Source organism: Gordionus sp. m RMFG-2023, chromosome 4 (assembly GCF_954871325.1).
Source record: "Gordionus sp. m RMFG-2023 chromosome 4, tfGorSpeb1-WG-v2, whole genome shotgun sequence".
In the NCBI taxonomy this organism is placed as follows: Eukaryota; Metazoa; Nematomorpha; class Gordioida; order Chordodea; family Parachordodidae; genus Gordionus; species Gordionus sp. m RMFG-2023.
In genome coordinates this window covers 24295009-24439187 of record NC_088778.1, presented here as the reverse complement: position 1 = coordinate 24439187, position 144179 = coordinate 24295009, and the positions used below count along the sequence as shown (strand labels likewise).

At 27.1% G+C, this 144179-nt stretch overlaps 7 protein-coding genes across 9 annotated transcripts in view; 5 read left to right on the top strand and 2 right to left on the bottom strand.

The window, feature by feature from the left end:
* Positions 1-2210, top strand: part of LOC135928281 (fructosamine-3-kinase-like) — a 3882-nt gene extending 1672 nt beyond the window's left edge. Inside the window, exons 7-8 of the mRNA XM_065464698.1 lie at positions 1166-1358; positions 1606-2210. Of these exons, the coding sequence (XP_065320770.1) occupies positions 1166-1358; positions 1606-1687 (275 nt within the window). The 3' untranslated portion in view covers positions 1688-2210. The remainder of the gene's footprint in view (positions 1-1165; positions 1359-1605) is intronic.
* An 8148-nt stretch (positions 2211-10358) lies between these two features.
* Positions 10359-45194, top strand: LOC135928922 (integrin alpha-8-like). The gene is given in 30 exon segments (XM_065465374.1): positions 10359-10959; positions 17133-17254; positions 24105-24220; positions 24892-25012; positions 25528-25589; positions 26056-26104; positions 26257-26343; positions 26835-26879; positions 26941-27071; positions 27281-27333; positions 27493-27598; positions 30360-30462; positions 30620-30717; positions 31002-31034; positions 31036-31139; positions 31877-31981; positions 32033-32088; positions 32178-32326; positions 32472-32600; positions 32707-33067; positions 33499-33669; positions 34256-34463; positions 34808-34913; positions 35206-35409; positions 36034-36205; positions 42711-42826; positions 43139-43252; positions 43858-43959; positions 44092-44217; positions 44280-45194. Coding segments are annotated over 30 exon segments (3636 nt in total). The 5' UTR covers positions 10359-10747; the 3' UTR covers positions 44355-45194.
* Positions 45195-45258: 64 nt separating this feature from the next.
* Positions 45259-56100, bottom strand: LOC135928923 (uncharacterized). The gene is made up of 5 exons (XM_065465375.1): positions 56040-56100; positions 51225-51811; positions 50352-50649; positions 49432-49985; positions 45259-45992 (listed from the first exon to the last, which is right to left on the bottom strand). Exons 2-5 carry the CDS (start codon positions 51740-51742, stop codon positions 45626-45628), a joined length of 1737 nt encoding a protein of 578 aa, XP_065321447.1. The 5' UTR covers positions 51743-51811; positions 56040-56100; the 3' UTR covers positions 45259-45625.
* Positions 56101-88316: 32216 nt separating this feature from the next.
* LOC135928026 (solute carrier family 35 member B1-like) lies at positions 88317-94481 on the top strand. Its single transcript, XM_065464346.1, has 7 exons — positions 88317-88557; positions 88600-88703; positions 88746-88879; positions 88923-89111; positions 89159-89282; positions 92055-92161; positions 93602-94481. The coding sequence occupies exons 1-7, from the start codon at positions 88337-88339 to the stop codon at positions 93815-93817; spliced, it is 1095 nt and encodes a 364-aa protein (XP_065320418.1). The 5' UTR covers positions 88317-88336; the 3' UTR covers positions 93818-94481.
* A 3105-nt stretch (positions 94482-97586) lies between these two features.
* LOC135927793 (uncharacterized) lies at positions 97587-123896 on the top strand. The gene is made up of 15 exons (XM_065463981.1): positions 97587-97727; positions 97844-97963; positions 114346-114452; positions 116822-116895; positions 117355-117494; positions 117833-118165; positions 118224-118379; positions 118546-118970; positions 119278-119535; positions 119961-120089; positions 120421-120942; positions 121217-121390; positions 121606-121800; positions 121971-123161; positions 123423-123896. The coding sequence occupies exons 1-15, from the start codon at positions 97627-97629 to the stop codon at positions 123638-123640; spliced, it is 4143 nt and encodes a 1380-aa protein (XP_065320053.1). The 5' UTR covers positions 97587-97626; the 3' UTR covers positions 123641-123896.
* A 6315-nt stretch (positions 123897-130211) lies between these two features.
* LOC135929157 (uncharacterized) lies at positions 130212-137001 on the bottom strand. 3 transcript variants are annotated; one of them, XR_010572497.1, is made up of 3 exons: positions 135347-135465; positions 130582-130847; positions 130212-130366 (listed from the first exon to the last, which is right to left on the bottom strand). XR_010572497.1 is itself a non-coding variant. In XM_065465678.1 (3 exons), the coding sequence occupies exons 1-3, from the start codon at positions 136918-136920 to the stop codon at positions 130364-130366; spliced, it is 318 nt and encodes a 105-aa protein (XP_065321750.1). In that variant the 5' UTR covers positions 136921-137001; the 3' UTR covers positions 130212-130363. The 3 variants fall into 3 exon arrangements, 1 of the variants encoding a protein (XP_065321750.1); XR_010572496.1 differs by lacking the exon at positions 135347-135465 and adding an exon at positions 135200-135308; XM_065465678.1 differs by lacking the exon at positions 135347-135465 and adding an exon at positions 136872-137001.
* LOC135929156 (fructose-bisphosphate aldolase, non-muscle type-like) lies at positions 130796-143937 on the top strand. Its single transcript, XM_065465677.1, has 9 exons — positions 130796-130894; positions 132994-133551; positions 134641-134755; positions 137411-137602; positions 137726-137800; positions 138133-138293; positions 138638-138935; positions 139198-139397; positions 143712-143937. The coding sequence occupies exons 1-9, from the start codon at positions 130811-130813 to the stop codon at positions 143805-143807; spliced, it is 1779 nt and encodes a 592-aa protein (XP_065321749.1). The 5' UTR covers positions 130796-130810; the 3' UTR covers positions 143808-143937.
* Positions 143938-144179: the final 242 nt, after the last annotated feature.

The window sequence follows — 144179 nt, the reverse complement described above, 5'->3', positions numbered from 1 at the left end:
TGGCTAAAATATTGGGCTAGTCTTTTTTAAAAATCTAGCCATTTAACATCATTATACTAATCCTTATTAAGGTCTGCAAAAGACAAAATTTTCAAGCGCAGCAGGGTCGGGATTTTGTTTTTGCCCGGCCCGGTCTTTGAAAATTCGGTAATACATCATAGGGAAAAATAACAAATGATGACGAGGATTTCGATTTCATGATTTTTTTAATTAAGGCAATTAACACAAAATATAAAGGAAATTGTTTTTATGAATGAATGATCATAGTAACAGGTCATTATCAGTAAGATTTTAAGCAAAATAAAATAAATATTATTTTAACAAGAAATTAAGCTTTAGTAAAATTATTTAGTATATTATATATATTAAATACGGCAGGCATCTCTATTTTTTGCTTGCCCTAGTCCATAAATATTTTTGCCCACCCCGGCTAAAATAATTTTTTTCAGACATTACCAGGTGCATGGGCCGGGTATTTCAGATTTCTTAATCCCTACCTACCATTATATTTGAGAATGGGCTTTTCTTTATTTGTTATTTATTTATTATTTTTTTTTTGGGGGGGGGGGATATTTTTGTGGGTTTTGTCAATTTAAAATAATAGTCTATATTAATAAAAAAAATTAAATAATAGGTTAAAAGGCCCTGGCTAGTAAACGGTGTCCGAGTCCCCTAACCTCATTGCTAGAGTTTAATTGAATGTATAGGATTTGAGATAAAGTAAGAACAAGGGTCAAACAATTAAATACGAGGCAAAATGGTTAGCTTTTCAGATCTGATAATAATAACAATATAGTAAAGAGTAAGGTGGACTAGTAGAAATACTTATTTATATTATCAAATGGTATGCATAAATTCTGAAAGATTGTCGATAAATGTAATTAAAAGCTTCATAGAAAATTAAAATATTCCTCCTATAACATTTAATTCTTCCGATAAAATTAATCGAATAAAAAAAATATTCAGATATATTCGATTCGAAAATTTAGAATCGAATTGAACAAGAAATAACAGACAATTTTTCTCTAATTACACCAACCTAGCGACCGGCAAATCGATAAAAAATTTAATGCGGACTGGGCCAGGCTTATCTATGGAATATATTAATTACATAAATAATTGATTGTACCATCTTAAAAAATGTCTCCAAATTTATTTTATTTAGTTTTTTATGATCCTGCATGTTTCTATGGGCACAACGAATTTGATCTCGCCACATTATATGCCTTTCCACTCGAAGACGACCCTTTGCTTTCTAACATCGAAACGATCTATTACCGTTATTTGAACAAGACCCCTCAAGCTGGGCTAAAATGGAGAGCCAAAATTTATCACCTATTTCCTCATCTCCTTAATTGGTAAAAATTTTTTTAAAAAAATTACATTTTTTGAGATGCGATTGAGAGAATGATCAGTTCTATAGGATCGAGGTATAATTTGATATATTTTTTTGGGCAAAATGGCTCAAGACCCAAAAGATGTAATTAGATTAAAAAATTCTAAGAGTCGGGGGATAAAATCTGCGGTAATATAATTTTTTTAAAAAAAATTCTAAAAATTTTAATTACATATATATTTATATTCCATTTTAACATATTATTTTAGGATACATTTTGGTCCTCTACCGTATAAATCCTCATCGTTATCATTGATCAAAGAAATTATGGAATATGAATTTTCTACATAAATTTTACATTTATTATAAAGATATTTATTTTATTTTATAATTGATCTGCAATTATTTATTTTTTTATAAATAGCAAATCTTTATTTTCATGTATGTCGTATTGGATATTTGGAATCCATGGGGATTCAGATCCCAATTAACCGGAAATATATTCTAATAGAGTACGCGTACGGTAAATTTCAGACAATTTTGCCGGAAACTGCTGAAATACTTTAAATTTAAATTCCGTTTTTTATATAGATTTTTTCATATAAATTTTTAAAAAAATACACCAGAGTTTATGGTGAAAATTGCCTAAATTTTATAGGGCAGGTATTATACACATTGTTTAAAATTTTTAACGCCCTAAGAAAAATAATTCAAAATCGAGAGATTCTCAATCCCCATAGATTTCATATCCCATATGACATATATATGAATATTATTAAACTAGGGATGCAGCATTTTTTTAAAGCGGAATATCAAAAAATTAAATGTAAATATAATCAATATGATAGTATTAAAATGAATATCTTATAGTGTGTTGGTGCAAATATTATTTATGATATTTTTTAACAATGCAAGTAAATATAATATTGCGGCATGCCTCTTCAAAAGCAAACATGATTCGAATAGTTCATTATTCATATTGGATGAATCAAATAATTTACTACTCGTAAGTCGTACGAATAATAAAATTTACTACTTGTATTCGATTCTAGTTATATTAATATTTCTTTTTTTAAAAAATAAATATTAGTAAAAGAATTCATTCGAAAACATATTAACAGAATTTTTTTTATTGCACATCTAATTTTAAACAATTTTTTTAACTGATAATGCGTATTGTCCTTTAATCATTGTATATTTAACAGAGCTACGCCAAGTATTCCTCATTGTCATTTCCATCAAACCAGTTATTAAGTAAACTGGGATGAATAGCCCTTTACCCATTTGTGGGAAAGTCGCACATACTTGAAGCATTAATAGTCCTAAGAACTATTATTTAGACCTCTGCGGGCTGATTAAAAAGGGATTTGGCAAAGAACACAGTCCATACCCATAAATTGCATATATATTTAGAATTTAATTTTAAATTACTATATAGATGTCAACTAAGTAAATTCTGTTGGTTGGAATATATAAATTTATGCCATGTTTATATTAGTAGTATGAATAAATCGAATGTAGAAGGTATCTAGGAAATACTTATAATTATATCGTTAAAACTTTTTGTTCATCGCTTCTTGTATTTTACATTAATTTTGTTGTTATGTCCTTGAAATCCTCTAAAACAACAATAAAAATCGAAATTTATTTTATTTTAATAGTTACTTTTCGCTAACAGTCAAATTAAATCAAATTTTTTTTATATTTTACATAACTGCTAATCTTGTAATAGAATTTTTGTCACTCATTTTAAATTTAATTGTTTTGCTGATATTTAAAAATAAATATCGGAGGTAAAAGTTTGTTCATATTCACATATTAGTAATCATATGCCCCTATCATAAGGTATATTATAACATTTAGACCTATCGACTCAGCTCAATAAGATTTTTAGGTTACTATTTCTGGAAAATAAATAAGGTATCCAAGGTCAACATTTTGAAAATAATCTGTTCAATTGAAATTTTGATACATGGAAACGTTAATAATATGATATTCTGAAATGGATCCTAAACCGCCCCGGATTAGATGTAAAATAGACTTTGCCTAGATTTGTTAAAACAAAAATTATTTCAAGCTCCAGCACAGGTTGTATTTTACTTTTAAACCCGCTGTAACCTGTGGATCATGACGAGATTTCGATATCTCATATCAAGATCACACCGGTGGGTTTTGAGATTTTGATATAAAATGGCCCCCAATATTTTTGACGCGATTAATCTAAAATAAAAAAAATATTTCATTAGATGAATTTAAATTAATAATATTAAAATATAGCAACGTTAATGATAATGATAATATAAGTACCTTTTTTTAGAAATTCTAGTTAAAATATTAATTTCTATATATTGTTGTCTAAACTAAAATCAATTAGTTAAAAATTAAAAATACTTTGGGCTATAATTAAAAACCAACTTTATTTTGAAAAAACTATGAGTGAGTATTTTGAATCGAAGGAATTATATTTAGAGAGAAAAAAAAACAGATTAATGCAAAATCATAAATACAAAAAAAATAAAAAATAAATACAAAAAATAACAATGCCCATCAAATATATAAATCAAATTAAATAGGATGTCCTAGTTCAAAAGCTGATTTCTAGACTAAACAGTAATTAAGTATTAAAATAAGTCGAACCAGGTCACAGCCTAAACATATTGAAATGGAAAATGTGAGGTTTTAAAAAAATAAAAAAAAATATGAGAATTTAGACAATTAAATAGTTATTGAAATTTTGAGAATTTGAATTGCCCCTAAATGTATTTGAAGCTATAAAAATCAAAACATCATAATTTCAATTTCACACTTATTAATAGTGTTGTTAAAAGACACGATTTGGGTCGATTTTTAAAACGGCCCGATTAAGATTTTAGCCAAAATAATCATATGTAAGTTTCGAGATTTGACAAATAGCGGTCCAAACTTTTCTGCAACTTTATGAGCAAAATCCCAGGCTTACATATTATGTTGGCTAAAACCTTAATCGAGCCACTTTTAAAATCGACCCATAGCCATGTAATTGATGGTGAGATTTGCAAAATCTCTTAAATTTCATCTTCACACGTTAGGCTCTTGCGGGGTTTTTTTAAATCATACTATTTTACTCAGAGTTTGAAAAAACTCCTCAAAGATTTTTTTTTGCCCAAAATATTTTGCAAAAAAATGTTCGAAGATCACAAAATTAAAGATTTTCTTTATGAAGATCAAAATTATTTTTTAACAAAAATTGTGATTTCAATTATGAAAGGATTTTTATTCATAAAAATCACAAAAGATTTACTTGTATTTATATAAGATTTTTTATAAAAAATGGACTGTTAACATTAAGACTTAGTTATTTCAAATTTGGACCGCTATATTTTTAAAAAAAATTCCGAGGCCATTGTGATATTTTTCGGCTAAAAACTCGTAAAATTGACTTAAAGGGCTAAAAGTATATTAATTACGCAACTATAGTTAAATTTAAACTACTACTAAATCCATAAAAATTTGCACAAAATGAAAAAGATAATTTAAGAAGAAAGATGAGGGAGTGGAAAAATTTGAAGAATACGATTACTTTTAACATTAAAATAAGAATTAAAAAAAAATGATGTCATATTAATTTATTTATTAAAAAATAAGAATATTTATTTAGGTATCATCTTCAATTCTTCATCGTAACAAGGGAGTGTTATGTTTAATATTTAAAAAATCTTTTTAAAATTTGCTAAAATTTTATATATAGGCATAATATTAATATAACAATATAACATGACTTTATTGTATAGAATAAATAAAACATCTTTAGGGCATTTATTAAAAAAATTTTTTTTTGACTTTGATTTCATTCCACTCCTAAATAGTTAATTTTTTTATATACATAATATGTTTAAATTTAATATCTCAAAAAGAGTTTTGATTGAAAACAATAAATAAATAATTTTGACCAGGTCTGCCCAATCGAATGAGGCCCCGAGCCGCCAAAATTAGACTATATTAAGGGGGGGGGGTATTTTTACATCTTATTTATATTTTACTACAATTTATTTCATAAATCATACCTAATTCATATTCTAAGTTACTTATTCACAACTCCCACAAATAAAATTATACTCAAACTAATTGATACTGAAAAGAACGATCGGATATTTTACCTTTCCTACCGTATTTCAATGAATCCCGGAAAAATACCCCAAAAAGATTCGATCGAAAAAATTGCGGAAAATTTTTTTAAGGAAAAGTGAATATTATTAAAAAGAAAATATTATAAAACAAATACTATGTATTAAATAAAGTGGAGATAAAATTTCTATGGTGACTATTTGTGGATAAATTTAAATTGGACATTATTAGGTTTGTTAAGATAAATATCTACAAATAAGTGGGAAATAGTAGTGGACTTTTTATTAGGCAGGAAAGGAATAATACAAAAATATGAATCGAATTGTATATATTTGCATTATTTAGGAAAAATTTTGAAATATTTATAAAATAATTTATGATATTTACAAATAATTGATTATTTATGAATAATTTTGAATATTTATATTTACAAATAATTTCGAATAATTACTAATAATTTTAAATTATACAAATAATTTCGAATATAGATTCATAAATAGATAAATAAAAAATGATTCGACGGATAATATATTTTCCTTTTAGAATTAAAGTTTTGTTTTTCATATCTATATACGAATCGAATCGAATAACGAATAATTTGATCTAGCTATAGTCAGTAGGGACATTGTTCTAAAGGAAAAGAACGAAGTATACGCAATGGCGTCACTAGCCTTTACATCCTCAGGGGGCTTAATTATTTTCTTGCCAATATTTTAGAAAATGATCATTTTAAAGAAAATTTTAATGCCTCACTAAATTGATAGTGACGCTCCTGGGTATGCGCTGGAAAGCCAACTCTTTTTAAAAATCAAAAAATCGAGTCACAACACTAAAGAGCTATTCCAGTATTTTTCAATACCATGGGGGGGGGCAGATCCGCTCGACAGTTATCTAAAAGATTTATATATTTTGATTGCATATTTTATAACATTGACTTCAATTATTTATAATATTTTTGATATTGCTACTCGTTTGATAACCTCGAAGCCATGCATTCATTTGTTCTGCTCAATAAGCGTGCATCTTTTTTTATGGAAAGATGTAGTGGTATAAATCACCATGAAAAGATACCGAGCTCTTGCTCTCATTGGCGCACAGAAAAAATAATAAATTAAAATATAAATAGTTATGCATTTATTCCTAAATAAAATTAATTCTCAATTTCCTATCTGAAAATGAAAAGAATATCATCGTTCAAATTACAATTAGTGTCTTAACTGAAATTAAAGTTATGTAAAGTTTCGAAAACTATAATAAATAATAAGCTTTTTTTAATAGAAAAATTTAAAAAAAAACAGAAAGAACATATTTTTAGTAAATTTTAAAAATTTTACATTGCGATTTCGTTAGAATTTATTAATTTGTGTGACTTCTGAAACTTTTGAGAAAAACAAATTTAAGTTTTGGAACTTAAGTAAAAAAACTAATAAGAAAAATTAATTTTCTTTTATTGGAAGAACATATTTATAAATTCAGATCTAGGCTTGCCTAATCAGCTGATTATAAACATTTTTTTTCCCCTCTTATCATTAGCCCGCATATTGCTATCGCGGATTCCACTTTTATAAAGTTATTGTCACACACAGGGATGTAACCTCGGTAAAAATATTAATCGAGCTTGTTTCGGGTTCAAGGGAATATTTTTGAACCCGAAATTGGTTCCGGGTTCAGCTCGTGTTTAGGAATATTTATATTGTAATATAAAAAATTTCTAAAATTTCTATTTAACAATAATATAAATATCTTAATATGAATGGTTAAAAACATTCATTGAACCAGATTAAACTCAGGTTCGAAAGATTTCAGGGTATGGTTCGGGTTTATAGAAATTGTACAAAAGTGTTTCAGGTTCGGGTTGGGTTTACTATTTTTTTTAAAAAAAAACCCGAGTTTTCTTCTCCGAGTTTGGTTCGAATATCTAGTCACACAACACTTTGGTAATCCATCTTACAGCCATAATTTGCAACCATTTTTAAATAAAAAGATCAGAGAACCTGCAGAGTTGGGGAAATTTCAGACCCAGGCAAGAGATTTAAAATATTTTTTTTATTCTCACCCCCGGATCGCATTTTTTTGAATATTTTTTCTCCCCCCAGTTTAGATTTTAAATTTTCGATTATTTTAAGGGACCCGATCCGAAATATTTCAATTTTATTCTTTTGAATAGTTTTGGCCGTATTTTATATATAATGTCTTAAAGGATAATTCAAAATACGAGGAGTATACGAGGAGTATATGACTTTCCAAATAATTGATTGACATCAATCCAGGTTTTGTAAAAAAATAATATTTATTTTTAATTTACGGCCTGGTCCATATATCCCAACCGGACCTGGCTTGGTTTGGCTCTGGTTATCTGAGAAAGATATATACGAAAATTTCAATCACAAAATTGAATCTATAAAAAAATCCTAATGAATGAATCATTGATTAAATATTTTTTTTTATAAAAACAATGTATGAAATAATAATAATAATATAAAAAAATGTGTATAATGTAATAAATAAAATATATTATTTTTACACCTTTAGAAAAAATGATTTAACAAATCAGCAAAATTTTTGAAAGAAATTTTAAGAATATATATATTTACTAATTTCCTTTTTTTTTGTTCATCTTTTGTTTTAATTTACATTTTATTTTGCCTTATTTAAAAAAAAACCCTTTTAAATTAAAAAAATCTTTATTACAAAGAAAAAAAAATATTATTTAATAATTACAATCGTGTATCGATTCTAAAAACCAATCCAAGGTAAAATTATATAAAATATACTAAAAGTCGCAGGGCAGTCCCAGCTCATCTTTTAATCGCAGTTTATCCTAGTATAATAATGTGAAACGCTTTATTTTTATAAAAAAAATTTTGTGGGAAGTAATAATCTGGAAGTAATAAGTTAGCTTAGGAAGACCTCTAATGAGACATTTGGCCTCTCCTAAAACTCTATCTTCTCTCTCATGATGCTCAATAATAAGGGAAAGTCCTATAAAATCTTCTTTTTTTTCTGTCCGAACTTACGAATGATCAATAACGAATAATTCCCGAAACAAAATACTTCAGATTTTGATATTAGTCAAAAGTTTTTAGGAATGTCCTTTTTAGTTCTCCTTTTCCCCCCGTATTAATTAAATTAAATAAATTAGTTGTTTTCAAATCATTAAATATTCGTTCTCGCTCATTGAAGTTTAATGGTCTAAAAACCCCAATTTTATAAGGCAACTTTTTGATTAAAGTACAAAAATATACATTATAAATTTATAAACATAAAAATAATAATATATTTGCACTTTTTTTAGCAATAAAAAATGATTTGGGAATTTTTTCCAGTGTAAATATGTTTAAAAAATACGAATAATATTTATATTAATAGATTAATTGAATGTGAATAATCTTTGAATGGGTCTATTGAAAGATTAATGGTGTAAACAAGAGGGGGAAGGGTTGGAATGCAAATTTGTCCGTTTTCGTAAATATAATTTCCAAGCGAATAAGAAATCTTCGCCAACACTTCCCTCTCTCATTTATCCCTAAAAATGAATGCAATATGTATAAACAAAATAATAAATAAAAGAAGTTAATAATTTTTGTGAAATAATGACCGCTATATTAATTTTTGAGAAATATGAATAACCAAAAATTATGTTAAAGTTGTCAATGAAGGGACGAAAAAATTTGAAGGTAAAAAAATCTACTCAAAAATCCCCCCTCTAACGGAAATCCTGGATATGGCATAGAGAACGATTAAAAATCCTTTTTTAATTTTGATTTTCTTAGTTACACAATTCCTATGTGCGCGAATCAACTTTCATTTTTCGGAGATAATTATTTCTAAAATTTAATCCAATTTTTATCAACAATTTATATTGTAAGCGGAGTTGTAAAACGCTTGTTTCTTTCAAAATTCATTTTTAAATTTAAAAATATTAAAATTATTTTAAAATTTTCAGAAGTTTTAATCAAATCTTATGTTAAAATTTTTGATATTTAATTATAGTTTTGACATGTTTTTATTTTTATATGAAGATGTTTTTCAAACTTTGCTTTTATTTAAGTGCTGTTGATAACGAAAGTTGTGAAAGGTTTTATCATTTTGATTATTTTCCGGCTCAAAATTAGTTCCTAATTTTTTCAACAAAAGTGTCACAATTTAAATTTTTTTTCCTTCTAAATTATAAATTCTAAAATAAAATTTTATTTTTTTAATTATTTTCTTTATAAAACAACAATATTATAAAATTTATGATAATTTATAAATAAGATAGTTAAAAAAATAAGTAAATATAGAAGGAAGAGATTTTTTTTATATCATTTTTTTTAAAAAAAATAGAATAAATTAAGACATTAGTAAAAAAAAAACGTAATAAATACATTACAAATTTTATTATTTTTATTTTTGTAACTAATTATCCTTTTTTTATAACATTTTTTTTGGGAGAGGGATGATATTTCAAGAATTTTATCCATCTATATAATATAATGTTTATCCCTTAAATAAAATACTTTTTATTTGTTCTAAAAATTTAAATACATTTTTCATATGGTGTTGATTATTTAAAAAATAAACTTTTTACATATAAAATTTTAATAAAAATATTAAATCAAAGAATATCATTTACGTTTACATTTATGATACATTAATTGAAACATTATGTATGTTAGATAAAAATATAATGTTTGTTTATATTTTGCTAATTTTTTTTAAAATTTGAATAATTTAGTTTTTGAAATTTTTTAAATAATATTAGTTGTCCAAGTTCTTCATCATCCAATGAAATCATCATAAAGATAACACAATAACTTTTAAATATATAATATAATAAATTAAAATTTTTTATTTTACAAAAATGCTTGTTTTTTACAAATTTACAAAAAAAAAACAAATGCAATTTTAAACTTTACTATACTATTAATATTTTTTAAAAAAAGAAGAATATTTTCTCCATTCACAAATATCATTTATATAAAATATTTTTTAAAAAAGAGGAGATTTTTAATAACCCCTTACATCTGTTGCACATTGCTTTCGCAATCAAAATTACATTGGTAGATTAGATCAATACTATCCCACACTATTCTTTTTTATCCCTCAATTTGAATTTCCATTATCCATTATAACACTGTTGGGGCACAAAATCGTATACATAGAGTAAATTAATTCTGAATAAACACAAAACAAACTAAAGACAACCTTAAAAATTATTTTAATCTAAATAAATGTTACTAAACAAAAACTAATCCCAAGCTATGTATAATAACATGGAATGAAATTTTCTGAAATACAATCATAAGAAATAAACAAACAAAATAAATGGATTTTACAAAATTCTACCAGTGCAATCGAATCAAAAATAGTGCGACCCTTATGATATCCAACTTGCTATTCGTTCACACTTTATTCGAAATTTTCGGCTCGGCCCGAGCATTTAATTTGGACACAAATTTTTCCACCATCTATTCTGGGGATCGAGGATCGTATTTTGGGTGGACGGTGTCTTCTTATATTCATGAACAGACACCTTGGTAAATTATAATAAAAAAATATTTTATAAAAAGGGAAGGAAGGGTTGGGGGGATGCATATTTTTCTTATAAATTTGTCATATTTTGGCAGAATATTACCTAGTTATTTTTTTTAGATGTTTGCTTAAAAAGAAACTTCTTTTTTTATCAGAGATCTTTTATCATAGAGTGGAAACCTACCTCCTTATCTTTACCACCCTTTATATTAATTCAGACCTATTATTGTAAAACATACACTATTATATGTCGTCGGCTGAGTATCATAGTGTTCTATATCCAATTGCAAAGTGCATTTTTTTTCGGATAAATCAATTTTTTCTGAATCCTTTATTATTTGAATTATAATATTGTGATCTCTTATTTAAAATACAAAAAATTTTTTTTTAAAAAATTGCTCTCCTGAAACATTTATTAAAAAATGGATATAATTAACTTGACCATAAAAAATCAGTGTTCTTCACCTTATGGGAGCTTTCACCTTATCCATAACTTCTTTATTTTTAAATTGACTTTATGTCAAAGAATCATCTGAAAATAGGTCATTCATTTTATTAGGGGCAAATTTTTTTTTATATTAATTTGCAGAAAAAATCATCGCCAATCTCTGAATTAGGAATTTTGGTGGGTAACGAATCTGATGCCTCTTAGAGTCCCCTCCCCATGGCAATGACGCGTAGGTCTCCTCGGTGATAAAATGGATATCGACTAAATATTCCGAATGTGACTCCTGTTTGCCTGTAATAATTTGAATGCCTCTATTGCATCGTGCCCCCCCCCCCGAGTTAGAGGGCCTCATAAGAGGGATGATATTTAAAACAACTAAAGCGGGGAAAACCCGTTATTTTACTGTATAAAATATCAGAAACATTGTAGGTCGTCACGAATCTAAAAATGATTTTTTTCTTGAAGGGATATTCTCGAAAAAAAAATCTATACTCAAAAACTAACCCGTCTGATTTACTAAACATGATTATAATATCGTTTTCAAATTGAGTAGCAGCGTTTAGTGTTATTTTTCTCAAAAAAAACGTCTACCTTTTGCCCAAACATTTTTGCGTTTTAACACAAAATTACCTCTTCAATTTATATAAACATCATAATGTTTTATTTATATTTTTTTACATTATTTCCAATTTTGTTCTTTAAACTATTTTTGATTTAGTTTAAAAAAACATATCAAAAAATTATGCCCTTTGACCCATGATTTATTGAAATGTTATAAATATATATTTTTTTTATTTCTTATCGATTAGAGATAATTTGCACAAATTTATAATATTTATTATTTTTCTGTAAAGGATTTTATTTTATTATATTTTATAAATAATTTATTTTATAAGTTCATCTTTATAGTTTATAACTTTATAGATACCATATTACCATTAAATTTTATTTTTATTACACTACTAATAATACTCGATAATAATCTCATTAAAAAAATTTTATTATGCAAGCAAAGTCTTTATCTTTTTAATGTCTTAATTTACAAAATAAAAAATTGAGCTATCTATTACACAACTCTATACTTTGTATTATATTATAATTATTATATAGAATCCGGGGTTATAACGAGCCCAAAATTTAAATCTCAATAAAAATTAAAATTTGCTCGTCCTGATAAAAAACACATTTTATAGTTTTTTGGAATTGGTCTGAAATTTTTTTTTTTTCAATCTCGAAAGTAGCGATAATAAACTCTCACTTAATTAAAATCTTATTTAAATCATTTTTAGACCTTTTTTAATTAAATTAATATAAAAATAGATTTTATTTATAGTACACAAATCTACAAAATTAGTTTATTTTAGCTTAAATAAAAGAACAAAAATGTTTGCGGAACCCAATTTTTGCCCCCTTCCAAATGTTCAGACGACAATTTTTTTTTTAAAATGGTTTTATAAATGAACTTTTAAAGTTTATAATTATGTACTTGATAATACTTGGTCTAAAGTCACAAATTATATACCCATTTGTATTTGTAACTTTGTGGCCCCTAAAAGAAATATTTATCGATTGGAATTTTTAATACCTAATTTATTATGTTAGTTTATAAATCAATTTAATCATCATGATACTTTCGGAAAAGGTATATAAAAATATTAATATGTTAATAATTCATCTTCATTTTTTTTAAAAAATATGAGAAGAATTAAATAATTTCTCTTGTTACACCTTCACAAAACGTTATATTTTCTTTTATTTAATTTTTTTTTATAAAAAGGATAAAAATTAAAAATTTAACGACCTAGATATTAATCCAATTTTATAATATAAAATACTAGGCAAGAATTAATTAAAATAAGAGAAAATTAAAATTAAAAAAAAAAAATCATGATAGTGTTGAGTTATTTATCCAAGATATTTTTACTATTTTCTTTTTCACAAGTGTATAAAGAAAGAAAGAAAGAAAGAAAGAAAGAAAGAAAGAAAGAAAGAAAGAAAGAAAGAAAGAAAGAAAGAAAGAAAGAAAGAAAGAAAGAAAGAAAGAAAGAAAGAAAGAAAGAAAGAAAGAAAGAAAGAAAGAAAGAAAGAAAGAAAGAAAGAAAGAAAGAAAGAAAGAAAGAAAGAAAGAAAGAAAGAAAGAAAGAAAGAAAGAAAGAAAGAAAGAAAGAAAGAAAGAAAGAAAGAAAGAAAGAAAGAAAGAAAGAAAGAAAGAAAGAAAGAAAGAAAGAAAGAAAGAAAGAAAGAAAGAAAGAAAGAAAGAAAGAAAGAAAGAAAGAAAGAAAGAAAGAAAGAAAGAAAGAAAGAAAGAAAGAAAGAAAGAGAGAGAGAAAGAGAAAAAGAAAGGAGATTGCAAAACAAAATGGAAGGTGAGGTAGAAAATGTACCAGATTAAAAAAATGTGATTTTAAACATAATATCGGATAACTACATTACTACACATAATAATGTCAAAAGAAAGAAAGAACCATATGCAACGCCTTTTTAGTAAAGTAAAGGGAATTTTTTTTTGAATTTATAGAAGACAAAACATTTTATAATTTTAGAAAATAACCTAATTAAGAAATTTATTTCATTTTACTTGAATTTTAATATTATACATTCTTTCCTCGTTATTAATTTATTACGCACATTAAAATATATGATATGGTTATTTGTCGGTATTTTTAAAAAAAAATTCAGATGCAAACCTAAAAGATTTTTTTCTACTTTTGATTCTAGCTAAAAATAATTTTGCACAAATCAGAGAACTTAAAAACGCAAACATCAGTTTGGAAGCATTGTGCAGAAAGGTAAAAATAAATATTATATAGAAATGGTTAAAATTAAATAGACGAATCGTTTGAAATTGATTATTTTTACCTCTGGGAAAACATTCCCTACTACATTGTTTGCTACAATTCCTAATATATTCTCCTCTGAGCTGAGACTCCTTCGTGATTATATGCTTTAAGTGATTATGGTTGAGGCTGATGCAATAAGTGGCATTATTAAAGTATTCAGTCAAGTCAGCCGTTAATCGGGTCGGATTGGAAACCGAGGATGGGATTGAGTTTAAAGTGCAAAATATGAATGGTTGACATATAAAAATGGAACTTTGCTCTTCCATTTATTTTTTATCGTAAAAAAATAATAAATTTATATAATTTTTGAAAAGGCGATTGAGCTAACTCATCGAATCGACTCATGGCTCATCGTGGCCGCTCAAATCTGAACCAATTTTTATTACTCCGGCTTGAATTAGAAATCGTAAAAACACACTTTTTATACAAGTAATACCGATAAGATATGATAGATGTTATATTGTATAGCCTCTAAAACATTACAAATTGTAACACATTAAATAAGGTATGTGAAAACAGAAATTATACGATAACTCACTCCAACTCAAAACTCTCAAGTGGGCAAAATTTTATATGCCAACGGAAAATTTTTTTTTTTAAAGAAAAGGATTAAATATGAATGACTTGTACAAACTTATTTAAAAAGATTAAAAATTAAATTATATATGTAAATGTCCCAGACATGCAGATTTTTATATAATTCAATTATAATATTAAGCTATTAGATATAGACTACGAAAATGATTTATCGAACAACAACCCATTATGGATATGATATGATTATACTATTAAATTTGTCATACATACAATCTCATTTTGTTATTTAATTTTATGTCATAATACATTCTCTCATTTTATTATTGCCCCTTTCTTACTTATACCATGTTAGTTAAATTAAAATTAAAATCAATATTTATATTAATGTTATATAGAAGAGAAGAACCATTTAAATATTTTAGAGCCCATATTAAATACTTATTGATATTTAAAATAGTAGATTATCATTTTACAAAAATCAAATTCATTTACAATGCCCTCTCTTTCACTTCTATAGTTTGTGAGAGATGATAATAATCAAACAAAAAAAAAGAGTTTGAAATATTTGATCAAAAAGAAAATACCGCTCGATCTATAGTGTGTAACTAACTGGTATTATTTTTCCATATTTCTTTTTTGTCTTTTTTTTTTTGGATATATTAAAAAATATTTATATTTTATAATATCGCGTCATTACAGAGAAGTCATTACAGAGAAGTCAATACAGGGAAGTCATTACAGAGAATGTATTTTAGAGAGAAACTTTTACATAGAAAACATTTATAGAGAATGTCGTTTATAGAGAATTATTTTATTTTTAATAACAAAAAAGGCAGTTATTTATTATAAATCATTTTAGTCTGTTACAAAGTGTTTATTTTATTTTAAAAAAAGAAGAGTTTTATAATATGTTGTTAAACGAACCACTCGCCGATTTTTAAAAATAGCTAACTGAGCAACCCTGAAGATTTTGCTTCATAGATGCCAGAAGGGTTTTGGCATGATCAGCGAAATCCCGAGGTTATATTATGATTTTGGATGAAATCTTGATTGCTCTATTTTTCAAAATCGAGCCATTTTAACAACACCTTAATACATCTATATACTAACTAAGAGGTTTTTAAATTCTATAACATACCTATTTTAGGTAATATTCTATAACATTTTATAATCTTTTTTTTTTTTTAATAATCTTGCGGATTTCAAATCATATCAAATATGTTTTTTTTTAAAATTAATTTTATATAATTATACAAATTTCCTCTCTATTTTATATTTACTAATCATTCATTTAATTTCTTTTATAAAATTAAGTTTTGCCCAGTGTCTTCTTTGCCCAAATATTTTTTATCCGACTACTAATAATATTAAGCGGTTTTTATTTTTTATCGAGTCAAAAAATGTTAACAGAAATTACTTTCGCCATTTACAAATTATCACCATTATTTGGGCTTCGATTTTGATCAACGCTTGTCACATTAATAATGATGTATTTATAGTAAGCGCGATTGGCTCAAAAGATGAAATTATAATCAAGACAATAGGTATATTATAAATACTGAGCAAAAATAATGAAATCACGGGAAAAACATACGTTACGGATGCAATGATATGCAATTAGCCCTGATTTTGCTAGCTTTTGTATCGCTTGAGGATATCACGTTTACTATAAATGCAGATTAATATAGTAATCCAGCTCATCGTTCTTAGCCATAACTTTAATTGGCCCATTGATTTACGGACTAGTTTGTTTAAAATAAACAATTTGATTAATTACCTGAAAAATTGTTTATCCGATAATTTTCTCTTCGAACAAATTTAACAATTGTTTATATACGATTTTAAATAGGCTTATCTTATTTCACTATCACTACCCACATGCATATTACCAATTATGAAATTAAATTTAAAAAAAAAACAAACAAGTTTTTGGTTTCTTGATAATCATTTGGAAAAAAAGTTTTTTTTCTTTTCTTTTCTTTTCTTTTCTTTTCTTTTCTTTTCTTTTCTTTTCTTTTCTTTTCTTTTCTTTTCTTTTCTTTTCTTTTCTTTTCTTTTCTTTTCTTTTCTTTTCTTTTCTTTTCTTTTCTTTTCTTTTCTTTTCTTTTCTTTTCTTTTCTTTTCTTTTCTTTTCTTTTCTTTTCTTTTCTTTTCTTTTCTTTTCTTTTCTTTTCTTTTCTTTTCTTTTCTTTTCTTTTCTTTTCTTTTCTTTTCTTTTCTTTTCTTTTCTTTTCTTTTCTTTTCTTTTCTTTTCTTTTCTTTTCTTTTCTTTTCTTTTCTTTTCTTTTCTTTTCTTTTCTTTTCTTCTTCTTATTCTTAATATTTATATTAATATTTTTTCTAAATTTATAAGGATATTGATAGGCGCTCCTAGGGCTGAAACGCGGCAACCTGGCGTTACGAAAGGGGGAACTGTTTTTAGATGCATAGCTGGCATCTCCGATTCCTGTCTAGAAGTCATCTTTGACACGATGGGTAAAATAATTTAGAAAGAGCTTATTTTATATTTAAAAAAAAACAGGACTGGACTTATTTTATATAACATATTATTTGTTTTTAAAAATTCCTACAAACTACGACATGAACATGATCATTTTAATTTTCTCTCCAAATCTTTGGAATTCGCTATAAAAATAAACATTCATTGTTTTTTTGGGTCCTTTGCCACTTTATTGCGTTCAAGCCATATTAGAAATCGTTTATTTATTTATGCAAGTAAGATAGTTTGTGATAATTGAAATTCTTACCAAAAATTTAATAGTAAAGAATAAAACTTATTTATAGTTTAATGTTCATAGGTTAGAAAATCTGTTTTTATAGCTTATTTAGAAAAAAAACTTAAATCAATCTATATCGCTCGTTTTTTAAAAAATTTAGACCCGATTTTCCCAATACCTTTCAAATTTTATACCCAATTATAAACTGTTGTTTGAACCACGTCTTAAATTTATATTAATTTTTTAAATATAAATTTCCCATAATAAATTTAAAAAATACATGAATATGGCAAAATGTGTTTAAAAAAATTCATAGAATAAACATTCTTAGGCTAGATTTATAGTGGGATTCTATCCAACACAATTTAACAGCTGAGCGATTTTTTCTTTATGAGATCAATTAAAAAAAAATTGATCTCACTATAAGATTTCTAAAATCGCTCATCTGTTAAATTGTGTCGGAATGGAATCTCACTATGAATTTACCATAAGATATGTTGTATTATGATTCTATCGAATGCTCTTTAAAAAATACATTTTGAAAATTGTATTGCCCCAAATTTACTAAAGTCATACACGACATTATTATATTCGACAAAATTCCTTATTACACCTCCAAAATCTTAATCGTGCTATTAAACTATGATCCTTTTTATTACACTAAATTTGTTATAAATTTTTAATTTCTAATTTGCTTTTATTAAAATGATATAATTTTTAGATTACAATAATAAAATATATCTAATATAACAAGTCATATATATGTTATAAATTATAATTAAAATATTTTTTATTATTATTATTTTGTAATTTGTCTGAACAACTTATATTTTTGTTTTTTATGTTTCATTCCATGGTTTTAAAACCATATCAAAACAAAGATTAATTAACTTTATATAATCCATTAGTTTTTCCGACACTTATACGCGAATAACTTAAAATTCTCGTTAACTAAAAATATTATATAACAATAAAACATTTGAAACTTGTAATTTAACAAAAAAAGCACAATTTTCTTATATAGGTCTTACTCTTAATCATTTATTTTTTTTAGTTAGCGTAAGGGCGCCTTTTTTTTATAAGGTAGGCGACTAGGTCCGATCAAGTCGGTGTAGCCCGTTTCTTCTTAAAACGCGGGAGAGAGGCTCGAGTATATGTCATAAAGAATATGCCCTTTATTTTAAATCTGGCTAAAATTTTATTCTATTTTACTATTTTGTGGCACAATGGCATAGGATAATAAAAATTCGAAACGTATAAATCAAATATTGGTCCCATGAAATTGGTGGAATGATTTGAAGCATGCATTCTTTAAATGTATGTCAATTATTATTTAGTGCTGCCCATTTGTATCAAAACAAAATATCAGCGGAATCATCTATTTATGAGCTATAAAGTCGACTGATACCGGTACCTAATTTTTAAGCTAAATCGAGCCGGACTGTATGTCAGAGATTCTAAAATATTTCCCAAACGGGACTCCGATTTCTTATTAATTCTACCACTAAACTCATACCCATATCTTATTTGAGCTATTTAAAATTGCGAAATTGGTCGATTTTGATAATTAATAAATATCATTAAAAATTATAAAACTTCTTATAATTTGAGAAACTGAAAATAGATGGGCATTATCCAAACATTATCTTTGATTTATGTTAGAAAATGACAAAAGATTATGAACATATGACAAATATTTGTTTTTACGGCTAATTTATATTTGATTAATTAATTAAAACTGTAATTTCTGCCTAAAACTGAATTTTTCTTAAAAAACATTTATAAGATATACCTTTTCAAAATCTTATGTAACACATAAAAATATTGCATATAAATATTTAGATAATCTTACCCTATATTATTATCAGAGACCTGGAGCTCGACCCGTTTTTTGGCTAGGCCTTGATTTTATTCCACTCGGGTTTTATATTCTCAGGCTCGCCCTGATCGTAATTATTTAAAAAAAATATTATATTTATTTTTAATTTTTATAGTTAATAATGGCGATTTAAAATATTTGATTTACAAATTTTCGGCCCGGCCCAGGTATATATTAAAAAAATTGAAATATGAGCCCGGCTTATCTACCCGGGCTGGGCTTAGGGCCCGGCCTGCAGGTCTGTGATTGTTATACAGTTATTTCTGACATGGGGTATTTAAGGTTCCCCAATTTGAATCCTTAATTTTTAAATAAAGCAATGGCAACATTTTTTATAGTAATATCTTTCAAATTATCGAAGTATAAATAAATATCATCAAAAAGTGAAAGTTCAATAGTATAAATCTCAGAATTTCAAATTATCGAAGTATAAATATATATCATCAAAAAGTGAAAGTTCAATAGTATAAATCTCAGAATAAAATATATAAGTTCAATATGAAATAACTTGGAAAAACAACCAAGTCGAAAAGTTGTAGAGTAAAATCTTTACGATTTACCAAATACTTTTCTCACCACTGAAGATGCCATCACGTACGAACCGATAGGAATCAAATATCTGGATGAGGGTTCATGATATAACGTTGTCGGTTTACGAATATTCCTCTTAATATTGGCCAACAAAATGTCCCGAGGAGTTGCACAGAATGCATTTTTTATTTTTGATGTCATGGCTTCTTATCGATCCCAAGGAAGAATTAGGAAAATTATCTAACATCTACATTTCAGTAGTCTTTAGGTATCTATCAGGGTGAGCTAAAGATTGAATTCACCAAAATACAATAGTTGAGAAATTGGCATCATTTAGTCAAAATGGTTATATTTAATTAATTAAATACGAAAAAATATTTTTGGGGAAAAATAATATTTGTGGACAAAAGAATAACATATTATTTTACTCTCAAATTTTCTTAAAGGATAACTTTTATTCCACACAAGTGCTGAATCCAGTAAATAAAGAGGAATAAATATGCCGTTATTACAGTAATAATATGATTTATTGTAACACATTTACATTTCCATATATGTTTAAAAACATTTTTATATGATGTATAGTTTATTCATTTTTAACATATTAATCAAACGAAAAAAAATAACAAAGAAGAGGGGATAAACCTGTGCCACGTCTTTGATTTTAAATTCATTAAATTACCAGTTCTCCTTGACCAGTATTGATGTATAAAAAATGGTTAATAATTTACCCATATCATAGGCATGAAATGTAGTTCTTCCTTCTTCCATTAAATACAAAAGAAAGAGTCACGTATTCAAGAATTTTTTACGGAAGGTTGGGGGGGGGGGTATATTTTTTTGAACATTGAAAATTGATTAGAACTTAAAATTTATTAGAAATATTTTAAAAAAATGGCAATTTTGAATGCAAAATAATACAATATTGGAATATACAAAATGCGATTATAATGTTGTAAAAAAATATTATAGCTTTGTTATATGTAAATTAGAAATTAAAATAAAATAAAATATAGAATTAAACATTATATATGGTGATTTAAAAAGTTAATTAAAATATCGTTTTCATAAATGGAATTTTACCTTCTTTAAGCGCCAATTTTTCAATAAGTTGTTCACTATTGTGGATTGAATCTCAATGTATATCAAGTAGAACTAGTCTACTCAATGATTTTCTGATGCCCTTCTTCCGAGATAGGCTTTTATTCTCCTTAATAAAGACCTCTCATTTACTTATACTAATTGATATTGTTGCCAAAATATACAGTAATTTTAATATATTTGGAAAACAATAAAATATATTTTAAAATCTACAATTCCATCACGTTTCTTGGAGGATCATCTACTAACACTAATCTTTCATATCAAGATTAAAATTCTTAAATTAATTAGCTATTATTTTCATTTATATCCTGAATAAATGATCTAAACAGTTCATTTTTTCTATTCAAGATAAAAATATTTTCAGAGATCAAAATCTTTGGAGATTTTTTTTTTCGCAAAGGATTTTATAAAACTCTGTGATATCAATTTTCTACTTTAATATTGGGAAGATTTGTTTGTCTAGTTAGTGTTTAAGGTTTAAAAAAATGTAAGAAAATATACCTAAAACTTTCGTGGAAAAAATATTAATACACAAGGAAGGAATATTCGAATTAATTAACTTTTCGCAAAAATTTGAGATAGGACATAATCTATTTGAAATAGAATATTTTGCAATTCACAATTCATGGAAACCTTTTATATATCTTCAAAAAATTTCATTACGGGAAAGGGGAAGCTCCCCTCCCAGATCCCCAGCTGGCTTCACGCCTGTTATTGCCTTTTAACTACAAGGTACTTAAGAGGCATCTGTTTTTAAAACGTATTGTACTTAGTGATCTGCATCGGGCCTATTTTTTCAAGCCCGGCCCTGCCCGTTAAAAATGTTTTGCCGGCCCGAACCCGAATTTTTTTTAAAAAAATTTAACCGGCCCTGCCCTATTTATTTAAATATAACAAAATAAAAGATATATGTTATGGCGTCTAGTTTTTATAAATAAAATTAATAATTTTTATTTTACATAAAAAATTTAACATATAATGATAAATTTAGATATATTTAAAAAACCCGACCTAGCCCGAATTTGCAGATCTCTATTTGTACTAACGTAATAGGGCATCTATTGTCTGGCGTAACACCTATTTTACATTGGGCCATGATAGATACTTTTCGGAACTCCTACTTTATGAAATTATATTATTTCTAAAAAAAACATTTTTAACAGTTTGTATTCCATAAGACACTATAATGCAACTACTTTTCCCGCATCTGTAATTGATAGCGGTGACGTGCCTTTTTCGTTCTGTTTTATACTTGACGCGATTTAATTTTTTACCCATATTTTCTAATATAGCATCTTTCTCCCACTTTTTAATTTTATCACCATATTATTGGGCCCATACTAACCGCCTTATCTGTTATACCAACTCTTTTTGCTCTTTCGACGGGTTTTCAATCCTGGCCCCCTACTTTTACAAATCGAATGGAACCCGGGTCCTTGGACACACAAAATTTTGGCGACTCAACTTTTGACAATGACAATCCCCTTCAGCTTGCCCATTAGAGTTAGCAGTATATGGCGAATGCGTCTGCGTCTCCTCTACTCAACTGTTTAAAACTTTCAAAAGTAAAATCTGTACCATCATTTGATACTATGGTTTCGGGAATCCCGAATTTTTCCCATAATTTCTGCAGTCTTTATGTTTAAAATATAATTGGTGGCCGCTTCTTCCATGATAAACTTATTTAAAAAAGGTTACTATTCTTATTTTTATATTAGATTTTTTCGAAATTATTTTTTAGGGTTATAAAACTTTTTTTTTTTTTTAAATGACGGCGCCATCATTCTAATAAAGAAATATTCTTTTTGATGCATCTAAAAAAAATGCTATTAAATTTCCTTAATCTAAAAAAATAATTAAATTTTTTCTCTTCTTTTTAATTTTTTTTTCTTCTTCTCTTTAACCTTATTTTCATATGTTTTAATTTAACGTTTATGTAATTTAAAACATTGCATGTTGCATGCATATTGCATTACTAAATCACTGCTTAATTTTGAAAGAATGTGAATAATTAAGCTGAGACTTGAGAATTAGATTATGATGATTTCATCAAAAAACTATTTTTTAAAAAATTACGGTAATCTCTTATACTATCTTTTACTAATTAATTTACTATTGCCTATAAATAAAATTCAGCTATTTACATTTTATTCATTTGCATTTTAAAAGTGTAACATGAAATGGAAAATAATAATTGTTAACTAGAAACTTTATCTCCTAAGGTCTGCCGTGTTATACCTAAGAGACAAAAGTAGACAACAAGGAAATAAAAGAAATCAATGTATATACTTACACTCTGAGGATGTTCAAAATATAGTAGAGTGGATATGTGATAAAGATATCCCATTTAAGGAGATAATGATGAAGGAAGACCACATAAGACTAGCGGATCACATAATAGATCATTTAAAATACATTCGCTTCTCATCAATTTTATATATATGCTGTACAAAATCATCTTATTCCAGTATAATAATGTAATATAGTTAACATTATCATCACTCTTATTAGTTTCATCAATTTCATTTTCAGACATATTTTAAATGAATATTCAAAATATATAAATTTCTATATTATAATTTCAAATTTAATGATAAAATAATTAAATAAAATGTGTATATTATAATTATATATTTAGTTTAAAAGTAGCGAAGCAGCATACATTTTAAAAATAATTAGTGCTTTAAAAAGCTACAAAAAAAGTAGCCTACAATGCCTTTTTTTTGTCCGGGGAATTTTCAGCCGGATCTTTAAATAATAATTGATCAAGTATATATATACAACACAAATCCATGGCACATATTAGATTTAGTATTTGCCCAACAATTTATTATTTAACCTTAAGTTGGCTCAGATATTTAAACGATTTATATCTCCTAGCACTCATCACCAATGATTTATTAAAACATCATGAAAATAAAAGGTAATTGGAAATTTTTAACTTAATTTATTTTATCATTGAAAATAATTATTTGAAGCATTGTGATTAGAGCCAAAATCACATGTTAAAGATTCACAAAATTTTAAAATGTTCATTAGCGCTCTTCGTAATATATGTTAAAATTTATTTTTCCACCCCCTCTTTAAAATCTAGGATCACGCGTAGCTTATAACATTAACGCAATGCAACAAAGACAAAGCGACGATAAATCAAATCAATGGTTTGGCCATACTATATCTGTTTCCGGTCAAGACGGCGCAACAATTATGGTATTTTTATTTATTTTGCCAATTACTTACATAAGATAATTTATAAATAAAATATTTCCTGGAATGTTAGAGAGACATCTGACACCCCTTCAGTTCTTATAATTTTTCATTTGTTGTGTATAGTTAGACCCGTGCGCCATTCTCCGCCACTAATGATTTTTAATCAAGCTAACGCCGCTAACACCCCCATAAAAATTAATTGTAGTAACCAAAATCAGGGACCTAACCCACGGGTCGGCTTTTACAGGCCTCTAATCTCCGGTTCGAAAAAATAAATGATTACGCTGCTGCGTATATTATGTGTTTTGGTTCGCTTTACTTCTAAGGAGTCTTCTGCTTATCCTTCTATATAGCTTTCTCTAAACAGTCTAAAAAGAAAGAGGCTATTTAGATTTACCGTATATTCTTTTTATTTTACTGTAAAAAAATATATAACTAATAGTATTTATTTTAATGTACACTTAAGCAGAAATAAGTTTAAAAATAAGCCAAACCAAAACACGGCCATAAAACCGTAAAGAAAACTAAGAGATTGCTACAATTATGAATTTATAATTAATTTTATCCATATATAAGACCTCTTATAAACTTTAATTAAAACAAAAATTTAGAGGGTAATATTGACGAATTAAAATCACTTAATTATTTAAAAAAAAATTACACACGATCAGGCATGCGCTCCTCGATACGTATACTATTCTCAGAATTTTTTGAGGCGGGAACCTGTCGGAACCTGTTTCATATCGAACGATCACTTGAGATCCTTTCAGGAACACTCTCCGTGCAGAACCCGTATATTATGAATAAATTTTTAAAAGTTTAATTTTGTATTTTAAAAAAAATCGAGAATGACCATTTTCTCCATACTGACTATCTCACAAACTAAAGTTTTGGACTCTTTATCCCGAACGCATACCTAATGTGGACCCGAAAATATATAGGTTTACTAACCCTGAACCCAAATTCGATTTTTTTGAGGAAAATTCCAACCCTATCGTGAACCGAAAAACAGAACTCGAACAGGCATTATTGAGATTTCACGATTTATTTCATTTTGTCAGCAGAGTATTATTGTGTTCTATATCCATTTTTTAGAATATTTTTTCAGGAGAGCATTAAAAATTTTTTTTTGTATTTTAGATAGGAAATCACTTCAGAATTAATGATATTTATACATTTTTATTGGTGATATGGTAGAATACGCTAAGGATTGATTTATTTAAAAAAAAATCCATTTTTGAATATTATAATATACTCAAGCGAGGATTTATTTAATTCACACAAATATTTAATTAATAATATGCAAGTAAATTGGGGTTATCATCGTCAAGGCCATTGTCAAGCAGGTTTTAGCGGAACTTTAGCCAAGGTATAATATAAATAATCTTGAAATAAGGAAAGAAGAAAAGAAGAATAATTTTTCTTATAATTATATTATTTATTAAGAGGCGGGCATCTTTTATTTATAAGTACTAAGGGTTAAGAGAAATAATTTATTATAAATATATATAATTTTTAGGGGTTTAGCAAATGCAGAGCTATTTTCAAGATCCAGATTTTTTTTAGCCAGAATTGTATTTCAGCATGTATATAGAATTTCACGACAAAAATGTATGATATTCACAGGGTAGATACTGTTGGATAAAATTCCGGCATAATTAGATCTTTCAAAAATTGAAAAAGACCTCTTTAAATTATTTAATTTTCTAAAGCCCACATTCGCTAAAACGACTATGATATATAATGTCCGAATTATTTAGAATAAAATAGTTGTAAAATAAAAATTTAATTCAAAACTCAAATGCGAAATATTATATATTTTATAATATATTTAGAATAGCACGAGGGCCTTTATTGGTGCTGTAGGTAGCTGGTATTGGCAAGGTATGTTCATGATTTTTTATTAAAGAAAGAAGGGGAAAAGAGAATGATCGAAAGAAGGAAAGAAAAGAAAGATATATAGGCTTATCATATGTAATTTTTTAATATATTAATTATTTATTAGTATAAATAATTTTTGGTATATTTTTATCAAGGTCAAATGTTTGTACAAAATATAACTTCCGGATTAAATCTGATAAGTTCTAAAGAAAGTCCGCCATCTTTCGACGATTCATACCTGGGTTACTTAAACTAAACTATTTTATTAAATAAAATTTTATTATAACTTTTCCATATTTATTTAGAGTTTTTAACGATACATTTAAAACGAAACGAGAATAAAATGTATTTTGAAAATGAAAAGATGCAGGTTAAGATTAGAATAATATTTATAAATATATATAAAGGAATGTTAAAAGATACACTTTGTCTGGGTGCTTAACTCGCCTTTATTAATAATATTCAAATATTTTGAAATATTTTATTTCATGTTTTGAGTTAATTCAAAAGTAATCCAAAATAACCCTGCATTTACAGTTAGCGCGAAATCTCGGCGGAGAATACAAAAATTACATTTTGTATGATAACCACGAATTCGCGATAACTATGAATGCAGGGTAACGCGTTCTAGTTATTATTGACGTTAATTTTGCAGCGCAAGCTTAAAAATAATAAAAAAGAGTCTTTTAATGATAATTTAAATAACCTTAAAATTATTCATTATATCAATTAGGATATACCGTGGTGTCAGGGGAATTTGATGGGCTACGAGGCGAAGGTAATAAAGCTTATAATTTGCCAAAATTTCTAAAATTCTAGTTTGCTCCCATTTATTATAGATATCGCTGTCGGGGTTCCTAGGGGCAAAAATTTGTCTGGAAAGGTGATTCTGTTTGACCGAAATTTGAATATAATAAAAGAACTTAGTGCGGAGATGGCCTCGAAATCTAAAGGCGATGATTTTGATCAAGTGAATAAATTAATTTAAACTTTTTTATAAAAATTTATAAGATAAATATGATAATATTTTTATTTAGGGGCGGGAATTTATCCAAGGTGGAACGAGTAGGGGGGAGGGTGTTCGCTATATATATATGAGTTAAATGTGAGCATGGACAATAAATAATTAATAATGACATGTATATCATAAAATTTTAAATCACAAATCAATCATGGCAGATAGGCGCTTATTTCGGGTATTCCTTGACTGTGGTCGATGTTGATGGCAATAAGTAAACTTAAAAGAATATTTATATTTATTAAAGAAAGTATTTTATAAAAAGGAGAAGGAAGGGAGGAAGGAAAGAAAGAATAATAAATTAAGAAAGAATATAACATCCTATTTCAAGTTCATGATAAAAAAATATATATTGATAACATTTTTTTTTAAGAATGGATGACATAGTGGTAGGAACTCCGTTTTACAATGATTTTAAAAACACCAAACCTTCATCTTACGAAACTGGACGAGTATACGTTTTTTACCAAGGACCAAAAGTAATAAATGATATGATAGTCTCATAATGACATGATATTAATGCCACTTGTATAAATGATATATATAAAAAAAATAATTGCCCTTCTGGAATATCTATTTTAGACAATTTCTCGAATAATTTTTATTAAAATTCAAAAAATAAAATAAAAAGGTACTTATACTGCCTAAAAACTGCCTTCTTATATCTTATAATTAAATAAATAATTAATAATTCTCTAAAATAAAAATAACAGGACTCATCTTGAGTCTTATAATTCAAAGTTAAACAATTCAAACAAGCACGCCGATGTTATCAAACCATATTATTGCGCGTAATAAAAATATAATGTAAAAAAAGATATATACAACATAAACAAAAACCACCAATCATGACATTACACTAATCGAATAATTTTTAAAACGATTATACATATGATTACACAGATGTCCTTGGATTTAGTTGTCTTTGATAAAATCACTTATATACCTTTTTTTTTCATTGGAAGCTAAAAATGTATAAATTATCTCATTATATTAAATAAATGCTTTAAATAATTATTTTTATCCTATCATTTCAGAATTATAATAAAATTAAAAGAGGGGACACGATTCAGTAAAAAAAATGACCACATTAAATCTAATGGGATAGTGGTATTTCTAGAAAATCCATCTTTTATTTGAATTGTTTGGGTATCATTTCAAGCATTTTTTTGAATAATTACATCGGGATTTGATACGAGTAGAATTAATTGATATTTAGAGAAGAGAGCCCATTTGAGATAAAAATAATATAATTTTCCTTTTCCACTTTTATTTCAAAAAAAGAAGTGTTAAATTTCAAAGACAATTTTCTGGGATTATATTAGTAGTAAAAGGCTAAGGAAAAATTTATTTATGGCATAGTAAATTTTTAAAGAAATACTCCCTCCGCAGCTTATCCAATTAAAAGAGATTATTTATGACAAGTAAAACATGTTTTGCCTATTTGTCGAAATCCGATGGTTTTTAGATAATAGAATAAATGTCTTGGAATGGCGTCTTAATTTAATCCCGAACGCGACCTCAACTTAATGTAGTTGCTAAATCATCGCCTTTATACTGGAACAAAGACACATTTGCAAAATAAATATCTGGAATCACCACAGACTAATCAACACTTAATTACATTTCATTTATAATAATAACCCCATAAATAGGGTTGTTACCGATACCACTTTTTGGAGACCAATCCTCGATATTAACAATGTTAAATGGATATTAGCTGATTACCGATTCTAAACGATATCATATCTGATTTTGTATTCTGGAAACATACTAATCTTTTTAATATATGCATACATCTAATATTGGAAAATCATTGCATTTGGATCTATTTAAAAAGGCCAACTAAGTTAAGCAAGCTTGGAGATTTTGCTCATATATGACACAAAGGTTTGAACATCTATTAGGGAAATCTCGACGCTTAGGCAATATTTTTCTGGTTTAAATATTGAGTTAGCCGTTCTTAAAACGCTCAAATGGACAAATATGAACTACATCTACTCATCTCATATTTAATAGTATAGCATCTAAAATTTAATTATACCATAGCATAAGTTATTTAAATATATTATAATGATCAGTTATCGTTTATATTCATTAATTTGAAAGTACATAAAATATTTTTGTTGATTAATTACTTATTTATATCATAACATTAATCTATTTACATAATAAGTAACAAATATATTATGAAATTTCAAATAAATTTTTTAATAATTAAGGCGCCATTTTATCGGATCAGAAAATTTTGAGATATTGACCGATAACCGATGTTTTAAATAAGATGAAATATCGGCCCGATCCGATAAAAATATCGGTACATCCCTATTCATAGTGATGCAACTTAAATTGATGGGGGTTTTTTTTATTTAATAATGGCACACTTTTTAAATATTTTTATAATTATTAAAAAAACATCAAATAAATAAATTTATTTTCATTTCAAAATATAATAATATAAATAAAAAATATTAAATCATATCATGTTTATTTGTTGATAATAATAAAATATTTACATTAAATATAAATAAAATAAATTATTTTACTAAAATAAATAAATAATAATTAATACTAAGCATCGATGCAGAATTTTGACTAATTTAATTTTAGCAGATATATATAGGCTTAGCCAATTTTTAGGCTTAACCTAATTAGGCTTAGCCGATTTTTAGTTTTAGCCGATTTTTAGGCTTACCTAATTAGGCTTAGCCGATTATTAGGCTTAGCCTAATAGGCTTATCCGATTTTTAGGCTTAGCCTAATTAGGCTTAGCCGATTTTTAGGCTTAGCCTTATTAGGCTTAGGCGTAGTTTTTAGCCGATTACGCAACACTAATTATATAATATAAAAATCTAAAAAAAATATAGCTTCTTAATGCGTGTTTATTTTATTGTGCGCCACAAAAATTTAAGTTGCTCGTTTTATTAAATATTGGATTAGGATAACTTCAATATCAATTTACACAGTCATATTTTCTATTAACAAATTATTCCGATTTGATATGCATATATTAATATCGTAATATTGGACATAGGATTATAGATTTCATGATAATTTAATACATTTTTTAGCAGTGGACAAATTAGTTTTAAGTTTCAAAATAAAAATTATTATAACTAACGTTATACGGTTATGTTATCACAACGTGCATAATGGTTTTTCAGGAGACCAGAAATTTAATACGTGAAGAATAAGAAAAACTGTAAAACTATTAATGAAAAATGTAAATTATTTTTTTAGGGCAAATTTATCAAAACATCGGTTTTGGAGGGTCAAAAGCCAAGAGGTCGTTTTGGAATTTCAGTGGCGTCTTTGGGCGATATCAATTTAGATGGTTATCAAGGTTCATACCGAGTTTTTATTTAAAAACATAATCTAATGATTTACTTATTTATAAACTTTACAACATGATAGAGGACAAGAGAAAGAAAGAAAAAATAAATAAAAAAAGAATTTAAAAAAATATTTTCAACTGAATTTTCTTTAAATTAAAATTTTAGACATAGTAGTAGGAGCCCCTTACGATGGTCCTAAAGGAAAGGGTGCGATATACATTTACAATGGAGGAAGGAAAGGCATCGAAGAAAAATTTAGCCAAGTAGGGTATTTCTTATTATTTATTTTGTGTGGAAAATTTTTAAATTAATATTCAATGTCAAGTATTTAGGTATTATTTTTAAATATTATTTGTCCATTTTAACTAAATACGCTCAAATCCAGGAATTTTGAACATTCTTATACGTGATTGATATTGAAATTAGCTTGGTTAGATTACATTAGTTATGTTAGGATATAAATGAAGCCCAATCACCTGATTACATTTGTAATTTCCTCTTTTTCATACCCCCAATCCCTTTTATGGGCATAATTTTTTTTAAACAGGTGATTATGGCCGATGACGTAAATCCATCGTTAATCACAATTCGGATGGTCACTTTATGGTGGAATCGATTTAGACCGTAACAGATATCCTGATTTGATAGTGGGCTCCTTCAATTCCGACAACGTTATATATTTGAGGTATATATATGTATTCAATGCATTACCGTTAGTTATTTATGGTTCCATTTTGGGAACACAATTTGTTAAATCTATTATACAATCTTTTAATTTTACACTTTTAAGTGATATTTTAAAAGTTTTTATTCACCGGATTTTATAAATAATTTTTGCAAATAATGTTTTAATTAGAAGAAAAAGAAATATGAATGTTTTTTGTTTACAAAATAATTTTTCAATGTTTTTATTTAAGCATAATATCTACATCTTTTAATTTAAAAATATAATATAATGTTCCCTCGCCGATTTTCCCCTAGTCTTAAATATATATATTTTTTTAAAATAATTGCCTTCAATGATTTGTAATACTCTGAATTCTATTTTATAATTCTTAACCATTTCTAACTTTAATTTGAAACCCCCCCCCCCCTTTTTTTTAAATTTTATCTTAAGCTTTTAAAAAAAATTTAATATATCAACATTTTGTTTACCTATTTTATGTGCCTATAAAATAAGACTAATTTTGCATTAAATAATCCAGAAATAAATTTTTTATTATATTATTAATGACTACTGGGAATAGAACTGTTTGGAAACTATTTATTTTAAAGAAAATAACTGTTTTCGACATGAAAATTATTATTTTATAGTTTATTGTTGATAATGATGGATATCAAATTTCGAAAATTGGAAATTTTTATATAAAATATGATATCGATATAAAGGTTTAAAAAAATTGAAAATAATTCTTTAAACAGATCAAGACCGATCATAACTGCTCATATAGATCTGAAATTGGAACCCGAAATCTTAAGCTTAGATGATCAAAGCTGTAGTCTTATAGATGGGACATTAGTTCCATGGTAATATAGATTTTATTATTTTTAATAAAATTTTTCTTAATAAATGTTTAGTTCCGTCCTTACTATATGCGTGAAATACGAAGGTATTGGATCTCCTCCGCAGTTAGGCAAGTATTGTATAAAATAAATTTCATGTATTTAAATGGCCAAATTATTTTACACGAAAATAATTTTTTTAAAAAAATATCCTAATCAGATCTCAAAATAGACACAAAACTAGATATGACAAAAACCTATGGTATGCGATCCTTTATGCTGTCAGATGAGGGTAATACTAAGGCTTCTGAGATAGTGAGATTGGTAGCCCAAACAAGTTGGTGCAAAAGTTCCTACATATATCTGAAGGTATTATATAGTATAGTGAATGCTCATTACATTTTTTTTTACAAATAATGAGACATAATTTAAAACGTACAAATAAAAAAATATAAAATAAATTATAACATAATATGTGAATATTAATAAATAATTAAAGTCGTATTTTATTTAGCGTGACATTCGTGACAAACTCTCCCCCATCACAATTCAAGTTACCACTTCCTTAATAGAACAAAACTTTGCCTATCAAACCCTCAAGCCCGTTCTGGATAGCTTGATACCATCGTTAGTTAAAAAATTGGTTAGTTACACAGGCATTTGCCGATTAAATTTTTTAAAAACAATAATAATGATGTTTTATATATATATAAAATAAACGTTATAATTTATAAATAATATCATTCAAGCTCCACATCCTCAAAGATTGTGGTTCAGACAATATATGCGACCCTAATCTTTCATTGATATCTGTTCGATCAGCTACTCAGACCTACAAAGTAGCGGGTCCAAATCCACCTACATCATCGCAAAATACGGTGAAACCCAAAGTAATTGGTTATAACAGTCTTGGTGGGCCGACGGATAAAACTCTAACTATTAGAATAACCGTTTTAAATCAGTTAGAAGATGCTTTCGAAGCTCAAGCAGTCATTTATGCACCTGTTGGTTTAGATTTTGTCAACGCTGATTTATTATCAGACCCAGGAAATGTATTACCTATCGGTGGGAGAATCTCCTGCGGAGTTAGGGAAATTCTTAAGGAAGATGGTATATGACTGTAAATTTTATGTTTTGAGTTATGACTTATTTAGAGGTTTACCATAACAATGCTTTTCTTCAATTGAGTTAACGTATAAAAAGTTTTGTAAGCTTAAAAGAACGATTTTTAAATTTGAAGAATATGATTTGACCTGCCAACAACATTGCATTGTCACTTTGAAAAACTAAAGTTATATTAATGATTATATAGGTTTTTCAAAATGGATTGAAGCACTACTGAAATTAACAGCTTGGGCACTCTATACCTGCTCGAATATATCATTCGGTCGAATTAGATTTTTAAAATTAAAAAAAAATGCCCTCAGAAAATGATATAAAAATTGAGAGATTTTATATCCCGTCACGACACATACTCAATAATTAGATATTTTTTTTTATGTCATCAAAAACACTTTTTTATATATATAAATTTGTTGCAGATAATTTATTTAACGATACTATGAATGAGGGAGGCCTTGATACGAAAAACAAATCTTTACACGAAGCTTTGCACAAACTATTAAAAACTCACATGTTAAAAGATTTCACTGAAAAAGAGGATTCAATTAAAATGACCAAAAATTTTGGGTCGGTTGTCATTTGCGATATAGGTTAAAAATTTATATATGATTATTATTACGCCTAGCCATATGTGGTCCCCATAAATTTGATTAGAAGACTTTATGTCCACTTATTGCAGGCCTTTGCTTACATTTTTTTTGAAAAATTTTAATTATAGTCATTATTTTAAAAAATTATTTACTTTTACTTTTTTTTAAAAAATTATTGTTTATAATGGCATATTTTATACATTTTTTTGTAGTAGAATTGGTAGGGGGAATTTTTATTAGCTCAAAACGATATTTACGAAAACAAACTAATTTCCGAAGTGAGAAAACATCCCCACACCCCCCCCCCCTCCTATTCGTTTCGCCTATGATCTATTCTTGTAATATAATTTTAACCATCCGTCTATCTTCCATCTTGATAAAAAATTGATGTTATAAAATTTAGGAATGGTTTGAATTGAATAATAATGTGATTTTATAAAATTTAAGAATTTCATGCGAATTTATATTTGTTCAATTGATTATCAAAAAGTAATTGAAAAAACTTAATATTTTTAATTTTTTTCATTATTTTACTTTTCATTATTTAATTTTTTTTATTTTTTTCACCCATTATAAATTATGTTAGGAAATCCCTTAACTCAAGGTGCGAAGTTAGAATTTGATATTCGATTTTATCCAACAAACATGGATTCTCTATTATCTAGACGAACTCACGATTTAAACTTTTTAATATTTCTCAATAGTACAAACGCTGAAGATGAGTCCACGCTGTCAGATAACGTTAAAACTCTAAGAATTCCAGTCGAAACTACATCTGACCTCGTTTTGTTCGGGTAGAGATAAAAGATATTTTGATGGTTACTCTATGCTCGGTCATCGTATAATATATTAAGATTTTTAAAAAGAAATCACAGTGGGATTAGGATTACCCACTGAGCGTATCGAGTCGAAAACATTATTTTCTTGTTTTTTGAAAAAGATATTGAAATATCTTCAATTTTATTTTGAAAAAATGAAACACACTGTTTCAAATAATTTTTTTTGATATAAAGAGCTCTTCCACTATTTCAATATAAATTTTTTTGTAAATTGCGGATTTATTTTTGTGAATCCAAGATTGGATATTTTTAATTATTAGCTTAATAATTAATATATTATAAACATATTAAAAATTTAGCGCATCTATTCCTGATCAGATTTTATTCCCTAGAGAACGGCACATAACCCCAGAACAATACGTAAATGAAACAAACGTTGGTCCTCAAGTAGTTCACGTATACGAAGTATGCTTTTAATTTTATCATATAAATAAATATTCATAGACCAATGTATTATTAAAATTACAATCGGTTATTATTAGAGGCATGCCGCATATCCTCCCACCTCCCAAAATTGTTTATAGATATCTCCACATATTTTGAGGGAAAAATTGGCTTCTACGTCTCTGGTCATTATAATTTTGACAGTCATCGTAGACTATTTTGTTATTTATTTTATATTATTTCTAAAAGATGAGGCTTAAATTTAGTTTTATGACTTATTTATATCCTTGATTGATTCCATATTATGAAATAGATAATCAACAAAGGCTACACTACTATACTAAAAGCAGATTTAACGATCCTATGGCCAAGTTATATCTTGAAAAAAAATGCTAGGTTATTCTATCTAATGGAAAAGCCTGTCATCGATCAAAGAATAAATAATAAGGATATGATGGATAAGGAAGTCGTTTGTCACGTTAGCAATCTTAACGATATTAACGCTCTGGGATTAAAAGTATATATTTTTTTTAAATGTTAGATAAGTTTGAAAATGAATGCAATTTCGGTTAAGTTGCTCATAAGATAGATAGGTATTCAAGCACCTTCAGGAGACTCATTTAGTTTCAAACGAAGCTATCCATTTTGCAGATGCTGAAACCTATAATTTTGGAGAGGAACATGACTAGAAATATTCAAAGGCCTGAATGAAATAGATCTAAATGGTTCTACTTTCTTTCTCGTGTCTCTTTATTTATACCCACTTACCAAAAATTAAAAAAAAATCTGAGTTATTTATTATATGTATTTAGCCTATAATCATGAAACATTGTTAATTAATATGAAAATTTGCAATGTATTACCATTGTTGGTTGTAGATATTCATAGTCGTTGATTAGTCTTCACCATTTTTCAAATAAATACAGATAGGTAATTCGCTATGAAATTGTCTGAAATTTCCTATGTAGGTATTCTATATACACGCTGGATTTCTATCAAATCAAATTTTAAAATTAAAAATCACCCTCAGTAAATGATTTAAAATTGAAAAATAAATTTTGAATCCCATGGATTCCATACCCTATTACGACATATATACTTAAGAGAGCTAAACTATGCTTCCATTTTAAATTTATTATAGGTAGACAGATCAGAACGTTGGAAAGCTATAGTAAATTCCACGCGAATAGTATCGAGTGGAAGTGGGTATTTGCTAAATTCATCTGATGACAATAACATGCCTAAAAATAAGCGAGGTGACAATCCAAACACGAATGCTTTAGTTAACTTGAAGTCCAAACGCTCGATTGATGGTAATAATTAACCTGTCGATTTTATCTAGAAGGGAGACCAAAGCTAGTCGGTGCAATTTTTCTCAAAATCATCATAGCTCCGAAAATAAGGATCGTATAAGATCAGGGCCGTAGCCAGGAATTTTCACTTAGGGGGGCCAAGTGCTTACTTGGGGGGGGGCACTATTTTTTTAAAATCAAACAAATAATTACGCATTCATAGAAATTTTTTCCTATTTTTATTAAAAATTTAATAACAAAATAATACTATAATATGAATATACAAAACAAAATAATACTATAATATGCATATACAAAACAAAATATTACTATAATAGAATACGGCGATTTTTATTTTTAAATTTTAATATAAATGAACTAAAAGATAAATTCTGCGTTATTCTTTTTTCATACGCCATTAATACTAAATTTTGCTTACGTTTATCCTTCATAGACTCTCTACTGCTCGATAAAACTCTTTAATGTAGAGAACGAGGCCTCACAAGAAGCCGTTGATATCCTAATGATTATCGCTGCTGAGTAGCATTTATATAATTCTTTAAATGCATAATTATATTTTTTTTATACATAATATGTAAGATATTTTCAAAATTATGATTCTTTAGCTTCCTAAGCTAGCAATCCTTTTGCTATCTTCATTTCATGATGCAGTGTTTCCATATTTAAGTTTAACAGGGATTTTAATGGGGCCATTTTATCTGATAAAAAATAATCAGGGTCAAGGGGGGACAATGTATTAAAAGATGAAAAAAGATTAAAATCATCTTCTGTAAATCGGTCTAAAAAACGATCCACAAAGTTATCTATAATTTCATAATATATCCTTTTTAAAGAACTTCAATTGGAGTCTTTTTCACAATCGAATTCTAGTTTGCTATCAACTAAAAAATCTTTAAAATTTTTAGGCGTTTTACGTACCCGTGAGGATTTTTGGGGAGTAAGATTAAATTTTGATAAAAGTTTTTCAGCCTTAATCATAATCAAAGCAAAAGAATTATCATTTCTTTTATTTTTTAATATATTGATAGTAGAATCAATACAATTTTTAGCATCCACTAGATTAGTACCTACTGATTGTAGATACTTATTTATTGGATCTATTGTAATTAATATCTCATAAATTATGATGGCTAATATGATGTAATTTATATTAATACATTGAGATAAAAGACCAGAGGCTTCGACTGAATCATGAATTGAAACCTCTGAATTAAGAGTTCTATTAGAAAAGTAAAATAATACTTCACCAATAGCCTCAAAATTCTCATAAATAATGCGAGATGTTTCCAAATGACCAGTCCACCTCTGGTCTAAAAGTCTCTTAAGGGTGTGGCCTGTATATTTACAGAATACGTTAAAACGCCTGAAAAAATTATACAATGCATTTGATAAATTAAAAAAATTAGAAATAATAACAATATTATTATACCAATTTTGAACCACAAGATGCAACTTGTGGTTGTAGCAATGTATAAAAGGAACATTTTTATTAATTTTTTTTTGAAGAAGTGTTTGCATTCCTCCATTTCGGCCATACATAACGTTTGCACCATCATATGCCTGGCTTATTATATTAGCTGAATTAATATTTAGATCATTAAGTTGCTTTAAAATGCAATCTGTAATGCTTTCAGCAGAAAGACACTCTAAATTAATGATTCCTTATTAAATTCTTGGATTTCTCCAGAAAAAATATAGCGAATTATTATGCTCAGGTTTTCACAACCTGAAGCATCTTTTGTCTCATCAGCCTTAAGACAAAAAAAATGCATCTCGCTTTTATTATATTTGTCTGAAATATGTTCAAGCACCATATCTGCCATAATGGATATTACTTCGTTTTGAATCTGTGGTGATGTATACTGGGCATTTTGGGGTATAAATTTCATAATTTTATTTAATTCAGGGTCTTTTTGGATGGTGTAGGAAAACATTGCTATAAATAGCCCAGAAGAATAAATTATGTTTTCATCTTTTGCAGCATCCGTAATATTTGTTGAACCAGTCCCACGGAAAGGTAGCTCTTGTATGCTAAGAAATAGCATCAAATCAAATATTGATTTAATATAATATTGATTACGATTAATTTGATCACCTCCCAACATTTTAGTTATTTCTGTACCTTTGTTTATATTTTGATTTTTATCATGCCATATTGTAATTGAATTTAAATGAGCTTTTGAGCTCTCGTGTTTTAGCAGTCCCTTCTTGGCAGCTAACGCATTTTTTCAATTTCTGAATCCCGTTTGTCCAAATTCATCACTTGGATTACACAAGTATTTCCTACATGGAAAACAAAAGGCAGCGTCAGCTTCTACTCTATACTCCAACCAGTCTCGGCCTCTATACCATGATTTTTGAAATGATCTTTGTCTTCCATGGATATCTTTTTTCGCGTAATTGTTTAATTTGATTTGATTTGATTTTTCTGGCCAAGGTCACCTGGGATTTGAATTGAACCATTAGAGGACTTTTTTGACACTAAAAATATTATAATTTATAAATTGTAATGAGGGAAAGGGTCATAAATAATAATGGTCATCAGGATGGGCGAAGGAAGGGCATGCTGAAAATGAACAAACACAAAATTTATCTTGTATTTAAGATACAAGTATTTGCTATACTGTATTGCCCTATCAGTAAAATTATAGATATTCAGTATTAAAAACAAGAAAAAGGTCCATAAACATTATATCTTTAAAGATTAACAAAAAAATATAATATTTTTATATTTATAAATCAATTACTAGTTGCCTCGTGACAATGAGAGACTGAGCTGCTAGATGAAGATGATTGAGTCTCTTCTTCGTCTTTATTTGTTTTAAAATCAAAATGTAATAATGAAACACCATAATCTCCTACTCCTATTGATATTGTCAAAAATATATAAATAGAAAAATTTGGGTTAAATTTTAAACTATTTACCATCTTGAGGATCATTTTCTAGATTATTAGCTTCATTCATATCTTGAAATATGAGTAAAAATGATAATATTAATAATAAATGTCTGTCTCTTATCTTATATAAAATAAATATATATGAAATAATAATATATAGGTATTGCCCTATATCAATATCATATAAGTCATGAAATAATAATATAAATTTATACTAACTATAAGAAGAATCAGTTTCTGAAATTTCTGATGTAGTATTACTAGTAGTTTGTAGAGGTGATGTTGCTTGACATTTGTTTAACTTTAACTTAAAATAAGAGTTAATAACTGATTGTTTCTTCATAATTTTAAAATAAACGCTGTAAAATAAAATAACTGGTTATATATTATGATATAAATGTGATACCTATAGAGAATGTTATACACAACAAAAACAAATGAAAAAAAAATGAATGATAATTTAATATTGGGTAAAAATAAAAATAAAACAGGATAGAAAAAATTTTACAAACTAGACATTGTAGAATAAATATTCAAAATTTATTTTAAAAATATAAAAATAATTAATTCTAAAAAGACAGTTTTTTGAATAAATATTCAAAATTTATATTAAAAATATAAAAATAATCAATTCTAAAAATTTTTTTTTTGGGGGGGGGGGGGGAGAAAATTTTTGGGGGCCAAAGATTTTTCCTGGGGGCCAGGGTTGGGGGCCAAATAATTTTTTTTGCCCCCCCCCTCCGTGGCTACGGCCCTGTATAAGATCTTGCAAAATACCAATCTATACCTTAAACACTTTACCTATAAATATACTCTGTTATATTTTTTTTAATTTTTAATAAATTTTTCTCCAAAAAAGTTTAGTAAAAGTGATTTTTTGAACTTAGTAGCCCCAAACCCGTGATTAGTCGGATCATCGATGGGGCTAGTCGAATCAAGTGGTTTATCGGGCATCCTATGAGATATTTTCTTCAGACTTATATGCTTTATTTATATAATATTATTTACAATTAACAAATACAATAGCAATCTTTTTTTGGTACAGGGCACATGTGCCCAATCTTTACTTAGTCTGCATTGAAACCAATCTTCAAAATTATGAAAATCTTATAGTCCTATTTACATATTATACAAACATCTTTTATTATTATTTTAACTTTTTGATTTTTTTATTCTGCTCTTTTAACAGCTGCTTCTTGAATGGGGATGAGATAAAAATCTCAGCTATAATTTTTTTTAATACCGTTTTAATAGATAAACCATAAAAAGTTTTACTTCATGAAATAAGATGTTCAGCCATTTTATTTTCCTACTCATCATCAAATATTTTTTTGTTTATTATCTTGACCTATCTTGGGCATACCGCTAGGTATTTTATATTTTTAAAATTTTATAGTAGGTTTACCTAATAAAATAAATAATAAATTCACTCAAAATCTACTTCTATATTTTTTATATAAGAATATTTTATCTTATTATCAGGCTAAAATAAATATATTGACAACTAAAATATTCACATCCCTCATTCCCTGGACTAATGGTCTCCCGCTCGCTTGGTATACCTGTATCAATTTTGCAGCAAAGTCCAACCTCTCATTTTCTACCATTGAAAAGGCTAAAATCTTAAAGAAAAACAATTATGCTGGCCTTACCAATTAGTGTTCATACAGATCGTTACCAATACCTTAGTCATGTTTGGAAGTGATGCCCTCAATTTCATTAAAATCTTAGGAAAAAAAATGAGACAGATCTCAGGGGACCCCAATGAAGGATTTTACCTTCGTCAGCAGATCTCCCTGGAAATCTGCAGGTCCAATTTTTAAGCATTTAATCTTCTCTAGGGTGATTTGTACCCTTTTTTTAATATATTTTTTTTCTAAATTTTTTTTATTCATATATATATTTTTAATTCATTTTAATATATGCTTATTTGTTTTTTTTAATATATATTTTTTTAATTATTTAATGTATATATTCTATTTTAAAATAAATAAAATGATTTGGTAATTTTAAAAAAATAATAATAATTTGAATCATATATATTGTCAATTATAAATCTTTGTTTGCTATATATAATTCATTTTAAATAATTGATCTTATTATCAGGCTAATATTTATATATGGTAAATAAATGTTCATATATATCAATCACAATATATATTTATATATATAATGTGAAGATTTTAGTTTGCAAGATATTTATTTTGGTCTGATATTATATTAAAATTGTAATGTATTATGAAAAATTACATTGATAAATTTATATAATAATCATTTTATATATTAAATTTATATAATAATATCATTTTATATATTGAATTTATAAAATATTATATTTTAACCTTAGATGTTACTTTTTTGATGACATATCATTTTCATACAATTTTATTGCTTCTTCGTGATCCTTTATGATGAAAGTTTTTCTATTTGGAATTTTTGTACATTTGAGTACCATAGTAATATTAAAATTAATTGATTGATTGCCCGATAAGCCACGATTCTATCAACCCCAATGGTGGTAATATTATTAATATTAACATATATTTAAGCCTTAATCAATTTGAAACTTTTCCAAATATTAAAATTGATAACTTACATTTGTCTATTTTGTCATGTTTAAACTTTTAATTTTTTTATTACAACCTAATAATGTAAAGTGAAAATGTTGTAATCTTCACGACAAAAACATGTCATAATAAATAAAAATTTAAATAGCTAAATAATATAAATTATTTTCTTCCCCAAATATGGATATCAAGAATTCCATTTTAGAACAAAATTTTAATTTATAATCGTTATTGGTTTGGTTTTAAAGTATAATCCGCTGAACCGACAAGCCCCTTGCGCCGACTAGCCCTGGTCTCCCCTATTAAGAATGGACCTACTTTCCAAGCCTAGGATTATAATTTAAAACTAAGTAGAATTAAACGAAGGCCAATCTAGATTTGCCCAACCTTATGGCCTTAAGAATCCATGTTTAAATAATTACGGGGGATGAAATATAATTGCTCATATAGTAATTCTTAATTTTTAACCTGCCAACTTAGGCTCGAAATTTTGATTGGAGGAAAATTGAGAAACAGATGTGAAATCTCAAATAAGATGCTTTCCTATAAGCTAAATAATATTAGCAAAACCATCTGGTCTCTTCGATGCGATTAGTCAAATTCAATTTATACGACTTTATTAAATAAAAGCATGCACTTAAGATTTTACTCTTCCCACAATCTTTACAATAATGAAGACATAAATCCCATCCTACTCTGTAACCTTTCGTCACCCTTAACTCATCCGATATTTATTAAACTAAGATTAGAACTAGGAATAACTTCAAACTATGTATGCCTCGACTTTTGTCCTATATATTCTAAAATTGGAATGACTCTTTACTAAATTATGAGGGCCATTGTAATCCTCGGCGAAGAGCTTAAGAGGAATAGAGATCTCCCCGAATATAGAATTAACACCTAAAGATCTAACTATATCAGCTATGTTGCCAATAACTCTTTAGTATTATATTATAAAGATGCAGACCATTATTAAATATTGTCATTAAATTATGAACTAAAGTAGTATACCCCCCCCCCCTAAAACATACTTATTATAGGTGAAGATAGACCTGGTATTAGGCATGTTACTGTAAACAAAGAAACATTCGTATTCGCAGATAATCTAAGAGCCGATAGTGATGTACATAAATATCGCCTTTATCCCACAGAAATCGTAATTTTCTCAAATCTGATTATTTTAATTTTTATATGCTATAATGAAGTTGTAAAATATATTATAATTATTACTTATGAAAAATATTCACTTTTATTAACTTTAAAACATCTACCATATATGGAGTAAAAGATCTATAACTTAATAAATATCTTCCTTTGCAAAAAAAGGTTTTTTTAAATATAGTTTTTCTAAAAAAAAAAGAAGATAACAATACTAATAAAGTTTAAAGGACACCAATTAATATTTTTTTTTATAACTTTATATATTGCCTTTAATTGCACTGCTATCTCAACCATATTGCTTTCTAAGGTATGCCACGAAAAAAACTGCACTATAATAAAATGTTCCCTGGGACCTTTCACTTCAGGTGAATCGATAGCAATTCGTATTCGGTCTAGAGTCTGGATTGACACTCTAATTAAAGTATAATATTGAAAATTTTTTTTATTAAGTTTATATATATATTTATAATTATCGAAGATTTCTGATAATAATTTTAATTAAGGTTCTAATAATTCTGGTTTCAAAATTCGCAAAAATAAAAAAACCTTCAGAAGTTTTTTAATTTTAATCAAATCATATGATAAAATTATTAAAAATAGCTTCTTTTTTTTTGTTGAAGTTACGTATTTTTGATATTTAGGACACTGCCTTACAATTTTGGAATCAATGAATAATTTAGAATCCGATAAATTTAATTAAGAGCATTTCATTTTAAAATTTTGAGCCTAGCCTTATTAAATTACAAGCCGCTGGGCTGGGCCAAATTTTTCGAAATAAATTATATCATTAAATAGTTGGAAAATTATATAATGGATTATACATTCGCTGCTCATATTTTCAATTTTCCCCTTGAAACAATTTACAAAATAAATCAAAAATTATTAAGTGACTGAATAATCCGGACCCAAGTCGACTTGATAGTCTGGAAAATGTTCAAATTTCGGCCTGCCTTAAAAATTCGACCACTTGCGGGACTATAATAAATATTATCAACTCTTTAATTAAATGTTTAATACTATAAAAAGGAACAATTAGAAGGAGCCGTGGTATCATCAAAAGGGATACTTAAAATTACTCAAGTTCCTTACACTATAGATATCGAATCGATTCCTTACAAAACGATACACGTATATAAATTTATTTTTATGAAAAATTCATAGGCTATGAGGTGTTTTCTATTAATTGGTCGTTTTTCTTATTCTTAAACCTTGAAAATATTTTTTTTAAAAAAACTTGTTTTTATCTGTGAAATTATAAAGGTCAGCACTTATTTAACGCCAGAAATAGGTCCGCCTGATACGAAAAGAATAGAACCATGGGTTTTAATTCTCGCAGTTACTGCCGGCATATCCATACTCGGTCTCATTGGATTGGGATTGTGGAAAGTATTTATATATAAATAAATTTTTTAAATAGCAAAATCAAATCTTTTATATTTATTTAATAGTCGGGATTTTTCTTGAGAAAACGACCCCCACCGATTCACAAAAAATTCACCGATGATTCATCAGAAAAATCTTAAAAAAATTCACAATGTAGAAGAGAAAAATAAAATTTATACAAGAAAAAAAACGATTTCGAATACCTTTGCAACTCAAAACATCCTCCTTTAATCAATTTTATACGAAACGACTATTTATCGCCCATTTGTAAACACTTGAACTATTTATTGTTGCTAATATTTTCGCGTTAGGCCATGTTGGCCTAGATTTTTTTAAAAAATATTTGCATTTAAGACTTGGCTAAACAAAGCAAAATGAGTGTGATTTCGTCTATCATCCCAAATATATAACATATGCCAAGCCTAAAAATTACATTAAATTCAATTCTATATTTCGTAAAATAGTGATCATTTCCCTTAGTTTGAGCCAGTTTTAGAAAAATGGATCTTTTATATCAAACAATATTCCGCCCTCCCCACTTTAGGAATTTTAAATGATTAGCTATTTTTTTATAAACAAAAATAATGTGATAATTTTAAATTTTGTTAAATGGCTCAAATCAATATTGTTAATTATTTTTTAGTCGTCACAAAACGAAATATTTTTTTATACGACTTTGCGAAATCCAATTAACGACTACTTAAAAAAAAGCCTTTAGAAATTATATTCTAAATTATTAAATCACACACAGACAGCGCAATTATAAAAAGGTCCCCAACAATTGTGTAAAAAAATACTTTATTTCTAAGATAATAACTTATATATAATATTATAGTATACATTTAATAAAATGATGTATTGTTGTAAATAATATTTATATTACAATGTAGATATAATTTATTATACAAATAAAGTTATAACGATTATTATAATTTATTATACAAATAAAGTTATACCGATTATTATAATGGCAATTTGTAAAAAAAAAATCATTTTTTCCCTCCTCTCTTTCTTCTCTCTAATTTAATTAAAAAGACTAAATGATTTTATATTTTAGTTTTTCGTCAGAAATTTAATGCAGATCGAATGATTCAAAATTTAAGTTTAGAAGCGAAATGAAGAAATACGAAAGTAAATGGGAAAAATGCCGCGAAAAAAGGACTAAAATAATTAAGTATATATTTATAAAAAAATGACGCGTTAGGACTCGATAATAATTTAGAAATGTTAGTTTATTTGCTAAATTATTTTACAAAAAAAAATGTCATATAAAATGTAGAATGAGTATATGTAAAGAAAATATGATAAGTTATAAAAAAACGTGATCCTGTTATGTAAAAAAAGAAGGAACAATACGATTGGTTGAAAAAAAAATAGCGCGAATATACTGAAATTTAAGTTCCTTTACCGGCTAAACTTTACTATCAGGGGATGGTGGTTTATTGCGAGAGTGACCGTTTATACCACTTTCACTATTTTTTGCTTTATCAACGTGATTTTTGTGATTATTAGTGGTAGATAGCTTTTCGTTATTGGCGACGATGTTGGAAGGTGAGTTAAATATCCGATCCAAGTCTATGGAGATATCCCTTGGAGGATTGTAAACGGGAGGTGCGCAATGTTTGGCGATTGGCATCACGGGCCGAGGAACCAAGATAGAAACTGACGATCCATCGTCAAGACCATTGTTAAATGCTTCGTTCACGATTCGGGCTTCATTCTTTCCGCAACAAGTTTTAGGAGCACAATCAAGGGCACCGTTGCAGAGCAGAAGACATCTTATTTAAAAAATATATAAATGTTAAGATAAGGATATAATTAAACATTGTACTTCTACTTCTATTTTTGTTAATTCATAAATAAATAATAAGAATGAAATATTTATGGCTTTGGTGGATGGGTGTAAATAGTGAGAAATTCAAATTATTTAGATAATAAAACATATATCTATCTGGCTTGTTTAGGCAAGTCCAATCAAAAAACCAACCGCCCTAAGATTTTGAAAGCGATCCAAACCAAACTTCAATTTTTAGACATAAAAATTTTGATTTTGTTCTAATATCTTAATTAAAAGGGGGTCTCAAAATTAATAGATTTATCCATCCTAATAATTATTATGTGAAATGGCATTTGAGTAAATTTAGAGTTCTTAATCTTCTAAAACAGAAAATATATTCCAACCTGACTTAGTCAGACCATTAGAGAAAGGGACGAGCACGTATAGAGATCTAATTTAGATTTCTAAAACGCGAATAGATTTGAAGTTGTTCATTATAATTTCAGGAGCATTTAATATAAGTTTTAATGTTAATAACGCAATTTATAACAGGGCCACCTCTTCAAAAATTGAAACCGATATAAAATTAATAGCATTAATTGAAGAATAATTGCATTGTATTTAGATATATGAATCGGTTTTGGACGATTTATAACTAAAAAAAATTAGTCGAGATAATATTAATAGTTATAAATAATGAATTGTAGTATTAAAATTAATAGCACAATTTTTAAGGGCATAAAAGCTTTAATCTTAAGAAGATAGATATAGTACGATATTAATACAAATATTTTTTATCATAAACAAGGGAATCTTTTCTTAAAAAAATTACCTATATAATTTCGTTTCGCTTGATAAGATAATCTAATAGGAAAAATGAATTTTCTTTATTTTTATACATACTATTAATTACATTGTAGTTTTAATTTAAATATCATTTTTATTTTTTATTTAGATAAAGTTAAATATAAAAAAATAATAATTTTTTTTTACGATTTTATTAACAAAGGCCATCGATTGATATCCTCATGAACGACTTAAAAAAACGTTAAAATATCACAACCTTTTTAATTTAATGACATTTTAACTGAAATCTTTGCCAAAAACTTTATTATTTTTCTTCTTATTTTTGATAAAGTAATTAAAATTATGGTAGTATATTCAAATGTAAAATTTATATCCTACCTTTACTAGGTATATTTCAAACATTATGGTAAAAATATTAGACTTTCCCAAGTGTTAGAAAATATCGAATTTCACACACAAAACAAAAAAATGGTTTGTTTTGGGATTTACAAGAAAAAAATTGCAATTTTTTAAAAAATATTCCGAAGTTCCTAAATTATTATAAACACAGACTAGCAAAAGCAATCAATGCTTTTAAAATGTGATGAGAATTTAACAAATATTATAATTTCAAACAAAAAAAAAGATTCATTCATTTGCAAAATCGTATACGTTTATATTATCAAGTGTAATCAAAATGGCGAACAGCTGACTTCAAAAAACCCCTATTTATAATTACTGCTTGATTGTTAATCTAGTGTTATGTATTTTATGTCTACCCATCTTTTAAAAATAAAATAGACAAATAAAAAAATATATTGGCCATCATTAGACCTAGCCATTTCAAAAAGTTAGTTTAAGAAAGTTAAGAAGAGGTGACTAGTGATCTGCATCGGGCCTAATTTTTCAAGCCCGGCCCGAAATTTTTTTTAGAAAAGTTTTGCCGGTCCGGCCCGAACCCGAATTTTTTTCTAAAAAAATTTACCGACCCAGCCCGGCCCGAATTTATTTAAATACAGAAATTAATCTTTATAATAACTCAAAATAAAAGACATATGTTATATGTCGTTTAGTTTCAATAAATAAAATCAAATATTTTTATTTTGCATAAAAAATCCAATATAAAATTAATAAATTTAGATATATATAAAAAAAATTCCAAGGTCCGACCCGACCCGGCCCGAATTTTTTTAAGGCCCGGCTCGAACCCGATTATTTAAAATAGAATTAGGCCCGAGTCCGGCCCGGCCTAACTGCAGATTTCTAGAGGTGACTATGCTAGACAAACGTTATCACAATTTGTGTAAAACTTCAGTCAAATGACAAATTTATTGATATATATTGTTTACGAGTTCACGATTTAAAAAAATTCACAAATTTCAATTTATACAAATTTTATTTAAAAGTGGCTTTCCTATGAAAATTAGTTTCGAGACCCCTGGCAATTCATATTCAAATTATGTTTGACCATTAATTTGGTTTGCAATAAATTGAATAGAAGAATGCTTTTCTCCTTATGATGTTAGGCTAAAATTAATTATGCTCTGATGCGGTGTTAGTGAAGAATTGAAAATGCAATTACAGTTTATTTTTTAGTTTGGTAGAATTCAAAAAAAAATTCACCCATTTTAGTTATCGGATAAACTGTTATTTTTGACTTATGCTGAAAGTAAAATAAATTAGTTAACAATTTTTACAAAATATGAATGAATTTTAGAGCTGATTTATTTTAATAAAATAAAATTGAAATTCCTTGGTTAAAAACAATTGACTATAAAATCTTATATATTTGACAGTTTTGCGGGATTTTATAATTATAAATACTATTTCATGGTGTCTTTTTTCCGCGGGACAGAGTTATTTAGCGGGACGGCTCAAATTCAAGTGAGATGCCTGAAAGGTCTATCCATCATCCCATAAAAAGATAACAATCTAAAATTATCGGTTAACTAACCTACTTTTATGTTTTTTTCATGATTTGTAATATTTTTAAAGCTTCGCGTCTTATTGCTTACATACTAACCAAAATTTATTCCTTTTAAATTTAGCTGTGCAAGAGAGTTGCAAAAGTAGGCCCGGCTCGAACGGGCTTCGGGCCTAATAATTTTTAAAACCTTGGAAATTTTTTAAAATATATCTAAATTTATCAATTTTATGTTGAATTTTTAATGTAAAATAAAAACATTTGATTTTAATTATAGAAACTAGGCGCTATATAACATATATCATTTATTTTGAGTAATTATAAAAATTAATTTCCATATTAAAATAAATTCGGGCAGGGCAGTTAAATTATTTTAAAATATATTTCGGGTTCGCGTGAAAAATTAGGCCCAATGCAGATCACTAGTGCAAATACATGGTGGCTACCAGCTGATTTCAGTATATTATTTTAAAATATTTTTGTAACATTAGGGATGAGGAAACCCTATCTGTTATAGATGACATTTTAATAAATTAAAATTATAAATAAAAATTTTCAAGTTTTAATTGAAAAAAAATATTAATAAATAAGATTAAAAATTATAAGCATCAATTGAACAATGCAAATTCTGGGGAAATTTTTGAAAGGATATAGACAAAACCCATTTTTTAAAAAAAAATGTAAGATATCCTACTTTTTGTAAATTATTAGTGTAAAATAAAATATATACTTTTCTTCTTCGCCGACGGCTTCCACGAACTCTGGCTGTATTGTGGTGCTGTGAATACCTTCCTTGTGGAAAAATTCTTTGACCTTCCCAGCAATTTTCATGTATTCACCGGGGTTTTTGCACCTTATGTGGGCAGTGGCTATAATTTGTGTGCCCGCCAACCTCCACACATGAAATTCGTGGACCGCTAGAACTCCGTCTATCTCCTTGATGAGCTTATGCTTGATCTCCTCCACCCTAATGTGAGACGGGGCCGTTTGAAGCAATATGAGTGCCGATTCTCTCAGCAGTGGAAGAGTGGTTGCAAGTATTATCATAACCAGCAAAAGACTCATTAGAGGGTCAACGTAAAAACGCCAATCGCCTTTGAAATAGTAAATGGAAAGGGCGCTAATTATGACGACTACGGAACCGAGGGCGTCGCCCAACACGTGGAGGAATACGCCACGCATATTTAAATGATGGGCCGATCCGGCATGTGAGTGAGCAGATGGGCGCGAGGGATGAACGTGGTCAGGTTTGGCAATTATAGAAACGGTCGTTGTTTTGGCGTTCTGAAGAGATGAAATACATGTAAATCTAGCAATACTAGATGAGAAGTATTTTTTGATAAATAAAAGGCGAGGATATGAAAAGATTGTGTGAGGTTTTTAAAAACAAAATTCTCAGAAAAGAGTTACAATAAGGAGAGGGCGGGGTAAAGTAGTGTAAGAAAATGAATGGAGTGAAAATGTCATAATAAATTTGAGAGATAGATATTTTAAGCGGATTACTATAGAAATAGGCTGGAAGACCGCGGGTGGGAAACTTATATAAAATATTTATCGGGCCAGGATGAGACCGAAAATTTGTAAGAAAAGCCTTCGCAGGTCGGTGCGGGTATGTTCATATTAAAAAAAAATTGATCAAAAAATAGAAACTTGTTTTAGCAGAGCAGGGTCTTTGTCTTTACCTAGCACCCCATTTTCCAGTCCGACTTTTTTATTGGCATCAACGTCAGTGTGTTCCTCTCCAACTCTCCTATATTTACTATCCAGTTTGTATTCTTGTTTTTCCTCCTCGTCCACGATCTCTTCGGCATCCAAGAGTTCGTCTTGCTTGGATTTTGGTCGTTTTATTTTATTTGGTTCGGTTTCGTTTCCGGTAATCGATTCCTCGTCATAGTCTTCGGCCGCGGCTTCGATGTATTTGGCCCCGCTTAGATTGAAGGAGCCTAATCTATATTGCACGAATAGAGGGGTTAATATTGTTAAATTTACGATTTTCTTAAGAATGAAGAGTTTCGACATTAACGACCCTAGAATCGAATATGAGATGAGTGGACATGCCATTTATATAAGAGGAATTATAATAGTTTTCTGAAATAATAAAATATGGGTGGCCATATTTCTAAATTTCATTAATTTTTTAAACGAAACCAATTTGATCTTATTCACGATTTTATAATTATATAGTATATATGAAGCCTGGGTTCATATAATGAGTCCAATCCGACATAATTTAACAGCTGACGATTGTAAAAATCTTATAATGAGATTAATTTTTTTTTATTAAAATAAATAAATAATTGTTAGATTATTATCAATTAGAATTAAAAAGTTAATAAAGAAAAATTGATCGATCATAACAGATTTTTAAAATCTATCAGCTATTAAATCGTGTCGGATAGGATCTCACTATGAATCCAGGTTAAGATTACGCGTAAACCGGATATAAAAAGGTCATTTTAAGAATCTAAAAATTTTTTGGAGCCCCTAGCCACTGGTTGTATGTAAAGTGAATAAATTCTGAACCTTTCTCTCGAGCCAATTCGATCGTTCTCCTCTACGTTAGACACGACAATTCCGCCTTTGGCTTCGTGTGAATCGCTCTCAGGATGAGAATGCCCGTGCCCACCGCCATGGGAATGCCCGTGAAACAAGCCCATCCCTATTAAGTTGACTACAAGCCCTATGCCACCGACAGCCAATAGTAGTTTGACGTTGTGAATCTTTTCTAATACTATCAAGCGTTTAATCGCCTCCACCAGGATAGAAAAGCACAGGGCCACCAAAAATACCGAATTGACGAGAGCACCCAATACCTCGGCCCGAACCCACCCGAAAGTATTTTTCTTGGTCCGCCGACGGGAAATGCGAATAGAGAAGAAAGCTATGAGGAGGGCCAGGACGTCGGAGAGCATGTGAAAGGAATCTGCCACGAGCGCCATTGAGTTTGTCGCGTACCCTACTACAATTTCCACGAAAAAGTAACCTACCGTAAGGGCAAGCATGGTAAGGAGTCGACAGGTTTTCCCGGAAAAGCGGCCCATTTTTTCTCACTTATGGATTGTGTATTTTGTAAAGGCGAGTGATTTTAAAATTTGGCTCTATTTTCGAACCTTTATGAAATAAATATAGAAAGATTCTAGTTTAACTATATATATCATAAAAATAGATTATTTTTGAATATAAATGCGACCAATTCTTTCCACAGGGGATGAATGTATTGGCATTCTAAAATTCGTGAAATTATTATCGAAATATTGGTATATATAGTGCATAAAATAAATAAAATCATTTTAAAAAAAGGCCTTCTCATGCCTAAATATACGAATTTATTCCGATTTTAAAAGTTTTAAATTTCCAGTCCCTCGATAAAAGTCAAGACCGGGTGATACTTGTAATTAGTCAAGAATAACAAGTAAGCCGTGATAGAGAGGAAAAATCAATTATAAAAATGACACCATTTTGATATTATAGATATTAGAAAATAAACTATCCAAAGTCCAAATGATAAAAATTATGGCTGGATAGGGATGGATTATAAAATTTAAGCAAAAATCGATAATCTGTTAGTATATTATTACAAAGTAACCATTGTTAAGCGGGATGCAATTTACCATAATTTTAAACGCATTTATATTTATGAAAGTAATAACGGTAATAACAACTCATTTAAATTTGTTATTTAATTATATTGTTATTTTAATATGATGTTGATTATCTCAACAATATAAAGTTACAATTCTAGGAGGAAAATTTTTTTTTAAATTATTACCCACTTTAGCTACCATTTATCCTATTTAATTAATTTACTATATCTAAAACCTTCAATTAGGACTTCAAAATACAAAAGATTTAGGATATAGGAGAGAGACCATTCTAATAATCAATCGAGAATTACGATACCTGAAAAAATATTATTTAATAGAAAAAAGTGGAATAAACTCTTAGACTTATAGAATAGAATGGATGGAGGTCGATAATTGTTTATAAAGTTTGTTTTCCATGTTGCAGATAGATGTGATAGCAAATAAAAAAAAACTAATTGGCATAGAGAAAATAAATTATAAATTATTTATATAATGGATGACTTAACCTTGATCTTCAAAACATGTTTTGCGGAAATTAATTATAATTATGTTAATGAAGCCGAATTCATGATTTCTTTTTAATTGCGGAAAACGGATTAAGATGAAAAAAAAAATCTTTTCTGATGTCATATTAGAGTCCATAATCTATGACTGATTTTTCTATAAAAAAAATTTGAATTATTTTTGTTTCGACATTTTGGCTACGGAAATATCACAATGTTAATATTTTCTTCCCATTAAGATTATTTTTATAATCATGGTGGAGAGGGGGGGGGAGTGATTAAAGATAGCAAACCAAAAATCCAGTGTTGCAAAAGAGTGTTTCCAAAAATTTGGATAATTAGAGCGTTTGCGAACATTAAATTTTTTTATCATCTGCTAAGGGACTTCTAGTGGTATTAATTCAGAATAATTTTATTTATAATTGATATTTAAAAAATACCAGGTATAATTTTATAATTATATATATTTTTAAATATGATTTAATGTTTTTCAAATTATCATAGCGTTATCATCATAATGCTCCATATTTATTGATTTATACCCAATTATTGGCTTTATTTTGTAATAACGCAACGCATGAAGATAACGCGTTTATTACCTATAGGATTCTTTTTTTTGTAAAACTATTTATTATATTTTGAAACGTTTCTAAGTATTTATAATATATTAGTTAAAACACTGTAAAATATACTCAATTAAATATTTCCACATATGAAAAAAATGAGTTTTAGATATCAAATATTGGTGCAATACTTTTCTTAGAAATCCTATTATTTATCCTTTTCGCTTTAAAAGGCTGGAAAATATAGGAGAAGAGAAGCGTGTTTTCGTATTGGGTAAAAAATAAATGCTATAAATATTTTAATGGGTAAAAAAAATTATCGGTAAATTTATTTAACGTAAAATGTTACTCCACGCAACAAAGATGACTTTTTATTTATGGGCAAGGTAATTATGTTTATATTTATTCGTATTTAATAAATATCCAAAAGGTGAGGAATGATGTCGGCTATATGTTGTAGAATTTTATAATATATATAAGATTGGAATCAGAGGTGCAACGATGCCACTTTTTACGCCCAATACCGAGGTGAATTATCGATCAGATACTAAATATACTCAATTTGCGGTAAGACGATAGCTTGATTGGTTTTGTTTATTTTTTTGCATTTTAAATCATTAATTGAGCGCGCTATTTTAAATTTAAAGATCTGATTTAGCCGGGAATGCATCAATAGGTGTATAATACTCAACCTATAAATTCCACAAAATATGGAAAAATTATAAATTAAGGTTTCTTCAAATGTTGGTCATAAAATTGTCCGAAATCTATATGGTAGATTACACATATTGGAATGCAATTCCGGAAAAATTCGATCTTTAAATTTAATAAAAAGCGTTCAATTAATGATTTAAATAACTAGTTCGTATGTCGAAAAAACCTATTGTGAACTTACCGAATTTGCTTTTCACTAGATTTTTAAATACTCATAATATGCAGCCCAGCCCGATTTTGTAATTTCAATGATTAACGATGGTCTTGTTAAACGGACAAATTTGAGCCAATTTTCAAAAACGGCTACCACCAAATTTTATTCAGAAAAATATTGTACAAGCTTTGAAGATTTTGCTCACGAATTGCGTAAGGTTTGGATATCTATTAACAAAATCTCGAGGCTAAGGTAATATTTTTATAGTTAAAATATTGTAGCCGTTTTTAAAAAGTGGCTCAAATTGAGCAGTTTAACAACAAATTAACGCTATTATCAATTAACCTTTTTAAAGCCAAAAGTGAGCAGATAATTATCGTTTGTTACGATCTGTTCTTTTAAAAATAAAAATATTCAATTCCCGTCATGAAAAATTCTGGTCATATTTTTCAATATGGCTTCTGGTCTTGATTTTGTTTCCTTGAAATATGGTACTTATGTTACAAGATCGGGGTGTTTTTAAAATAATAATTTTTAATATATATGCTTTTTGGTTTAATTTGCACATTAAGACATGATTAAGATTTAAATTTGATGTGGAAAGGGTCAGCAAAATTTTTAGAATGGGCAAGCAGATTTTTAATAAAAATCCAGATTAAACAAGTGGAAATTAGACATTTGTATAGAAAACACACTTATTGCAGACCTCAAATACAAATAAAATATAAATTAATAATGAGAAGAGAGGAAATGTGGCATTCAAAATGTAGCATTATATAATATGTAATAAATTAAATATAATATGGTTTGATAATAATAAAAATATTTATACTTTTAGTAAGGAATTTTTTAAAAATAAACAATTCAAACAAATTGTAACTTTAATTTCACTTATTATATTTAGAATAACTATTTGATTATCATTTAATATGTGGCCCATTCTTCAAAATACTGTAAAATCCTCATGGTCTATCACATTCAATTAAAAACAAATAGATAATATAAGGTCAATGATGTGTAATATATAATTCACTTAAACTTATTAAATAAGACAAGATGAATGTCTAACCAAAGCTAATGCATTATTGAAATAGCAAATATATAACAGAATAAACTAGAATATTTAAAAAAAAATATATATATAAAACTAAAATTGTAGGAAATTATATGAAAATATATACAAAAAAACCCTAAAAAATGTTCCATAGTGGAAATCATAGAATATTATAAAATTTCTAGGACTAGTAATAAATGGTAAACACAAGGTTAAATCATGTTTTACTAAATTTGTAAAACATTTATGCATATTATCTTTTTTAAGATAAGGGCTACATACTTGAAACTTTCTTACGAGACTATATATAACACCAAAAATTTTATAATTTTCCAAGATAGATTTAAATAGGAAATTTAGTTTAAACAAATATGAAAATTTAAACAGGTATTTCATTTTCAAAACTATATATTTATTATACTTTATTGAATTTTTTTCAAATAAAATTATAAAAAATCAAAAAAAAATTCATAATCTTGATGTATTGTACAATGATAAAAAATATTTTAAGAACTATTATGGTCAAAAAATATAATTTTAATAAACCAATTTCATATTTTAAGATTGTAATTGTTATTTTCCCTCAAAACCTTGTTATTTTACTAATAATTTTAAAATGTATAAATCTAATAGTATTTAACCCATAATATATAAGTATTATTACATTTAAAAATCTTATATGCAAAGTTTTAAATATAAATGATTAAAATTTTAGTTTTAATTTATATTTTATTTTATAATAACAACAATAAAATTCATGAAATACCTTTGTGATTTTTAAGAGAATTTCATTATAAGAATATTTATGTTAACGAGGTAAATAAATTGTTGCTAACATGCTTTCCTTTATTTCCTTGAAAACTTAAAATTTTTCTAAATTCCTGTGGCTAATAAATGGCATTTAATATAGGGGGAAATTATATTCGGGGGCTAACTTGTATTTTGAAAATTAAGGGGATCCAGAGCAAGAAACCTTACTCCTATGTTTAAAGGTTTCGATCTCAGTTGTTTACAATTTAAAGGTTTCAGTTTAATTATAGTTTAAAAAAATTATAACGTTCAAGTTTGAATCAATAAATTTTACTGGTAAAGCAAATACATTAAATATTTAAGATTTATCAGTAAAATGTTTAGCATTAGGTAGTAAAATTAATATGATCCAAAAATTTACAATTTATATTGGTAAACTTTTGTGAGATAAAATATAAAATTTAAATCCCATCAATTTTATACAAATTTAATAATATTTTAGTTAACCAGTACAATATAATTAATAAATAAAATATCTAATTAAATATTAAATAAAAGAACATCGTCAGAGTTTGGCTTTCAGTCATTTTATATGTTTATTTTAAATATAACTAAGCCAGAAATAAAAATATTATAAAAAATAAAAATTTTATTGAATGATGATGATGTTCAGTGATATTAGATCAGCCGAGGAATATAAAAAAAATACCATTATGAAAGTAATAAAATCATTCCAGGGAGCATGTATATATAATTTCAATTTCACGAAGTGGGTTTAACCCGGGTTAGAAAAGTTAGGTTTGTGGTTCTCTCCTTTTACTGATTTAATATAAAGGTTTTGTTTAGATTTTGAAAATTATAAAAGCAAATTTCTGTATCACAATTTAGTTCAATCGGTGTCCTTGATCCACAGAGAGGTTTTTACCGGGGAAATGAATGATTAGGTAGGATAAAAAAAAATTTTAAACAAAGGGGAAGGGTAGGGGAGGTTAAAAATTTCTATTACTACAAAAGTGTTTCATATAAATTTATTTTAATATTATACTAATAAATTGATAAAATAATATTTAATATAAATTTTATTATAGATCTATTTTTAGATCATAAAAAAATATAAATTTATATTTATTTGGACAAGATTATCGGAACTTTAATAACAATGATAAAAATATGATTGCCCAAATAAATTATATAAAAATACAATGAATTATAAATATATAAATTGTAAATTTATTTTATGTATTAAAATTTTATTCCACATGCCGCCAATTTAGGCTGCGGCGACAACCAAGGAAGAAAAATATTCTGTCGCCACTGAATTATATTCCGGTACAACGGTTTACATATATTATAAGTTTAAGTAAAAATATAATAAAAAATAGCCAACTAATCAATCAAATAATTTTTAAGCATTGGTTGGCGGATGGGCCTAATAAATTTTTTAAATCAATTGCGGGGTGAGTGAATCTAAAAAAAACTTATGAGCGGTCAAAAATACATAAAATTAAAACAATGGATGGGTAAACTAACCTATTGGAGACCTCTAATCTAAAGCTTCTGAAGAAGATACTAAACGTATAAAATTAAAACAATGGATGGGTAAACTAACCTATTGGAGACCTCTAATCTAAAGCTTCTGAAGAAGATACTAAACGTAGTGCAAGTTTTATATCTAAATTGACTATTTTTCACTAAATTTTTTATTATATTAAAGGGATTTATTGTTAGTCTATGGTGTAGGAATTACATTTAGATTTATTGAAATATTTTCAATACTCTTTATTGTTTTTGTAGTGCTGAGTAGATAATTTATTTAAATTCCCAGTAGAGGAGTTCAAACTCTCGTCCGCGCAGGAAAGACTCATCTTTAACCAGAGTGGGTGTTGACACATCCTAGATTGAATATAGTTGGGTAATGGCAAAATGTCGGCTTTCGACTCGATCTTCAGGCGCGGAGAAAATCCGTTTAGAATTATATTTTGATAGTAAAGTATCTATCTGAATAGAAGTTTAAGAAAACTATTTTATTTTCCATCTAAACCATCATATGATTACCGGGTATCACTAAAGATCTTCAGCATGTCTTAAAAAATATTAAATATCTAGTATTGATCTCTTCTTTGTTTTAATCAGAGACCTGCAGACCCGGCCCTAAGCCCGGCCCGGGCCGGGCCTGGAATTTATTTTTTAAATAACCGGGCCGGGTAAAACTTTTTTAAAAAATTTATACAACATGAATTATTATATTTGTCAATTATATGATTATATATGGTTATAATGATTATATATGGTTATAATGATTATATATGGTTATAATGATTATATATGGTTATAATGATTATATATGGTTATAATGATTATATATAGTTATGATTAATATAATGTTGGGTGAAAGTTAACACTAGCTAACACTCATAATAGTATCTATTACATAATATAATAGTTTTCCTGCCATAAAATAAATACGCAAAGGATTAAATACATTATTATATAGTATATGTTATATTTTTTATTAATTAAAATATCAGTTTTATTTTCTTTAAAAATACAATTAATACAGTATATTGTCAAAATATTATTTACACAAGCTTTTTATAGTATTAATTTGTAATATACTAAATAACTGTCTAGAATAAAAATAAAATAAAATATGTAATAGTGTTGTTAAAAGGCTCGTTTTGAGCCGATTTTTAAAAATGGCTAACTCAGTTTTTTATCCAGAAAATATTACGCAAGCCTAAAAATTTTGCTCATAGAAGGAGCAAAGGTATAAACATATATTATCAAAATTTCGAGGCTTAGTCAATATTTTTCTAGCGGAAATATTGAGTTAGCCGTTTTACAAAATCGGCTCAAAATGAGCCGTTTAACAACATTAGCTAATATGCTTGCTTTTTAAATGATAATACTCGCCGAAAAATATGATAAAATACTGAATAGGTAAATTTTTTGTATATACCAGGTTGAATATAATTTTAAAAAATTCTGAGCCAGTCCTATTTTTTTTTTAAAATTCCGGACCAGGCCTAAAAAAACTTTTTTTTAAAATATTCGGGCAGGGCATAAAATTTTTAAACCCGGGCCGGGCCATAAAAAATTTTTTAAAATAAAATCCGGGCCGGGAAGTGCAAATGGTACTTCTGCAGGTGTTTTTAATATTTTGTATATCTTCTATTTTCTTTCATTTTTAAACAGTAACAAAAATCTTTAAATATTCATTTGAAGATTATAAAACATTGAGTCAAAAATTTTTCAGGATCAACATGATGGAAGATTTTTTTTAAAGATTAAAAAATAAATGGTTTCTTATGCATAAAAATTACAAATTATTTACTTATAAAAGACAAGTGGTATTCTATATAAAAATTTTTCAAAAATCATATTTGAACATTCTCAAAAGAATCTTCTTTTAAAAAAAATCTTCATTATAATAAATATTCCCAGGTAAAAAATCTTTATATTTTTTCTTTTTGAGCAAATGATAAACTCTGATTTTAAAGAAATCTTTATTATAAAAAAAATTCTCAAATGGCTTTATAAAATTTTTATATTTAATAGATTCTCCCACCTTTTCTGCTAATGATAATGTATTTGTTGCCCTAGCTAAATTTTAGGCAAAACTGGTCATCGTTTTAACCTTCCGGTGTTTAGAGATCTAGATAAGATTGAATAATTTGATTCTCATATTATAAATGATTATAAATAATTGATAGATTTTAGTAATAAAACTATCATTAAGGCACTTCCATATATTTGTAAATTTGTAGCTGCACTAAACTCTTTGGCACTTGACGGCAGAGTTGTTGTTATATTTAATGAATAATAATTTTATATTGGTATATTCATTAAATATATTAAAATACCAAACTCATTTTTTAAAAAACTATTCAAAATTTGATGATTTCAAAACTATATCAATATTTATATCATCTAAAGGGTGCCCAAAAATGACGAATATTAAATATTTTATTTCATTTTAGAGATTGTATAGATATATTTATCTAAAAAATTATGATATATATTTTAAATTATTAATAATAAAATAAATTATAATATAAAATTTACCTTGCTGTCGTCACCCATTGCATAAAATAAAATTTTTCTGGTTTATTTTTGTAATGAAATAAATTCGACCATATTAAATGAGTTTATTTCAAATATTATTATCTTTAAGGCTGTGTCCAAAATGTTTTGAAAAAATCCTTAAAATTTATAAATTTATCAAATTAACAAAACATTTTGGACACATCCAAGTTTTATAAAAATTAAAATATTCAAAATGCTTGATATGATTCAATTATTAGTTATTTATTGGAGATGATGCATATCCTTTATCCGACTTCATAATAATAAAAACCCTTTAAATGTCCAAAAAATAAATTATCTTGTGCTCAATTAGGAATGTTTTGTGATTTTAACTGCCAAATTTAGGCTTCTTATTAAATTATCTACTAGCATAGTTAACACAGTTCAAATTGTTAAGGTTGCCTTTTACATAATGTAGAGGGCATTCAAAATATACATTTAGATCAAGGGAAAAAGGACCTTTACCAGATTCTATTGAATTATGCTTTCCATAAGATTATTTTCTAACACTAAAAAAAATATATTTATAATATAAATGGCTATAATTTTTTAGGTTAGTATTTTTATAAAAATGGGCCGTATTATTTAAAAAATGTTCAAGAACAACTTTTATGTATTAAGGCTTTATTAAAAATAAATTGAATCTTTTTATCTAATATTTCATACTAACAAGCAGAGTTGTTAAAGTATCTAGATACAAGTATCGATACTCTATCTAGATATAAAAATGTGGTATCTGTATCTAGATAGATTTTTGATTAAAGTATCTATATCTGTATCTAGATCTTATTTTAGAGGTATCTGTATCTGTTTACTTTTTAAGATACATTTTGATATACTTCTATTTAACGCTTTTTATATTATAAATAAAAACACTTGAATTTAAAATTTATTTTATTTCATATGAGCATATAACTTAATATTAATATATATATATGTAAAATATTAAAACTTATATATAAAAAAGAATATATAAATATTAATTAAATATTATACCTGAGTTATCAATAACAAGAAAATTCTGATATTAATTACAATCCATCTCAAGGAATTTGCCATTTTTAATTGCAATGGAATTGGTATTTTATTCTATTATATTAATTATTAAGATTAATATTGATGACGAAAATGACGACATTCTTCCATGGCCAATTTATAGACTATTTTAATAATATCTCAAAATAAAGAAAACAAATCTCTGTTAGTAAAATGTCTGCCATGTCTACCAAAAAATATGCAAATTTCAGTTAGCATTACCTCAACTTGCAACATTGTAAAACATTTAAAGGTATAGATACTAAATAAATGTTTACAATTTTAATTTTAAGAGAAGACATCAAACACCCTTAATCCAAATAAAAAAGGGGAAGGAGAAAAAATATATTAAAGAGAATATTGGACTAGGCTTATCGTCCATTGATTTTTTTTTCTAAGAGACCTCAGACTTTAACCCAAACCACTTTATATGATTTAATAACTAAGTTTATTATTGATACAGCCATTTTCAATTATTAAAAATCCTTCATTTATAAAAATGATCAAAACATTAACTCCTCAAAAAAATATAATTTGCCGACAGACAGTTGTTGCTAGAATTTCCCAAAGATGGGAGAATAAAAAGAAAGAAATCATTAATAATAGAACCATCGTTAATATGCACAACAGCAGATTGTTGGAGTGCCTATCGCCGATATTGCTAACATTTAAATTTGTATAATAATTTAATTACAATCAAATTATTTGAGCAGTTTTAAGAAATGTTAATTTTTAGTTCAGACATAGGAGTCACTGCACACTATATAGATCCAACAAGTTTGGAAAGAAAAAAATGTAACGTTGGCTTGTAAAAGAATGACTGGTAGTCATACATATGATAAAATAGCAAAAAATTTACAAGATATAGCAAAGGATTATTGCATACAAAATAAAATCTCAAAGACCATTACTGATAATGCCAAAAACTTTATTAAGTCTTTTAGGTTTATTTTATTATAAATATAAACATAATATTACTTATTTATGATAGAGTTTTCAAGTTAATTGGAATAGACAAAATAAATCTCAAAATTCAGCTTGAGATTATTAAAAATAATATTGGCCGATATTTTATATGTCCCAATATAACTAGATTGAACTCCACTTATAATGCTTTACAATTAATGTCAGAAATTATTAAGACTAAATTTGAAAAATTAGACAAGATTTGCGATGAAATAAAACTATCTAGATTTTTATCTAATGAATGTGATTTTATTCATGAATATTGTTTAGTAAGTTATAAATAAAATTTATATATGCAGCATTATTTTAAATTAGCTAATGAAGCCGGTATCAAGTTCACTTGATATCCTGCAGGGAGATAAATATATGTTCACAGCATATTACTGTGCAACTATTTCCCAGGCCATTATTAAATTGAAAAATTTAAACAAATGAACATGAAATTTTGTTTACCACTCTTAAATTCCGTACTTAAAGGGATTGAAGATAGGTAAATTAATAATAAATTAATTAATATTTAATAATTCTAGGTTTATTGGGACAATTTTTGAAGATGAAAATATTTTGGCAACTATGCTTCATCCTTTTTCTAAACTATAATGGACATGGTTACAAATGGATGAAAATTTTAATAAAAAAAAACAATTAATACAAAGATTAGTTGAGGAATTACCAAAGTCTTCAAATGAGTGAAATTAACCTGTGAAAAAAAACCAATAATTTATATCCGATTTTTTTCAGTATCCCACAGCAGGAGATATGATTGTTAATGATTTAAATTATGATAATCAACAAATTTTAAATAGTTTTTTCAAAAATGAATGCCGAGATTTTAGTATTTTTAAAGAATATCCTGATATAAAAATGTTATTCATTAAAATAACACCACAATCCCTTCCAGCGCTCCTGTTGAAAGACTTTTTAGTAAAGCTAAAAATGTCTTTACGAGGATGTCTTAATGACCAAAATTTTGAAAATATTTTATTACTGAAATCTAATAATTATTTATAATCATTTAATCATATATTATATTATTTTATTAATGATATATAATAATTATTTACATTAATCATATATTATATTAATATCTAAAAATCATTATTTTAGTTATATTTTGATAAATGTGATATCGAGTCAATATATTTTTTAGATCATTTCATGAATTTTCACAATAGAATCCTAATTTATGTTTATTCAAACCTTATCTAAGAGTATAATAAAAAATGTATCTGTACATAGATACATTTTAAATTATATCTGTATCAAGATAACTTTTTAGAAGCTGTATCTGTATCTAGATAAATTTTTAGAGGATGTATCTATATCTCGATCCATTTAAAAAGTATCTTTTAACAACTCTGCTAACAAGTAACAACTAAGATCTTCATAATTCCTACCTATTTATTAATTTCTTTGAAATATATACACTAATAATATTTCGCAAACAAATAAATAATTTTGTATAAATTTTTATTCGAATTTATTATTTTTTAAAAAAATAAAATTTATAAATGACGAAAAATGATATAGTACAATATTTTATTTTTACATTAAAAATAGCTTATGTATTTTTTTTTCTTCAAAATTTATTTATTATATTTTTTAGATTTTGGACACAGCCTAATATAAAATAAAAGTAAAATTAAATTAAATCAAAATTTATCTAAAAATAAATAAGATACCTCTAAAATAGTAACCAAATACAGATACTTTTTATAAAAGTGAATCTAAATGCAGATACCATGTTTATGTATCTAGTCTGGATAGCAAATTTACATTGCATAATAAATACTGTGAAAGGGAGGATATTTTTTACCGGTTGTTAAAACAAAATAAAGTGATATTATTATATTTTTATTTTAATCATACTTAAACATTAATCTATGTTAAAAAAATATCAAAAAACCTTAATGCCACACTTGAAGTTTGTAATTTAAAAAATTTTTTTAAAACTATATTTATATCAGAGACCTGCAGAGGCACCATTTGCACGGCCCGGCCCGGTTTTAAATTTTTTAGGCCCGGCCCGGATATTTTTAAAAAAATTTTTTTACGGCCCGGCCCGGATAAATTTTTAAAAAATTTTTGGCCCGTATTTAAAAATTAAAGGCCCGGATATTTTTAAAAAAAATTGAGGCCCGGCTCGGAATTTTTTAAAATTATATTCGACCTGGTATATACAAAAATTCACCTATGAGGTATTTTACCATATTTTTCAGTATTATCGCTTATTATTTAAAAAATACATGAAAAAAGCTAATATTTTGAGAATATTATATTGAATTTATAAAAATTGATATTTTGAGCATATACTATATTTTTTGCATTTATAAAAATAAAACTAATATTCATAAAAATGGTAATAATATTTTGAGCATATACTATATTTTATATTGCATTTAAAAAAAATAAAACTAATATTTAATTTATAAAATAAAAATAAATTGCTATTTAAAAAAATGCATGTATAATAAATAGTATTTTGAAAAATCTAATTGCACAATATTAATATAATTTATTTTATAATTTTAAATATTTTATAATACATTTATAGGTTGATTTTTCAGCTGTAAAAATAAATTATTAATTTTCATGGATTTACCATCACATTTATGTCTTTTTAGATGTGATGTACCATGTTTATAATTATAAGATAATATACTTGAACAATTCTTACATTGTACGTAGCCAATGTTTTTTTTTATTTCATCTATGATGATGTTAAATTTAGCCCATATTTCAGATTTTAAATTATTATTTGTATTTCTAAAAGAATAAATATTATTTTTAATTTTATTAATTATATCATTAGTATTTTGTGCCATGATATTCCTTTATTTGATTGTTTTGGTAAATATTCTAAAAATTTAGATATGAATTATAAAAAATATATTATTAATACTTGAATATTAAGGCTATATTTAAGATATTCCTTTGAATAAATTGTGCAGGTAAAATATATTATAATTAGATCGATCTGTGAGTGTATAAAGAAGTATATTAACACTTTGAATCAACTCGCAGGATATTAATAATTAGATCGATCTATGAGTCTTAGGTGTGTTAACCATCACTAACTCATAATGTAAAAATTTTTATAAAAAATATTAAGGCCCGGCCCGGATATATTTAAAAAAAAAATTTTTAGACCCAGCCCGGCCCGGATATATTTAAAAAATTTTTTTTTAGGCCCAGCCCGGCCCGGATATATTTAAAAAATTTTTTTTTAGGCCCAGCCCGGCCCGGGATTATAGCCTGTATGTCTCTGATTTATATGTAAATAAAAATTTTAAATAATTATTTTTCAAATGTTTAATATAGACTATATATTTTCACATAACTTGAATAAGTCTCCTTTATTCCCAAATACTTGTGTAAATTATTCTTTGCTCATCTCAGATGAGAATGATAACATTTCAGCAGGTAATCCATCAATAAAAATACAAATCCTTAAGTATCCTCCATTATTCCTAAACCCAAAAGAACATACCATTGTTGGAACAAAGAAAAAATTGACATAGTAATAAAATTTTTTTATTATAATTTTTTTTCACATTAATCTATAAATAATAATCCGCATGATGGCGTCATTTTTATTTTTTTTTATTATAAATTATTTATTTAATCAGAAAAAACAAAATGTTAAAATGATAAATCATATGAATAATTACCTATAAATTATAGCTTTTAATTATTATTAAATGCCAAAAATTTTTTTAAAGTTCAAACTTAAAATCTAAATTTCAATAAATACAAATATCATAACAACTTTCTATTTAATCCATTAATAATTTCCACAAACGGCCATTTTTTTACCACCAACCTATAAGCTTTTAAAAAATCCTAGCGGTTAATAGCATGAACATATTCGTTGACTTTACCTATTTTATTAGTATATATTTATTAAATTAACACTCTGTTACCCTCAAGTGCGTTGAGTGGATATTTAGCCAAGTCAAGTATTATATTTAATGATAGCCGCTTAAGACTTGGGGATTTGGAAATAATTTTGTCATTAAAATACTAATAATTATAAATAAATTTAACTTTATACAAGTCACTATTTATAATAAATTCATACCTTTTGTCTAAGTTTGAATTCAAAATTTTAAAAAATTTTTAGTTTATGTAAATTTTTCATAAAGTGTAGCAAAAGCAAATTTATAATTATAATAACTTTCTAGCGGACTACTTTTTTTGGGAAATACGCTACAGCGGTAGTGCGTTCGACTGTTTAAAAGTAAGCTGGTGTGGCTGGCTATTTTTGAAAATAGAATTCAACAACACTGAGAATTTGCTTATGATTGTAATTTTTTTTAATATCAGGGTCTCCTAAATCATTCAATTTTATACCCCCCCCCCCCTCCCCCTCATATTTTAATATTTTTATCTCAGTGATGCAGATTGGCATCATTTAAAACTCATTAAAAGCTTTTTCATAAAAAATTAAATAATATTATATTATTATTTATTTACTCTAATTGCATCGTACTCTTCCACAAGCTGTAAGGCCCTGGATTACTTTATTTGTTAAATTAAAAACTAATTGATTTATTTTTAAAAATTGAATATTATTTTAGTTCGATTACATATAGTAAGAATAGAAGAAGTGTGTACAAAAATAGCAATATTTTCATAATTATTAAATCCTTAACTCAAAAAATTATATCGAAACTTTAAATCGAGGTCTTTGTGGTTGACTAATTTGACGAGATATGCTCGTATAATTCATCTTTACAGTTTTTTAAAAATAAAAATTCAAGTAACAATGTCATCAGGATTGCATAAGCGATGACACTCATTATCCATTCTAATATTAACAAATAATAGTGATAAATTAGATTTTACGTATTAATACCTTATAAGGATGAAATCTGTTAGATTATATGGTTCTTATTGTTCAAAATATTAGATTTATGTTCTTAATTAACATAATTAGTACTTTAATTGGGAAGGCCAGAAATTCTTGGATCTTCTGAAGTTTTTTTAATGTAATGGAATGAAAAAATAATTATGTGTAAAAAAAGGTCATAGAAAGAGTATCAATATTTATGACTAAGGAATTTTAGGAACATGGATTTTATTATGAATTTTTAAAAAGGATTAATTTGAATTGATGCCATTTGAGTTAACACTATAATATTTTTTGAATATAAAATCAATAATATTAATTAATAAAATCCTTAAAAAATCTAATGGTTACTTATATTAATTTTTTCTTTAATTTGATTTGATTTGTTTTCATCTTCATTATCTTCAAGCTTCTGGCATCTAGAGTTTCTATTGAAAATTTGAATTTATTCGAATTCAGTTTTTATCTACATCTAAGTTTTACTTACTACAGTTTTCTAATAATATATTAATATAAATTTGATTTATGACATTTATCAGTTTGAATAGTGGCCTAAGAACTGTAGCAGCACAGTTAGCGCCATCTGAGCAGAAGTCTTTTAGGAAACTGAGAGCAAATGAAAGTGTGTTTAAACTCGAAGTCATCATTAATATACCAGAAATAAGCAAATTCATTCTCAACTAAAAAAAAAGGAAACAGGCAATAGTTAATCTACAATTCGCACGTATTAATCATGTTTGTGCTTCAAATTCATTACATTTTATCTTAATAAATATTTTCGAGACTTCCCCTACTTACCCATTAAATATTATAGCATTTTTTCCCTGTAGGTACATAATATATCGATCGATAAAATGTTTTATCATAGAAATTTGATATATATATCAATTCAATTTAAAGTTAACATGATTACATTTTTTATTAATTTTTATTTTTATAAAATGTATAAAGGACCTTATTTATTTTAATTCGACCATAATTTATTGGCCGCTTTTAGAGATAAAATAAATATCTTATGAACTCAACTTACCCAATTTTTTACAACTCGAGCTTTTTCGACCGGGCATATAAAAAGAATGAAATTATTTTCTTCCGGTACATTTTACCAGTCCTCATTATTTTCGGCGTGTGTGGTAACATTTTATACTTGTATTGCAGCCTAAAGATCAAGCACAGTCCTCATTATTACATATACATTTATTTCAATTCCATGTCAGACTTATTTTTCTTCCTGAATGCTACCATATGGCCTGTGTTATATTACCAAACTCCTGGTATGCCAATGAAAAGTTACACTTACGCGTTTTACATAGCCCACTTTTCATGGTTCACACTGCGCTTTTGCTTTAGTAATATCAACCTTTTTACCATGATTATATCGATCGACAGAATAATAGCCGTCTTGAATCCACAATATTACTCTATTACTTTCACTAAAAAGACCATAGCGTGTTTATGTTGGGTAATACTATTGGTGAATATCGTTACCAGCCTACCATTGATGTTTAGATTGAGTATATGTAAATATACGATGATTGTGTTAGGCAAAAGTGAGACAGCCGTCTACTACAAAGTTGAACCGACTAGAAGATTTTGGGAGCTATATTATGAAAAAACGTTAGTTTTCATGATGTACCTTGTACCTACGATAATTACTATTATATGCGATATACATATAATATTTCCAAACGCCATTCTTTTTAAAATAACTAACAAAGTGGCGGTATTACCAATCATTGCTAAAGCCAAGTTAAATATTTATGATAAAAATGCTCAAATAAAAGCTATAACTGATTTAAAGATACGAGAAAATAGTAAATATTTACTTATTGCTCAATGCTTGGCGCTTCTAATTTTCAACATGCCATATCTAGCTTCAATGTATATTTCAGGATCCTCTTTTGATCTTAGTTACATCCGTGAGCACCCGGTGTTTATGGTATTAATCCAAATACGATATCTTAACCCCATCATTAGTGTATATATAATTTTGTTTTTTGATCCTAATTACGTAAAAATAAATCGCAGAATTTTTTTCAAGATCTTAAAATCTTTTAAGGAAAATTTGTAAGATTAACCAAAAATTTTTTGTTGTTCGTTTATGTTTAATTTGCAACACATTATTATAATTATAATCACCATTATAAAATAAATTTACGCAAAGTTTGAATAAAAATCTTCAAAAAATTTTTGAATAGATTATTATTTTTTTCTTAAATAAATGTTTAATTTCATATTTAAAGATTTTTTATGCATATAAATTAGAAAAAATTCACTTATAAAAGATTGTTTTAGAATAGATATTGGCATTTTTAGGTAAAATTTGATCAAAAATCTCTGATCTTCGAAAGTTTTTTGATTTTTTTTTCAAACTCTGTTTAATATATTTAGTTTAAATTGTAACCAGACGTACCTATTTTTAATTGTATCAGATATATTTATTTATAACTGTACCAGACATATTTATTTTTAACTGTAATATATATTTTAAATTGTACCAGACATAGATATTTTTTTTATAATGATCTTAAATTTTGCTTATCAATTCTTTTTTTTTAAAAAATATTTTAATTTTTGAAATTAATTTTTATTTTAAAAAGTAACAATATTAGGCTGGATTTATTGCGGGATCCGAACCGACACGATTTAACAGCTGATCGATTTTAAAAATGTGTTTATGAGATTTTTTCTTTATTAATATTAATTTTATTTTTATTTTATTCTATTCAATGATAATAATAATCTTAGAATTATTGATAGTAATAAAAGGAAAAAAAATTGATAATAAAAATGTCTTTGAAATCCATCAGCTGTTTAATCCTGTCTAGTAGGATCCCACTATTAATCCAGCTTTGGTTAGTGTTATTTAATAAAACTCATAATAATTAATTTTGCTCATTCTCGTCATTTAAAAAATAAAATGTAATTTCAATTTGTCGTAATTATAATTCTGTTTTTTTCTGTATAAGTAAAATATTATGTACTAAAACAAATAAATAGATAAATAAACAGCTGTAGTAATAATATGAAGACCTTTTATATAGAAATGTCAGTTGTGTACAGTTGCGTCGCTAGTATCGTCCACTAGGAGTGCCTTATTTTTTTTGCAGTGAAATAATGTTCCTCGGAGGAAGGGAGTTGATTAATAGAAAAATAAAATTTGTTTGAATTAAAAAATATATATAATTACTTTGTTTAATTATAATTTATGTGACACGAATTTTGTACATTGTTTTGAAAAAAAATAAATTGATTATTCATCATCTCTGGCTCTTATTCCCACTATTATCTTCAGTACTAATCAGAACTAATGAGATTAGTCTTTATTGACCCATAATTTAATTTATTTCAGTTTATTTCCATTGGGTGCTACTTGGACACTTAAAAATTTTTGGCCCCCACAGAAAATTAATATCTTAAACTTTTAGAAAGTTAAGACACGATCGATTGATCAGGCTGCATCGATTGGAGTAGTACAAAAAGGTTTCCAAAAGGTAAATTATATTTCTGTTCCTAGCAATATATTTGACCTTCCTATACGCCTTGGAAATTCATTTTTATCTACTCCATTAATCATGTGTCACAATGAGATTATTACTTTAGCAAAACATGTGCCTTTTATTATTTACGGCGAGATAGAATTTTATTTTGTTAAAAAGTATTCACATTGTTATTATAATCAATATATCTGCAAATAAGAAAATTGTTGCAAGAAATATATATATATATATACATATTCTCTGGATACATCTTCATAAAAAAATCCCCTACGAATTTATGTAACTAGTAAATTTTTGATAATGATCTTGATCTCTTTAATTAATAAAGATATTTTGAGAAAAGGATGAGAGATGGTTATATAGAGGTTCGTTTTTTAAAAAAAATCAAATACAAATTAACTTATTTTGATCTAGATTTTTAAATCCTCCCATACTCTATATTAATTGCTATTTGTCACGTTATTTCTACAATGAAAGTTTATGTTATCTAACGGTGAAAGTTTATAACTGTCACATTCATATTACAAAAGGAATTCGCATAGTTAGATCATTTTTAAACGAATGTGTTCCAACTTAAAGAAATTCTTTTTACTCACATGAATTATCAGCTTTAGCAAGTTATTAATAACAAATTAAATTTTATTAAAAAATCATTTTTAATACATCTCAACCCTAACCCATATCTTTCAAACCTTTAATCCTACATAACTTGCTTAATTTTAAATATATCCATCCAATTAAAAAAATTTCCTAGAGTTGGGTTATTATCCTTTAAAACACTTGCAATTTGCGTATTAATAATAGGGTCCCGTGTCAATCTCTACTAGCTAGAGATTGTTTCATTCAACTTGAGTTCTTTTTGAAGCAATATTTTTCCCAAAATAGACGACTTAGTGACAAAAAAGATAAATACCTAGCTAAAAATAGAAATTATTTATAAAGATAATTTTTAATTTTAATATAGGTGACTTTATTATTCAATAATACAATAAATTTATGGTTACTGTTGTGATAGTTATCACATTTTATTTATATATTTGCAAATAACATTGTATAATGATGATATCTTGTTTTATAGAAATATTTACACTCGTCCGTAGGTATTTATTAGTCTACCTTTCAGTTTTTAGATATATTGGATTAAGGTTTAGTATGTAAAAATCTTATCCAGACCAAGCAGAATCGTGACCGTCACTAATATAATTTGTTAAGATTGGGTTTTGTAAGATTCGATACATAATAATAAAAATAGTTTGACATCTATGATACATATCTATGTATAATGTGTTTATTTGAATGATTGATGATAAATATCGAGTACGTGGGATTTTTAAAAAAACATGTTTTTATCAAATGTTGTTTATCATTTTGGTAGATTATAAATAAACTATTAATATATATAAAATAAGCGAGTTTTAATGACGGCTGTGACTAGTTTAGAGATATGGATCATATCAAGTGAAGAGAGATCTCGGTGGTGATTCAGGGCGAGGCCCACTTTTCAGGACAGTTTTCCCCTAAAGTCACACAAGCATTAGCTAAGCTTTGGAGAGATGGCAAAAAGATTATAAGAATACGGGGTAAGGTTAATATATGTATAATAAGGGTTTAAAAAATTTGGGTAAACACTAAGGGCATGCAATTTTGATAAAAACAATTTTTAAAAGCGTGGTAAAGATAGATAGACATTTGTCAAATTTTAGTATTTATATCAATTATACCTAAAATATTAATGTTGCTGAAAAGCCCGATTTAGATCGATTTTTAAAAATGACTCGATTAAGATTTTAGCCATAATAATATTATGTAAACCCAAGATTTGACAAATAAATGTCCATTTCTGCCATCTATGAGCAAAATTTCCAGGTATACATAATATTATTTTGGTTAAAATCTTAATCGGGCTATTTTTATAAATTAAGCTACAAAATACAACTGAATAAAATTCTAATCTGAGTATATAGTAAATTCCGTATATTCTCTAATAAAAGATAAAATTTCATTAAAGGGAATTGACTCGTTTTAGAGTTATAAAGATTTCAAAATGCGACATTTTTTGTTTAAGCCACCCGGTAATAATTATGAATAAAATAAATTTATGCTTTTAATTTCTTTCAAACAGATAGCATATCAAAAAATGACTGACTAATCAGAAATTTTCTCTTTATTTGATGATGGGTTATTTTAGAAATTGTTTATCTTTATGAGATATGAATTTGGAATGTACTTGTATTTTGATGAGAGGTGGATTAAGAATCAAAATATATGTCGTATTGTGATATGGAATAGATGGGGATTTAGATCTCAATTTTAAATAAATTTATTATGGGCAGTTTTAAAATTTTTAAAATCCGATTTTAACCGATGTAAAGTATAAAAATAAATTGTATAAATTACGAATCCTCATCGATTCCATATCCCAATCAATGAAATATATATACTAATAGATTATCGATTCATTGATTAAATGTATTTTAAAGTGTCCAAACATGCAAATCAGCTGAAACGCCATTTTGTGGTTTGCATGTCTGTCTATTAAATAACATTAATATGCATTAATGTAATGATAAATAAAAGACAATTAGTCTGTGCCAACCACAAAATGGCGCTATAGCTGACTTCTATATGGATATTTTTAATTAATGAATCGCTAATCTAGTATATATATATATATATATACATCATAGAACCCAATACGATATATATATTAGTACTCTCAACTATGCTCAAATTATTTGAGATAATTGCAAATCATAGTATTTCTAAGATATCAATTTCATTGTCTCATAAAATTTATAAATGAAAAAATTCTTTTCAAATACATTTTTATTTAAACATTATTTTTGTAATTTATGATCTAAAAAGAATGTAATCTTACATATATTATTTTCGATTTTTTATTACCTTACAATACCTTCACCCAGCAAGACAAAAAAAGATCATAAATTATTGCATATATATAAATAAATGTCGAAATTAAAATATGAGGTACCTGCAGGCCCGGGTACACGAGCTGGACCGTATTTTTTAAATATATACCCAGGTCGGAAAGACCTAAATAAATTTTCGAATATTTTAAATTGCCATTATTATCTATAAAAATCAAAATAAATATAATATTTTTTTTAAAAATCCGGGCCGGGCAAATGGTATTTTTGCAGGTCTCTGGAAAATATACTATAAAAAAATTTTCATTGTACATGTAAAAGAAATTTTTTAAAAATATTATGAATATGAAATCGATATTTTAAAAATAATATAATTTACAAAATATATTACAAATAATCTACCCATAGTTAAATAAAAGCACTAAATATACTTCACATATTTTATCAAAATAATGGGAAAAATATGAATTACTTCTCATCATAATATAGGTATACATTTCTGATTCATATTTCATAAAAATATGGAAAATTTCTGATTAAGCCATCATCAACTAAAGGGGAAATTTCTGATTCATGTGTTATTCTTCTTTGACTGGTTAATATGCTAGTTAAGGTCATAATAAAAGTCATGAATGACGAATTTTTGAAAATTTGAAGAGCCATTGTAAAAGGAATAACTTAAACCCATCAAGTTCGTCTGCAGAATTTTAATGAATTGATTGTATTAAAAATTTATTCGATTAATATATTCACAGACCTGTCCTAGTCCAAAACTATGACTGTCTCAGGGGCTTTGGGATGAGTGGTAACTCCAAAAAATAAACTTAAGTGGTTCCAGTCCTAATTTCTTTATATATGTATTCCGTGTCACGGTAAATATCATATCGAGTGGAGAATCGTATGATTGTGAATATAATATTCTTTTAACTGATAATAATTACAAAACTTCCTTATAAAACAAATTATATAAAACAAAGACAAAATTATTCAAAACAACCCTGGGTAGAAACAAATTAAATTTTTTCAAATCAAGTGCAAAATTGTATAATAGTGCATTTAATATTTAATTCATAAGTATATCCAGGATTTTTCTATAGGAGGAAGGAGTTAAGCCGGTTCTTCCGGGGTGAATTTTATTGGAGGTCCTTCACATTGTAGGCTTAGCTATATTATATTTCCATAAAAATATTTTTGGGTCTTCATTTATTTTTTTTGTAAAAATTTTTTTTTTCTGTAAATTTTGAATTATAATAGTTATTTTAAAAATTTTTATACCTTTTGTTATTTTCTTTATAGTGATATATTGTATACATTTCTGGGGGGAAATGGGCGATGGGGGAGAGGTGTAGGGGGATTTATTAACTTAATATTTAAGAGAACAGACAAATTTGTGCACCCTTGGTTACGTGTCTGATTTGACTGCTGATCATTTTAATTTACTTTTGCAACCGATTTACAAAACAGAACCAAAATTATGTTAAAAAATAAAATTTTAAAATTGTGGGTTAAAATTGAACAAATTATAATAAATCGAGTGAAAAATCATATAATAGTGCACTTAATATTCCTTTACTGCTGATAATTTTTTTCAATTTCCCATTGAAACAAATTTTAAAATAGAACTAAAATTGTAAAATAATAAAATTTTAAAAAATGGTTTAAAAAAATTAAATTATATAAAATTAGATGGAAAATCATATTATAGTGCATATAATATTCATTTAACTGCTAAAATTTTAATTTCCCATTGAAAAAAAAAAGAGTCAAAATTATTCAAAATTGCAAAATTTTAAACATTCTGAGTTAAAATAATTAAATTATATCAAATCAAATCAAATGGAAGATCAGAATGCAATTAATATTTATTTAACTACTGATAATTTCAATTTCTATTTAAAACAAATTATAAAACAGAGCCAAAATGATTCAAAATAATAAAATTTTAAAACCGAAAAATTTGAGCTGAACCAAAAAAAATATCACACCAGCTTAAAAATGGAGATGTCACAGTACTCTATCCTCATAAGATATGTATTCTTTTATGGTAAATAAGAATGATTTTGATTGGGTAAGATTCATAGAGTATTTTTCGATAGTTTAAGTAAAATGTGCCCATTTCACTCATGTACACCATTTCACATGTTATCTCAAATTTTTTATCTAAAAATACCGATGAGATAATTTGTGATAATAAAACAAAATTCATTTATACCAAAATACTATCATCGCCTCCTTATGCTAAAATAAACACTTTTTTAATGGCTGTCATTGTTTAAGAAAATAAAACATGATATTTAACTAAATTTCACAATTAAAAGATATTTAAATGAAGGATCCTATTCGCAGTTCTATTGGATTCTTTTATTTTCTGTTAACCAATGTTTAATAAATTTCTATATTAAAAAAATCATTTTATGTCTAAAATAATCGTAAAAAGTATTTTAAAAGGAACCAAAAATAAACACTACTTTAAGTTACCCAAACAAATATGATTATAAAAACTTTTTGTTATATTTTTAAATAGGTGATATGTTATGCTATTTAACGCTATTTGTTACTTTTTTTCCAAATCTCACACAAATATCTAAACTAATTCATTTTTTGAACATATTAGTAAATAGTGAAAGATAAATCTAGTAATTTTAAATATATAAAAGATAGGCTGAGAGGAAATATGGGACACGATTGATTAGAGGCATTTTTATTGATGCTCGTTGAAAAATAATTGTTTCGCAAATTGAATTGAATATTTGTTTTTCTGCTATGTTGGTAGGGGAGTTAATGCGAGATTTATTAGCATAATAATTATATGATATTCGTTTCATTCATTTATCGAAATTGTATATGGATACTTTATTTTTATTATCTATAATAAAACAAATTACTGTGATTGATAGATTTCGAATATGGTTTTTTTAAAAAATAAATTTAAAATAAATCTAATGCTTATCTATTTAATTCCAAAAGCCTAAACTAAAACTAAGATAAAATAATATTTTTAAATTTTGGTCTACTTGCTATTGATATTTTTTCTAATAATTCTGCCTACTTGATATGAATATTTGGTAGCAATTTTTTTTTATTGCATTATTTATAATATTATCATTCTCAATATTTAATATAAATGCCATAGAAAATTTAAAATCTAATCCAAAATATGTTTGTAAATGCTAAAAACATAAACAAAAAAAAGGATGTCTACTAATGATCTGCATCGGGCCTATTTTTTCAAGCCCGGCCCAAAATTTTTTTTAAAAAAGTTTTGCCGACCCGGCCCGAACCCGAAATATTATTTAAAAAATTTCCGGCCCGGCCCGAACTCAAAATATTTTTAAAAAAATTTACCTACCCGGTCCGGGTTGAATTTATTTAAATATAGAAATTAATTTTTATAATTACTCAAAATAAAAGACATATGTTATATATCGTTTAGTTTCAATAAATAAAATCAAATATTTTTTTTATAAAAAATTTAAATAAAAAATTGATAAATTTAGATATATTTAAAAAAATTTCCAAGGTCCGACCCGACCCAGCCCAAATTTTTCTTAAAATATTAGGCCCGGACCGAACACAATTATTTTAAGGGCTTCGGGCCTGGCTCTGGCCTGATACGGGCCGGGCTTAACTTTGCAGATCTCTAATGTCTACATCAAACATGAAAATATCTCCATGATATTCCATTTTTAGGGGAGTAAATAGAAAAATATTACAAATTTATTTTGATTTAAAATTTCAATTGTTTAATTTAATTTTGATGAAATGTATATAGTCTGATTAATTCTAACACTATTTTTTTAGATTTAGGTTATATAAGACGAAAAAGGGTAGAAAAAATCTTGGGACCAATATTCTAATATTTCTTGGGATTTTTTCAGATGAAAGATTGCAATATGTTATATTATGATGTTATATTAGAAATTTATCACTTTTTGTGAATATCATTTTAAGCTAATAAAAAATATCCTCCTTAGTCCTCCCCCCACTCCCTGACCCCAAAAAATGTATGCATATATCTTAAACAATTTTTGAAAGAAAGAATGTAAAAATTGATATTTTTTTATAAAACTATTCATCATAATTTATACATTTTTGGAAAAAAGCATTTATATATAAAAAAAGTGAACCAAAAATGCTTTTTAATAAATGGAATATAATCTAAAGATAAGTCTTAAGACAAAAGTGAAATGTATTATAATTATTAGTAATAGATCTATAAAATTACTAAATAATATAATATATCAAATATATTTTTTTATAAAGTCAGTGATTTTAATTTATTTATCTTAATAAAAGTAAATATAATTATTAAACTATTGATAAAATTTAATCATAAATTAAATAAAAAAAATTAAAGCACAATACAAATAATGGAATATTATATGTCGTAGATTTACAGTATATCTTATTTTATCAATTATCATATGACAATCAAGTAATTTTTACCAATATAGCGAATTATATATTTTACAGAAAATTATAAAATATTGATAAGGACATCAGAAAATATCTTTTAGAGACATTGTGGGATGTATAATATGAAGATTAATTTTAATATCATTTTTTATTTAAAATAAATAGATGGCGTTAAATAATTGAATGCAAACTGTTGCTATATTTATTATCAAGAGCATTGATTAGTAAAATTTGTTAAATTATTAACTGTAATATATTCTCTAACTGTCAAATATGTCTGTAAAAATGATATTTTACCTAGTATTTTGTAACTAATTCTATATAATAGAGGAATATCAACTATATGTCTATTTACTTTATATAAATATATTTCTTATGTTTGGAATAAATTATTACCATGCTTTTATTTTTATATTAATGTATATACAAGTAATTTATTATATTTTATATAAACTAATAAAAATATATTTCACATTTGTTTCAGGTTTATTTTTTTTATTAAAATTAACCTCCTATCTTGTAAAAATATTTTATGACTATATATAGACTAAGGTAACATCGCTGGGATGGCCCAGTGGTGTGTGATGTATGCTTGTAAACCGAAGGTCCCAGGTTCAATCCTGGTGAGGCTAAAAAATTTTGAGTTTTTCTTCGATGATGGATGGCTTGAGACATATGATATGATAAATTTCTGAGCCGAGAAATGCCACCCCGGTCACCGACAGGCTTGGACAGCCGGGTGCGAAGATACTTGTCCAATAAACCAAAAAAGACGGCCAGCTGAATTCGTGGGTCAGATGATAACAATTTCTTGGCCAGCGCTATGGGATGATGGTGACCCCGAGGGCCGACCACTCAAGCTCAATGTCTACCAATACAATGGACTTGATAACGATAATCCGGTGCGAGATCCATTGGGATTGATACTCCAGTGGGAGATCAGGATTGGGATATCTGTCGATTTGATAATTCGATGTGAGGAATATTCCGGAGGGATATCTGGTCAATATTGATTTGATAATTCGGTGTGAGGAATATTCCGGAGGGATATCTGGTCGATATTGATTTGATACACCGGAGGGAGATCAAGATACTTTGGCCTCGATAGCGATACACCGGTGTTCGATACAAATGAAATCGATCAGAAATACAAATATAAATTAGATAAAAATAAATAGCATGAGTAATAATAAAGTGGAGATAGATAGTGAAGAAGCTTACCACCAAAAAAGGTGAAAGCTAAAAAGGAAAAAAAATAAATAGACTAAGGCAAAAATGGGGTCTATGGCCAAGCCCCCAGTAATTTTTTAGATCCCCCAGGAAAATCCTGGCTACGCTTATGGCTTTGAAGTAAATTCATAATCATGCAAAAATATAGGACAGCTCTTGATTCTCGAAGACTATAGTTACAATGAACAATGGGCCTAAATTATAAGTTTGCCGACATCTATAATATTATGAAATCGAAAAAAAATATAATGCTTAGTATATGTCTGGATTCTGAATAAATATATTTTTTTTCATTATAAAGTATTTATGTATATTTTAGTAATTCATTAATATGGTCAGAATAGTCTGGCAATACCTGTTTCTTATGCAATTCATAAATCGCATATTATAAATTTGTTTGACATTTCGGAAGTATAATAATTTTTGTTGTTGACCATTAAGTTTTGACATACTTATTTTGGGAGCTAATTTGCTATCGTTCTCATTTACCTCATTATAATTTACACATATTGATAAATATAAAGTGTTAATTTATAATTATAAAACTTTCATTTAAAATATTATAATTTATGTTATTGATAACAACAAATGACATAGATAAAAAAAGAGAAGGTAAAATGAATGAATGTAATATCAACCACTGCTTACCCTCATTACTCTTCTTTATATGAGACAATAAGTTTAATATATTAACAGCCGAGGCAAGTAAATTAAAAAATATTTAAAATTATCAAACTACATGTTCACTCCCATCGTTTATTTTATCAACGAACCAAAAAAATCTCTTTTTTTGCAAAAAAATGCCAATGGTTAGTATAACTATTCTTTTTGGGAACCCTACTAAGGAATCGATAGTTATAATATTTAATCCACTTATAATATTAAATTATTATAGATTTTATATAATATTATTATATTTTTTAAAATAGATATTTTTTTTTATACATAGTTTTTTTAATGATATGATTTGTAATAATATTAATAAAATGATTGTTCATTAATTTGAGATAAATGAAGTAATATTTTTTTAAATATAAATATTTTTTAAAAAATAGATCTATATAAATCAATGATATAAATAATGATAAAAACGGATGTAATAGCCAAAGTAAAAATCTGGGAAGAACAGGAATATCACAAGTATGATTTAAAAAATATAAGATTCTATATTATATGCTATTACTAAAATCTATATATTGATAAAATATAAAAATTTACAAAGAGAGGTAAAAAAATCATAGAAAAAAATGAGTTAATAAAAAAAAATGTAAATGGATGACTTCAAGATAAATTTTATAAATAGATATTTATTAATTCCTAACCCCACTAGAGGGAACTCAGTATATCACGCAATTAAATTAATAACATTTTTTCAAGATGAAAGAGCTTAGAAATAAATTTTCTCTGTGATTATGTTGGAATTCAATATATTAGCGATGAAGAGCATATATTTATAGAAAAGTATACAGAAATAATTCTAATTAATAATTATTTAATTTTTTTAATTTTTTAAGTTATGCAATATGTGGCTCTTTCCCTTAAAATTTTGGAAGGTGAGGATAATATGAAGATGGGGTATTATGGGTCCACTTTAAGTATCCTAATTACAGAATTTAAGTATCCTAATTACAGAATTATAGAGATTGAAAAAATTCTAATGTTATGCCAGTCCCTAGTATACTCTATGTTAAAAGGCATTGATAGAAGGTAAATAAAAAATATATTGTTTTGATTTTGAATGAATAACTTATTCTAACTTAAAGTTAAAATTTTATGATTAAGATATTTTTTAAATACACTATTTTTGTAACTTAATGATGATAATGTATTAGCTGCTATAATTCATCCCAATTTTAAACTAAACTTGCCATATATCAATTCTGATGATGCTAAAGATCAATGTAATATACTCGTGTTATATTATAGGAATTAATAAATTAAAATATTATATATTTTGGTTATTGAATAGTATTATGTTTTAATTTATGTAACGTGCATTCATTTAATTCTGTTTATTCAAATTATATTTTTATTTTAGTTATACTTTTATTTTATAACTTAACCTTTTTAAAATTATATTCTAATTTTAGTTTGTAAAAAATATATAAATAGTAGAGTGAAAAAGTAAATAAATGAACATTTTAATACATTCTTTATTTTATTGTTCCGAGGACTTCTTTCTTTCTTCATGGTGCCCCAGCTTTGGGTGGTGGACTTGAGTGAGATGACTACCTAACCTAATGAGATGACCAAGAACCAATAAAATTCCCTAGCACGTTCTTTCACGCCAAAAGCTTCTTTCTTCATGGTGCCCCGGCTCTGGGTGTTGAACTGGAATATGATAACCAGTACCTAACCTAATGTGACAACCTAGAAAGAACTGATATGAAAGTTGAACGATAGGCTATGAATTCTATATAGTGAGACCAATGATGATTTACATATAATTCTAAAATCCACGTAAGAAGAAAAGTTATTATAAATTAAAATTATATGCCGAGATGATAGTATAAATTAACTTATTAAAATAACTTAAATGTAAATCAATCATAATGGACATATTTGAATACATAAAAAGCCTTAAATTTTTTTTACTTAATAATGAATTAACAGTTGAATTTCTTAGTGAAATGCCTATTGATATTTTTCATATTTTTGATTTCTTGAATTATGACCAAGTGTGGAAATTAACTGAATTACCTTAAGATGAATTTTAAGTATAATTAAAAATATTACAAAGTTAAACCATTAAAAATCCTAAACAAGAAGATAAAACTATAATTTTAAGTCTATATCAAAATATAATTGAAACATATGAATTAAAATATTTAAAAGATAAAAATCATATGATTGTTTTAAAAAATATAAAATTAATATAACTCTTATAAGTAATACTTAATGTGATAAAAAGTTTTTGAAATTTAAAGCTTTAAGGGTTTTGTAAAAACTAAACATCTTCATTTTAGAAAAATATTTAAAGATGTGATGAAGAGATCATTTTCTAAAAATTATCTTATGATGAATTATTATTTAAAAAAAACACTTTTTGAATTAAAACTAGGGTATGAAATTAAAATTTTTTTTAAAAAAGAGGGAAATGTGCATAATATTTATTTGCATATTTTAACCTCAGGATTGAAAATATTAATATATAAATAAATTTAAACATTAAAACGCGAAAAAATAAATGACACTAAAACGCGAAAAAATAAATTGGACTCTATAACGCGAAAAATTAAGACGATGAAAATATTATATAACATTCTTATTGAATATCATTCTTCACTTATTTTTATATCCAACTTGATTAATTATTATTTCTAATTATTCGTGACTAACTGTAGTAACAATTTTGAAAATTGATAATAATAATGACTGAGCATTACAAGCACAAGCTACATGATGAAATCATGATTTATAAGGATAACTTACGATAAGGATAGCTTACGATTCAAACAAACCAACATGCAAACTCGATTTAAACAAACCAACGTACAAACACAATAAACGATTTGCGATTAATATGACTTATGCAAATACTTGACAACCAAAACGATAAACCATTTGGACGACAAGCTTTCTATGACTGCTTGGATGAACTTATGGGAAGACTTTTTTAGAAGAGGGATAATGTTATATTATAGGAATTAATAAATTTAAATATTATATATTTTGGTTATTGAATAGTATTATGTTTTAATTTATGTAAAGCGCATTCATTTAATTCTGTTTATTCAAATTATGTTTTTATTTTAGTTATACTTTTATTTTATAACTTAACCTTTTTAATATTATATTCTAATTTTAGTTTGTAAAAATATATAAATAGTAGAGTGAAAAAGTAAATAAATGAACATTTTAATACATTCTTTATTTTATTGTTCCGAGGGCGTCCTTCTTTCGTTCTTCAACTCGTAAAGTTGAATAGTCTCTGAAGTGTTTTATCAAATAAGTAAAATAAGTAAAGTAAGTAAAAGTATCTTTAATACAAAATATCACGTATATATATATAATGAATTCAATCCTTCAGGTTATGTAATTTACAAACGAAAAGTTAATATTATATTCAATTTAAATTCAATTTACAATTACATTTATATTACAGTTCTCCCCACTATAAATTGAATTCATCGTGATAACGTAGTGGGGGTTTCGAAACTCTTTTTTCAAGAGTTGTATTCTCATGTTCTGCCTTTTCCACTTCTTCGGTCAACGTAACGGGTATTTCCTTCTCTTGTGTATGTGTATCCCTCAATTGATCTGCATGCTTGTTTTTAACCATCCCCTCTGATTCCACATCGTACAATATTGCGCTTTTTCGTTGTAACACTTTTCCTTCATGCCACCCTGCTGTCCTTTCGTTTGCTATCCAAACTTTTTGCTGCTCTTCAAACTCCCGAGGTTCAACACTTCTATCTTTGTAGTACTTTTGTTTCCATAGAGCGTTTTCCGTCCTTTCTCTTGTTGATAATTTCCACTGATCTAATGTCGTCCTAAGCGACCTTCCAAACATCATCTCGGCAGGGGATTTACCAGTAGTTGCATTGGGAGTATTACGGTGAGTAATTAAAACATTTGCTAAATTTAACTGGTCCGGAGTCCCACATCTCCTTCCAGCATAGAAACGCGACTTTATCGTCCGTATATATCGTTCAGCCAAACCATTCGATTTGGGGCTATAAGGGGCCGATCTAAAATGTTTTATATTGTTTTTAAAAAGAAACGTTTTGAATTCAGATCCAGTAAACTGAGTACCGTTATCTAAGACAATGTAGCGAGGTAACCCAAATCTAGCGAAATAATTACGCAGAATATTTATTACACTCGCCGAATTAATATGTGTTAAAATTGCAACTTCAACCCATTTGGTAAAAGCGTCTACGCAAATTAACCAATACTTTCCAGATACGGGGCCTGTCAAATCAATGTGTATTCGTTCCCAAGGTCGGGTAGGAATGTTCCAATTGTATAATGGCACTTCTTTAGCTCCCGGCCTTCCTTCTTGACAACTCTTACAACATTTAACAAAGTCTTCAACATCAGTATCGAGATTTGTCCAAAAAACGTAATATCTACACAATGATTTCATCCCCACTATCCCAGGATGTCCTCGATGAATCACATTTAAAACCTCCTTTTTTAAAATATCTAGAATAATAATTCTATCATTATAAAATAATAATCCTTCTTCGAACGAAATATTATCTTTAATCGCAATATATTTTTTTACAATCTCCGAATAATTATTTATATTATCAATATACCAATGATTTTTTATTAATTTAATAATCTCTTTTAGGTTTATATCATTGCTCGTTTCACTTACGACTTTACTGCGAGTGAAAGATAAATCTTCTATTAAATTAATTTTTAATCCTCTGATTTCTCCTTCGAATTTATTTGTAACTTCATTGGTTTTTGCTCTCTCTACCCCCAAACGGGACAGAGCATCGGCACATTTGTTTTGATTACCTGGTCTATATATTATCTCATAATCATAATTTAATAACTTCGTCGCCCACCGTATTAAACGGTTATTTGTTATTTTGTTAAGATCTCTTTTATCACCTAAAATATATTGTAATGGTTTATGATCAGTAACCAAGATAAAATGTCTTCCAAAAATATATTGATGAAACTTCTCGATAGCGAACATGATCGCCGAAGCCTCCCGATCAATTGTGGCATAATTCTTTTCAGCCGCCGAAAGTGTCCTCGATGCGTAAGCAATCGGTTTCTCCTGGCCAGTAAGAAATCGGTGTGCAATAACAGCTCCTAGACCATCTTCGGAAGCGTCACAAGAAATCAAGACAGGGATATCGGCTGAATAAAGAATTATTGTATCTTCTTTTGACAATATATTTTTAACTTTAGTAAATATTTCATTTTCTTTAGCTGACCAAAACCAACCAACATTTTTACTCGTTAGTCGGTGTAAAGGCGCACAAATAGAATGCAAATTTTTAATAAATGCCTCATGATAATTCACTATTCCAAGAAATGAACGTAGTTCTTTAACATTGGAAGGTGTTTTAAAATTTTTTAAAGCGCTAATCTTATCTTCTGTAGGGTGAATTCCGAAACTGTCAATAACATGACCTAAATAAGTGACTGACTTTTCTCCGATTTTAATTTTATCCGTCGTCGTGGTCAGTCCAGCCTTCTCAAATCTTCTTAATACTTCTTCCAAATTAACTATGTGATCGGAATTATTCTCACCTGCAATAATTATGTCGTGTAAAAATACACTAACCATAGGAATTCCCTTTAATAGGTTTTTCATAAAGCGTTGGAATATTATCAGAGCGCTAGTCAAACCAAATGGAATTCTTTGGTGTCGGTAATAACCGACATGTGTCGAAATTATTAAAAGGTCCCTACATTCTGGACTAACTCCGAATTGTAAAAATGCATCTCTTAAATCTATTGTTGAAAATATTTTACCACCCGCGATCTTATTTGTTAGGTCGACGAAAGTTGGTAGTAAATCGTTATCGGTCGCTAGATATTTGTTGATTGTTAAACGAAAATCTCCGCATATCCGTACGGCACCGGATTTCTTTAAGATATTAACCGTTGGCGTAGCCCAAGTGATTGGAGTTATTGTTGGATCCACCTTCTCGATAACGCCTTCGTCTAAAAGTCTGTCCAACTCAGCTTCAATGGTTCGACGCAACGGAAAAGGAACTCTTCTTGCTGGTAATGCAATCGGTAACGTGTTCGGTTCTATTCGGATGACTGCCTTTTGCAGTTTGATTTCACCGAATTTTTTTTTAAAAACTTAAGGGAATTTTGAAGCAATCGTATTTAAAGAGGGAACATTCATATTTATTTTATTAATACGAACTTCTTCCGGTAGTTTTATATCAAATTCTCTAATGAAAGGCATCCCAAAAATAAGGGAATTCTCCCCTTTAACTACCCAAATAAGTAAAAATTTCGAAATATTTTTTACTTTGACTTCTACGGTACATTTACCTAGTACTTCGATTTGGATATGATTATATCCCACTAATTTATAAGCCGGTGATAGTTGTGGTCTGCCAATACGATTCCAGGTGACCTCATCAATCACATTACACGCGGCGCCGGTATCAAACTCCATAGCTAGCTGCAACCCATTTATCTTTGCATCGATGGTTGCTTTCTTTGAAAATGACAGGCGAGGTGTCCGTGGCAGAATCATTTGTATGGCATGGGTTCTACAATCTTTCGCTATGTGGTTTGCTTACCGCAACGAAAGCATATCACTTTCTTTTGAATAGAGTTAGGTTTGATACTAGGTCTATAATTATTATTAGGAATATAATTATTACTAAAGTGTTTATTATTATTGAATCTATTGACGTTTGTATAATTATTATTTCTAAAATAATTATTTTTCGAACCCTGTGTTGGCTTATTTTTAATTATTTTATTAACTTCAGTCTGGGTTTCATTTTCCAACGAAGACAGCGCGATCGCTAAACGCACGGTCTCTTCAAAAGTAATATTGCCTTCGATATACTTTGACCGAAGTTCTTTGTCCAACTCAGGTAAGCCTACTCCTAGGATAAATATATCTCTTAAAAGTTCATCAAAAGGCGGTTTAAAATTACAAAGAGAACAGACAGTTTTAAACCTAATTGAAAAGTCAATAATCGTCTCACTGCATCTTTTTAACGTAAAATTTTTTTTCCTATTTACGAAAATGCTCGAACTATCCTTGAACACCAAATTTAAGCTTTTTATTAAAGTATCATAATTTATCATCTCTAAATTTATTGGAAAGTGAAAGTTCTTAATTTTGATAAGATTGTCTGTTCCGATATAGGCTAAAAGCAGGTCTTTTTTTGTATTTAAATCTATAATACCTGAATATTTACTTTTTCTTTGACGAATTCTGGAATATGGAATTTAATAGGAACTACTTCCATTGAGTCTTTAACTTTAATAGGAACTACTTCCATTGAATCTTTAACTTTAATAGGAGCTACTTCCATTGAGTCTTTTACTTTAAATTTAATAAATCAAATAAATCTTCTCTAAAAAAATCGTCGCCAATAAAGTGTTTTATTAAATAAGTAAAATAAGTAAAGTAAGTAAAAGTATCTTTAATACAAAATATCACGTATATATATATAATGAATTCAATCCTTCAGGTTATGTAATTTACAAACGAAAAGTTAATATTATATTCAATTTAAATTCAATTTACAATTACATTTATATTACAGTCTCATACCAAACAAAGATGGCCTAGTTTCAACCACAAAAATGACTTCCATTAATAATTTTTTTGAAATAAAAGATAATATAATAGAAAATCATCTCGACGCGCTTTTTAAATCTAAAAAATACTTGAGTATTTTTAGTGATAATCTTTATTATATTAAAAATATGTATATAAAATTAAATACTGCCTTGCCCTCAAATGATAGTGTCGAGAGATAAGGGATTACTTATACTTTCTGATCTTCGCTCTAGACTTGCGAATGATAATATTCAAATGATTTTATTATTAAAATGCAACAAAATAAATGAAAAAATGACTATTGCCAGAAATATTTATTTTTATTATATAAATTTTTTTATAATCAAAACTAACTATATTTAAATATTTATCATTGTTAATTTTTATATATTATTTACTATACAATTACATTATAAGCAAAGGATAAAACAAATTTGTTTCTAATTTCTTTTTATAAAAAGTAGCTTAAAAAGTAGCTAATAGCGCGCTACTTTTTTTTCATGGGTAGTGATAGCGGTAGCGCGCTACTTTTTTGGCAAATAGCGGTAGCGGTAGAGTGCTACTTTTAAAAGTAGTATTTTCACAACTCTGGTCTGGTTGACTCATTATTAAAACCAATTACCGTTATTTTACATAGACGTAATCAGGAATTGGACAAGAAGGGAAGAATACGGAAGCATTATTAGGATAATTTTTACCGAAAATTTTATTAGAGATCTTTAAATTAATATATTGCAGACCTGTTTTATGTTATACTTTTAAACTTTTGGTTTTTGTTTTCTAAAAATTTTGAACTATAATTATCATTAAAAAATTATAAACTTTTATTCATTTTTTTTATAAATGATTGTTTATTTATAATAATCTAGGGGGGGGGGGGTTAGAGAGTGTGTAGGGTAGACAAATTTTTATTAGCTTAAATTGCTATTTTTGAGAACAGGCAAATTTCTAGGAGTTTTCCTGCTTTTCTACCTCTCACCTTAATTACACCCATGGGTTCTTATTAAATTAAGAAAAATTATATTTTTATAATATGATATATTATTTACTACATTCCTACTGAAATATTAAATCTTACACATGGTAGTCTTGCGTGGAAACGCTGCAATGAGTAGATTCAATAATATTGATGAAAAATTGGGAGATTATGAAAATGGGGTTATACATAATCATGATTTAGATACAATAGATCCAACCGCATCTTTGCTCTCTCACAAAAAAGAAAAATTATTTAAGGAAGATAAAAAAAATACTTTTACTAAGTTAATTGTTTGCTGTCTTGGAATATTTCTTTGCTATTTCTATTATGGTATTGTTCAAGAAAAAATGTACCTAACATTAAAATGCTTTTATTTAATTTTTTTTATTAGAACTAAATCTGAATATGAAACAAATGGCTTTGTAGAAAAGTTTGAATATACGTTTAATTTATTATTGGCTCAATGTATAGTAAATTCAATATTTTCTAAAGCAGGTACAACATAAATTTTAAACTTTTATAAATTATAACAATCAGTATTAATGTGGACCAATAAAAGTGGAAAAGAAGATAATACACCTACTTGGCTACTTTCTGTTTGCTCAATGTCTTACATAGGTGCCATGTTAACAAGTAACAAAGCATTAGAATATGTAAATTATCCAACCCAGGTTTTATAATACCTGAATATACACCAATTATAAAATTAAATAGGTTTTAGGGAAGTCCATTAAACCAATTCCTGTTATGATACTTGGAGTCATTCTAGCAAAAAAAAGATATCCTATTAGGAAATATGTATTTGTTATGTTAATAGTTTTGGGAGTTACATTATTTTTATTCAAAAACAAATCTGCAAGAACATATGACTCCACAGCTCTCAAATTTGGAGAAATATTATTGGTAGGTGTCAGTCGTTTTTATTAATTGTAATTTAAAATAATATTTAGCTTATATCCCTTTTATTGGATGGTGTTACTGGTGCTTTGCAAGAAAAAATGAGGAATCACACAATTAGGCCACATACTATGATGCTACATTTCAATCAATGGTCAATGCTTTATATGTCATTAGGTTAGTATTCTTTATTTTATTAGACTAATTCTATCATTGTAATATTTTCTTTACCTAACATTGACATTTATGTCTGAATGAATTTGACATTAAAAAAATGAACCATATATGATAGATACTTTTTATATGCTTATCTATAAAAAAATAGGTTTATAATGTAATTATTCTAGTTTTATTGACATATTAACACTTAAAATATTTTTTATCAAGCCTTTGAGCCATCCCAAAATTTGTTTTTTTTAAAACCTGGGTCAGACTTGGCTATATTTTTATAATTAAATTTATACAATTAATTTATATAGTATAATATATTAACCAGTTGAAAAACACAGGGTGGATTTAATATAGCCTTTATCTTAAACTGTAAAAATGTAACCAAAATAACTGATTTATATATCCTAAAAATTTTAAAATCTATGCTTGACCTGATATAAGAATATTTAATTTTTTGAAACCTTAGCAGGTTCAGGGTGCAAAATAATAATATAAAATTTAAGTTGTTAACAGTTTTCTGATTTAAATAAGAGTTATCTGATAAATGAAGGCATTGAACTGCTCAAAATAAATACATTAGGTTATTATTTAAAAAATATATATTATCATTATATCACATCTTGTATTCATATAAATTTAGTGTTCAATTAAAATAAATCAGATAGTCAAACTGACATTCAGTTTTCATAAACAAAAATACTCTGAAACTATTGTCTTTATTCAAAAAATATGATAAATATATTTTTATGAAAATATACTTATTGCATGGCTATATAAACAATCATATTTATTTATAGAATGCAATATATACGTTAATACAGGCATGTAGCCAATGGGGGTGGGGCACCCCATAACAAAAATTTTTGGGAAAAATATAACAGGGCCCAGGCGTGTAGCAGTGTTGTTAAACGGCTCAATTTGAGCCGATTTTTAAAAACGGCTAACTAAACATTATAGTCAGGAAAATATAACCTAAACGCTGAGATTTCTCCAATAGATGTTCAATCCTGTGTCATATATGAGCAAAATTTCTAGGCTTGCATATAATTTTTCTGGATAAAATATTGAGTTAGCCGTTTTTAACACTACGTGTAGCCATATTAAAATTTTTTTAAAAAATATAAAAGGGCTGCAAAGTATTTTATTTCATTATATTCTATTCTGAAAATTAGCAAAAAGTTAATATTAATTTAAATATTTATAATTTAATATTTTATCTCACAAAAATTTTAAATTTATTTTCTTACATGTTTTAAACCTAAATTATGGTGGATATAAGAAAATTTTATAAACCAAAAAAAATATATTTAATTTATCTTTATTAATAACTAATTAAAAAATTTCCACCGAATTCAGGTATCCAAATAGACAGAATTTGCTGAATATAATTATTTATGAGACTTCTTGTGCTACAAAAAGCTTGCACAACAAGATGGAGTCTTCAACATCAAGCTGTTTTAGCATTGTTTGATTTAGAAGAACCTATTTTATATGTCCTTGGAGAAATATGATCACCTGAAACAGATATTTCATCTGAATATTTTTCATTAGGGTAAAATAAATTAATTACACAACAATTTTATGCAATAGGCTGTATGAGAATCACAAATATTATTATATTACTACTTAGTAAACCAAGAGATAATTTGACCAGGAATTTATCGAGATTTGATCGTTGAGGTGAAAGTGAATATATGATTTTGAGATTCACAAGCCTCTACTTTCACTGATAAATAATTGTTCCAATATTAATTTAGACTCAATTTAGTACTATAAAATAACAGTTTTTATTCCATTTTTGGATTTAATTTTGACTCAAGATAAACTTTGTGATTTATCAAATGACTATCCAACTTTCAAATACTATTATCTTATAACTTCCTCTGTTCAGAAATTTTTTTCAAATCTTGATATTTAATAATTAAATATTTAGCTAAATTTTTTTCCCAGGATATAAATGTATCTGAATAACAATTAATTTCAGAATTTAAATGGTATGAAAGATTCATTTTTGTAGATAAAGAAATACACTGGAAGCATTGCATACTTTAAAATATATTTTTTTAATTTTTCCAAATATATTAAAATTACTGTATATTTTGGCAATGATACCAATTAGTACAAGCACAAATGAGAGGACCTTTTCTTCATAGAGAATAAAAGCCTATCAAAAGTATGGCATCTTAAAATTGATTGAATAGGCTAGCATTACTTATTAAGATCTAATTTACAACACAGAACAAATTATTAAAAAATTGGCGCAATCGTAAAGACGAATTTTCATTTATGAATGATTATTTGATTAACCTTTCAAATCATCATGAAATATTTAATTTTATATTTTATTGTGATTTACATATACCGTTTTATATAGCTATAATATTTTTTTAATCTTATGATATTCGCTCTTAATATTTTGAATTTTCCAATATTTTATTATTTGTGTTCGAAATTATCATATTCTCAAATATGATTGGTTCTAATAAATTTTATATGATAATTAATTCTAATAAATTTTTAAAACTCTAAAAAAAAATTATTTCAATATAAAAAACCCCCCCCTCCCCCCCCCTCCCTTCGATCCCTGTAGAAAATTCCTGGCTACGCGCCTGCTTCAATACTCAAAATCACAACATGTTGAAGTTTTATAAATGATTTAAAGAAAAATGTTATTAATTTATTAACACCCTCCCAATCCCTTAATTAGCTTCATCATTTAAAGAAAAACAATGAATGAATAATATATAAATTAATTTTTTTGTTTTATTTCTTTATTAGGTATCTTTTTGACTGGTGAAGGCCCCAAATTTGTGTCGTTCATACACAGACATCCAAAAGTTTTGTTGGACTTTTTGGTTTTTGGTATAACAAGTGCCCTCGGACAAGTAAATATATGGAATATCTTAAAATTCATTATTTTTTTTAATATAATCTATTCATACATGTTTTTCTTCTTTTATTTCAGATTTATTTTATTTGTTAAATAGTTTTTTAGACAAAGATAAAAAAAAATATATCATGAACATGAATTGAATTTTTAGAAAATATATGTCATATTAAGACATGTAATCCATCAGGATTCTGAGTCTCGCTATTTTATATCATTTATTGATGGCCATTTTAAAATTTGGATTTTGGAAATGAATTCCAGCATCTCTAGACTACCTACCCTATAAATTTCAGACAATTTTCGTCATAAACTTGTGTGTATTTTTTTTAAAATAATTTATATGAATAATTTATATAAAAATGAATATAAATTTAAAATATTTTAATATTTATAGACAAAACTGTCAAATTCATAATGTAAATACCCTATTCCTGTTGGTATTCATTTCCGCTCAAAACCGATTTTTTAAATTTTAAAAAATTACTTCAGTTAAATGATTTAAAATTGAGAGATTTCGAATTCCATTAAATTTTTATATCCCAATGCGACATATACAAAAATAGGGAGAGAAAAGGATTCGAGAAAGGGTAAGTTAATGTAACCATAAGAAGAGTATCTGCTTAAAAGTTTGGAGATTTCAAGGAATATCTTTTGATGAAGGTAGAATGCTCTTTTAGGATTTTTGCATATCTGGTTCTCTTTCTATCTAAAATTTTGATGAGTGCAAGTGCCTCAGTACCAACATTCCAAAAGTGTTTATGACTATGAACATGGAGATGGAATTTGGCAGGCTGACATATTAAAAAACAAATTTGCTTTTTCTAGCAAATTTTGATTCTTTTAAAAAAAGGAGTAATTATAAACTAGGAAAGAGAGGATTAAAAAACACGATTTTTTAAAGGCAATATTTTGGCTTAGTCAACTATTCGTTGATGATGTAGGTTTTCCATGGGAAATATATACAGTTAATGGGAGTTTTAGATAATAGAATTGTGGCTACCAAATATAAAGAGAAAATGGATATTATAAAATTTTACCTATGAAATTCTGACAGCAATATATGTTTAAACTTGACATTCATAATAGGTTGCAACTTTGGAAAGTTACTACTTTTCATTGATAAAATATTAATAATATCCCATTTTTCTTTCATATTTAAAATGTCCAAGTGCTTTCCTATATCGTCCATTATAGTACAATGACTGCGAAATTGTGAATCAGTCATCGTACATAAGGAGTTATTTTATAACTTTACATCGACCGAACATTGTGGGTGTGTTTTATCGATTAATTTTTTTGTCATTGCCTAGCTTAGATTTCAAAAATTGATTTTAAAGCCTGGGTTTTGGGTTACAGGTAATAATCAGTATTTATGTTTGCTATTTAAACCAATTATATTACAAATATACATACTATTAAAAAAAATTCCCTTAAGCATTTCATATTCGTAACAGTAACTGATTTCGGTCCTCTGACATGCTCACTCGTCACAACCACCAGAAAATTTTTCACCATTCTCGCATCCGTCATCTTATTCGGTAATCCGATGAATAGCAGGCAATGGTGGGGCACCACACTCGTTTTCATCGGACTTATGCTGGACACATTTTACGGAAAAGCTATTAAAAAGCCAATCGGCACAACCAAATGAAAAAACCATTCCTTTTTAAAAATAGGTGAAATATTACTTATTGTAAAATTTGTATAATATTTTACACAAATCCTTTTTTTTTTCATTACACGTAAACACTGTTTTATCGAATAATTTAATTTTTTTGTAAAATTTGTATAATATTTTACATGGATCTTTTTTTTCATTACATGTAAACACTATTTTTATCAAATAATTTAAATTTTTTATAAATAAAAAAAATGATAATCTTGATTTATCGCTCATAACTGGTGTTGTTAAGGGGCCCGAATAAAATTTTAGCTAAAATAATATTATGTAAGCCTCGAGATTTGGCAAATGGAGATCTTTCTACCACTTGCGAGCAAAGCCTCCAGGCTTGCATAATATCATTTTGGCTAAAATATTGCGGTTTATAACTTTAATAATTTTAACGGTTTTTTAGGCTTAAATTTGATTGCTCACGAAATGCATGCTTTTTATAATATGTATCCACTGAAATGCACTTGATGGTGCTAAATTTTCATGTTTTTTAATTACATAATTTCGTATAAAATGTTTATTAATGGCATATTAATAAATGCATTATAATTTTGAATTAGGCCTTTTGTCTAATCAACCAAATATGATTTCACCTATATAATTAAAATTCATTATATACTAAAAATTCTTATATTATATTTATATTGTAGAGGTTTTATTTTGAGATTTTTTTTCTTTCGATTTTTTATATCAATGGTAGAGAGAATACTATTATATTATGATTACAGAATATGATCTTTATACACATTTATTTAATAATATAATTAACATAGATGTAATATTGATATCTATATATTCTTAAATGAACCTAAAAAATATACATTTTTGGTTGGACTATGTTTTATTGAACAAAATAGGGTTTTTTAACATAAATAAAAATTAGTAATTTTATGATTTTTTAAAATTATAATATGAAGAGCAAAATAATAAATCATTTCTGTTAGATATACCCTGGTTTTAGTAGGTTTTATATTTACTATTTTAAATATGTTTAAAACTATGTCCTGGCTCCTATTATTTTTGAAACTTATTTCTGTTTAACCCAGCTTAAACACATTTTAAACTAGGAAACCATATTTTTGTTTCATCATTTTTGGCTAAATTATCATATAAATCTTTAGGATACACAAAGAGTGGAAACTTGTTTAAATTAAAAAAATTAATTTCTAAAACAGCTCTCATTTTACCTGAGCCTTTCACAAAACAATCTGGGTCATTCCCGAAAGACACTTTCTTTTACTTGGTTAGATTCAAACATTGATTTTAAATTATTTTGTATTTATGAATACTTTTAGGAAAAACATTAAAATTGTAATTAAATTTCAATGCTTATAATTTTTCTGATTTTTTTGAAATGTCACATTTTTACAACAGCACTTAAATTCTAGCTAAAGTTAAAATTCAAAATTTTATCTCCAAAACTTAAAAATTTTCAATTAAAAATATATATTACCCAATTCTAAACTAATAAATAACTATGCAGTATAAACCAAATTTATAATTCTTTTGTTAATATATAAGAAGACATAGGTGCTATTCCAAAATCAGTAAATTTTTAAACATTTTTAGTAGTAAGTATATTAAGAACTTTTGTTATACATTAGCTAAGTATTTAAAGAAAATTTGTAAATTTATGATAAAAATAATAAGCTGTATAGATTTTTTCAAAAAAATAAATTAGAATATGTGTATTACCAAAATTTAACTTGGGGAAGTTATTATATGCAATATAAATTACTGATTTGCACATCCCGACCCGAACGTTAGAATACTTTTGGTTAATGCTAGGTCGGGGGTAATATTTTCTAGAAATTTTGTGCAAGGCCAGGTAGGGCCTAATTTTTTGAATATGATATCATTAAATTTTGTCAGATAAATTATATTTTAAAATTTTAGTAAAATAAACAAAGCGTTAATATATTTTATTTAGAATATTTTTTCTACAATAAAAAAAAATACAAATTTTTCTCTATTTAAATAAATTCGGGCCGGGAGGACAGATAATTTTTATTTCGGATCGGGCTTTTCCGGACCAATAAAATATTTAGCCATGGATTAGGCAGGGTAGGGCAAATTTTTCTTATAATTTTGGGGCTGGGTCGGGCTTGAAATATTAGGCCCGATGCAGATCACTAATATAAATTATATATTGTAACACTCATGTTGGTATATGGCATAATTAAATTTTCTTTCATTTGTTTAAATATGATATTACTAGAATATTTTTATCGGGAAAGTTGATATCCGTGTAGTTGATGTTTTTATCCTCTCCATATAGATATCTTAAATTATGCATTATGTTATTATACTTATTATATATATTCAATTAATACTAACGCGATCATCTTATCATAATGATAACAATCATATCCAAGAATCATCAATTTTGTGGAAATAAGATATAAGAAAAATTAAAATTTACTTGACTGCTGATTAAATTTGTGAATGTATATATTTTGACTCGTTATTAACATCTTTATAAAATTCTATCGATTCGGAATGGCGTATTGAGCAAGGAAAAAATTTCCCTTGCTAATAGGCGTATGGTGTACGACTATCATCTCCCTTAGAAACGAGCAATATCCTCTTGGATAAATTGATTAATAAGCTGGAATTAGAAAAAATCAAAGTTGGAAGAGAAATCAATCTACATGTACAAGCATTCGTTAGACGCTACGAATAGAATACAAGAGATAGCCATCACTGAAAATCAACCGTTGGTTAAAAAAATATAATATTAAGGAATTATAAGATCATTAAAGCATAGGATAGAGTTGATAAACGACTCTATTTAACCCGATTTTTATAAATTGCTAACTAAATATTTTATCCAGAAATATGTATATGTAAGCCTGAAGATTTTGCTCAGGATAATACACAGGTTTGGACTCATATTAACGAAATCTCAAGGCTTAAGTAATATTTTTCTGGCTAAAATATTGAGTTAACCGTTTTAAAAAAATCAAATCGAGCCATTTAACGTTACTAGCATAGGAACATGGATTTTAATAGGAACTATTAGATATTTTTTACTATTTAATTTTGTTAACTTATAATTTTATTAAAATTCTTATAATTTTTTAATTTAACAAATTTTTAGTTATTATTTCATTCATAGTTGTTTTGTTTAAAATTTATATAATAAATAAAAGTTTCATTAATTATAAGTGGTTTACATTCATCACATACGACTACTTATAGAAGAAACAAAAATAAGGAAACTAGTTTTGATGAAAAATTATTTATCTTTGGTAAATTGCAAATATATATAAAAAAATCGATGATTTTCTTTGACGTTGGGTGGATTAAGAGATCAAGTAAAATAAATAGTGAGCTGTCAATTGGGGATCATTTTGGCGCAGACGGGTAGAGTTATATTTATTGAAATATATATGATTTAATAAAATTTAGCTATTGCAGCAATATATTTTGTCCTATTTTATAAAGAATTGTAATTGATAACCCCACCCCCCCCCTCCCCCACAATTTACCCTGACCTAGCCTACCACCTACCTACCCCCTTCAAATAATTTGGAGGCAAAATTTTTGTCTTCTCCCACCTCCTCCCTTCATTACCCAGCTTCTGCATTCAAGTTAGATATTTGCTCACTAAGAATGTTGTGAACAATATATGAAGCATTATTTTGACTAAAATATCTAAACACTAAAAAAAATATTTATTTAATAGGGTCGTAGTTTAGCATTGTTAACATACTAGAAATCAAGATCATCTATCTAAATTTTCAAATGTAAAGGTGTGTTTATAAAAAATAACCTCAAATCTTTGAATGAAATTTTTTCTGTGTTATTCATTATCATTTATCATCCTATTATCATGTACTTGCTCTATACTATATTCAAATCAAAAAATATGCCCTTATCAAGAAAGGTTATATGTTTTTTTTAAAATTATCTAAATATTAACACAGAAATTTAGAAAAATTATAATTAAATAATTATATTTAATATTAATACCTTTTTTTTATAAATGAATTTTTTTTACAGATATGAAGAAATAAAAAATGACACAGTTGTTAGAACTTATCTAGAACCATATAAACCTGACTGTAATTTTTGGAATAAAGTTTCTAATTGGTTACACAAAAAATGCAATTCTCGTTATGAGTAATATTTTTATTTAAATATATTTTTTACTTATTTAAAAAACTACATTATATCATAGAATTATATTTGAATATATATATAAAGTAGTGCTATGGATTAACATCAAAAAAGTAACTTCGTTACTAATGGCATTACCTTTTTTGAAGAAATGGAGTGACATTCATTACCTTCTTCTAGATGTAATGAGTAACAGTAACACATTTCTTTTTTGAGTAATTGTAACACAAATTTTTATTTCTTACTTTGAATTTTTTCTTAAAAGATATGAAAAAACATATTTTATTATTTTATAAAATTATTTTTATTTATTTTTAAATTTTATGAATAATTTAAGCCAAGTTATTAATTCACATCAACCATAATTCCTTCATTTTTATTTAAAATTTTTGTTGTTAAATTTCAGTCAAGCTTGTTATAATTAATATTGAATCAATCAATGTATATTAATTAATATTCTTATTCTCTAATATTATTATATTATGATATTTTTTATAAATAATATTATATCAATTGTACATTTTCTTCAGATGAAGATGAGTTAAGCCTGCAGTGGCTCTAGTTTGAAACATTTTATCTAATAAAGAAAACTAAGGGTAGAAAGTTTAGACTTTGTAAGTGTAAATTGTGTCCCAACTCAAATATTTTAGCCCAAATTCTGGAATAAACATGGGCATCTTCCAAACTGTGCAGCCATTTTTAAGGAAAAAATAGGAAGATATCTGATTAAACTGGTATAAAAACACTCTTTCTATAACTATGTGAAATTAATAGATAGTCTTATTAAGAAGAATGGCCTTAAATTTTATGAATCTTGTGGTAAATTCAAATTTCAGGGATCTTCAGATAATGACAAGTCACTTATTGATGTATATTGTAGGCTATATATGGTTTTATAGGTTATGGAACATTTTCTTCTCTTTTTATTTAGAGTTAGAGAGAAAAGAATGCATTTGGGAAATCTCACTCCCACGATAGCTATTATAATATTTTAAATTATGGCTTTAAATAATTTCATTTTATAAGCCACTTATTTATGCAATCCTGCAAGACAGTTGAAATATTAAAATTTATATTTTGATAATATTTTATTTCAATAGATGCCAACACATCTATAAATGGATATATATTATCAGCAATAGTTCACCCATTATTTAAATGAGTCTGGCCCTGGTAAAATTAGATGTCAAGGAAGGAAGCTTGAATTTATTTCCTTTTTGAGAAAAGATCTTGACAAAGAAAAAGCTGACATGTTCCTTTAAAAAACAACACATGTACAGATTATTTTCTGATAAATATTAAAAAGATTGAATAAGGTTATGAATGAAATTCTTTTGAAATTAATTTTTTTCAAAATAAAGATTATTTTTTGATTATTAATAAATCCCTCTAATTATATTTATCAAATATAAAACAACCCTCCCATCCTCTGCGCCAGTTGAATGTGTATTAAAAAATTATTACAAAAGGATATCTTATATAATATTTTTTGCATAATTTTATTTATATCATATATATATTGGATATCTTATATATTAATTTGCATAATTTTATTTATATCAAATATATATTGGGGGAAATTTTTTTAAAAATATAATATGTAATTTTTTAAGTAACTAGTAATCCGTTACTTTTTTGAATAGCCAGTAATGCACGTTCCTTTTTTCACATGGTAACGAGTAACGGTAACTTCTTGCTTTTTCAGACATAACGAGTAATGCGTTTCAGTGTAGAAGTAACTTTTACAGCACTAATATAAAGAATTATTTATTTTTTAATATTCCAGTGATCTATTTTAAATTATAGACTCATATTTTAATTTTTGGCCATAATATATATTAAGAAATCGTTAAATAAAATAAAAATTATTAATTACTATTTCCTAATTTCAGAGGGATTTGTTAAAAGAAGTGAAAATATTTGCTATTCTATTTTTTATATGCTTAGTCCCAACCTGGCCAAACTTTGGAATTATGTAGTCCATGCCTAGCTTAAGCTAATTTTTTTAGGGCATAGCCCAGCCCAACTTGGGCCATTCAGAACTCTAATTTAAATACTTAATTGTTATATTGTTCTATTGTTATTTATTAGTATATATTGACAAATTTTTGTTTTCATTTAAGCAAAATCACTCTAATTGTCAATTAATTGATATTAACTTTAATTGCTTATATTTAGACCTGTGCGCCGATAGGTCTAGCCATGCCCAAAATGCCGCCTTTAACAAAATCATGACGCTACACCACCGATCGCTAAAAATTTTTTAAAATGATTTCCATATTTTATGCATTTTTATTCTAATATTTGGTCAACATCACTGTTGTATTTTTTTTATGTCAATCAAGATTAAGATGAATTCTTATTTTATACCTATTTTAACATCATAATTATTTTGACATCATTTTAGAATTCAATCAATCAAATGTTTAAAATTCCAAAAGTTACCACAATTTTAAATATTTTTAAAATAGACTCAATGTTAGAAAATGTATTTGATTAGAAGAATATGAAGACCATTTATGCTTGGGTCATGCTTTACATAATATGATTACAGTGAATGGTACCTATTGCTGAAATATCTTATTTAGTAATCTACATCAGGTTTTTCAAAAGCTACCCTGCCCGAGATTTTTTTTAAAAAATTTGCCCTGCCCTGCCAAACCTGAAGAATTTTTTTCATTTGTCCCAAAAAGCCTTACCCGAAATAAAAATAAAGATTATTTGTGAGCCCAGCCCGGCCCGAATTTATTTAATTATTTTATTTTATTGTAAAAAAATATTAGCGCCTTGTTTCTTAATATATAAATAAATCAATTTGTTTCCCAAAATTTAATGAGATCATATAAGCCCAACCCAGCCCTAATTTTATTAAAAATATTAGGTCCGAACCCGAAATTATTTTTAATAGGAGAAATTATTACTGCTCTAAGCTGCAGAGATTGAATTTGAGTTCGAGGCAGATCAAAGAAAATGCTTAAGTACAATACTAAAATCAGATATGCTAGATATTGATATTCTGTTTCTAATTGGCGATTCCAGTGATTATAATAACAATATTGCCACACACATGAGAAAGTTAATACTAAATCCCCAAACTAAATGTCATAGTACATTAATTATATTAGAAAGTATATCTAGAGCAAATAAAAATTTAATCAATAACGGTTTCATTGGGGAAACACTATCTCAAAAATGAATCAGATCTAGTAGAAGAACTATTAGATTTTCTTTCAAAATTTAAAGAAAGAGTTGAATTTCTATCTATACAAAAAGGCCTTTCATAAACTTGGCATCACTTTTTAGAAGTTAAAACAAATTTAATAGTAAATGATAATGATAACTTCCCTAAAGGAAAATATACTAAAAATTGCGTTACGATTTACGGTTCGTCAACTGCAAATCATAATATATAAGTATGTTCATTTATTTTTTATTTCAAAAATAATCAATATGGCTTCCCTTCAATACTCAAAGTTTAAAAAATATGTCAATTTGTATGAAAAAAATTTCACAGCGTCGGAATTTATTATAAAACGTCTTAAACGTATAGAATATAATATTAGAGCAGTGAATATAAAGTTTGAAATCAAGACGAAATGTTAAATTCAAATTATTTGACAAAATTAGCAACAACATTCATCAATTACAAATTGTGATTCCACTATAAGTGATTTTGAACAAGAATGCTATATCCTTCTCGGAAAACGCCATTCACAAGATATTGTATGTCCTAAATTTCTGGAGAGAAAAGATAATCGAACTTCCTAATCTTCTTACGCTAGCTAAAAAAATTCTTTGTGTAGTACACTTGTGAAAGAGTTTTCTATACCGTGGGTAAACGTTGAATTCAATGAGATTATCATTATGTTCGGAAATTTTTTATAAAATTCATTATTTTTATTTTATAAAATTGATTATTTTTATATTATAAAATTACCAAATCGATTTTGAATTTATGATGAGTTTTCTCTTCAATAAAGATCTAAAAATATGCCGGGATAGCTGTGGTTAGTGTTGTTAAACGGCTCGATTTGAGTCCATTTTTAAAAATGGCTATCTCATTTTTTTTACAGAAAATTATTACACAAGCCTGAAAATTTTGAGCATAGATTGCACAAAGGTTTGGAAATCTATTGGAAAAATCTCGAGACTTGAGTAATATTTACATGGCTAAAATATTAAGTTAGCCGTTTTTAATAATTAGCTCAAATCGAGCCGTTTAACAACACTAGCTATAGTGTAGTGTATATTTAAAAAAATATATACGTTATAAAAAATTTATAACGGTGCGCCAATTTACTTAACCTATGTTAACGGCTGCTAAGACGCCGTTTAGATATTTGAAATTCGCACCGGCCGCCGATAATTTCGTCGGCCCACAAGTCTTATATCCATTGAATAAATTGTTTTCAGAATTGAATTTATAATTTATTAAAATTTTTGAATAATATATTTCATGACCATGAGGGTAACTTATGAAATATCTTAGAATGAATTGTTTATTTAAAAATTTTTATGCGTTGATTTAAAATATACATGCTTAAGAATTGATATTGTTTTATTATTTATTTTTAAATTTAAAAAAGCATTGTTTTTTAGTTAAATTAAAAATTTTGAAATTTATTATTCATATTCATAATTAAACATCATTTTATAAATTCCATATGTAATTTTTATCTCCTATGTATTTTTATTATTATCACTATCCATAAACAAAAATCTTAAAAATTACTAAAAGGCAAAGTTTTAATTATTATAATTGTTTTCTAAGTTTTAATTCATTGGTTATTTTATTATTGGGTTATTGTCCTTACCACTTTTTTTAAAATAAATAAAGATTTTTTTAGTTATGAATATGAGAAATTCTTTTTTTAACTTTAAATTTCCTTTTAGGAATGGGAACACATTTATAAACAGGGGCATTCTGGGGAAGGCTCAGCCTTATGGGAAACTAATAGTTAGGACTTGACTTATTGTTGGCAAATGACCCAGTTGAGAACTTTAAAAATAGTTACCTCTGTATTTTCATTATTGATAATGAAAGACTTATAATTATTTTTTCTTATTATGCTTCCACTCGTCCACATTTAATGATTTATAACCCATCACCATTTTACCCACTCCTATTTTAAAAAAATATTGTTATCGATGTTTAAAAATTATTTAAATGGTTAGTAATCTGGTTCTTTGTTTTGTTTTATATTTATAATACTTTAAACTGATAAAATATGCAATATTTTGAAATTAATAATTAATTTCTAATAAATATATGCTTTTCCTGCTCATCTCACTCACAAATTATTTTAAACCCCTCCACCCATTGTCAAGGGCGTCATTATACCATTTCAAATTTCCAGAATTAAAAATCAATATTTTTTACTTCAAGATTTGATGTTTTTGAAAATTTTTGAGAGGGCTCTTCAAAACTTGGAAGGGTCTTGTGCCCCCAATAGCACTATAGTGATATCCTCCCGTTTTAATATTTTTCTTTTTTTAAAATAGGCAAAGAAGGTTGAAATTTTTAATTATTGGCCATTGGCATTCTTTAAAATTGAAGGTATAGGTAGATACTTACAGATACCACGAGTATTGGTGCATTTTTAATAATTACTTTCCATTCCAATTCAAATTTCCTAAAATTTCAAGTAAAATAAAAACTATCAATCAATCATTGTACACCCCATTGCTCATATATAAAAGGGACTTCTATACTCCTCTCTCTACGCCAATGAATACCATTACTACTCGCCTATTCAAATGACGATAGCGTCTTCATAACTACCCACTCCCTCAATGACGATCTTGCCTATAACCCCCCCCCCCTACAGTCCCTGCCAAGGTATAAGAAGCAACAAATGAATTGATCATATCTGGGAAAAACATGAAAATCTCAACTTTCATGACATAAAAACAAACTTTGATCTAGTGGTATTCAAAATCTTTATGGCATTTGATGATGATTCTGATTCTTCACACTGTAAAAATTATTCATTTTATCCTATCGATTACTCTGTATCTTCCGCCTTCTTTAATTTATTAATCCTGCTGTGTTCAATATGGATGTATTTTAGACAATTTGCTTCAGAGGTTCATAGGACTTGAGAAATTGTGCCTCTGGATATTCTTAAAAAAACCCTTTATATCCGAAAATACGATAGGCATGGATATAGAGAAAATTATGGCTAAGAAATATAAATTTATTTCAATTTTCAAAAGCCATCTCTTTCTGATAGACAATAATATTACGTTACTTCTAAACATGATAACCAAAGTTGATACATCATTCGCTCCCTCCCTTAATTAAGAATATTTTCTCAAATATATTATCCTTTATACAATTAAATTTTTTTATTGTTCCTATTTGCATTCAAAAAATAGACATAAATTTTATGAGAGTAATTATATTTAAAAATATAAAATTAAGTATATTTTAAAAGCCCATATTTGCTTTTTAAAACGGACTAAAATCATTACAATAAAATCTATTTTCTACGGGTTATTAATTATAATCCCTCCCATGGCCCGGTAAATATTATTGGATAAATAAATTTTTCATGAGTTTTGTTCCCTTTTTAATTTTTATTAAAAAAATTAGACCACTTGCCGCGGGCGGGCTGGGGTTAAGAATTTATATTTATTCAAATTAGAATATTTCTCGTGTATTTTTGTTATTGCTTGTTAAACATCTTTACATCCTACCCCCCCCCCCCCCCCCCCCCCCAACAATAACCTTTTATTTTCTGCAAATTAATTAAATTTTTTTTAAAATTTATATCTCTCTGGAATGTAAAGATTTTAATTTATGCACTAAAAAGCAAACAAATTAATTATAAATTTTATTTTAAGCTTTTTTTAAAAATGAGATTCTCCTATTTTTTTTATTGCGCATTTTCAAGCATAAATTTTTTAACCAAGCATTTTTTTTACAAATTCAGATCGCACACTTTCTTTTCTTTCTTTCTTTCTTTCTTTTTTTCTTTCTTTCTTTCTTTCTTTCTTTTTTCTTTCTTTCTTTCTTTCTTTCTTTCTTTCTTTCTTTCAGTAATATAAAACTGTCCCTTAATTCTTTACACATTGTCAAGTAGTAAAAACGACAAATTGTTATTTTTCTCCATACCATATACACTTTTACAATATATTTTATTATTTTCTCTTATACTATATAAAGAAATTATGAAGAAAAAAAAAGATTATTAATAATTTAAAAAAAAATCATTTTTTTTTTAATTTTTAAAATTTTGTTCTTTATATAATAAGATGTGTGACAACTGACAAATCTATGTGTTTATGTTATTTTACTTTTATGCATAGCACTATAAAATATGGATATTGACGATTATGTTTAAATAACATGTGATTAATACCAATGGGATTTGTGAGGAATTTTTTTGCGAAAATTTGTAATATTTTTTAAAATATAATATTTCATGTTTAAGGTTAAATTAAATAATAGGATAGGATCGGATCGTATAACAGTAATATTATACTTCCAATCTTTACTTTTCCCATCCTCTTACATTATAAAATTAGATTGTATTATTATTTTATGCTTCGCTTCATTTATATGATCATTCATTTTTTATTTTTAAAAAAATACAAATCCATTCATAAAAAATTCTTTAAATTTAATGATTAATTTCTTATTGTACATTGCTACTTTCTTTCTATTCTTTTTTAAAAAAAATTTAATTTCATTTTTCGGTTATAATTTTTTATTTTACACAATGTAAAAAAATTGAACTTGAAACTGATGGGCAGAGTTGTTGAACATTTTGATTTTTAAAAAGGGTCAACTCAAGATTTTAGCGAAGAATATATTGCGCAAGCCTGGAGATTTTTCTCATAGATGGTAGAAAGGCTTGGACATCTATTAACAAAATCTCGAGGTTGACCGTTTTTTTAAATCGGTTTCAACACTACAATTGGCAAAATATTTTCGGGCTCGATTTGTATATCTTTTTCTTCCATAAAAATTTATTCACGGCCCGGTCAACTCGAAAAAGCCTTTTCAAAATCTTAACGGAAAGGTCGGTTCTCGCCGACCTCGAATACTCATTCAAACATAATTAACTCTTAACGAAAATGATTTATACATTTTTTATCATGTTTTTATATTTAAATAATTATTGATATTAAAATATAACTGACCTCACGTTACTTTACAATAAAAAGGAAAATTGTTTGAATTTATCGCTCTAAGGCTTTGGAATTTTTTTCTTTCTTTCATAACAATTATTATTATTCTCATATTTATAGGATTAAATATTTTTGTATGATTAATTAACAATTCATTTTTTTTGCATCATCTTTAATATTATCAAATCAAGGAGTTATCATTACAACGCGTGAGAGTAGTTTTTGTTAAACGGCTCGATTTAAAACATTTTTTAAAACGGCTAACTAAATATTTTATCCAAAAAAACATTAGGTAAGCCTGAAGATTTTGCTCATAGAACAACGGTTTGGAAGTCTATTATTCAAATCTTGAGGTGTAGTCAATATTATTCAGGCTAAAATATTGTGTTAGCCGTTTAACAACATTACTGAGGATTCATTTATATAAATAAAATATAATAATTGAATGATAATATGGTCAATAATATCGATTTTTATAGAGAAGGTTCCCTCCCTCCTCTTGTTTGCCTAGAGGAGTCAGGATAACTAGGGGATCACCTTTGGAAGTTTCATTATAAAATTATTTTCTATTATTTACACAACGATTAAATCAATTATTTTTTGTAATTATTATTTATAATAATACAAATTTGTTTCTTTTTTTAAAAAAAAACCTTATTGTAAAAGGTTAAAAAGGGGAATCAAAAGATGCTTTGTAGATTGGTAATATAGGAATTTTTTTTCACAAAGAAAACGAAGTAAAAGCAAAATTTATAAGTTAATTTTTATAAAATTCCTTAATTAAGAATTTTTTTGTTTGAAACTTTATAAATTCATTTACCTTTATCGCCACAAACCTGAGCAGATAGAAGAAAGAATTTATTGTAAAAAGCGAAAATTGTGTACATAAGAAAAAAAAGATTATTTATATATAAATACATTTACATATAAATACATTTACACATCTATAAAACTTTTAAACCATAAATAAAACCGATCTTTTATTATATTTATTTGTTGTGGATAATGATGAATTGGTGCTAAAGGAATGCGTATGCATTTGTAATTTAATAATGAACAAATGCTATTACATTCTATCTTAGATTAACAAATGATTAGATGTACATGTGTGAAATTTGGTTGAAATCTGGAAGTTTATTTTCATTCCATTGTATCTCATTCAATGTAACCATAACATAAAAAAATCATATAGTATTATACTATATTTATTACTCGAGATTTACCTCCTTACCCCAAATTAAGAAACCATATCTAGCTAACTGGTTATTTATATTACGTGTTAATTATTTCATATTAATACTCATTTCATAGGAAATGATTAAATATATTATATAAACCAAATAGGTATATTATGTATATATACACCTTTTAGTCACATATCGTATACTACATTGTCTATATATATGGCATATTAATTACACATTGAAATTGTTATATGCCATAGTGTATATACCTATTTTATAAGGTAAACGTTGCGATATAAGGCCAATATATTATCTATGAAAATAAATTTTAATTGCAAGATAAATGAACTAAATAAAAGTAAGACAGGAAGGAAGTAAAAGGAGAGAAATCAAGAAAATAAAAAATGAATTTAATTAAGACCCACCTCCCCTACCCATTTTCTAGATTAATGATATTGGATGTATGGGGGGGGGCACCATATAGAAATGTAAACTAATTTATATCTCTAACCTACCATCTCCAAGTGGTTGGTTTCGGAAACTTATTTTGTTCTAGGTCGAAATAGCTTACTACGCGCTTTATTAAAGAAATTCTTTTCTTCTTTTGACGTTTCAGACTAGAAGTTTATATTAGGCGTGTTTTATTTTAATCCGAACTTTTTTACCCGCCCGTTCAATTATCTAAATAATATGTTTCCTGCCCATTTGCCCAATTTTTTAAAAATTATTTGATTGGTTGGTTGGCTTTTTATTATGGCTCTGATCTGCCGATTCACAAATTTATCACCGATCCGATATTTCTTGATAATACTAAAACACTATCCGATATTTCCCGTTACTAAACCCCGACCCGATACCGATACAATAACCGCTTTAAAAAAGAACGCGTTCACGTTCGTTCAAAACTTTATGAATAAATTTTTTCCTAAATTTCATTTAATAGAAATAAATACCATATATTTTTTAAAACAATATATTAGCCATGTTTAAAATTAATAGTTTTATAATAAAAAAATTTCTTACTAATTATAAATATATATAAACTTTTATAAATATATATAAACTTTTATATATAATATAAATTTAATTATTTATAAAATAGTGCTCAACTATCTAATATATATAATCTCGATAATTAAACCATGATCGTTTTCATATCTTCCTAATGTATTTAAAATTTAAGGAGACTATATAGTGTAATGTTAATTTTTGCTCTCTACGAGAGTCGAACCACAAACCTACCATTTCAAAGGCCCATGCTTTGAATATAATAAAATTTAAAAAATTAATTATATGTATAGTAATTAATAGCTGATATTTTTAAAATTTTGCCGTTTATTATCATATTAAATTGAAAAAATTAACTTATATTTTTATAATTTTGCCATTATTACCATATTGCCTAATTTTTTGTGACATAATAATTTCAAAATTTTTTCCCAAGATAGGTAAATCTCTAAAAACCATATCTATTTTTTATTCTTTTTAAGGGCATTTATTGTTTTCATTATATATGGGCTAGACAGATTAATGATAGGTATTGCCTCAAGGTAGTAACTATTAAATTTGTATTTTTAATTTGGATAGGTTACGAAATTTATTTATAATATATATTTAAAAAATCGTTAATTTTGCAAAGCGTCTGCAATCGGATGGTTATGGGTTTGAATCCCAGCAAAAGCAAAGATCATATTTTTTTTTCTTAATCTAATTAGGTGGTTCCGTCCTTGGGGGATGATATAGAGGTCAAACTCGACCACTTGATTTCTTTATAATATATGTTAAAGGGTCTTTAATGAATTTTGGTCGGTATTTAGCAATAGGTTGGTATTTAGAAAATCCTCTACTTTGAGTAGTATCTGTCTGAAATTTTTCTTTGTAGATATAACCAGGCCTGATCAAAAATCCATTTTGCCATTTATTTCTATTGGAATTTAACAACAGTCTTAAATTTAATTTTATATTCCATTTATTTATATTGTAATATTTAGAATAAATTTAAATTTGTGATAGAAATCATATTGGGTGAAAAATAATAAGTTCAGGATGGAAAATAGGGATTTCAGGATTTCTATCTGCTGTATTTGTCGAGGGAAGGTGTGAGAAATTTTTTTTAAAATTATAATGGGTCGAACTGGGCTTGGATTATATTTTTATAAATCATATTGGGCTAGGCTTGGGGAAATTTTTCAAAATTATTATAAGCTTGGATGTTTGGGAATTTTTTTATTATTAACTATGGATCAGACATTGGCCTAAAACAAATTTTTTTGCAGGCCCTGGGCTCGGCTTGATCAAAAAACCAAGGACCATAAAATCTGATTTTGATTGTATTTTTAAATTCATTATGATTTTTTAAATATTTTATTCCAGTTCTCAAATACCAGAATTATTATGATTTTTGGTTGTGCTTGAGAAAATTTTTTTAAAATTAATATGGCCTTGGACTTTGCTTGGGAATTTTTTTAATATTAAATATTAGGCATAATATTTTAACAAATAATATTGATATAGGTATCAAGTATAAGCTTTAAATATATTTGGACTCAAAACATAATTTACGCTTAGTTTTAATGGATTGAACCTGTCCTGAAGGAGGGAGGGTGCTATAACGAATAAAAATTGGATATTATTTTCAAATAACAGGTAACAACTATTATAAAAGTAAGGAGAAAATTCTCATTCCCCGTCATTTTGACGGGCTCAGCAATGCTGATAACGGGAGCTCTGGTATCTTAGTTATTATATTTTTCATTTTGCCCATCAAGAAAGAGGGGTCATCATACTTTTCTCCCTTATTTGTTGATAGATGAACCAGAAATTAAGAATATCTTATGAGGTGTACCTCTTTTTCTCCTAAATACCATATACAAACTAACTAATTACCTCTCAACCCCGTCATTCTTGACAGGTTATTAGCTAGTTAAAATATAAAACCCTTGATAAAAAAAAATAATAGCGGAATTTCAAATAATCACATTAAAATAAATTTTAAAAGATATTAACTATTCTATACTGTCTATATAATATATAATATCTAATGATTTTTACTTTATATCTATTATAATAATCATAATATTTTAAAAAGCCTATGAAATACAACAATCTAAAATAAATTATTAATAGAATACTTATTCTTATATTATATATAATAATAAATATTACAATCAAGTATCTTTTAAATTAGAACTTGAGATTTTGAAACTGATATTATAATTTTTGAACACGTCTAACATTTATCTTGTGAGAATAGAATTAGTTTACTGAATATATGTTACTGTAAAGTATTTATTATATTTTGGCCATTGTATAATGTTAATCAATCTGATTCTGAATTTTCATAATCAGATGATGAAGTAACAACATCTATAATTATGCTAATCTATAAAATATAATTAATAATATTGAAATTAATAACAGGACAGTAATAGTAGCTGGCTAAGAAAATTCAAATGTGAGAAAGGAAATTGCTGATTAAAAAATAACCCTTTTTTCTTAAAAAATTCAGATTTATATATTTTATTTTCTAACGAATCTAAAATTGAACGAACATAAAAACAAACGCGTATGTCAATAAATAGGAAGACGTTCACGCTCAAAGTTCGTCAAAAATAAATGGAACATCGTTTGCCATTTTTTTTCTAAAAAACGAATTTTTGAAGGCGTTCGTTTACAATATTATTTAAAATAGATTTGTTAACGAACATAATAACGGATATCTTTTATTCAAAATGGTTGTCAAATATTTTTTCAATTGTAACCTAATTTTTTTTTTGTTTCAAAATTATGTAACAAATTTTTTTTGAATTAAAATAGCTATAGGGCCTTGAAATTGAATATGAATATAATATTAATTTATTTTTTTCCAGCAATATTATTATATAATCTAATCTTTTAATTTTTATTTAATTAACAAAAAAACAATATAGAGGGATGATAGATAATATAGTTATCAAATTTTATGATATATCTATTCAATCTTCTATATATATTATGCCTTTTTACTATGTAAAGAATTATTTATAAGATTCTTCCCACTATCTTTATTGTTTTATATTTGCAATACAGAGCGTTGTAAAATGTTACTTACAGTTTTATAAGTTACTATATTCTCATAGAAATACTTCTTTTTTAAACATAACTAGTTACAGTTATATTTCAAATGTAACTATTTACTTATAAGTAGTGAATGGCTCGAAAAATTAGAATCCCTAGACTAAACAACCATGAAGGGCTTGATTAATGGAACTAAATATTATATTTATTAAACCTTAATTTTATATTTTGAAAAATCGTCATATAAGGATAATTGATATAAATACTTCACATATTTTAAAAAATAGCTACTTTTGTCTTTGCATTCAATAAAATGGCAGAGATTTTGAAAAAATAGTTACCTTAACATTATTAATACAAGAGGTTTCCAACTCATAAATAGTTCAAATATACATATTAACATTTAGAAACTAAAAAATGATATAAAATACAGAATTATATTAGGAGGGGGGGGGGTTACACATTATGAAAAACATAATTGAATCCCTAAAAACGCGCAGTAATTATATTTAAATATTTCAATTTGAATTTTTTGTCTTAAGACTTGGCCTCAATGTGTGATTTCGTATTTTAAGGAAAATTTTTTAAAAAAGGAAGAGGCAAAATGTCCACTAGTGGAAGTGTCAATGTTATCCAATGTTTTCTATTTGTTTATCTTTTTTGTTTCGGCTTGAGTGAGTGTGTTGCTATTGATATTTTTGGGGAAAGTGCTAACACAGGTATAATCCTAGATGAGAGATTTACCCATAGCCCATGGGATAGTTGTGAGGCCTTTATCTAGGGATGTAAATTTCCCGGGAAACTATATTTCGGGGAAATTTCCCGGGAAATTTGGGGAAAAACGGGAAATAATGGGAAATTACGGGAAAAAACGGGAAACTATCTTTTTTATAATACTTTACAGGTCAATATTGATTTTTTTTTATGTTTTATTGAAAATATATAGATTATAAACATAATTAAACAAATATAAATTATTTTCAACTAATTTGCAATTACTTAACATGTTTTATTTGAAATATTATATATAGACTAAATAATATTTAAACAATTAATTTTGAATAGTTAATTATCTTCGTTTGAAGATGAAAATGATTCCAGATCAGAGCTTGAAATTCTGGAATCCAGCAATTTGTCATTTTCAGAAATTTCCTTTCCCATAAAATGTAGATTGGCTCTTATATAAACTAATTTGCGAACTTTGTCATTTTTTATTCTATTTCTAGATTTAGAATGAATATTTCCAAAGGAGGACCATATTCTTTCGGATGCTCCACTTGTTGGTGGTACTGATAAAATTCGTATGGCTAGGGTCGATATGTATTGATTGCAACAGAGACCTAATAAAATATTGAATAACACAATTTTAAGATTAGAAAAAGAGTTAAGTTATTGTTTACAGAAATATAAAAGTATTTTACCTTTCCACCAACTCACTGGATCTGTAAATGATGCGCCTTGCCAAAGACTTGCTATATTAAAAAAATCTTCCCTTGCACGATATTTGGATAGGTTTCCTATTACTCTTGCAATATCCAAATCTAGATATCCAGAAAATCGGTTAATAATATCCAACTCCTTTGCAACTTCATTGTCTCTTAAATTAAATCCGCAAAACCTTGGGTCAAATATATGAGCAGCATAATGAATGTCCCGACAACAAAAATGTTTTCGGCTTTTGATAAACTGCTCTATTTCTAAAATCTCGCTCTGCGACAATATATTTGATATTGTTTTATAAGCGTTAAATGTCTCCCTGATATGAATAAACGCTTGGGACATCAGATAAATTGACTTTATCTCCTTCTACTATCTCTATTTGCGTAAATATGACTTTAATATAATTATATAGTTGCATTAGATCATTTAAAAACCCATCGTTATCAAGAAGAATAAGTCTCTTATCTCGATCAGTAAATATATCAAGAATAGCCATTTCCTGTAAAATATCTTTATTTTTTAACAAGCTATTTATCATCAAAACTATAACTGCTTAACGAGTTGGGCTAGGCAACTTTAGGGAAACAATTTTTCTCTATTAACATTTAAAATTTCATATATTATTTATAAATTTCATTGGTATTTATTTATAATATAAATATACTTTTCAGACTAGCTATTTAATTTTAACAAGTATCTTCTAAAATTTTGCAAATGTAAATAGGGAAATTGACATAATTCAAAAACAAAACACAATTATAATTTATGATATGAACCACGAGGAAAAAATGATTTTATAAAATCTAATAAAAATCGTATTTATTTTATCATTAGATCATTTTCAAAATTGGGAAACTGTTAATATTATAAAAATCATGTTGATTTAGGCAAAAAAACCTATTATAAAAATTGGGGAAACTATAGGGGAAATTTCCTCTGTCTTACATCCCTACCATTATCTGAATAAGAGGTAGTGAGGTTCTTAAATATTAGGGACTCGAGATTTTTTTAGGAATAGACTGAGATGTTTATTTATTGATGAATAACACTGTTGACAACCCTGGCTTTTAATAACGTTCACTCTTGGCATTAACTGGTAAGTTACAACTCAGGCAACTATGAGGTTCATAGCCAAGTCTATGACATAGGTTAACTCTTAGTTGTTCATTAGTTAAGAGATTTCCTAAATTTTTGCTAGGCAAAGCTTAAAACCACTCATGTCCGCCTAATTTATCATTATTTTTTAGTCCTTTAAACAGGTGAAATCTCGAAGTTTTCGTAATATTTTTCTGGATAAAATATTGAGTTAACCCTTTTTAAAAATTATCATTAGGCACGCCTGAAGATTTTGGTCATAGATGGCACAAAGGTTTGGACATCTATTAGCGAAATCTCGAGACTTAGGCAATATTTTTCTGGCGAAAATATTAACTTAACCGTTTTTAAAGATCGGCTCAAATTGAGTCGTTTAACAACTTGATACTTTTTACATGGGAAAATCTTAATTATGATATGCATTGAATCATCTGAAATAAAATATTTGGTTTATGTATTTATTTAAAAAAAAAGAATGAAAACGAGATTGGAATACATCAATACTACCATATGGAAATACCGAAATCGATATCGGTGTTGCGATGGATGGACGGGTTTGGAGAATTCGAACTGCACTATTCGTAAAAAATTTAGATATTTATATATAACAATATGAATAAAAAATTCAAAGTGAAAATAAATCTAACTATTATTTTACCCCCCCCCCCCACCCGAAAGAAGATCTAGATATAATTTACCATATTAGACCCTCTCCAATCCATTTCTTTGGGTTATTATTGCGACTTTAAATTATAAGAGGCTTAGTTCTTATAAACAATTCTAATATAGGCCCATCCTTTCTCTTTGTTAAAAATATAATAAATCGTGATAGTGGGGATAGTTCTTTACTTCCGCCCTTGATTCTATCAAGTTATTTTAAGAATTGCCGAAAGGGCTTAATACATAAAATTGACTTTTTTTTTAACCCCCGCAAATATACCTTGCATTTCCCACCTTTCTTCCACTCCTGCTATTCACCTCATCTCCAATTCAGTGAATATTTATTTTTTTCCAGAAGGATCCGATAAGGCTATATCCTGGGCTCGATACTTTTCTGCATAGGCATCAATTAAATGATCAAAAACATTTCTACCGAATGCCCCCTCCATACCTGATACATAGATGGTATGAGGTCGCCGAAGCACAATCCTTCATAAAAACCCATTCACAAATACTAGGTTTTGCTCAACGAGCATAAAACTAATATCTATTAAATATATAGGTTTATCAGACAGCCATAATTTTTATTCATACCTCATTTTGGCTCCCCACTTGGCGAATCAGAGTCTAGAAATAACTTCATCTTTAATGCTTTATTTCTTTCCAATTTAAAACATGCTCAAATATACTCCTCACCAACCTTTTCCTTCTTAAAAGCTTCCCCACCTACTACCATTTTCAAATTTCTTGATTTATTAAAATAATCGAAATTTCCTTCAAATCTTAAGCAGAAGAGATCCGTAATTTCCGCTTTAATTATAAGTCATGGCTACAAGTATAACTTCCTTGCATACTCCGGGGCATCGGTTTATGATAACCCCGAATCTTTCTATCAGCAAGTTCATCGCCTACCTTCTTTCAGTCTACATTCTTCCTCACCTCTTGAATCCCAGAAACAACCTTCCCCGTGTATACAGTAAGGCTGTTATCGCTCAATTATACCTAAAATTAAGTTTTCATGATGATGAACATACAGTTTTTTTAACCTTTTTACCACGTGAACCAAGGATCTTATTACGAGTTTCTCGAGACTATATCATTTAAAAATCTCGATTTGCTCCTCCATACAAATAAGTTAAGATTTGCTATTGGATACGGCTTAACTGCGAAATTGTTTAGCCTTACCATTGCAAACACTGTCAAACCAGTGTCATTGACAGCAAGGGGAGACATTGCTTCCACTGCCTATTTTGCTTAGGCCATTTCCCACGACACACCAAATGCAACGACTTTATTTTTGCAAGCACTTAATGTCCTCCATTTCTTAGTTAAGGAGCCAACTTCTGGACTGGAACTTCACCTGCATTGATGCAAATGTCCCATCCAACTATTACATAGTTTCCCTCGCACTTGCCGAAGGAAAATCACCAATTACCATTTCTTAAGCATTCATGCCCATCGCCTTTACTCTAGCCTCTTTCGGTAGCAAATCTTAAATTTTTTTTAAAGAATGAAGGAAACAAGGCTCGCTAAAATACTAAGAGCCCAAAGAATTTCTTTTTAACGATAAAGGATTGCTATCACAATTACTTAACCTTTAACCTTTCTATTGAATAATCTTCCATTCTTCATCATCCAACAATACCTTATTCTCTTCCTTAGACACTTTTTGCTACTTTCCTCGATATTTTCTTATTCTATTCCTTTTCTCTCCTTAATTATAGTTTTACACTTAACGCTTCCATTAATTTAATGCTTTAAAAAATTTATATTATTATACAACATATTGGTAACATTTACTCAAAAAGAAATAATTGCACCGAGATAATAAATAGTTTTAAATCATGTTTAGATATAAAGATCCAAAATTTTGAAAAAATTAATAATATTAGTTCTGTGTATATTGCAGGCCCTAACCCGGTATTTTTGGGTTTGGTCATAAAATTTCTACCTCTGCAGGTCTCTGATAAATAAGTATAAGAAAGATTGTTAGAATCTTATTCAATAATCAATTTGGGGGGAGGGGCAGTCCTTATTTTCTAATTCGATTTTTAAACGGAAAGGTTTGGTGATTTTGTTACCTTTTCATGACAGTAAATTTTTTAACACTGTTAAAATATGAGTAATAATTTTTTTATTATTAATTTTATTCTATTTTACGAAAATTTGGATGATATTTTGTTAAGAAATAACCATTTAAAAGACAAACGTTTCTCTTTAAAACAATATTTGAATGATTATTTTTTCACACCCTAATTTACGAATTTTGATTTTTTTTATTTGAAATCAGCTGTTTGTAATCCAGAATGCTTATTCGGGCAATGTATTAAACCTTACGAATGCGAGTGCTTGGACGGATGGATGGTAAATATCTTTTTGATGATTCACATATAAATTGAAAAGTGTATACTTAAAAAAAAAGTTTTCCCCACATCTTGGGCTTTAGAGTTATGTTGATAAAATAACACTTTGATCAGATAGAATAATACCATGCGTCAAATAATTAATCGCACATAATCACTTCACTTTAAAAATTAAAACTTTTTTGATTGCATATATTATATTTAAAATTAATAAATACTAAACCGACCTTACTATTTAGTTTTTTGAATCTAATAATTTCTCTTTCTCAATGAAAAATATAGGTTGTGGGTTTTTTTTAATCCATAAATCACAATTTACATTACTTCGAAATTTCGTTCATAAAACTCAACATTATTGTACATGTGCATTTGTGATAGCCATTTTTTTCCTGGGAATAATTACTTGAAAATCTGTCTGGAATTTCGATTTTAATGACTACTATATTTTTTTTAAAAATAGGGAAGCATATGCGGAGATAAATGTAATGGCGGTAAATACGGCAAAAAATGTTCCGAAACCTGTAATTGCGGAAATGGTTCGGTTACTTGTCATCACGTCACGGGAGAATGTCAATGCGCGCCTGGATTTACGGGAGAAAGGTTTTTTTTTGAATATTTAAATTTATTTTGATAAATTATGATATCATTTTGCGTCTTTTTGATTTGAGTATAGAATTAAATAATAGTAAATCAAACATTTACAACTATTTAAAGGAAACTAATAAATTTGTATTTTAAAATAACTTTATGTTAGGTTTCCCTATCATTTATCATTAATACTTCTTTCAAAACCATTTATAAAATGTAGGATTATTAATTTTTTTTAATCATGTGGTCTTATAATTATAGAAAAGAGGAAAATATAGTTTAAAAAAATTTACTATATTTTACGGTATTCCCGCACAATTGTATATAAAAATTATTAAAACAAAAATTAGGTGTCAGTCCATATGCTCCCCCGGCAGATACGGTTTTGGCTGCTCGGAATCATGTAACTGTTTATCCCATTCTCAATGCAGAGCTTCTGATGGCTTTTGTGATTGCTCCCAAACTGTTCTTAAACCTCACGCCGATATTAGTACCACATTTAATGATTCAAACAATTTAAATGAACAGTATACCAAAATTCCCGAGCCATTTTATTACGACGCTCTCGGATTTTTTACAGGAGCTTACTGTAAAGATCTCTGTGTACCGGATTATAACTGCACAAAACTTTGCGATTGCGAATTACGTAATGGGGACTGCAACATTTATACCGGAAAATGCATGTTTGGAATTTGATTTTTTTATAATTAACCACTAATTTACTTTTATAAAAAAAAATAGTTGTAAACCAGGATTTTTTGGCAAAAGATGCCAATCCATGTGTGCCAAAGGCACTTTCGGTCCAGATTGTATAGGTAGGTGTTTGTGCCAAAACAATTCCACCTGTGATTCCATTACAGGGAGCTGTAGATGCTTGCCAGGATGGAGTGGAGAACAGTAATGAATTACAATTCATTCTATTAGTCAATTTCTAAGTTCTTTTAAAGAATTTAAGATATATTAATGAATGTAGAGCTTAATTTCATCTTAAGATCAGTAAGAAAGAAAGAGATTTACTACTATTCTAATTTTCATAAAAAAACTTTTATAACTTTTTCTAAAGCTGCCAAAACGCTTGTCAGAAAGGACGATTCGGTCCCGGATGCAACTCGCAATGCTCTTGCTCTCATTTCACTTCCTGTGACACCATAAATGGCTCTTGCACTTGTTTAGATGGTTGGACTGGTTTGCACTGTGATAGACCCTGTCCCTTAGGCTGGTTTGGGGCGGGATGCGGCAAAACTTGCGATTGTGGAACTTCTTGGATTAATACAACAATGAACTACCATAGGCATGGGCACCATTATACACTGGAAAGTAAACTTGTTGATGATATAGACAAGGAAACGAAAAACGACGTAGATATGGATATAAACAGAGGGGATTATGATAATTATTTGGAGGTTTTTAATCGTACCTTGTTACTCGTTGCTGGGTCTTTAAAAAGTGATGATTCTAATGCCGAAGAAAAGACGCAAAGCCAAACAAGTAATATTTTTATGTTATGCTATTTTTAATGTTAACGATTAATTTTATAAATATCACAAATTTTCAATTGTAAATGTGACATCACTACGATATTCTTTATTAATTGTACAGTTTTTTATTATATTACTTTAAAAATAAAATTTAATGGTATAATTTTTTTTAATTTGCTCTTTGTTGTGCAATAAAAAATACCCTTAAAACCTCATATTTTTCTTCTTAAATAGAACAGCGTCTAATTCTTTATGGAAATATTTTTAATGATGTTAATATTAATTACCATTTTCCTTTAAAATTTATTTTCTTTCAGATCTGTCCCGAAACTCCACCACATCGTCAATTAATAACCTTAACCATTTTCCTAAAGGCCTTTGCGATCCGGTTGATGGCCGATGTAACTGTCCACCAGGCCGGACTGGCCCTAGATGTGAACGAGGATGCGGTCTGCTTAGGTTTGGTCCGGACTGCAGCTTAACCTGCGATTGTGAGCATGCCACTAAATGCGATCCCATTACCGGGAAATGCTCAGCTTGTCAAGAAGGCTGGCATGGGGAACGTTGTCAAATAGGTTTTTTTTAAAATAAGCGTGAAAGAAAAAAAGATAGGTATCAATAGAAAGAAATTATTTGTAAGAGGAGTAGAAATAAAATGTTAAAAATTCTAAAATCATGCAAACTACGTGAGAATAATTAAAAATAAAAATAAATTATGCTGATATCGAATATCTTAATTTAAAAAAAATTTATTACATAAAATAATGTTTTGTTTTTGTGTGCCCATAATATAATCAGTAGCCTCGCTGAGGTGGGTGGCATACCTAAATTTATTTAAGCAGCCACTAAATAATAAGAGCTATAGATAATAGATATCACTAATTACAACATACCTGATTGAAGATAAAGTTTAAGTAATCGTGTGTGATATTTATAAAATATTTGCTCGATACAATGTCATCGTTTTATTTTCACTTTTTTTTATTATCTCAAATCAAAGCGTGCATCAAAGGTTACTACGGCCCTAATTGCGAGACTAAATGCGATTGCGTTGGAGCCGAAACGTGTCATCCCATAACTGGAACTTGCATATGCCCAGCTGGCAAAACGGGGAACAATTGTAGCGAAGGTAAAAATTAGTTAAATTCTGTAGGGGTTATGGTTAGATTTGATATAGGGTTAACACCCCCCCCCACCCCTCCACACACTTATTATTATTATGTAAATCTTGAAAACAACCTATTAAAAAACAATTTTTCATAATAAATGAGAAAAAAACGGAATCTATATTAAAAATATAAAAGGCAGACGATGGATTCATTCATTAAAGAAAATGTACAAAAATTATATAATAAAATATCTAAATAATCAATCTAGCTTCTTACAAAAATAATTATTAAAAGATATTATTTCCAATTTTATTCATATCTTTTCTCCCAATTTTTTTAATCAACAATTAGATTGTCCAACTGGATGGTACGGCGTTTTTTGTCAACATGGATGCGCTTGCCCTTCAAACCCTAATAACCGGTGCGATCCAGTAACCGGGTTTTGTTCTTGCCCACCCGGTCTCAGTACTCGATTTAGATGTACGCGATGCCAAACTGGTTTATTCGGTCCAGACTGTAGCTTGACATGCCCATGTTCGGATGAAACTGGGCGAAACGGTACCGCGCCTTGCAAAAGACTGAGTGGGGAATGTTTATGTCCTTCTCGATTAGATAGCTATAACAAAGGAACGAAAAACAATGAAAGCTCTATCGAGAATGTTACTTTTAAAAAGATTAATGAACAAGAGAAACGATATTTAAAGGATTGTTTAAGGGATCTTATATACACTTTTGACTCCCGATTCGATATTTACGATTTAGGAACTGAAAACAGAGTATATAGTTATTCAGATGATGGGGAGATTGGGGGGAGTAATGATCATAATGGGTATTATGGATATGCAAATGGGGGACAACAAAGATATAATTTAGGTTTTTAATATCTTGTATTTATATTACCTAAAATGATTTTTTAAAAAATATTTTTATTCATAGTTATAAATGGAGGACGATGGCTTTGTTTATTAAAAATGAAATGAGAATTTAATGTTTTTTCAGCCATACATAAAAATAATTTGGTAAAAGATTAAAAAAATTCATGTAATCTAAATTAAAAAAAAACATTTCTTAAAAAAATATACAATTGTCAAATATTAAATATATTAATGTGCAAATAAATACTTGTAACCTCAATTGAAAAAAATAGCCAAAGAAATACGCGAACACAATGAAGCCAAGAACAAGACTGGTCCCGAGATCAATTTGATGTCCATAGTTTTTATCATTTTGACTAGCATGCTATTGATAATATTCACTATCTGCTTGGCCGTTTGCCTTGTGGTTAAACGGAGGAAATCACTCAAAAAACATTCCATTATGAGTAAATTTTTGCATTTGTTCTCATTTAATTCTTATCCTCATTATATTACAAATCAGCTGTCATGCCAAGTCCAACTCTTATCTTTATAAATCTAAAAAAAATCAAAATGTGAACTTAGATCCGAACCCCCACATTTGAGGTTCTATGCATATTGACTATCGTAAATATTTTTGCGTTAGTATCTTGTTATTTCAATATTTATATTTTTTTTGAAGAAATAATCGAAATCAAAAGGGACACCTCACTACCCCATATTCCCACCACTAATTCGGATCAAAGTCTTCCTGTCCGTTTGCCCCCAAGCCATAATACTCCGGACGACAATATTTACTGTTTGGGAGACGAGGATGATTACGACATAGATTACGCATATCCTGCATCAGTGTTTGGAACCATAGAAAGGAAAGGATGTAAAAAATATTTTTATAAATGATTAAAAATAATTTTTTTCAGAAATATCGAAATACGCATTTTAAATTTTATTATAGTATAATCTTCAAAACATCACATGTAGGGATATTTTTGCGATTTTTCCCAAATTATTTTACACTTCAAAATCGATTTTATTTTTATTACAAAGTTAATTCCTTATCCATCTTACCTTCGCCTCCTCACGATCCATCCATGCTCCCAACTGTCACCTGTCCCCCATCACATGCCGATGCCAAGAATCCTGAAAATTTTATCACACCACCGTCCACTCTTTCCCGATGTAATATGAGACACAGAACGTCTTCCAAAGGAAGTCCTACTCAAGAATTTATTCAACTCAAGCAAGCTTCTACTGTTTCTAATAAAAATAATGGATCAAAAAAGGTTCATAATCACGTTTATCAAGAATTAAGGAATTCTTGCAATTCCTCAGGTTCCACCAATAACATTGACTCGTCTTCCACGACTTATTTGGTGCCCTTGCCCGTTCACGTAAAGGATAATGATATTAAAAATGTGCGTACTCATTTGATCGATACTTCAGACCACCACACTTTAGGTGACAATTTCGATGCTGGCAAAAAACATGTGATAGACGTGAATAAACAAATGATAAACAAAAGGGACTATCATAAACTTGACCACTCAGGCGAAACCTTCAAATTAGCCAAACCCGTCAACTCTCAAGTTATGAAAATGTACCACGACCACAATCGTTTTGCTATAGCCAGTGCTCCTTCCAATCAAAATGGAAGTTCTAATAATTGTGAACCACCGACTAGTCTCGAAAATTCGGAATTAAGCGAGAAACCACCTCCTGTTCCTTCCAGAAATTTTTCGGCCGATTCATTTAGAACTTTAGAAATGCGTGCTAGTGATCGGCACCCTTATCCCCCAAAATTAAGGAAGAGCGAAGAGGTGAAAAGCACCGAAAACCTTTTGATTTCTACGGACTCCTCTCCAGCTATCGTGAATTTACAAGATGAAACAAAGCTTGTTACACAATCTTATCTTAATCCTAAAACCAAAAAGCTTTTAAATATCGATACGATCGTTCCCAATTCCAATATTCCGAAAATTCCCGTTACTTTAAATAATTCAAATTCGAACAATCCTCAGCTACTCGATTCACCGAGTCTTAGTTACGATGAAGTAACCCCTTCTAATTCTTTCCTTTCTCTCTCATCTAGTCATCATATAAATAATTCTTGGAACGGTGAATATAATGTCCCCACGGGTTCTACGAATATTGATTTGATTTGTAAAAACAGCTGCGAGGATGAATACGATTCACCCGAAAGCGGAAAAAGAGATACGCTCAAAGCATTTCACGATAATGGTAATGACTGTATTCTACAAACCAAACTTTTTTTTAAAAAAATAATATTTTATTCAATGCCCAAAATTGATTTTTTTTGTATGTTTTAAATTTGCTAATTAATGATAAGAAATACTATATAAAGATTTAAATAATTTCTAAGTTTGTTGTTAAATGAACAAGGTAACCTTTGAAAAGATCCGCTTTGAACTTTGAGTTAAAAAAAATATTATAAATAATTTATGTGAAAAACTTTAATTATTTAAATTTTCTTTTTTTAAGCTCAAATATCAAGCCATCTTCCCATTCCCCGCCTTTCTCTCAATAAACCCCTGCCGCCCGTAAAGCCGCGCATTTTGCAAAATCACGCATTTCCATATTCCCAAACAAATGGTAGGTTACCACTGGTACTTCCTAAAAGTCCAAGCTTCACCAATTCTTCGCACGTCTCTATGCATGATGCCAGTCAAGATGAATACGATTCACCTAGAAAAATATAACGATTTTTTTGTAATGTGTCAATTACTAGTGAAATAAGTATTAAATTTGTTCGAAGTTGAATTATTCACGAATTTAGATTTTAATTTAAAAAATAAGCTTTTTTTAAAGAAAAAATGTAAATAACTTTGCTTCCCTGATTATTGATATATAGAGTTCTATATTTTTTTTTCTATATACATATAATTTGGGCTTTGGATATTTTTTTTATTTATAAAGAAATTTTTAAATAACTTAAATATGCAGAAATCGATGCAATCTATCATATAAGCTTAGTGTTATTGTCAAACTTTTTTAAATTATGATATATTTTTTTAAAAATGATTTTTAAATAATACTTCAAATTATAAACGCATTTTGTTTATTCAGACTTACTCTTTTAGGTAAGGAAGAAATAATTATATTTTTTTATAAATATTTTATCTCATCATAACTATTACAGTTAAAAATTGTATTATATTTATAACTTCTTATTATAATATATATTTTTTTTAAATTTTACATTATGCTAAATTTACTCTACTTAATATATCATTTTTCAAAAATCTTTTATTTTATTTTACCATTTTGAATCGTTTGAAATCAAAATATTTTTTTTAAATCTTGAATTTTATTGAATCTTAATAATAAAAAAATGTGATTTTTTCAAAAAATAATATTGAAATGAATTCTTAGTACAAATTCCAATAAAATATAGTATAATATATTATATATATATATATATAAACAAAATAAATTGAAGCGAATTGATAAATGAAGTCTGGCATTCCAAAAAATTTACCATATGATGGTTAATTTGAAATGAAAACCTAATAAAATTATTCTTTTTTGCCTTTATGAGGTGATGGAAAAATAAGACACCTCATTTTAATTATTATTTCACTCCAAATTTGATATTTAAAAACGTATATTAAGTTAACCATAAATGAAATTAATTATATATTGTTGGTTTCTTTTAACAACGTATATCGAAAAGATACATTTATTTTTGAAAAGAAAGTCACTTATATTTCTGAAAAAGACACTTTTGTCAAAACAATTTTTAAATATATTATATAGTATATTAAATTTATTATAGATTTAATATTAGCTAAAAATTTAATATGAGCTTTCATGTTAAATCTGAACTCGAATATTTCAAATCTTATTTCTTGGCTAGTGAAAATATTTTACTAATGTTACTTTAAAGATGAAATAATTAACTAAAAAAACATCCCCCCCCCAATGAAACAGTGCTTTTGCTACCGATAGGCACTTAGACTCAAGGATAAAAGTAATTTCATCGATTTTATTAACGGTTAAGAGTATGCTTTATATGGCACTATGGTCTAGTGTTAAAAATCATTTCTTTTTCGCAGTCTCATAGTCGGTTTAACCGAGTTATTTTTTGGCTTTAAAAAAATGTTATTATAAAGGTTGAAATGTTTTATTAACCTAAAGTGAAAGTTATTATAAAAATAACTATTTAACTTTTCAATAAAATTTATTCATTCAGTAAATTATAATTTAAAACCATAAAAGTAAACGTATAAAAAAATAAAAATTGGAAGTATAAAAAGTACTACATAATGATAAATGTAAAAACTTACAAGGAAAAAATTAATAAATCGTCCAAAATAATAAATAATTTTTCTTATAAAATTAAAATTTTCATCGTCTGTAATATTTTTTCTTCACATATATCTTTTTGAACATATTATTTGCATATAAATATATATATAAAAACGCTTACATAAGCATTAATTCTTCTAATTTTCATAATATTCAAATTAACTCACACATCTCTTCACTTTGATCAACCATTCTTCAAATGACCAAAATTCCCTTCGATGGATCGTATCTCCACCAACCCTAGTCTTATTTCATTCTTTACCCGATGATGTATTTTAATCACATCTTGGGGTAATCTTTTATATCTTCTAAGTTCCAGCGACGGCTATCCCTTGTCTATTATTCTTAACTTTTAACGACTGCTTGTATCAGATTATTGCTTATTGCCTTTACAAATTTTATTTCTTATAATCACCGCATGAAATTCTGGACTTATCCTACCATCTATTGCCTATCGACCTTGGTAAATGATTAGCTCTTTATCTCTACAAGCGATTGACGATAATAGGAACCCGATTAATTATTAATTCTAGTCTCCTTTCTTACTTGGTTTCTTCTAGTATAAGCATGGGATTTTTGACAATTCACCCTAGCTTCTTGTTTGTTTCTAACGTTCTCTTATAAATGATTAGCTCTTTATTTCTGTAAACAATTGGCGATTGCTTTTAAACGATTATCGATCGACTAGTCTCTTTTTCAACATAGTTTTAATCTATTACCAGCATGTAATTCTTGACAATTTATCTTAGTGCTTGTTTCTAGTGTTGTTAAACGGCTCGTTTTGAGCCGATTTTTAAAAACGGCTAACTTAATATTTCATCAAGAATAATATTACGCAAGCCTGAAGATTTTGCTTGTAGAAGGAACAAAGGTTTGGACATCCAACAGCGAAATCTCGTGCTTAGGCAATATTTTTCTGGCTAAAATATTAAGTTAGCCTTTTTTTAAAATCGGCTCAAATCGGGTCGTTTAACAACACTACTTGTTTTTAACCTTCTCTTGCAAATGATATGCGCTATATCTCTGTAAGCGATTGACAATTGCTGGTATTAGCGATTGCCTTTAAACGATCCATGAATTCTCGTACCGATAACTACTTATCGTCGACTTCCGTGTCTTCTATGACAGTTTGTTTTTGCCGATATATCGAATTTACTGTTTCTTTATCCTAACTTAATCTTAGCCTTTAGTCTTAAAATTGTTTTTATAAATTCCTACAAAAATATACTATAAAACCCCCTAACTTTTTTTAACATTCATTCTTAAATTTAAAATACAATCCAAATGCAGCTAATGTCGAATTCTACCACCCCTTTCCCCTCAATGTAGCCTAGACCTCTATCTTCATTGTACCATTTGTCTGTAGTCGTCCTTTAGCTACTGTTCATCATCTTTTGTCAGCCATGTCTAAAGCTGTATTTAAATCTAAATACCTCTTAATAATTTTTGCCTAAAATTCTTTCAATTCTAAATTTTAACCCAAATAATATCTTATTTTTTTATGTGTCCTTGAGTATTTATTTCATCATGCTTCATAAACCATTGTACATGCACGTTTTTAAAGATAAACATTAAAATCTATATATTTTATTCTCCTTTATGCGGCTCACACCCGTTGTTAAAAAACAACTGTAATAAATATCTTTTTTATTCTTCTTTTTCGTGCAAACTTGTTGCATAACAACTAACTTATATTCTCATATCTAGCACACGTTGTTAAAAAACAACTCAGTTATGATTATCATGAATCTCGCACATGAAAAACAACTCTAATATGAATCATCAAATTAACACATATTCTTGAAAAAGCTACTGAAATATATCTAATGCATAAACTCAAATTCCACTTTTTTTGAAAACCTTTTAAATTCTCATACCTTTTTTATATCAACTTTACATTCTTGTAACTCCTCTTATTTTAATTAAATATCAACAACAATTTTTATTTTTTTCTTAGGAAGTATTTCGCATCTAGCTCAGCATTATTCAAAAAATAAATGTACCATTTTTTCATTCTTCTTGAATCTTTTATCTACAAGCTCTATGTATTTGATTTATTAGTCTTCTATTTTCTTACATCTAAAACAACGATTCAAAATAATTTTCATAATTTCTTCCTTGGTATTCCATTTTTTTTCTTCTTTTTCTTTCTGCTATTATTGAATACATGTTGCATAATTGACCTTAAATATTATTAATGCTCCAAAATAAAATTCCGATCTCTAATTGAGCTAAATTGCGACATGATTTTTCTAATGATGGAAGTCGTTTCTCTTCCTGAGTTTTTTAATTTATCAATAACCTAATATTTTACTAAATATTATCAAAATAAATAACAGTTAAACCTAAATCTTTAATAAGAATTTAATTCCAGCATCAGCATATGTTTAAATAATACTTGTATATTCATCTTAGTTTCTGAAATTTCTAAAGATTTCTAATGGTGCAGACTTCAAGAATATAATTTTTATGTCAATTTATTGATATTTAAATTTAAAAAATATAATTATCACATAACTCAAAATAGTTTCCTATATATATTGACAATTTAATTTAAATGTCGTTTATAATAAATTGATCTTTTTAAAGTTAAAATATAAAATTGAACATTCGTTTTTTAAGTAAATTGATTTATATAATAAAAAATATAAAATTTAATATTAGTTTATAAGCAAATTGATTTTTTAAAATATAAAAGTTGTTTTTAACAAAAAGAAAGAAACGAATTCTTATTACATTTGAAATATTTTAAGTTACGCCATAAATAGCTTAAGGATGTAAAAAAAAACAATTTTTTAAAGTTAAGATAAAATACATGAGTGTCACTGTTTAACAATTCACACTTTTTTTTTTATTTCTTATTTGCCCTCTGTCTATAATTTTTGTCGTTTGTCATTCCTGCTCGTTAACCCCTTCGTTGATCTTTTTTTGTTGTACGTTTTATCAATTTAGTTCCACACACAAAAAAATACTAATTTTGTTTTAATATAAGGAAGAGAAAAAAATTTATTATCAAATTTAATTCATTATAAAATTTTCAAATTTTCTAGGCAACACACTATTTCTAACTGGTCTTTGAACGTTGCGATTCTGATCATTCACTTGTACATGTTGGTTTCTTGGTTCATCACCTCCCCTTCTAAAATTCAATGTATAAGGTGATGCATTATTATTAACATTCGCTTTAAAAACTGTTGCACCATTAGAAGAAGGTTCAACATTAGTTGATCTTTTTTTTATTTGGTCCAAGTGTCTTTTTATAATTTTGTTCCCAGTATCTATCTCATACAACAAATTTCCGTTTTTGCGCATTATTGTACCTTTTTCCCAATTATTATCCTTAAAAGTTTTATACCATATGCTGTCTCCTATTTCTATATCCCTAACTATTGATATCTTGCGATTTAGTATATGATCTCTTTCATCCCTCGGTTTTATCAACTCCCATTTTGTCCTAATCATTCTGGAGAACATTACTTCGCACTAGCTTGTTCATCTCGTTATTTATTATCATTTTATCAATGTTTGTAAATATATATTATGATCAATATATCTCAAATAAAATAATTTTGGAATAATTGAAATGATAATGGAATAAATAATTTATCAGAATGATTCATAAGAATAAGAATCATAATAGAATATTTGGAATTGTTTCATTTTATATAATAATAATTTTTTTATTTATTATTTATATTTTTTTAAATTTTACTCCTTTATTTTTCAATTTAAACACTTTTTTTATATCATAATTTCTCTTTAACTTGTTCTTTATTTTCTCTTTCTCCTTCCATTTTCAACATATGATCTCCATATCGTACTCCTAATCTCTCTTTCAACATCGCGACATTTAATCACCCTTGTTTTAATTTTCTTTTCCATAGTTTTTTTAAATTTTTTATTAATTAAAAAAATTTTTATTCTATTATTTTCTTCAATTTTTATTTCATTATTGTTTTTAATAACTATTATTTCTCCAATTGTTATCAAATGATTTATTTCTTCTAATTTATAAGAATTAATTTCTTTTTTAACATTTGGTATTAAGTTACATAATTCAATTTTATTCAAGTTTTTTTTATTATGATATTTATAATTATAATTTTCATACTTTTTATTGTAATATGTACCTTCATAATTTTTACTATCTACTTTTCTATTTTCCTCGATTATATTTACAAAATTGTATGGTATTATCATAATCATCCTCGACAATATTCATAAATTTATCTAGTATATTCCCAAAAACTGTTATCCAAGTCCTTCCTAACAGTGCAATCTTATCACTCTGGACTACATAAGCAGTTAAGATTTGACTTTTGTCCTCGAATTTTGCCTTGACTTTGGTAGTTCCTAATACATTTATTGTGTTTCCATCATATCCAGTTAATTTAATATCTGATTTATTTAAGATTTTTACTCCAATCTTTTTCGCGATATGAATCGGTAGAATACTAAACTTCAATCCGGTATCAATCTGCATCAAAATAGGCATGTCGTTCAAATATACCGTGACTTTATATGCGTCATTGACTGTGTTGTCTTTATCAGCATCCATATTATTTATGTCCGTTATACAAATTATATTCTTTTTTTCTATTTTATTATTATCATCCTCTTTTATTTCTTCTATGTTTATGGTATTTATTTTATTAGTGTATCGTGTTTGATTATTATGGTCGACATGATGTCTACAATTACATGCGTAACTTCCTCCTCGATTTCCATTATAATTATTACTATGCCTTTGCGTGCATCTTGAAGTATCATAGCGTCTGTTGAATCCGTGATTGTAATCATAATAGAATCTTTGGTTATTATCGTTATTATAACTGGTTCTATTTTCAAATCTTGAAAAATTATTGTATAATCCTGGGTAATTTGCCCTAACGTTATTGTAGGTACCCGCATTATAGTTCTGATGTCTAGGGTTGTAATTATTTCCCTGATAATTATTTTGAAAGTTGTTGTTTCTCGTAGTCCATAGTTGTCTGTTATCGTTATTCGATCGTGGATTATGTCTATCGTCGTATCTGACCACCTGTTTGTTTTCTTCAACTTTCATGCCTCTTTGTCTTTCCAAATGTTTTACGCTTGTTTCTTCTTCAGTCTTTTCACTTAAAGAAATGTTTTCAACTTTAGCTATTATATTTTCTTTTAATTCTGTCTCCTCAAAATCATCTCTTAAACTAAAGACTTCTGCTAACGTAATATTCTCTTTCAACGTAATTTTCTGCCTGATACTTCTGCTATTTGGTGAAATTTTTACCTTTTCAATGACTCTACTATCGCTTAACGAACATTCATTTTGTAAAATACATAATCTACTTACCCAATTGATGTAACTTTCACTTTTACCTTGTACAGCTGCATTGAATAATAACAATTTCGAACTTGTAGATTTCCTCGGGTGTAATAACCTAAATTTTTCAATCAATATCGATGGATTGATGAAATCGGTAGGTGAACATATCGATTTGAGCTTGATGTATTCTTCGTCTGGTAGTCTTCTTGTGAAGGATCCTGCTTTTTCGATATCAGAGATCTGAGCATCGTTGAATATGTCTTCGAAACGACTTAGAAAAACATCGCCATTACCTGTGTATGTTGGAAATTCAATATTAATATTAACGTTATTATTTGAGGTCTGTTTCATAATTTATAATTTACAATATCCTTGAATTTTTCTATTTTATAGTATTGGATTTTATAAAAATTTTAAGAAGTTAATTTATATTTAATATTTTAGAAAATTTTAATTTAGGATACGCTGCCACCATGAAATTTCTAAAGATTTCTAATGGTGCAGACTTCAAGAATATAATTTTTATGTCAATTTATTGATATTTAAATTTAAAAAATATAATTATCACATAACTCAAAATAGTTTCCTATATATATTGACAATTTAATTTAAATGTCGTTTATAATAAATTGATCTTTTTAAAGTTAAAATATAAAATTGAACATTCGTTTTTTAAGTAAATTGATTTATATAATAAAAAATATAAAATTTAATATTAGTTTATAAGCAAATTGATTTTTTAAAATATAAAAGTTGTTTTTAACAAAAAGAAAGAAAGAATTCTTATTACATTTGAAATATTTTAAGTTACGCCATAAATAGCTTAAGGATGTAAAAAAAAACAAATTTTTTAAAGTTAAGATAAAATACATGAGTGTCACTGTTTAACAGTTTCTAATCTTAATCTCTGACTATTTTCAATAATAATTTCTTTTCACCAAATCTTAATATTATTTAATTGACTTATATACCATTATCCCCAAATCATGTTCCTTTTTCTTTTGACTCTCACAGTTGTCTTTAGTAATCTGAGATTTAATAAATAATAATAATACTAAATCATCTTACAATCTCAGTTAGCTTCTGTTAGATTCAATTGATTTCCAAGTTTACCAGCTTCTCTGTTAACTATAAATTTCATAAATAATCACCTTTTAATTAAACACAAACTTCTTTATATCTTATCTGCCCTGTCTTTATATATCTTTGTTTTTCATTTTAGATATTCCATAATATTGTTACACAAATGTATCTTACAGCATAGGTGCCGACTTGATGAGGGCAACGGCCCCCATAGACTAATTTCTATGGGAGAGGGAGGGGATAGGTGAATTATTATATCTCATCCAAATATAAACAAAAGTGAGAAAAAATATTTTAATTATTATATTCATTCTATATTGCTATGCTCTTCTTTCTCCCTGAGCCCAGGTAAAAAAAATAAATTATTTTTTTTCATTATTATGGAGGTTTTAAATAAGGACTATTTAGGAAAGTAAAGCTTATACTATCTGATCGCCGCTCTAGACTTGGGGTTGATAATATTGAGATTATTTATTATTAAAATGCAATAAAAAATAAAACATATTACATTTTAGTCATATTTTTATACACGTTTGAGTTTTGAAGTGTTAGCGGTAGCGCGCTACTTTTTAAAGTAGCGCTAAACAACATAATTAGGATTTGTTAAAAAATTAATATTGAAAAAAATTTAGTGTACCATACTATACAACAAAGTCAGCTGTAGTGAATGTCATTGACTGTAATAGACGTCACGCAAAAGGCATTTCGTCTAAATGTCTTTCAATGGTGGAATTTAATGTATGAACGCTTTAATGCATTTTAATGAATGAATCATTAATCTAAGTGAAGTTTTTAATGTCATTGTTGCAAACTCAAATATCCTTGGATAGGATTCGGAACTGCTCGTTTTGAATAGGTTGTATTTTTTAAAAAAGGTTGAAAAAGAAGATGAAGATCGCCATCGATTTTTTATTTTATTGTTTTATTGCGAACGTTTTTTAAAATATTATTATCATTTTCTTTATAAATCCTTAAATTTCTTAATAAAATGATTGCAAAAATAGGAAATTTGCAATAAAATATGAGTATTAAAGATTATTATTATAAAAAAAAATAAAAAAAACAACGCACAAAAAAAAGGTTGTTTTATATTTTTCGTTTGTTTTTTTTAACGAAAATAAGAAACTAACAAAACAAAAATTGTTGTTTTTTTTTCGTTTGTTTTTTTTTTCACTTTAAAAAAAACGGTTTTTTATTTTTTCATCATTCAATTCGAAATAAAAATGATATATTTTTGCATTAAAAAAAAAATTAAATACCAATTAGTTTAATAAAAAAAAATCCTCAACTACATTTTAAAATTAAGGTATGCCACGATACAAATATAACTGCGTGTACGATAATTTTTTATTGCAGAAGCAAAAAAAGAATGTTGGAACGTATGAGTGCAAATTTTGTTCAAAACGTATTTCGTCCTCCAGTAGTAGCAGACTCAAAGAACATATTGCGAAATGTGTTATAATTAAAAGGGAAGATAATATAGCATTGCCATCAGCATCACAAGTAACCATATTACGCATGGACCCCCCACTCCCGGGTTCTCAAGAGTCTATGGCAATTGATTCCTACCCTCCCTCATCAAATAAATTTCACAATGGAAATTTGATAAAATTCCCTGATACCAAGATCATGAGCGCAAAACAAGTGACGGATGCCAGACATCATCTTACACGTTGGATGTATGCTGAAAACATTCCATTCAGTATGGTAGAAAGCAGATTTTTCAGAGATTTCGTGTCAGCCCTTTGCCCGGACTTTACAAATCATTTGCCATCACGATATGAAATTTCATTACCCATGCTAAATTCTTATTGTGAAAATTTAAAGACGGCAATAGCCACATACAATACTTCCGATATGGAATACACGTGCCTTAAGACTGCCGGGTTGAGCAATATTCAGGGTGATTCTACGGTAAATTATATTTTTATAAAAAAATAACTGAAACCTGATTTCACAATTAAATTCATTCTATTTAAATTTCTTTTTTTTTGTTGTTGAATTGAATGTTTTAAAATTTTGTGATAAATATTAATCAAATTTAAAAAAATCTTAAAAAAAAATATTAATAAACATGAAGATATATAACTAGTCCGAAAAAAAACTACTCAGATAATCGATATCAAATATTATAAAATAATAATAATCAGATGTTTTACAAAAAAAAAAATTAAATAAAACGAAATAATGATGAAATGCAAATCTTAAAAAAAAATATTAATAAACATGATGAAGATATATAACTAGTCCGATAAAAAGCTACTCAAAGATAATCGATATCAAATATTATAAAATAATAATAATCAGATCAGATGTTTTACAAAAAAAAAATTAAATAAAACGAAATAATGATGAAATGCAAACAAAGTTCATTAGTAAAAAAAATATATAAGTAAACAAAAAAAAACGTATACAAAACAAATTTACACGCCTCCCGGTTTAAGCCATTTCATTGGATAATTAAATATTATAATTTATTTTTTATTACACAAGGTTCTTTAATTCTTTTCGAATAACAATAATTATATTAAAATTTTATACTAAGATATCTTGAAAAATATTTTTATACTTAAAAAACAATAGCTTAAATATCATTTCTTTGGGAAATTCACGATTATTTGAAAAAAAGGTAAGAATGTAAATTAATTGTAATCAAATTTTTGTTGAAATATTATATTATTATAGCTATACACTATAAGCTACCACTATTTATTAGCTACTACTATTTATTAGCTACTAAGCTAAGGCCTATTCAAAAACGAATATAAAATCTAATAAAATATTCGTTTCTTTAGAATGAATCTAATAATTTACTATTGGTATTATTGCGAATAATTTAATATATTATTCTTATTTGATAGGTATAATTTTTAAGAAATTCGATTTGTTCGAATCTTCTAATACGAATAATTATTAGGTTTCGTATTCGTGTTTGAATAAGACTTACTTAACAATATTTGATATAATACATTTTATTTTCAAATATAAATTCCTCGCACTAAGATGCCATCACCCTCACCTATATACTTAACGGAAGCACAAAAGGCGGAATTGGCTAAAACCGCGAATGAAATCGTCGCGAAGGGCAAGGGTATATTAGCTGCAGATGAAAGCACGGGTAAAAATTTTTTCATAGATACATTTTTTGGTGGCCTTACCCCCAAAAGGCTAACCCAGATAGAATTAAGATCAGATCGGGCTTAATTTAAATTTAAAAAGACTTTAATGAGGCCCCTAAAAAGAAATGCTACCCTTCCACCCTTCATGTTAGGGGTTTGGTAAATTGGCGATGCTTCTTATAGTTTTTTAAAGTAAATATGCGTAATTGGGATACAATTTTGTCATAATCAGGTATTTTAAAATTTTAAAATTGGATGCTATAAATGATCTAAGTCTTAGAGATTTGCTAAAAACCCAGATTTGTTAAATCCCTACGACATGCGAATAATAAAATCAATATTTATGAACAAATTTAGATTATAATGGATTTAAATATCGGAACCGAATCGATTATTGCCAATATCGACAGATATCAGAAATATAATTATTGAATACTCCTTACACTGCATTTATAGTAAACACGTTTGGTTCAAGCTGTGCGGCCTTTAACGCTATCGAAATCACAGCTGTGTTTAAATTGCTATCGTTTACCGATGAATTACGCATCGCTTGAGCGAAATGATATACTAGATATTTAGTATAATTTTACCTTATATAAGCTGGTAATGATATTATTCTTTGAAATTATAATTCCACGTTATCAGTTTGTTCCATATCTATCATTAAAAAAAATTGTTGGTTTTCATTGTAAATTGATTTTTGATTTCATATAATAGATTTCTTCTTTAGAAATTTAGCCATTTGAAATAGATAATTTATAGAAATGAAAAAATATGTAATGATTACTTTTGCCCCCCCCCCCCCCCCTCATTCCTTCTGTCTGACGACGCCATTGCATGCATTTCATTAAAACATTTCCTTACAAATCTCTTATATATAAATATATAATATTACAATTATATATAAATTTTATCCAAGGTTATTCTATATTATTAACTCATTTCAAGGCTATGGTCAAAAAATTTTACTTTTTATTTTTTTAAATTAAATTGTGTCAATGCAAATTAAAAAAGGTATATAATATATATGTTAGCAGCAATGTGTGTTTTTTTTTAAACTTTATATCTTATCTTGATCTCGTTTTTTTGGAATTTAAAAATCTGATTTTACCAGAAATGTATTCCAACATGTTTACAATACCTATCTAATTGTAGACAATTTTGCATTAACCTTTTTGTCATAAATAATCTTTAGAAGAACGAATTTAAATTATATTATGTTATAGAATAAAATGTCCACTAACGATGCGTAATTCATCGTTAAACGATTAAACATGTATTTTGTATACGGTCAGTTACTATAAAAGAGGCCTTACGCTGCATTTATAGTAAACGCGACTCGCTCAAGCGTGGGAAATTAATCGCTAGCGAAATCACATCTGATTCGCCTATCATCACATTTCAACATATTTTTCACGCGATTTTGTAATTTCGCTCGGTATTTGTAAATTCACCTATTATTGGCTTGATTATGTAAATTACATAGCGAAATATTTCGCATCGCTTAAGCTAATCGGCCATATTATAAATTCAGCCTTATTCTGCAATAGTAATTAAAGTTAATTATAATTGCAATCATTTTCTCGTTCCTAGTGGAATTTTGCTTGGTCCAATATATTATTTAAATATTTGCCATTTACGGATGTTTATGCAAATATTATTAAAAATAGTATTAATTTAATTCTAACATATTTTTAAAAAAAATTAGAATTAAAACGGATGTTCACGTTGATACATTTTTTTAATTGAACACACATTGGACCTATTTATCAAATGCAAATTTATATTATAAATAAGGTGAACTAGAGGTTAATAGGGCCGTCCGGATCCGAGGGTCGGGACGACGTTAACATCATCAATAAAATATTAGGCCCGACCCATGACCCAAAAAATATATTTCCTTCTAATTCTCCCATAATTAAAGACAGCTGTTTAAAAAATAGTATTATTCCTCTTATAAAATAAAAATAGATAAACATACATATTAAATTATCAATATTTCTAAATATTTAAATTTAATGCATGCATAATTAAAATATAAAATAAAAATAAACATTTTTAAGTTTATGGTTTACCTTTAAGCTTTTTTAAAATATGTAAAAAAAAATTTTTTACAACCTCTGGGCAAAGAATTTTGATTTTGCAGGTCTCTAGTTTCATCCATATCTTATAATAATTATATAAATGTAAAATTTGATACTTAATTGCTTTAAGTTCTTATAAAATACTTTAAAAATTTTTATTTATTAAAAGTGTGCATACATTGAAATCAGCTGTTGTCTAATTGGCCGTAGTAGACATCATTGAAATATTTATCTTTCGTGTTTTTGATGAATTTACAGTCTATAAACTTTCACTTAGTTTTTTTATTAAATGATTGTTTATAGCATATTGTATACTTATTTGGGGTGTGAGGGGAGTGTATAGGGATTTTTTTAAAAAATTAGCTCAATTATAATATTTACGATAACATGTAAATTTTTGAAAGAGAGAGCACCCCCTCACCTCTACCACTATGTGGGGATCCTTTTCGGACCTAACTCGATATTTGTATTTTACTTCAATCCGATTCGAACCCCATAAAAATCTTGGCAGACCCATGGAACTCAATTAAGATCTACGTGCGAAACTAACTAATTAAAAATTGAATTAAGGTACGATGGGCAAAAGATTGACGAAAATAAATGTGCAAAACACGGAAAACAATAGAAGACTTTTCAGACAACTACTTTTCACTTGCCCGAAAGAAATGGCGGAATCGATCAGCGGAGTTATCTTATTTCATGAAACCTTGTATCAAAGCACCGACGAGGGGATACCTTTCATCAAAATTTTACAAGATAAAGGTTAATACATTTTTGTCAAACACCTTTATCATTAACATACATAAGGGAACATTAAAATTAATAAACATAATGATAATCCTGATAAATTATATTATTTTTTTTTAATTTACCCAAAAATATTAGGCATCATACCTGGTATCAAAGTCGATAAGGGTACCGCTATATTAGGAGGTACGGACGAGGAGACTACAACGCAAGGTTTGAAGTTTTCCTTATTATCTTTTAAGTAACACCATATAAATTGTTCCCTAGTAGGATTATAGCTAGTTATTAGCTCAAAACGGTTAACCGAGTTTATAGCCAAAAACTATCATATCAGGAGGCCCAAGGTTTTTTTCTGAAAAGATAGCTCAACCTTGAATATAGCAGATTCAGATTTATTTCTTTAAAACTCATGCCACAATGACAATGCTTAGCTGATTTTTTTTATGGCGCACAAATGTAGATTGAGTTGAATTAGTCGATTTGAGTTCGCAATTGAAAATGATTATCAGTCATTAATTATAGTTATCGTGTTTTAATGAATTTAGGATTGGATGGCTTAGCCGAGAGGTGCGCTCAATATTACCAAGACGGTTGCCGCTTCGCTAAATGGCGAAGCGTATTGAAGATTGGCTCACACGCTCCCACTGAACTGGCTATACAAGAAAACGCTAACGTTCTTGCTAGATACGCCAGTATTTGTCAACAAGTAGAAAATTTATATAAAGTTTTAATTTAGGCCAATTTCTTCTAGAGGTAATTGCATGCTTTTACTTTATGGGCCTATAATTTTTCTCGACATTGTCTGATGTTAAAGGGCTTAATCTTCTAAATTTTTAATTATTGCTACAATCATTTCATCAAAATTGCAACAGAAATATTAAATTTAAAAACATCTTCAACTCCGAATTTACAAAATTAAATGCTGTAAGAATTTTTCTTTATTCACATAACCAGGATAATTTATGTAAATTTCCATACTACAATTAAGTTAATCTTTAAAAACAAAAAATTATATTTTATAATAAAATTAAATTTTTAAATAATAATTAGAATGGTTTGGTACCCATAGTAGAACCCGAAATTTTGCCGGACGGTAATCACGATTTACAAACAACCCAGCGAATCACCGAAAAGGTTTTATCGGCTGTTTACAAGGCCTTATCTGATCACCACGTTTTTCTCGAGGGCACTCTGCTTAAACCTAATATGGTAACTCCGGGTATGGACTACAATTCTGGAGAGCGAAACGGGCATTCAATAGGGAATGATGGTTTAAAAACCGAAGCTCAAAATATTGGTTGGGCTACCGTTCAGGCTATGCAAAGAAGTGTTCCGGTCGCCGTTCCAGGTATATATATATATAATTTTTTTATATTTTTAGTGGCATCGTTATAGCGTGCCGAAAATTTTCTAAATTTTGAAAAGACTATAATTAATAAGATTTAGGCGATGCATCTGATTAACTGCTTAGGACGCATGATGAATGTTAATTTATTAAACATACCTATAGCAGGTATTAAGGATAGATTTATTTTTTAATCTTTTTAGAATATGATTGGGAGTTGATATTAAAATTTATATCCTATTATAAAATTTCGAAAATTCAAAAGGTATTACGTTTCTGTCTGGAGGCCAAACAGAAGAGGATTCTTCCGTAAACTTAAACGCCATTAATCAGTGCCCATTGAAGAAACCATGGGCCTTAACTTTCTCATTTGGGAGAGCGTTACAAGCCAGTACCCTAGCAGCGTGGCAAGGAAAACCAGAAAATGTCGGAATCGCTCAAGCTGAGTTTTTGAAGCGGGCTAAAGTTATATTATGCCATTAAACATTATGTACTTTTAATATGTTTGTTGGGTAAGCCCTGATTGCTCTATTATTTTATTTTCAAGAGAGATGTGGTTAAGCGACTTTATATTTATATCCTTGGAATTTTATTTTCTTACCATAATTATCTTTGTAGCATAAAATTCATACATATAATTTTACTATAGTTTTTTAGTAATTAATTATTCTAATTCAAATTTTTCCCCATTTTCTTTAAAATGAAATAATTAAGAGTTGTGTGCGACTAAGCAGTGTTTGGCACGTTAACCTAAAATGTAACGGTTACCGTTACTCAAGAGAAAAATATAACAGTTCCCGTTACCTCAAAAAACATAAACTGTTATATTACCGTTATTTAGAGCATGTAATGGTTACAAAAGCTCTTCGTTACATTAAAAATCTTTTAATCATCCATTATGCTGCTAGTTATTAAAATTATAAAAAGCGATATAAACTAGAGGTCTGCAATGGGCGGGTTTTTAGGCCTGTCCATGCTGTGAGCGGGCGTGGTTGGGCTTTTTAAATTATTTTCAACTTTAGGCGGGTGGCAGGCTGGTTAAAAAAATTTAAGTAATGGGCGGGCGTGGGTTAGTCAATTTTTGATTCAGGCCAAATGAGCAGAACAGACTTCAATTTATTAAAAAATATAGTTTTATTTCATAATATTGCATATTATATAGTATGTTTAATTAAAAATATATTAAAATAAATAAATAAAGAAGAAACCAGCCATCAAAATAATTTTTAAGCATTAGGCAGGCCGACGGGTTAAACAAAATTTATAGATAAATGGGTAGGAGGGTGGGTTAATCTAAAAAAAAATTTAAGTGAGCGAGTGGGTTAAAAAATTTAAATCAACGACTGTGCTGGCTTTTTGGCTATAATCCGCCTATTGCTGAACTCTAATATAAACTATAAATTAATAAAAAATTTAACTACCAAATATGATAATTTTAATCATTTGATAAAGGAAGTAATTTTTCAGATAGAACATCATTATTTTCTTCTATTTGGTATATTAGTCAAATCAGGGTTGGGCATCAGAAAATTGTATTCGGATACAGATACTTTATAAAATTTTGTATTTAAGATACTAGATACTTTAGAAAAATTTCAATAAGATGTAAGATACAAGATACTTGTATTTTTTTTAAAAAAAAGTATCTAAGATACAAGATACTTTTTTAAAAAACTTTAAATAGTCAAAATCAAAATGTATAAAGCTTTATTTTCTTATCTATAATATAAATTTATAAAAAAATATTTAAAATAAATTGTAGAAAATAACAAATTTATTATAAAAGATAATGCGATATTCCATTTAATAATTATATAATTAGTAAATAATTATAAATCAGCATTATTTTTTAATATTATTAATTTTTCAAATGATTTATCGTTCAATCTTTGACGATTTGGTCTATTAACCATATTAGTAAAGCTAAATAATCTTCTAACGGGGATTGAGGAGGGCATTATTGTGTTATATTTAATAAATATTTATTTTATATATTTATAACTATTTAACATATTTATACTCCACCTGTCATCTTTCATATAATTTAGAACCTCTATTTCAATATCATTTATTGAATTATTAGAATTGGATGTGGTACTTTTAAGGCAAAAGTAATCATCATCTTTATTAATTGAAGATTTTGTTGAAGTATTAATTTCAATATTATTTTTAAAAACAATTAAAACTTCATGTAATAACAAATCCTGAAGGTATTTTATTTCTTTTTCACCATCAATCCAACTATTTTTAAAATTGGGATGAGAAATAGTTGCCAAAAATGCACTTTTAAAATTGTTATCAAAATCATATATATTTTTAAATCTTTTATTTAAATAATTTTCTATGGCAATAGCTAATGGTTTGCAAAATTGTAGAATGGTTTGAATTAAATTTGTAGTTTTTTTTAATGACATTTAAAATTGGAGCTGATTCTCCATAATAGCAGTTGATTTCACTCTGTATTTTGTCAATCGCTATAGCCAATGTGGACATTATATTGCAATATTCTTCTAAATATTGAATTTCAATATCTCTTAATTTAGGAAATTCTAATTTTTGACATAATTTAGGAAGTTCGCCTTTAAATTTTAATAAACTATGAAGACTATCATACAAACTATTCCATCTAGTGCAACAAGGTGTAACTAATCGTTTTCCTAAAACTGCTTTGATAAGTTCTGCAGTTTTAGGCCTATTATTTGCATTCCATACTTAGTACATTTAGCTATTGCAGGATGATGAATTTTAGAAATGTTAGGAGAATCCTTAGCCCAAACAACGAATGTGTTGAGGCAATGTTATTGAGGCTTCTTTAGACCCTTAAATAAACAAATAAATAATTTTATTTGAATAAAAATTTTTACTAAATTTACAATATCATAATAAATTTTAAAGAAGTATTAAATAATACTTTCAATGATTTCGAATTCTATACATTCATCATCATTGATGTCAAAGTCATTCTCTACAGCTTCCATAGAATATCCAAACTCCTTGAAAGCGTTCTTAAAGTTAGAACCGTTATCTGTAACAGTTGCTATAACTTTTTCGTCAATACCAAAGTCACGATGAATTTCTTTATTATGATCATCTTGAAGTACTTCAAAAAATTTGCCATTAAGTATGCTTAGTTTAAATTTATTGTTATAATTTTCGGTTGAAGAATCATCTGAAGACGAAGATAAACATATTATTCTATTTTCTTCTTCCATAATTTTAAAATAGACAGATATAAAACGATTCAAATATGGTGGTTCTAATTGTTAGCAAATTGCTATATGACGACCAACGTCATATATCAAAAATTATCTTAAAATATCTAAATTTTGATTAAATTTTTCATTAAAATCTTAAAACAATATCATTTTACATTTTAATACTATTTAAATTAACCAATATAAATTTTTTTAAAGTATCTGTATCTTTTTGAATACAAAGTTGGTTAAGATACAAATACTTTTAAATAATATGTATCTTAGATACTGGATACAAGATACTTTCCAAAATTTTAAAAAAGATACAAGATACAAAGTATCTTGTATCTTAGATACAAATATCCGCGATACTGCCCAACCCTGAGTCAAATTACCAATAGATAAAATGAGGTTCAACGCTAATGGAGGATAGTAAATTTTGGTGGTGTTAAATGTTATTTTTAAAACATAACGAGTTACAGTTACATTTCAAAAATAACTAATTTGAATCACTTATATAACAAATTATTATTTTATTCAATATAAAAATTTATGATTTACAAATCTTAATCAAAGATATCTAAAAGAAAATATACAATTTATTTATATAAAAATATAATTACACTGGAAAAAAAATAGCGGAGAGTAGAATAATACCGAAATAAAATATAATAATATCACATATATTTGCACTGATTATTTTTATAAAAGCCCGGGCTTAGTAAATTTTTATTTTCCTTTAACAATAAATTATTTTCAAAATTTCCGTCTAAAGGACGCACTTATTTCTCTTCAAAAAGAAACCTCCCTAGACTAAACAAACATTCTATGAGAACACTTGATATAAGGACAACATTATAAATAAAAAGTAATAATGTAATCTCTTTTTAATTAGTTAATATCATTGCACAGATTTATTTTGTAAATTTCACAAACCCTTCTAATATAGAATTTAAAATTCTTGTAGCTCCAGTGTTTGAAGCGCTAATAATTTTTACCTAGTTATAAATAATATTGGTACTAAATCACCATAATAGCAATTTTCCTCTTTTTAAAACTTGGATAATGCTTAGGCAACAGGTACTAAACTCTTTGTATATTCTTCCAAAAAATCAATTTCTTTTGCTTTAAAGACTGAAAGATCTAGTTTGACCAATAGGCTTTCAAGTTTAATTTTTTTAGAAAGAAGCATCAAGAGGGTGTCATACAGACCGTTTGGATTTATTAAGTGATATCTGAAATGGTCTTAAATGATTTTCGATTATCTGGACCTTCCTGCAGAATTCCACAAAGCATTACATTTTCCAAACACAGTGTTAGGAATGAATAAGATTAAGAAATAACAAAATAACAAACGTTCCATTACTCAAAAATGTAAGGGTTACAGAGCTCTTCGTTACATTTTTAAATGTAATATGTTACGTTACATAATGTAACGTTATTTGCAATTTTCCCAACCCTGCTACTAAGTATTATAATATGGGCACGATTCTTGAGAGAGAGAAAAAAAACTGAAAACCGCTACAAAATATATAATATAATAACTCTATTATTAGCTATAATAAATGTTATAATTATTATTTAGGCCAATGGGTTAGCATGTCAAGGTATGTATGACCAAAAACATTCTGTCGGTATCGCATCTACCAAGTCAAATTTTGTACCAAAACATCAATACTAATAAATTAATTATTTAAAATATTATTGTAATAATCAAAATAGTAGAAAAAAATATTTAATTTATATTAGGAATTATTAAATGTTTGGGCACCTATAATTTTTTTTTTTTACAAACCAAAAAATTCAAAATGAAATAAATTTATATATATATAAAAAATTGTATTGTGTTTTTATGATGATAAGATTTTATTGGAAAAAAACCAATATTTATTTTTACCAGAATTTGTGAACTGCAGTACACTTTATGTTGGCAACCCTCTTTAAAATTTCATAGGTATAATTTACTTTTTTGTTACAAAATGTAACATTTTTTTTAAAAATGTATAAGCCAGGGATGCACCCGGCAAAATTTTTGTCCGGGTTCGGTTCGGGG

Excerpts from the sequence above, each read along its gene's own strand:
- LOC135928923 (XM_065465375.1), bottom strand. The coding sequence starts at position 51,742 with ATGGGCCGCTTTTCCGGGAAAACCTGTCGACTCCTTACCATGCTTGCC. Across the intron at positions 49,986-50,351 it reads ACCCTGCTCTGCTAAAACAA|AACGCCAAAACAACGACCGT; the intron begins GTTTCTATTTTT and ends TCATCTCTTCAG. Across the intron at positions 45,993-49,431 it reads GCCGTCGGCGAAGAAGAAAA|ATGTCTTCTGCTCTGCAACG; the intron begins GTATATATTTTA and ends TTTTTAAATAAG.
- LOC135928026 (XM_065464346.1), top strand. The coding sequence starts at position 88,337 with ATGAGTAGATTCAATAATATTGATGAAAAATTGGGAGATTATGAAAAT. Across the intron at positions 88,704-88,745 it reads TTCAATATTTTCTAAAGCAG|TATTAATGTGGACCAATAAA; the intron begins GTACAACATAAA and ends TATAACAATCAG. Across the intron at positions 89,283-92,054 it reads AATGCTTTATATGTCATTAG|GTATCTTTTTGACTGGTGAA; the intron begins GTTAGTATTCTT and ends TTTCTTTATTAG.
- LOC135927793 (XM_065463981.1), top strand. The coding sequence starts at position 97,627 with ATGAAATTTTTTCTGTGTTATTCATTATCATTTATCATCCTATTATCA. Across the intron at positions 119,536-119,960 it reads TGGGGAACGTTGTCAAATAG|CGTGCATCAAAGGTTACTAC; the intron begins GTTTTTTTTAAA and ends CTCAAATCAAAG. Across the intron at positions 121,801-121,970 it reads AACCATAGAAAGGAAAGGAT|TTAATTCCTTATCCATCTTA; the intron begins GTAAAAAATATT and ends TTTATTACAAAG.
- LOC135929156 (XM_065465677.1), top strand. The coding sequence starts at position 130,811 with ATGTCTTCGAAACGACTTAGAAAAACATCGCCATTACCTGTGTATGTT. Across the intron at positions 134,756-137,410 it reads AGCTGCAGATGAAAGCACGG|GTACGATGGGCAAAAGATTG; the intron begins GTAAAAATTTTT and ends AATTGAATTAAG. Across the intron at positions 138,936-139,197 it reads TGTTCCGGTCGCCGTTCCAG|GTATTACGTTTCTGTCTGGA; the intron begins GTATATATATAT and ends AAAATTCAAAAG.
- LOC135929157 (XM_065465678.1), bottom strand. The coding sequence starts at position 136,920 with ATGGATGAAACTAGAGACCTGCAAAATCAAAATTCTTTGCCCAGAGGT. Across the intron at positions 130,848-136,871 it reads AAATTCTTTGCCCAGAGGTT|GTAATGGCGATGTTTTTCTA; the intron begins GTAAAAAATTTT and ends CAACATACACAG.